General features: G+C 32.8%; 6 protein-coding genes, 1 long non-coding RNA gene, 4 other non-coding genes and 1 pseudogene across 14 annotated transcripts; 3 read left to right on the plus strand and 9 right to left on the minus strand.

Annotated features, from left to right (window-relative positions):
• Positions 1-4,692: 4,692 nt before the first annotated feature.
• Positions 4,693-6,824, plus strand: LOC105764182 (coumaroyl-CoA:anthocyanidin 3-O-glucoside-6''-O-coumaroyltransferase 1). Its single transcript, XM_012582697.2, has 2 exons — positions 4,693-6,313; positions 6,517-6,824. The coding sequence occupies exon 1, from the start codon at positions 4,751-4,753 to the stop codon at positions 6,245-6,247; it is 1,497 nt and encodes a 498-aa protein (XP_012438151.1). The 5' UTR covers positions 4,693-4,750; the 3' UTR covers positions 6,248-6,313; positions 6,517-6,824.
• Positions 6,825-29,960: 23,136 nt separating this feature from the next.
• On the minus strand, positions 29,961-31,387 carry LOC105762183 (uncharacterized). Its single transcript, XM_012580078.1, has 3 exons — positions 30,745-31,387; positions 30,537-30,654; positions 29,961-30,204 (listed from the first exon to the last, which is right to left on the minus strand). Exons 1-3 carry the CDS (start codon positions 31,385-31,387, stop codon positions 29,961-29,963), a joined length of 1,005 nt encoding a protein of 334 aa, XP_012435532.1.
• Positions 31,388-38,507: 7,120 nt separating this feature from the next.
• Positions 38,508-62,589, minus strand: LOC105764183 (diacylglycerol kinase 5). Of its 3 annotated transcripts, none has more exons than XM_052625526.1 (14): positions 62,438-62,589; positions 62,183-62,239; positions 61,875-62,084; positions 61,543-61,665; positions 60,911-61,039; positions 60,470-60,555; positions 59,751-59,874; positions 56,466-56,514; positions 55,837-55,919; positions 54,115-54,149; positions 41,140-41,214; positions 39,427-39,514; positions 39,187-39,303; positions 38,508-38,966 (listed from the first exon to the last, which is right to left on the minus strand). In XM_052625526.1, the coding sequence occupies exons 2-14, from the start codon at positions 62,219-62,221 to the stop codon at positions 38,604-38,606; spliced, it is 1,521 nt and encodes a 506-aa protein (XP_052481486.1). In that variant the 5' UTR covers positions 62,222-62,239; positions 62,438-62,589; the 3' UTR covers positions 38,508-38,603. The 3 variants fall into 3 exon arrangements, with proteins under 3 accessions (XP_052481486.1, XP_012438152.1, XP_012438153.1); XM_012582698.2 differs by lacking the exon at positions 54,115-54,149 and adding an exon at positions 46,997-47,064 and having other exon boundaries at positions 62,438-62,585; XM_012582699.2 differs by lacking the exons at positions 39,427-39,514; positions 54,115-54,149.
• A 5,116-nt stretch (positions 62,590-67,705) lies between these two features.
• LOC105764184 (coumaroyl-CoA:anthocyanidin 3-O-glucoside-6''-O-coumaroyltransferase 1-like) lies at positions 67,706-69,282 on the minus strand (annotated as a pseudogene).
• Positions 69,283-87,036: 17,754 nt separating this feature from the next.
• On the minus strand, positions 87,037-88,774 carry LOC105764187 (uncharacterized). Its single transcript, XR_008191685.1, has 2 exons — positions 88,383-88,774; positions 87,037-87,586 (listed from the first exon to the last, which is right to left on the minus strand). It is a non-coding gene; the product is annotated as an uncharacterized LOC105764187 (long non-coding RNA).
• LOC128035789 (small nucleolar RNA snoR97) lies at positions 87,270-87,377 on the minus strand. Its single transcript, XR_008192338.1, has one exon. It is a non-coding gene; the product is annotated as a small nucleolar RNA snoR97 (small nucleolar RNA).
• LOC128035780 (small nucleolar RNA Z223) lies at positions 87,730-87,821 on the minus strand. The gene has a single exon (XR_008192329.1). It is a non-coding gene; the product is annotated as a small nucleolar RNA Z223 (small nucleolar RNA).
• LOC128035792 (small nucleolar RNA U36a) lies at positions 87,873-87,965 on the minus strand. The gene has a single exon (XR_008192341.1). It is a non-coding gene; the product is annotated as a small nucleolar RNA U36a (small nucleolar RNA).
• Positions 88,143-88,289, minus strand: LOC128035794 (small nucleolar RNA snoR134). Its single transcript, XR_008192343.1, has one exon. It is a non-coding gene; the product is annotated as a small nucleolar RNA snoR134 (small nucleolar RNA).
• Positions 88,775-91,489: 2,715 nt separating the features above from the next.
• Positions 91,490-94,384, plus strand: LOC105762475 (QWRF motif-containing protein 3). Of its 2 annotated transcripts, none has more exons than XM_052625840.1 (6): positions 91,490-92,769; positions 93,053-93,172; positions 93,252-93,368; positions 93,446-93,535; positions 93,608-93,727; positions 94,238-94,384. In XM_052625840.1, the coding sequence occupies exons 1-6, from the start codon at positions 91,549-91,551 to the stop codon at positions 94,313-94,315; spliced, it is 1,746 nt and encodes a 581-aa protein (XP_052481800.1). In that variant the 5' UTR covers positions 91,490-91,548; the 3' UTR covers positions 94,316-94,384. The 2 variants fall into 2 exon arrangements, with proteins under 2 accessions (XP_052481800.1, XP_012435716.1); XM_012580262.2 differs by having other exon boundaries at positions 93,620-93,727; positions 94,238-94,378.
• Positions 94,385-95,457: 1,073 nt separating this feature from the next.
• On the plus strand, positions 95,458-96,520 carry LOC105762476 (syntaxin-124). The gene has a single exon (XM_012580264.2). It carries the CDS (start codon positions 95,525-95,527, stop codon positions 96,434-96,436), a length of 912 nt encoding a protein of 303 aa, XP_012435718.1. The 5' UTR covers positions 95,458-95,524; the 3' UTR covers positions 96,437-96,520.
• Positions 96,521-97,457: 937 nt separating this feature from the next.
• Positions 97,458-102,042, minus strand: LOC105764188 (beta-glucuronosyltransferase GlcAT14A). Its single transcript, XM_012582700.2, has 4 exons — positions 100,666-102,042; positions 99,868-99,943; positions 99,657-99,772; positions 97,458-98,168 (listed from the first exon to the last, which is right to left on the minus strand). Exons 1-4 carry the CDS (start codon positions 101,315-101,317, stop codon positions 97,660-97,662), a joined length of 1,353 nt encoding a protein of 450 aa, XP_012438154.1. The 5' UTR covers positions 101,318-102,042; the 3' UTR covers positions 97,458-97,659.
• Between the last annotated feature and the right edge of the window lie 7,421 nt (positions 102,043-109,463).

The raw sequence follows: 109,463 nt of genomic DNA on the forward strand, positions 1-109,463 counted from the left end.
CATTGAAATAAGAAACAAGCCACTAGAATTGGGTTCTGAATTTTACGGCTTGTCTTCCTTCCTAGTTATAAAATGATTCAAGGCATGAAAAACACAGAAAAAGAGCCTTTCTTTTAGGCACTCACTCTTTTCTTTCGATGTGAGAATGAAGTGTTGAGCCTCAATTTGGAATCCAAATAACATGGAAGTAAAAGTACCAATAGGCAGAAAAAAAGTGCCATAACTCAAAAGGCCCTTTATTATTACTACTTTACAAATAAATTTCAAGGAGAGTATACTCTTAAATGGAACATTATCACTGTATAAGCAGGAAAATTGATAAATAAAACGGAAAAAACAAATTGGGAGAGGGGTGGGAGATACCATGCCTTTTTTGAATGCTCATTCTAATTAACGTAATGACATATAGCTACCATATATTTTTTTCTTCATCTTTCCATCATATGTCCACACAAGGTTATACACAACAAAAACCCAGTGGAGCAATCTTGCAAAGCTACTAACTTTAAAAGTTTCATCTTTAAAACTATGTGTTTTTGGAGATAGTTCTATATATTTTGGGTTATCTTTTTCAAAGTTATTTTTGCCTCCTTTTTGTTTGAAACTTTTGCAACCGTTGTTGGCGACTTTCTTGCCTCTATTTATTTTCTTTTACGACTTCTGCGTTCTAATGGTTTGTTTGCTTCGATTCACATTGTGGTGCTTCTTTTTGTAGTTATTAGAGTAGTTTTTTATACTTTTTTTGAAAAAGCAACCAAGAGAGGTGAACAATCTAGTAGAAGTTAGGGTAGGGGTGGTACTCGTATTAGTTGTGCTTTGTCAAAAACGACGGTGAGAAGTTAGAAAATGACCACAATGAAAGCTGACAGCTATTGTAACAAAATTGAAAAGGGGAAGTGATGAGCCTGTTGTTAGCCTTAGTTATTCGTGCTCCACGACCCCTCTAGAAATGAAAATTTTGCTACTATGTCGTGGTTTGCTCGCTAATCATCACAAAAATTTAAATATGACATAAGTTTATATACTTTTCGTAGATTTAAAATTTAGTTCTTATACTTTTATTTTTAGAAATTGAGTCTAACTTTTTAGCTTTCAAAATTTAGGTTCAACTATTAACATAATGCTTTTTGGGTTGCGACAAGTAAAAAATGAGTCTTGTTTTCTAGACCCAAGCCTAAGCTCGACCCAAAAAATGGACTTAAAATTTTGTCCAAGCCCGACCTAAATAAAAATGTTAAAACCCGAGAAAGGCCCAACCCGTATGTATTAATTTTTTTATATTATTTTTTATATAAAAATAAATTTAAAAAATACAATACATCAAATATACTAAAAACATTAAAAAAATATTTTTCAAAAAATGAAATTTTTTTAGATAACACTAAGATAAGTGCAATTTACAAACAAATACCTCTAAAATTGTAGCAAAATTAATAATAAAATAAGAATTATACAATATTCAAACAATAACAATAAAATATTAACAATATAATTGCGAAATGCTAGCAAAACAATGAAAAATTAGTGGCAAAATAGTAAAAAATAACATCATTTTTTTTTTGAAAATTCGAGCCAGGTCGAGCAAAAAAAGCTTACTCGAGGCCCGGTCTGTTTAAAAAAAAGCTTTATTTTTTTTGTCTAAACCCATTTTTGGGCCTATATTTTTGGCCAAACCTTCCCACTTTTCGGGCAAGTCGGGTGGTTTAGCCCATAGACAAGTCTAGTTACATTTCTAAGGGAGACGAGGATTGGAAACCTTAAAAATATTATTGTTAGAAAGGATAGGCATGAACTCTAAACATAAACAGTAAAACGGATATGAAAAAAGAAATATTTGGCTTCAGCCTCCTACTTGTGTAATAAAACATTTTCATTTATAGTGTAAAAAGAAAAAACTCTAAAACTAATACAGAAAATATAATGAATGTTGATTAACGGGCTTAGCTATTTTGATGGCACAAAAATCATTTAAAACCCAAATAAATAGAAGACTGAACCTCTAATGTAGACACCAAATTTCCTCCGACTTTAAATTAACATTAATTAACTTAATTTTAATTGTTGGATTTAAAAGTAAAATTCATTGACTTACTAAATGCTTCAAATTAATGTTTGTTCAAGTTAAATTTACGTTGAACAAAATTTGAAGTAGAAGACTCCTAATTTGAGATAATTTTGAGTTAATTGGAATTTTCTTGGGTGTTTTAGGCTTTTGGCCCAATCAGTTATTTTATTTCATTTTTCTTTTTGCTTTTATAAAACATTCCACTATAAAATAAAAGTTTATTGATGTTTAATAACCACATTATATTATATATGAATATTTTAAGGTCTCATAATTAAATATTAGATTTTACATTTTTAAATTTCGAAATGTTTAACAACACATAATTAACGGAGTATCCATTTTGAGCATTGTGAAGGCATTAAAACCTTCATCACACATAACCGACTCTCAAATTCCAATTTTTTCTAGACTTTAACGTAGACACAAAATTTTTTTTAAAACAAAAAAAAGGGTAAAATTTTATTTAAAAAATAATTTATAGATGACCAAAATGGGTGACTACTCCTGTTTCAATTTAAAGTCATGTGTGTGAAAATTTTTATATTTGGAAAGAAACTTCTTTGAAATCTTAACCGGAAAAACGGTGGCGACAGAAAAATCAATGTTATTAACGGGCTTAGTTATGTTGAAGGCTCAAAAATTTCATTGGACCATTAATATCGGCAGATCCAAAAATCCTCTAGTAGAATTGTTGGGATGTGTTTGTTGGATTCCACAGGTAAATGGGTGTATGGTGGGGAACAATTCTTCGCCATAACTGTTGGTTTTTGAAAAAGTATACTTTTACATCAATATGAAATATACAATGAAAAAGTAGTTGGAAAAACATAGGATTTTAGAAGTCTTGCGTAAATGTATCATGTATTGTCCGGTTTAGGTGGAACTATCGAATCAGCGGTTTCCATAAACACCACAGAAACACTGTTGGAGGGTTCCATTTTAACCATAGTTGGAGGGAGAAAGAAAGCACCTACCACCCATCTAACACTTAATTGCACATGCTTACGCAGATACTGTTGTTAACCACAAATCCTAAAGTGTATTCTCCAAGCTGTTGGCTTCCCGCTTTCTAAAGCATTTTACTAGTCTGCTGCCCATCAACTTCACCTTATTAATTTTTCTTTTCGCCCACTTCATGTTATTATTTAGCACCTACCTTGTTTGCTCTATAAAATTCTTCTATTTGTTGTTAATTTATATATATATTACCTATACCAAAAAAATCATTTTTTATAAGGTAATAAATGTTATTATACAAGTGTTTTTGTTTTGTTTTTTTATAATAATTTTTAAAAATTACAGAAATTTGAATCTAAAACACTATAAACTTAATATCTCAACTTCACTACTTCAATCAATGATTCATCTAATTTTTAAATTAACTTTTTACATGAAGGTTGAGTGTCAAAGAATTTCTTTTGCAAAATGAAAATGGGGTTTGATGAAGGAAATGAATGCTGGTTAATTGGTTTTGATTCTAGCGGGTTGTGCTTTTTATGTTTACTAATAAATGTTTTCTTTTTGCTGAGTAAAAAAAATATAAATATATTTATTATATAAATTTATTTTATTCATAACGATAGGAATGTCATAATCTAACTAATGATGCACGAAAAAATTACTGTAGTGATTAAACATATAATTGGAAACTCTCACATCACAATTGCACACGATAAAATTCGAATCTAAATACTCAAAAACGCAAAACCTTTGCGTTAACTATAACAACACCGAAAGCTCCTTGTATAATTTAAGAATTAGTTAAATCGGTATAAGTTTATAAATTCAGTAACGACATTTGTTATAAGTGAAAAGGGTTATCTATATATAACTCTCGACTGTGGTAATAAAGTTTGTGGCGAATCCAGGCAGAGACAAAGTCATAATTTTTTGGGGGGGGGACAGAATTAAATTATACATTTTTGTGATGGTAAAAATGAAAATTCATCATTGTAATAGTTTATATCTTTATAATTTTTAGAGGATTAAATCATATTTTTATTATTTTTAAGGGTGAAAGTGTAATTTTACTATTACTAATTTAAAATTTTATAGATCAATTGAAGGATCGGATTACTACCAGTTCTGGTAATAATTTAATATTATATGTGAAGTAATGTTAATTGAGTGAATGAAATGATTTAGAATTCTAAAATAATTATAAATATATAAAATGAGTTTTTTCCTCCTGATTTAATTTTTGTTCGACTCATCAAGTAACTTTTCTTTAATTTTTAAGAACCAAAGTGGGGTGCGTCGATATTTAGATTTCACAAAATATTTAAATGAGAATTTGTAAGTTATGTAGAATGAATTATATATTTTTTTCTTTTTTAATTTTAAAAGGATAATTTATTTACGGAAATAAATATGAATGTAAGGTTATAATGATATTCTTTGATTTTTTAAATAAAATATAAAATTTGTCATGTAAATAAATTCCATAAGGAAACATGATAAATGAGTTGGAGGCTTCAACCAAAATGTAAAGGCTTATTTGGTTAGGTGCTAGACGTAAGTAGGATGGGTGGTGGAGTCACCATCCAATGATGTTGGAGCCCTCATCGGGTTGTAGTTTTATTGGTCTTAAAATGAATTGCAAAAACACAAACTAAGGGAGTACCATAGGCTGAGTAGATCCCCTACATTATAAATTGACTTCTCTCCTCTTCATCACTTCATATGTATATTAACTTTGCACCAATTTCTCTAAAACTATTATTCTGCAGCTTCAATCTTGGATCAATGGCTGGTCCATCCTACCTTGTGAATATCCTTGATAGCAACCATGTTTCAGCACCGAAAGGGTCGGTTCCCTCAACAACACTTGCTCTTACTTACTTGGACCTCCCATGGTTTCCTTCTGCTCCCATGCAAAGCCTTTTCTTCTACGAATTCCCTCACCCTATCTCTCATTTCATGCAAACCACGCTCCCAACTCTAACCCAGTCTCTTTCTCTAACTCTTCAACATTTTTTCCCACTTGCAGCGAAGCTCATCTGCCCTCCGCCTCCACTTAAGCCTTTTATCCTTTACAGTGACGGCGATTCTGTTCCTCTTATCGTCGCCGAATTCACCGGCGCTGATGTCGACCATCTCACAGCCAACTACCCTCGAGATTTCAAATTACTACACCCCTTTGTTCCCGAATTGCCACCATCGACTATGTCATCGGATGGCACACTAGTGATGCCCATCATGGCCGTCAAGGTCACAGTGTTTCCAAACACTGGCGTCTGCATTGGGATGGTGCATAACCATGTGGCAGCCGATGGAAGCGCATTCATGCACTTCATGAGATCTTGGTCTTCCGTTTGCAAGTCAAAAGGAGACTCGACGTTTCTCGACGAAGAGTCGCGGAGACCTTTCTATAACAGGGATGCGTTGGGAGACCCTGATGGTTGCAACGAGGAGGCCCTAAAATGCTACTGGCACTGGATATCATCTTGGAGAGAGAACCTTGCTGGTCCTACCAAGGAAATATCATCGGTGGACAAGGTTCGAGCCACATTTGTCCTGACCCGAGCTCAAATCACCAAACTCAAGCAGTGGCTCACGACTCAGTGCAAGAACAGCAGCAATGATTCCGAAGAAGTAAAGATATCAACATTTGTAGTCACATGCTCTATCATGTGGATATGTATGATCAAGTCGCAAGAGAATAATATTCAAGTATCAACAAATGGTGACGACGACGACGATGATGATACGTTTTACTACTTGCTTTTTGCGGTTGATTGCCGGAACCGAATTGGATTTTCTCTGCCTGTAACATATTTTGGGAACTGCCTAGCACCAGGTATTATACGAGCCAAGAAGAGTGAGCTGATGGGGGCAAAGGGGATAGTCACAGCGGGGAAAGCAATTGCCAAAAAGGTGAAAGAGATGGAGAGCGGCGCCCTGACAGAAGCAGAAAAAGGACCGTCAAACCTTGAGGAAATGTTTAGGTCGGGGCATCATGTAGGGATCTCTGGATCACCAAAATTTCGTGTATATGATATGGATTTTGGGTGGGGGAGACCTCTAAAGATCGAGTTTATTCACATCGACGATGGTGGATCTTTGTCGTTGATCGAGTCTAAAAACGAATCTGGCGGCATGGAAGTTTCCTTGGTTCTTAGCAAGAATCAAATGGATGCATTCACTTCAAATCTTGCTGAAAGCTTAAAAGCCTTTTGATTGAGAATTCAGTAATTTCTTCCTTATATAATATTTGGATAGTATAACATATCATCATCTTTGAAGGTACAACTCTTAGTACTTGAACCAAATAATTGACGTTTAGACCTTCTCAGAGAATGATATCAAAGTTACTTTGATGCTATTATTGTGTACGTTGAACCAAATAAAAATGTTTCGAACTCCTTAATACAGTTTTTTGTTTTTGTTTTTCTTTAAATTCATTTTCTATTAAACTCAATAGATACATACTTTGTGGTTGATATTAGTGTTCAACAAGGAAGAAAAAGAAGGAGAAAGTGGTGATTATTTGAAGTTCGGTTCACCTATAACAGGGGGAGAGCTAGAAGAAGAGGATAAGAAGGGAGCAGAAAGGACTTAGAAGATTCGGGAAGGAGGAAGCTTAGGGGGAGGGCCCCTTGTCCGGTAGTTCCATGCCACTGACAATATAGATGTTGGTCTGCTCATGTGGTCGACCAAGTGGCATGTTCATTATATGTCAGTTGTCGTCAAGCATTAGTACTGTATGGTTCTATTTTGACATTCCCTTTGTTAAAATAGTACAAAATTGTTATTACTCTTTGATCTTTTAGTGGTCCCTATGGACAGGCCGTAACGAGTGGTTAAAAACAAATGACCCTCTTATGGTTGGTATGAAATATGCGGGATGACCAGTCAAATAACCAATACTCATAAAATAAGACAAACGACATTCATAGTTACCTTTTAAGCTGTCACATGTCCAAACAAAATAGGAATATAACAATTTGAATAAACTAATTTTTATTCCATAAGTTTTAAAAATTTTCTTATAATCTATAAAAAAAAAATCTCAGTTACTAACATACTATGTCTTTAAAGATATATTGAGTGAAGGCAATTCAAAGTGTTGATGCCGGGAGGAGTCGCATTATAAATCATTAACAGATGAAAAATTGTATGTAATAAATTTATAAGAAAATGATCAAAATGATATTTAAATTATAATTTTTTAATTTGGTATTATTTTTTTATAAGTGGTTCCTAAATTATATTCTGTTACTTAAATTACTTAAAATTTTAATTCTGTTAAAATGGTCCCTTAACCAATCATTTTGTGACATGTGGCACCTTTAAATTAAAATTAAATTAAAAATTTTCAAAAAAAAATTTACACTCCCCTCCCCCTCACCCCGAATTCTTTCTTCTGGTACTTTTTTTTATTGTTAGATAAATGTGATTTGTAAATATTTAAAAGAATGAAAAAGTTATTTTATGAAAAATAATACATGAGTTTTGAATTAGGACTTAAAATGAAAAGAAGTTTGTCAGAATCTAGGCTTGGATGAGTTTTGCAATGGATTTAAAATGTTTGGTCATCTAAGTTCTTGTGGGAAGAAAAAAAGACAAATATGTTTTAAAATTTTCGTTTTAAAAAAAGTTTAAGGAAACAATATTTAACTTTCTTTTTGATTCTTGTAGTTAAAAGTATCACTTGTCATGAAATGATTAGTTAAGAGGTTTTTTAACAATATAAACTTTTAGGGATAATTTGGGTAATAAAGTATAATTCAACTTATGACCAAAGCAATTTAGGGTACCAACTCGAAAAAGAATGTAAGTATCATTTTGTGGTTTAAGCTAAAATGTGACTTTAGTTGAAATTATAAGTTTTTTTGTATGGAAATTTTTTGGGGTCAAAATTCAAATCCATAAGTATTTTCCTTAATTAAATGTAAAAAGACAACAATATTTTAATTTTCTATTTGTCATATTGAGTTGTTGGTAATTTCAGAATTGAGTTAAATTTTTGTTGAGAGTGACATCAAAAAGTAAAGGTAATAAAAGCAAATGGTATTTGTGTATTTTGTTTAAAGAAAGTTTAAAAATTTTGGTTAAATTGTGAGAAGAAAATAAAAACTTTTTCCCTAAATGGAAGTAAATAAAAATGGCGAAAAGTAAAAAAAAATAGTACCCAAAATTGAGAAATGTTTTCATTTCCCTAGCTTTTCTGGTAAACAAAAGTTGGGTATATGATAGGGTGGTTAAGTGCAGACTTAATTGAAGGGATTGGAATAGCATGAGGAATAACTAGACCTGTCCATGGGTCGGGTGGCCCGACCCGGCCCAATGACCCGCCTAAAATATGGGAGGGTTTGGGTAAAAATATAGGCCCGAAATATATATTAAATATATATTTTTTTATTTTTAAAATATAATAGTTTTAGTTTTATACAATTAATAATTTGATAATTTTACTAATTAAATGTTAGATTTTATTACAACAATTAATACAATTAACAATTAATAATTTGATAATTTTACTAATCAAATTAATTTATAAACCATATTTAGTATTCATATATATATAATATTTTTTTACAAAGGCAAAAAGTTAAATATATATATTTTTAAATACAATATGGAACAAAACACAGGTGATAAAGCATCTGATTTTAGTAAATGCTTGTTAATCATTAACATCCAAAAACCAGCCCAAGTGCATTTTATTATTTTGGTCAACTTAGGTAGGATTTCCAAAAATAAAATTTGGAATGTTTGATTTATTCTTCTGAAGATCAGGGAAAATTTTGTTTTTGAATTTCCAATGCCAATCTCCTCGTCTTCTCAATTAATAATTTGATAATTTTACTAATCAAATGTTAGATTTTGTTATAATAATTAATACAATTAATAATTAATAATTTGATGATTTTACTAACAATTAATTTTAATAATAATTAGTTTTAATTTTATTAAAAATATAATTTTAATTTTAATTAAAAACGGGCTGGGCTGGGCCGGGCCGGGCTTCATTTTTTCCTGGGCCGGGCCTGGGCAAAATCTCAGGCCCATATTTCGGGCCGGGCTTGGGCCTGGGAATTGGGTTGAAATTTTTTTGTGGGCCCGGCCCAAACCCGGCCCATGGACAGGTCTAGGAATAACCCATCACTCATTCATGTCTCATTTGGAGATATCATTTTCATTTAATTACTCTTTTATATACGTGTCTCCTATACTTTGAAAATCAACAATGGTCATTATTTCTCCATCAAGTCAAGCTTTTATTATTTACTGCTTAACCATCCTATTCAATGCTTATATGTACATCTTGTTTTTAATCCAGTTGCATTTGATGTATTATTTGTGTATGATTTTATATATTATCAACGAATTCTATTATAATTAACACTCCACTAAAAACTAGAAAAAATATCCTTCAATATAGATATAAATAATTATATTATGTAATATTATATAATTCATTATCAATACATCTATAATATGAAGTCACATAATTCAATTGAAAACTCTATGCAACCCTCTCTTGGATCGGTTGAGATAGTTTATGAAAAGAAGAGATAATGGTTATTTGGTTCGAATTCACAAGTTTCAGATTCTAATGATTCGGTGGATTTGGAAGCTGTCAAAGCTATATCTGTGAATTCTGCTTTGCAGGCCAGCCGGATGCAATATAAATTTTAAGTTGGAATATTCATGGGCTAAGGAAACCACGGGCAGCCAATCGTCTCAAGAATCAGTTGAGAGTAATTCAATCCCAGATTTTGTTTCTTATTGAAACAAAAATAAGTGCAACGAGGATGGAAAGAGTTCATAAGCTATGCGGCTTTGAGAATGGTATTGATGTTGATGCTTCTAGCTCTTGGGGAGAGTTGTCTCTAATGTGGAAGCAGGGTTGGTTAGTTCAATTAAAGAGTTTTTCTTCTTCTCATATTGATGTGGAAGTGCAGGAAAGAGATGATGCAGAGACTTAGAGTTTTACTGGGTTTTTTTAATGGAAGTAACGGTAGTACCTACATTAATTACGGAAGTAAAATCAAGTATCTAATTCAATAAAAAAATAATTTAAATATCTAATTTAAACAAAAAGGCATAGTTTAAGAGTCTCTTGTTAAATTAAACTTACAACCTAATTGACTTTAATTAATTCTCAATTAAAAATATTTTATTTTATTTTATTTTATTTTTAATCATTTTGTTTTTCTAGGAACACTCGAACCCCAAATTTGAATATCTAAATATCTCCCACCATACCATATTCTGATTAAAACAAATAATTAAACTGAGATTATTCCAATCCGAGTTTAAAATTAATTTAACTCTAAAACTAATTTAAAAGCCCTTTTAGCACATTGAAGCCCAGTCACTATGAAATTTAATTCATACAAAATTAGGTATTTATATTCACTATAAAAATGTAGAATAATATATAAAACTCATTTAAGCTCACAATTGGTCTTTTTTATACAATATTAAAGATAGATGATGAGGGTAACATAATTTGACCTCCTATTAAACTAGTGTCTGACAATAATTTTAATTACCGCTTTAAGAAAATATGATCTTAACTTTCTTAAGATTATAAAATTACTTATAAACCTTTTGAAATTTTATGAAATTATAAATATTAATTCTTATGTTTATAGTTAGATTTAAGCTTGTTTTGATTAGATCTTAAGTTTAAATTTAATTAGATTTTATTAGTTTTATGTTAAGTACAATTGTAAAAATTTCATTTAAGATTTTAATTAGAGTTTTAAAATAGAATATTAGAATTTTTACATTAGTTAAAGTTTAGGATTTTATTTAAATTTTTTACCAGGTTTTAAATTAGATTTAGGATTTTTATATTTAGTAAGATTTTAAGATTTTATTTGAGATTTTAAACTTCGCCTTTAATTTAGATTGTAAATATTATCATTTTCGACTAGTTGTGGAGTCATAGTTATATCATTTTTAAATAAAAAAACCTTAACTATTGAATCACGTAGGACTGTCATCGGATAGGCATTGTAGGGTGTTGTAATCTTCTCTACACGTAATTGTACTTCCGAATTCGGATTTTGGTAATGAGATGGAGTCTAGCTTTTAGGATTATTCCATAGGATTAGTCTTAAAACCTTAAACGATAAATGGTTAATTGACCTAGTTCAAATTAATAAATGGGGACTCTACTTTGATTTGATTTGTAAGATTTTGCCTCATGTCTAGTGATTCCTTAGGTCCCCGTGTTGACACCATTTTTTTGAGAAAACGGAGTCGACTTGGATTTTAAAAACGAAAACGAAAACGAAAACGGGGTCGCCACCAATCCTTTTTAATGAGGTGTGATTAGATCACCTCGAAAAGTGGTTGTTTTTAATAAACGGTTTGATTTTATTAAAACAACAATTTTGGTCCACGAAATTCAGAAAAATAGGTTCAGGAGTTGGTTACGTACGAGGAAGGATTAGCACCCTCGTAACGCCCAAAAATTGGTACCTAATTGATTAGTTAAAGTCTTAATGTCGAAAATTGAAAAATTTGAAGAGATTTAAAATACGATCCTTTATTTTCAAAAAAAAATTATATAAATCAAGTTACTCGTTAAGACTCTCTCATTTCAAAAAGAGAAAATGTCACACCCAATGAGTTAGGGCACGATATTTTACCTCTTTAGAAATGAGCTTGTCTAAAAACTTGCCCAATAAAATTTAAAAGGGTATTCAATTGTTTAAGTCAAGTGAAAAATTGTAACCCAATAAGTTAGGACACGATTTCTCAAAATATTAAACATTGAATATTACCTTTTTTTATTTTATTATTATTTTGAAAATCCTCGTCTCAAGAAAACAACGTGTCATATCCAATGCGTTAGGACACAACGTATTGAATTCCCGATAACGAGCTTTTATTTAGGTTTTTTTTATAAAAAAGAGTAGTCTCGATTATTTAGATTCAACGAAGAAAATCGGAACCCAATACGTTAGGGCTCGATTCTCTCGAAGATCCCGAATACCGAGTATCACTTATATTTTCAAAATTTTCTCTCTTTTTCCGAGTAAGAACTAATGAAATGTTTAAAAATCATATGTGCAATTTCGATTGTATTTGAAAATACAACATTTAAAACAAAAGATGTCATACACGATTAACAATAATAACACTATCTACATTGAGCATGATCATGGTGTACTATATATAAATAAACAATTATATGGCATCGATGCTAACTAATCCTAATGCTAACAAGCATGAGATATAATGATAATGTAAATGGCAATATAACAATAACATTCATAACAACAACAATAACATAATTATAATACCAAAACTTGAAAGTGTTTAAAGAATAGCAAATAAATAAACAATGAAATAAATAACAAGAAGGATGGCCAAAACAAAATGAACAAGCCAATAAATAAATAAATAAATACTAAACAAATAAATACATACTAATGAAATGTTTAAAATCATATGTGCAATTTCGATTGTATTTGAAAATACAACATTTAAAACAAAAAGATGTCATACACGATTAACAATAATAACACTATCTACATTGAGCATGATCATGGTGTACTATATATAAATAAACAATTATATGGCATCGATGCTAACGAATCCTAATGCTAACAAGCATGAGATATAATGATAATGATAATCTGCTCCGCTACTGCTTTGGGAGATAAGATCTACAATCTTCAACCTACTCCACTGCTGCTCAGGGAGGTAGGACTGGTGGCTTAAATCTGCTTCCTATTACCTCGGAAAGATAAGATTCACCGTCGTCGATCTGCTCCACTACTGCTTAGGGAGATAAGATCTACAATCTTCAACCTACTGCTTAGGGCCCATATTTCTTTCAACTCTTGGAGATTGTTTTATGTTACGTTGGTATAAGTGAAGTCCCATAATTCTGACGTGTATCCCTCCATCAAGCTGTCACCCTTTCCAAGTTACGTTTTTTCTGACCACACCCGGACAACCGCATTATTTTCCACTTTATCAAGAAATTCGTTTTCCATGATAAGCTTTCTGTCTAGTAACCGAATGTGAGTCAATGCCTTTTATAATGAAATGCGATGTAGTCAAAATTCCATGAAACCAAAACAAAACGCAACAAGTCAATATCATGTATAACAATAAGATTCAATACAAACAAGAAATAATAAAGCACCTAATCAGGTAACCACTAGAGTTCGGCGTAGTTCTACCTAGGGCGAGTTCCTAAGGTTTACTATATGTGATTCGGCTTCTAGGGAAAAGGTACCTGAACCTACAGATTCCTCGGTCCTCACCCATTATAGGCTCATATGGACCGAGTTCAGTTCAGGGGAATACATTTCCCTATAGCTGCATGGAGATGAAAATCTCACGAAGACATAGGTATGGATGTATCCCGAAAGTGATCCAGTATCCTACACGGAGGTGAAAACCTCACGAAGGGCTAGTTTCTCACTCCCACTTAAAAAGGTGTGATCAACGGTCATGCAATGCAATGTGCAGAAATATATCAAAACTTAAACCAACACAACAATTATAAAACCACAATGATGAAGATCGTAATAAAGACGAATGAAATGCAATGAAAGGATCGTAAATTTAAATCAAATTCTCGATTTTCGACAAAAAGACAAAAAGTAATCAACACGTGGCTTGACTCTCTTTTTAAGTTCCCAGTGGAGTCGCCAAGTTGTTGACACCATTTTTTTGATAAAACGAAGTCGACTTGGATTTTAAAAATGAAAACGAAAACAAGAGTCGCCACCAATCCTTTTTAATGAGGTGTGATTGGATCACCTCGGAAAGTGGTTGTTTTTAATAAACGGTTTGATTTTATTAAAACAACAATTTTGGTACACGAAATTCAGAAAAATAGGTTTGGGAGTCGGTTACATACGAGGAAAGATTAGCACCCTCGTAACGCCCAAAAATTGGTACCTAATTGATTAGTTAAAGTCTTAATGTTGAAAATTGAAAATTTTAAAGAGATTTAAAATACGATCATTTATTTTCAAAAAAAACTTATATAAATCAAGTTACTCGTTAAGACTCTCTCATTTCAGAAAGAGAAAATGTCACACCCAATGAGTTAGGGCACGATATTTTACCTCTTCAGAAATGAGCTTGTCTAAAAACTTACACAATAAAATTTAAAAGGGTATTCAATTGTTTAAGTCATGTGAAAAATTGCAACCCAATACGTTAGGGCACGATTTCTCACAATATTAAACATTGAATATTGCCTTTTTTTATTTTATTATTATTTTGAAAATCCTCGTCTCAAGAAAACAACGTGTCATATCCAATGCGTTAGGACACAACGTATTAAATTCTCAATAATGAGCTTTTATTTAGGTTTTTTTTATAAAAAAGAGTAGTCTCGATTATTTAGATTCAACGAAGAAAATCGGAACCCAATACGTTAGGGCTCGATTCTCTCGAAGATCCCGAATACCGAGTATCACTTATATTTTCAAAATTTTCTCTCTTTTTCCGAGTAAGAACTAATGAAATGTTTAAAAATCATATGTGCAATTTCGATTGTATTTGAAAATACAACATTTAAAACAAAAAGATGTCATACACGATTAACAATAATAACACTATCTACATTGAGCATGATCATGGTGTACTATATATAAATAAACAATTATATGGCATCGATGCTAACGAATCCTAATGCTAACAAGCATGAGATATAATGATAATGTAAATGGCAATATAACAATAACATTCATAACAACAACAATAACATAATTATAATACCAAAACTTGAAAGTGTTTAAAGAATAGCAAATAAATAAACAATGAAATAAATAACAAGAAGGATGGCCAAAACAAAATGAACAAGCCAATAAATAAATAAATAAATACTAAACAAATAAATACATACTAATATAAGTTTGATTAATAATTGAAAATAAGTAAGTAAATATTAATTGAAATATTTAATGAACCTGTTTTTTTTTTTTAAAGAATGAAAAAAAATTAATTAACAAGGCTGGGGACCAAACTGGAATCAGGCTAAAAAACCAAGGTTAAGAAATAAAACAGATTTGCCGAGGGACCGAAATAGAGCACGCGCAATGAGTGAAGGGCTGATCGGGGAAATATCCCCGTCTGTTATACTCGTCGTTTTGCGCAGGGACCCAATTGAAAAGGGTTTAAAAGTGCCGTGGTCAAAATAAAATAAAATAAATAAAGGGAAGGACCCGATTGTACTTCACTGCATAAACGGAGGGGTTGAACATGCAATTAGCCCCTCCTAGCAAAACATGCGGATCCTCAATACCGCCGAGTTGGGTCACGGGTCAAACACCAAAACGGCACCATTTTGGCCACTGACTCCAAGGCTTAAAACGGCGTCGTAGTATACCCCATATAAATATAAAAAAAACAACAAAAAAATTCATTATTCACTTTTACAAAAAAACAAAGAGTCAAACTCTCTCAAAAAATTTCCTTTCTCCGGCCGTTAGGGCCTCTTCGGCTTCCGACGCGCCGCCATCAGGGCCACAGGCCGACGGCGAAAGAAATGGGCTCCTCGGCCCTTGTTTCACTGCGCACAGAAGCTAGGTCTTCAACCCAAATGACCGAAGGCTTTAAACCCCTTTTAAAGGCCGATTCCGACGACGGTGAAGGGTCGTCCGTCGACGGAGCCACAGGCGATTCAGGTATATTATCTTTTCCTTTTTTAATCTATTTATTTTGTATATATAAAAAGATAAAAAGAATGAAAAAAATCAAAAAATGAATCAAAAAAGAAAAAAAATCACCTTTAAACTTGTTCTTTTTTATTCCCAATACTTGTGTGTTTAGAAGAAAAAAAAAGGTTGCATTTTGCTTCGGCTTTTATAGCCGATTGTATTACTACTTTCTACTGTTGTTGTTGTTGTCCCTTCTTTGCTTGTTTGTAGGTATTTGATGGCGGACTAAGAGGCAGAGAGTAAGGCCGGATGGGACGTGATGAACGGCGGTGGCAGGTTGCGGAGCCAGAAGACCGAGGGTCTAAAGACCCTAGATGCTGTGCTTAGGGTTTCAGTTTCTGAAACCCTAGTCTAACTTGGAGTTGGAATTGGGCCTCGGTTTGGGTTATGCTAGTTGGGCCTCGTTTTGGGCTCCGGGTTTGGGTTTAATTAGGTTTTGGGTTAGGTTTTAGACCAGGGTGTAATTTGGGGTATTGGGCTAAGTCTTTAGGTTGGGTTTGATTTGGGCTAGGGTTAGGTGGGTTTGTTGGGCCCCAGGTAAGTTTGGGCTGTACACCCCGTACCTCCCATGGCGGAGGTTATGACAATATTAATGAAAGGTTCAATGCATGTAACTTTTAATGTTCTATTTATCCCATAGTAGATGTTATGTGCAAAAGAGTTAACAGTGAAAATAAACATACTATTTGTATTTTCAATGGTTTAAAATAGTTAGTTTTGCACCAACATATAAAAAGAATATCAATTTTTAGAAACAACTTATGTAATATTCTTTTATAGAACAAACAATAAAAAGAATTGTTGTGTAAGGAATTTTTGATGCAATATTACAAGAGAAATTTAATTCTGATTTATAAAAAATTCATGATGGATTTATACGGGCACAAATCGCATTTTTAACAATAAATATAACTAATCAAATATGTATCTATTTGAATAATCGGAAAATAATAACTTTTCACTAATAACTTTTGTATCACTAATCCGTCATCTGATATATATATACTAGAATAACGTTTTTACCCACAAAAGGAAAATTTTAATTACATAAACAAATCTAAAAGACGACAATTGTCATCACATAATAATGCGAGCTGTAAGAAAAAAAGAAATTTGTATTTTCTACCACATATCTCTCCCTTGCTTTCACTCTTCTTTTAGGACGCACAAAACCAATGATTTGAACTGAAAATTTGGTGGATTATGACGCTAAATTTCGCCAGCGATGATATTAAAAAGAAAAAATGAAAAGGGAGGTAACTCTTAAATACTCTAAAATAATCTATAAAAATAAAATAATATGCATTCCACCTTCTCTAAAAACAGTTAGAAATAAATCTCACACAACCAATAGCTTTGTGTTGGATATGAGATAAGCTGTATAGAAGATCATCCTATAAATGAAGATGCATCAGAATCAAGGTAAACAAATGATTAATCAAGAAAATGAAATCAGGTTCCAAAAATATATAAAAAAAAATTATCTGAAAAAGAAGATATGCTTTCCAGTGAAATTTTGAATTTGCTGATCATCGCGAAATATAGCATTTTATTAAAATGATTATAAGAATCATAAGCACAAACTCTAACATAAATCAATAACCCATTAAAGAGAAAATGTTGATGTTAGAACTTAGAAGAGAATGAGAAATAAATTTCATTGTCGGTCCTCCATAGTCATCACTATATCCGGTTAAGCCCTTGATTTTAGTTTGTATTTATTCATTTCAATCCCTATTATGTTAGTTGTTTGTTTAAATTATCTATTATATATGATTTATAAATTACTTTCATTCTTGACATGATTATTGTATGTATTTGTATGACTTACTATAAATAATTTTATTAATATTTGTATGCTTATTAATTTTAAAGATCGGAAACTAAGAACAATGTATTACATATTTACATGCTAACTTGTTTTGACAATTTCTTTTACATTTATTTATTCTAAAATTTCAAGAATATATTTCCTTAAATTAATTATAAGTAGGCTCCGTTTGTTTCACTAAAAATGGCTTCCGAAAAATGATTTTTGGAAAATGACCTACTTTTCTGGAAAAGCTAATATTTTCTAGTGTTTGGATGAATCTGTGTAAAATATTTTCTTTTGTTTGGCAAGTTTTTTAAAAATATTTCATAAAAGTCATTTTCAATTAAACAAACATACATTTGAGATTTTTTTTTATTTTTTCATTGTTTAATTGAGTTTATTTTATATCTATAATTTTATATTTTACATTGTTTTTACATATATTAAAAATATTTTGTTAAATTTAGGTTCATTGCAACGATTATTTTTAGTTACATGACTACCAACTGAGTATTTTTTATTTAAAATATGACATTAACAAAATTGACAAAAAAATCGACAATGTCGTGAGTTGGACTTGATTTTCAAATCTAAAAAGTGGAGGGACTAAATTCTTGCAAATAAAAGTACAGAAACTAAATTGCAAATTTGTGAAGAGTATATAGACTTATGACATATTTTAACATTTATACTACAAAATATTTATTATTAATATATTTATAATTGTAATAAATATTTAGTATTAAAATATTAATATTGGTATTTTCAATAATATGTGAATAATATTATTTAAAATTATTATTTTAAAATTTAGTATTAAAACAAAATTTAAATATTAAATAATTTATTAAAAATAATAAATTATATTAATTATATTAATAATTTATTATATGACTAAATATAAATAATTAAATACATATGTTTAATAATATTAAAAAATATAATATTTTATATTAATATTTTAAATATTTTTAAAAATAAAAATAAAATTTATTATCAATATAATAATATTAAACTTGATTTAAGTTAATTTTTATATAAAAGTAAAATTATCTATTGAAGAGCTCTTTTCTGAAAAACGACTTACGCTTTTTAAAAAGGTAAGTCATTTTATAAGGAAAAAGGCTTACTTTCCATTGACCTGTAAGTCATTTTCCGTTAACCAAGCTGTTTTCTGTGAAACAAACACAGGAAAATGTAAAAAACATTTTTCGAAAAAATTTGTACATGTAAACAAACGGACAATTTAAATATTTTTTTAATATATAAAATAAATTAAATTTAAAGTTTGGTTATAATTCTAACCAGTTTTAATAAAGGAAATAAAATAATTAACTGGATTTTAAATTTAGTAACGAATCCAATATTTTCTATAATTAAAATATAAATACTAAGTTCTAATAAATTCAAAATATTTTTTAAATAAATTTCATTTTTTGATTTTCAATCAATTCTATATTTGGTGTAGCAACCAAAAAAATTTGCACAGGCGCTAGTCGAAGTAGTAATTGAAAATTTGAAAACAGAATTTCGATTTTATTTTAAAAGGGAGTCACCACCGATCTTTTTTTCTACGTGTGATCGGGCACCTAATAAATCTTCTTTTTAAAAGAAAAATTGTTTTTTTAATTTTCTTTAAAAGAAAGGCCGAGTTTAGGTCTACGTCAAAATTCCAGAGAAAATTAGGGTTCGGGAGTCGGTTACGCACAAGGAAGGTATTGGCACCCTCGTGACACCCAAAATTGGTATCTCGTTAAGTAGGTGTTGTCTTAATTTTCAAAAATACGAGTTCAATTTAATATTTAATCGGGATCCAATGGAAACACGAGAATTTTTGAAAACACGAAAATTTTTGAAACACGAAAATTTTTATAAATTACATATTAACGTATTATATACATTTAAAAAAATGAAATTTTGATAATTTACAAATAACCACAAAAATAAACATTTTATTTTAAAACCCGAGAATTTTTTAATTTTCTCGATGTTTTTTAGAAGGGCGTCTTGTAATTTAACAGGAGCCAACGATATTCACCCAACATAGCGATGAAATCTATGACTTAATGTTAAATCGATTCGTCGCCTTATACATTAAAATGATTTTTTTTAAATGCAAGTAAAATAAATGTAATAATATTTCAAAAAATGCTATTTAAAAATATTAATTCAATTGAAATGAAACAACAATTAAATACATGGACTAAATTAAAATAAGGATAAAAAATTACCAACGGCTCGAAATTATGGGCTTGAAGAATGGGTCTTTTTCTCTTTTTTCTTTTTTTCTTCCTTTCTTCTTTTTTTTTTTTTGCCTGGGCTGGGTTGCTGGTGGGTTAGCCTGCTTGTTGGACTGGACTACTGGGCCTGGGCCTATTGGGCCTGCAGCTGCAGGTGGCCTACTGTTGATGTTGGGCTGTCAGCTTGCCTGCTGGGCCTAAGCTGGATTGGGCCTAGGTGCTGCTGTTTTTTTTTTGGCAGGCCTACTGTTAGGCTGCTGAGAGTTGCCCTTATGCAAGCCTGTTATTGGTGTGGTCTGCTGCTTGTTGGGTGTTGGGGCTACTGTCCGGGTCGGATCTGGGTCGGGTCGACCCGATTTCTCCTTTTTATTTTTTTCCTTTCTTTTTTCTTTTTTCTTTTTTCTTTTTTCTTTCCTTTTTTTCTTCTTTTTTTTCCTTTCTTCTTTCTTTTTTCTTTCCTTTTCCTTTTTCTCCTTTCTTTTCCGTTCAGCCACCCCCAACTCCTTGCGCCGTCGACGACGCTTCCTCTGCCTGGTGCGACGACCGACTGTGGCGTGGTGGTCCTCTCTTTCTTTCTTTCTTCTTTGCTGTTCTTTTTTGTTATTTTTGCTCGCTATTTTTTGTTTATGCTTGTTTGGCTCTTGGCTTGGTTTCGGTGGTAGAGCGGCGATGGTGGTGGCGCGACGGTGGCGAGGACCTTTTGGGCTGCTGTTTCTTTAGTGTTTTGCTACTTTTTTTTTCAAATTTTTCTTCTTTTTTTTGCCAAAAAAAAACCCTTTCTCTCTTTCATTTTTCTTCTTTTATCTTGCTCATTTTTGTCTTCTTTTTCTTTGTCTTCAGGTGACAGTGAAGGGTATCATGAACCTAGGGAGGCTGTCAGAGTAGCTGGAGGTGGCAATGCACGCCCGGATGTCGATTGGGTGATTTGACATGTCTAGAAGGACTAAACTGTAGAGGATGCAAAACTTCTAGGGAAAAACATAATTTTAGAAAAATATGGGGCCAAAATGTAATTTATGGAAAGTTTAAGGGTTCAAATATAATTATGAAAAGTTTAGGGGTTAAAATATAATTTTTTTAAGTTTTATTTTCTGATTTATTATTATTACCATTATTCTATTATTATTAAAATTAGAAAAGCATACAAACAAAACAAAAAAACAACAAAAAAATAAGGGGCTAAAGCCCAAACAAGCCCAAAGCCCAATTATCCAAACATAACGAGCCTAAATGGGACAAACCCAATCTCGTGATTACAAACGAAACCTTATTCAGACAAAATTCAGTGATTACAGCTGCCCCTCTTTACTTTATCTCTGTTCCACAGCGATATGAGTTGATCTTAAAAAAAATTATAAGCACTGAATTTTGTTCGATTTGTCAAAACAAATTTGAAAGCCAGAAATCGAAACTAGCTAAGTGTGTGATTTAAAGCTCAATTCACCTCTCGGATTATGAGTTGATATTTGAGAAACAGAAATTGAAAATACCTCAGTTTGTGACTCGAGGCTCAACTCACCTCCCGGATTATGAGTTGATTTTTGAAAAACATAAATTGAAAATACCTCAGCGTGTGACCCAAGGCTCAACTCACCACTCGCATTATGAGTTAATTTTTTTTTAAATGAAATTGAAAAATACCTCAGCATGTGTCCGAGGCTCGACTCACCTCTCGCATTATGAGTTGATTTTTGAAAAACAGAAATTGAAAATACCTCAGCGTGTGACCCGAGGCTCAACTCACCTCTCGCATTATGAGTTAATTTTTGAAAAAACAGAAATTGAAAAATACCACGGCGTGCGCCTGTGGATTAACTCACGTCTCGCATTATGAGTTGAGTTTTTTAAAAAAAATGAAATTGAAAAATACCTCGGCATGTGTCCGAGGCTCAACTCACCTCTCGCATTATGAGTTGATTTTTGAAATACAGAAATTGAAAATACCTCAGCATGTGACCTGAGGCTCAACTCACCTCTCCCATTATGAGTTGATTTTTAAAAAAATAGAAATTGAAAAATGCCTCGGTGTGTGCCCGAGGCTCAACTCACCTCTCGCATTATGAGTTGATTTTTCAAAAAAATAGAAATTGAAAATACCTCGGCGTGTGCCCGAGGCTCAACTCATCTCTAGCATTATGAGTTGATTTTTGAAAAACAGAAATTGAAAATACCTCGGCGTGTGACCCGAGACTCAACTCACCTCTCGCATTATGAGTTGATTTTTAAAAAGACAGAAATTGAAAAATAATTCTTGAAAGAAACAAGGTTTCAAAAAACATCAGGTAAAACTAAAAGCCTTCTTCTTCATTGATTCTGTGCAGCTTTCTCCTAATATTCCTTGCTTTACTGGGATACCTGTAAATGTCATGTACGATGTTATCATGATATGCACGTGTTTTTCCTAAATGCTTTTATGTCTACATGATCATGCCATGCACCCTGGACTATTTGCCACGTGCCCCCTTTTCGTGAGGGACTGTATTCATTGCCTTAATCTTTGACTTTTCTCTCAGATTTCGTACTTCTCCTTAAATTTCGTGATTTCTTCGTACATCACCCTCGTGCCCCCTGTTGAACTTTGTTCTTACTTCAAGGTCATTGTACTTATCAAATTCTCATCCAGGTAATGCTCAATATTCATTTTGTTTAAAATATGTCATTTTACTATTCATCATTTAAATGAACCAAACATGAGATGCTTGACAATGGTACAGTAGGTAGGAAAGAAATACCTCACATTCATATTTATTTCAAAAACAATCAAAGAAAGAAAATTGACAAGAAATAGTTCAATAAAGAAAGCATTATAAAGAAAGGAAAGCGAATTCAATTGCCATAAATGCTCTAGATATCCAACGCATGAACTTCTCCACATTTCTTCATCCTGGATCTTTTCGAGCACGGCTTCTTGTGTAGAAGATTTCAAGCTTCTGAAAATGCTTCAAATGTTGTAACTTCGCCATTCAACTCCCCATTCAAGTCGTCTTGCTCCTTTAAGTTCGAACTTGCTCCATTAGGATGCCCTTTCGAGTTTTCATCCTAATCATTTTTGTTTGTCAAGACGCTCTTTTCGGGTTTTCATCTTGATTTTTTTTATTTTTTTAGGCATAATATTTCTTCACGGCATCTGATTTCACTGGATTAGGTAATTCTTTCCCATCCATCTCAGTGAGAATTAGAACCCTTCCTGGGAATGTCTTTTTTACAATGTATGGCCCCTCCTAATTTGGTGACCATTTTCCTCGAAAGTCTTTTTGTATCGAGAGGATCTTTCTTAGTACAAGTTTCCCTTCGCAGAATTCTCTTGGCCACACCTTTTTATCATGGGCCATGATCATTCTTTTCCGGTACATCTGTCCATGACAAATTACCTTCAAACGTTTCCCTTCGATAAGGTTTAGCTGATCATATCAAGCTCGAACCCATTCTGATTCTCCTAGTTTTAATTCCATCAAGACGCGTAAGGATGGGATCTCCACTTCGATGGGCAGAACAACTTCCATTCCGTAGACTAGAGAATGGTAGCTTCTCGTGCCAGTCTTTATATGTCTCAGTCATCTTTCCAATAATTCTCTTAATGTTTTTGTTGGCCGCTTCAATAGCTCGATTCATTTTCGGGTAATAGGGTGAGGAATTATGATGTTTTATCTGAAATTGCTCACACACTTCTTTCATCATCTTGTTGTTCAGATTAAAAGCATTATCTGAAATGATCCTTTCAGGCAAACCATATCGACACATGATCTCCTTTTTAAGGAACCTGCAGACTGCGATCTTCGCCACATTAGCAAACGAAGCGGCTTCTACCTATTTTGTGAAGTAGTCTATAACCACAAAGATGAATCGGTGTCCATTACAAGCCTTCGGAGAGATTGACCCTATAACATCCATGCCCCACATAGAAAAAGGTCACGGAGAAGTCATGACATGAAGGGGTGAAGGAGCTGCATGAATTTTATCACCGTAAATTAGATACTTGTGGCACTTTCGTACGTAGCTAATGCAATCCTTTTCCGTCATTAGCCAATAATAACTGAGTCTTATAATTTTCTTAGCCATAGTGAAACCATTGGCATGCGTTCCACAAATTCCTTCAATGATCTCTTCAAGTATCTTTCTAGCTTCAACAGTGTCCACGCATTTTAGGAGCACTTGATCTTTTCCTCTTTTGTATAGGATATCCCCGTCAAGAACAATATAATTGCCATTCTCCTGGTTGCTCTTTTGTCATTCTCATTTGCTTGCTCAGGATACCTTTGATTCTTAATATACTCTAAGATGTCATGAAACCATGGTCATCCATCTGACTCATTCTCAATGCTAAAATAATGTGCGGGGACCTCATATATGCTCATTTGAAGAGACATTATTTCAGTTTCTCTGTTTGCTTTGAACATTGAAGCCAAGGTGGCTAGGGCATCAGCCAATTAGTTTTTTTATCGTGGGAAGTAGTTAAAAGTCACTTCTTCAAATTCTTTGACCAGTTCTGCAACGAGATCGCGATACTTTACTAATTTTGAATCCCCCACTTCCCAATTTCTGCGGATTTGGTAAATGACTAATGTTGAGTCCTCGTGTACCTCTAAGATTTTGATTTTCCTTTAGATAGATGCACGAAATCCCATGATGCAAGCTTCATACTCCGCTATATTATTAGTACAGAAGAAATTCAATCTTGCAGTGATCGGGTAATAGTCCCCTTCTGGTGACACTAAGACTACTCCGATCCTATGCCCCAATGCATTCAATGCACCATCAAAGCTCATCTTCCATGATTTCTCTTTTGATGACTCACCCTCTTTTTCTGAAATGCACATCAAGTCTTCATCTGGAAAATCGAATCTCAAAGACTCGTGCTCTTCCATTGGTCGACTTGGGAAGAAGTCAGCTATCGCTCTTCCCTGTATCGACTTTTGGCTCATATATACGATGTCATACTTAGTCAGTAGGATCTACCATCATGCCATTCTCCCTGAGAGTGTAGGTAACTCCATCATGTATTTATTGAGTCTAGTTTTGAAATTAACCATGTCGTATGATACAACATGTATTGTCTAAGCCTTCTAACCCTCCAAATTAATGCACAACAAAAAATTTCAATTGAAGGGTACTTTGCCTCATACTCTGTGAACTTTTTGCTAAGGTAGTAAATCGCATTTTCTCTTTTCCCTGACTCATCATGTTGCCCCAATACGCAACCCATTGAGTTTTCAAATACGGTCAGATACAATATTAAAGGTTTTTCAGGGGTCGACGGTACTAGCACCGAAGGATTAGACAAATAATGTTTTATCTTGTCAAAGGCCACTTGGCACTTCTCGTTCCATTCTCCCAGGTTATGTTTTCGAAGGAGTCAAAAAATTGGATCACACTGATTGGTAAGTTGAGCAATAAATCGAGCAATGTAATTTAACCTTCCTAAAAATCCTTTAACTTCTTTTTGTGTACGCGGGGTGGCAGTTCTTGTATGGCTTTTATCTTGTCTGGATCAACCTCGATACCTCTCTCACTAACAATAAAACCTAACAGTTTTCCTAATGTAGCCTCAAACATACATTTTGCTGGATTTAGCTTCAATTGGAACTTTTTTAACCTTTTGAACAGCTTCTTAAGATTCCCAACATGCTCTCTTTCTTCCCGAGATTCTACGATCATATCATCAACATAAACTTCTATTTCTTTGTGCATCATATCATGGAACATCAGCATGACTCTCTGATATGTTGCCCCAACATTTTTTAATCCAAACGGCATTACCTTATAGCAGAACGTTCCCCACATTTTTACGAATGTGGTTTTCTCCATGTCCTCGGGAATCATATTTATCTGATTATAACCTGAGAAACCATCCATGAAAGAAAACAATGAATGCTTTGCCGTATTATCCACCAAAGTATCGATGTGTGGCAAAGAAAAGTTATCCTTGGGGCTTACTCAATTCAGATCACGATAATCCATGCACATTCGCACTTTGCCTTCTTTCTTCGGTACCAGGACTATGTTAGCTACCCACTCTGGATATTTAGAGACTTGTAGGAAGCCAGCATCAAACTGTTTCTTAACTTCTTCCTTTATCTTCAACAACATTTTAGGTCTTATCATTCTTAGCTTCTGTTGAACAGGTTTACATTCTGGTTTCAATGGGAGCTTATGGACCACAATATCTGTGTTTAACCCTGGCATATCCTGATAAGACCAGGCAAATACATCATTGTACTCACGGAGCAAGGTGATCAAATCCCGCTTAGTGTTTTCTAAAATGGAAGTCCTAATCTTCACTTCTTGTTTCTTTTCTTCATTCCCCAAGTTAACTACCTCAACAGATTCTTGATAGGGTAAAATCTATTTCTCTTATTGTTCTACCATTCTCAGTAAGTCAGGGGACGAGACACAATCCTCCGTCCTTTCCTCAACTTCGAATTCTCCTAAATAAACAGCATTCTCGAAATTGATTTCTCGATGTATAACGGGATTGTTCATGCCATGAATATCTGAGCACCTAAAAGGTGAAATGAAAAAACTATAGAGGAGCATCGAGGTAATGGAATCAACGAACACAACGTTATGGAATGATATGAGATACATGAAAGAAAAGAATATGAAAAGAGGGAATAGTTACGAAGTTAATGAAAATGAAAAGATCATGACAATATAAGACAAAATGCATCTTCATTAATGTTCATTGAAATGATAAAGAGCAAACATAAGCTCTTACAAAAGAAACCCTACTACTTAGGGACACATAAATGAAGGGTTAACATTGAGCATTACTCTGAAAGGGACTTAAAAACTACAAGACGATCCACAACAGTCCAGTTGTTCAAAGCAAATCCAAGAGGACAAGGGGGTATTACTGAAACATTCTCAATTGTATCATCCTCATTGCCAATAGCATTTAGGCTGATATTCTGAAGACCCTTTTCAATCAACAACCAAGTGTTCCGCAGATTATTTTGCCCTGGGTACATCAATCCCGCAAATGTGAAAGTTGCTGACAAAAGATGATACGTCATTAGTTCCCATTCCAATTCACGACCTGAGATTTTTGCGATTCTTCTTTCTTGATTTTTCTGTAATTATTTTCTTCTTTGATGTATATCTGGCTTGAACCCCAAACCATAGCGACCCTTGTGGTGCGTTGGTTTCAAAGTTCTAACCATCCCTTGCTGATATTTTCCCAAACCTTTTTTCGCTCGAGCTCTTTTTCCTACAGTCAACTTAATTCTCATCTTGGTATTCCTCGATAGCTTGGGTGTGCGAATCTTATTCCCTTCGGCAACAAATGTAGCATTGATAAATTTAAAAGAACAAAATGACTATTTCACAGCATCTTCGCTTACTTCGATGTAGGGTGCATCAGCGGAGATAGATGCGACAATGTCTTCCTCATCAGCGACAGTAATCAAATGGCTATCCATAATGAACTTCACTTTCTGATGAAGAGATGAAAGAACTGCCCCAGCAGAATGGATCCAAGGCCTCCCTAAATGGCAATTGTATGAAGGCATGATGTCCATGACCTGAAACTTGATATCATATGCACATGGGGCCACCTCTAGAGGAATTTAGATCTTTCCTATGACCTCTCATCATGTCCCATCAAACGCCCTTACCTTAGAATGACAAGGCCTTATATAAGACATATCAATTGGCATCCTAGAAAGCGTGGCCAAAGGCATGACATTGAGTGCAGACCCGTTTCGATGAACACATTATGTAACCCTTGCAACTGGTTGTAATGTGCAACACTTTTACAGAGCCCCTACCATTCGGCGGTATTTCATCATCACTAAAATAGATGAAATCATCCGCATTCAGATTATTTATCCACCTATCAAGCTTTTCCACAGATACATTGCTTGCCACATAAGCTTGATTTAACACTTTTAGCAAGGCATTTCGATGTGGCTCCGAGTTCAACAATAGAGATAGTACCGAGATTCGCACTGCCTGCTTGTTTAATTGCTCCACGATACTATATTCACTATTCTTAATGAACTTCAAGAACCCATGTGTTTCATCTTCATTCACAGGCTTTTTAACTTCTTGCTCAGACGGTATTTCAATATCGACCTCAACCTCATACATTAGTGATTTTCCCTTTTGGCTCGGGTCAGCAACTTTCTTCTTTGGTTCAACTAATTCAGGAGAATAACACCTTCCGCAGTGAGTAAAGTGTCCTATTCCGCTGACACATTCACTCATAACTTTTTACTTTTCACTTTCAGGTCCAACGATATTGACATCATATTTCCACGGTACTGTCTTGTTGTCCTTGTAAGGGAAAAAAGTAGGCACTTCAATTATCACATTTGATTTAATTTATTGACTAATTTCTTTCTTTTATGCCTCGTAATTAATCACCAAAGGCCTATCAGCGCTATAAGGGAAAGCTATTGATTGATTATCAGAGGCATATATTTCTCCTTCCTCGGTCCCCTCCATTCTATCAAAGACCTTGACTTCCTTGCTATCCATCATATCCTGAACTAGTTTTCTAAATTCCTTACAAGATTGGATGTCATGCCCTTCGACGCCATGGAAATCACAGAAACTCTGGTCTTTTGTACTTTCTTCTTTGAAAATTCTATTGGATAAGCAGAGCAAGCCCTTTTCAAACATCGTTTCCCATACATTCTGCAAAGGTGTCCTTATTTCGGCAACATAACTCTTGGCTCGCCAATCGTCTTTATTTGTCACCGCATTTACATTCCCACCAATATGATTAGAAAGAGGGTTTCCAGTCATATTGCTAACACCATCGAATCGCAGAATGCCGGCATCGATGAGACCTTGACCCTCCTTTTAAAGGCAAGGCAGTTTTTTGTAGAATGCCCCTGATTTCCAGCGTGATACACGCAAATAGCGTTAGGATCATATCATTTTGGGTATAGGGATTCAGGGGTGCCATATAATATGGGGATATTAATTACTTTTCCAATAGCTTTAGGTATAATTCTCCATATGACACAAGAATTGGTGTGAACTGAGGTCTTCAAGAATTGGGTCTTGTTGACCTTTTATTCATTTTTTGGTTGGCTTTATGTAGGCATAGTATTCGGTGGGAACATGGTGAATGGTCTTTGGTTATTCATTGCATAAAGGGGGTAAGAGGGAGGTGCTTGATAGTAAGGACATTGGGGAGGAAAATAGAAGTTGGTAAGTGGGTGATAATGAGGTCGTGACTGGGCTGGGTATGGATTAGAGGTACTGTGGCTCTTGGTTCTAACCATATGGGTTTTTACCTCCTTTTTCTTTATGGGTGCTGCCCTCTTTGAACTCTCGGGGCCTTCCATTCTCCCACTGTTGATGGTGTTTTCTATAAGCTCCCCGGATATTACAATGTCTGCAAAGTCCTTTATAGCACTTCCTATCAACTTATCGTAAAACAGCACTTTAAGAGTGTTCATGAAGAGGACTTTTATCTCCGTCTTGGTTAACGGGGGTTCCACTTGAGCCAATATATTCCTCTATCTTTGTGCATATTGCCTAAAAGTCTTTGTCGGCTTCTTTTCCATCATTTGCAAAGTTAGTTGATTAGGCACCATATCCGATACATACTTGTATTGCTCACAAAATGCTGATGCTAAGTCCTTCCATGATCGGATCCTCTCTCTACTAAGCTGATTATACCATCAAAGAGCCGAGCCAACCAAATTATCTTGAAAGCAGTGTGCCAACAATTTATCATCATTCACATAGCCAGTCATATTCCGGTAAAACATGATAAGTTATGCCTTTGGACATCTTGTTCCATCATACTTCTCAAAATCTGGCGCCTTGAATTTTGGGGGTAAAACCAGATAGGGTACCAAACTAAGCACTTTGGCACTCAAAGCAGAAAAAACTTTAGTACCTTCTACTGTCTTGATCCTCTCTTCCAGGATCTTATACTTATCCTGAGTATTATTATCATCAATCTTCAACCTTGCTATTTCTACAGGGTCATCTAGGTCTAGAACAATTGGATCTGAAGGATTAGCCCCAGGGTTCGATACAAACATTCATTGCCCTAAGTGAGCAGGTTGCACAGGATGTTGCCCCAAGACTGTAGATTCCCCTTGGAGATATCCCCTTTATGTTATATGGGCATGAGTTGGAGTGAATCCCGGGGGATAGAGTGGATCCTAATTATTATTAGCTCTTGATTGGGGCTCTATAGTATCAGGGTTCTGCATAGGCCCTTTTCATTTTACCAAGGCCGTCATCATCTCCATCCTGTTGGCCATTTGATCCCTTTGCTCTAGTGATTCTTCTCGGGATCTTATCATCAAGTCTCTCACCTCTTGCTGAGACTTGGCCAGTTGCTCTTGCAACTCTCTTTGGGTTCTTTCTATCATTTCCATTCTTTCATTGAGTTCGGCATCCATAGCTCTAGCTCTTAGGTTCATCTTATAAGAGTGGCGTGATTCCAGACTCGTAGTGTACCAACTATGAATTAGACAGTTTTAACCATAACGAATAATTAGGGTGATATGTACATGCAATGAATTAACGGATGACTAATGACTAATGAATGTTAGTTAAGCAAAAAGATGTAAAAATAGTGTTTATTTCAAGATTGCCCCATACTTGAGCGTTTCATTAATCAAAAGAGTCTATTACAAAAAGTTTTGTCATCTTGGTTTAACAATTACACAAATTTCTTAGCCATATCGCCTTGTTTCTTTATACGTTCTAGGAACTCTGATATGCTTGACCTTTAGCTTGGAGGGTATTGGCAACTGAAAGCTTCTGCTTCATCTAATAATTGCACTATTTACGCAGCCGCCTTGCGAATTTCATTGATCAAACCGCCGAGGTGTATATCCTTTTCTTGGAGGGCTCTTTCGTAGGCGCGAATGTCTCTGTCATGCTGACCATTCTTCTCTTCTAGAGCTCCTAGGAGGTCATCCAAATGTTGCTGATGAGCTTGCAGTGTATTTTCTAAACTTTGGTTCTTTCATTTTAGCTCTTGAAGCTTAGACTGACTAGCCGTTAATTTTACAGACATAGTTTCGTATTTAACATTCTTCTTCCTTAACTCTATCATAGTACGTGCAGCTCTTTCCTCCTCCTTCTTCGCTTTGGCTTTCCAGAATTCCATTCCACCTTTGATGTTGCTTAGTTCTTCCTTCCATTCTGTCGATGATTTGCCCAATCCACTATTCTTTATAGTGCCTCTTAATTTCTTGTTTTCCAAATGAAGGTCCCTTAAATCCTTTCTCGTGGCCTCAACTTCTTTTTGGACTTTCTCGTTTTTGGATTTTTCAATTTGAACATCAATATTCAGCTGGTAGTTTTCCTCCTGAAGAGAACTAATATCTCGTAACAGTTTGGCTTTTTCGCGTTTAAATTCTCGTCTTGCCATTTCCAGCTCGGAGAACGGATTCTGGCAAGCAACACCAATCGGTGGGGTTAGTTGACTCTTCACTCGTCGTTGCCTCAATATGTCATAATCTACAGTGATAGTATCAACATAGAGAGCCAATTCCATTAGGTAGATTTTTCTCCAAGATTTCGTAGTATCTTGAACCCTTTTCATGTAACCCTCACTTGTAAAGGCAAACTCCGATTGTGCCCATCCATCAGTAACTGGTACAAACTGTCGCGAAGCGAACTGTCTTTGAACCATCAACGGAGCATATCCAACTCCTCCCCATAATCCTAGCAAAGGCACCCAGTCTTGGTTTCCACACTTGTATAATAAAACAGAAGGACGAATCCAAGGTGCTCTCTAAGTTATATTTTCAGCACGAAGGTTCTAAAAAATTGAGACCCAGTGCTGTTCAGTGACATCCTTTGGCCAATATTTTTCAAGGTGTGCTTCTAATGGAGTGAATGTTTTTAAGAACATATGGAAAGGTGTGCGCTCCACTTTCCAAAAGTGGTTAAAAATCCAAACATTAAGTAACTGAGCGCATCTGATAAAATGTCATTCCCCTTTCTTCCTATAATTATTTAGAGGTCTAAAAATCTCGGCCAATATGGTTGGGACGGGGTTGATTCCTTGCCTTAACTTTTCAAAGAAATCCACTACCGCAACTTCAATGTGCCCAAGAACCTTTGGGAAGACGATCAGTCCGTAAATTGCCAAGGCAAACAGATCTACTCTCTTCAAAATATCTGGATGATTCTGAACTAACTCTCGAAGAGAAAACCACGAAACACAACTAACTTCATTCTTCTTTTTTAATCTGTTTTTCAGCCCATGTATCACTCATCCCTATCAACTTCATTAGCTTTTTCTTGAAGGTCATTGGTTTAGGCTCTTTCACATATATCTTATTGAGTTGTACATTGTCAATGCGAAGCAGGGTGGCATACTCTTTTATGGTCGGAGTCATGTCTTCTTGATTGAAAGTGAAATACTGATAGACCGGGTCCTAGAATCGAACCATGGCTTGAATCAACTATTCGTTCACATTGATTGTTACCAAGTGAGCTATATCCCCATACTTTTCAGTGAAGATGCCTCTGGTATCTGAGTCCCACTATTTCTAGATCCTAGTCAAGTCTTCTAGATCATTCTGACGAGCATTCGAAGTCACACGCTAGGGAAGATTAGAGATGTATCCTTCCTTTAAACTGCCCCATTTCGCTTTCTGAGTCTTCAAAGACCAGTCTTAGACTATGACATTTTTCTCGGTTACTTTCGTAATTGACTCCTCCATCAGAAACCCGTTTTTGGCAACCACTCTCTAATTAACACCTTCCTAATAAGATGCCTATGATGCATGATGAAAAATAAAATGAAGACAAATAACCTTGGTTAGTACTCGTTACAAATATAAACAGAGGAAAAACTATGGAAAATCTAAGAAATTAAGCTATCTAAACATGCATTTGGGAGAAACTGACATACGTTTTTTTTTTTTTACCCCATCATGCTTTACAAAATAAACTTACCCCACATACTCATCAAATATTCTACCCGATCCAAATCTATTAAACGGACCCGATCCTTTTGCAAAAAAAAATGTAAATGTAAAAGAAATACAATGTAGAAGACAATTCTCCCGTGTACTTATTCGGTAGCTATCCAACAGACGGAGGTTCGGCATGGCTCTAATTGGGTGGCTCGTACGGTTCACTATATGTGGTTTCAGTTCTAGAAAGGTACTCAAATTGTCCATACTATCACCTACTAAGGCTAGTACGGAGCCTCGGTCATCACCCATCACAAGTTCGCGAGCACAATTTAAGGGATTACATTTACTTATGCCTATGCGGAGGGACAAGTTAACTCACGAAGGCGTAGCGTTTACTTCCTCTTAAACGGACGGAGCCCGGGTAGAGAGCTCATGTTATGCAAGAATGCAAGTGCACGGTGTGTAGGGAGAAACTCACAAACCTTTTTATTATTATTTTTTACTAAAAACTAAAACAGTAAAACTTAGAGCTGAAAAAAAAACAGAAAAATAAAACAAGTTAGAAAAATATTAATTTGAAAACCGGATGCAGATGCATGACTTTTCAAAAATAAAAATCAAGGATCACGATTAAAAATTAATTTGAACAAGAAATTTTAAAAATTTTGACAACATGCGTTTAACATCAAACTCGACTCTCAAAAAAAGTCCCCAGCGGAGTCACCAGCTGTAGCGACGAAAAAAATTTGCACGGGTGCTAGTCGAAGTAGTAATTGAAAATTTGAAAACAGAGTTTCGATTTTATTTTAAAAGGGAGTCGCCACCGATTTTTTTCTAGGTATGATTGGGCATCTAATAAATTCATTTTTTAAAAGAAAAATTGTTTTTTTTTAGTTTTCTTTAAAAGAAAGGTCGAGTTTAGGTCTACGTCAAAATTCTAGAGAAAATTAGGATTCAGGAGTCGGTTAAACACAAGGAAGGTATTGGCACCCTCGTGACTCCTAAAATTGGTATCTCGTTAAGCAGGTGTTGTCTTAATTTTCAAAAATATGAGTTCAATTTAATACTTAATCGGGATCCGATGGAAACACTAGAATTTTTGAAAACACAAAAATTTTTGAAATACGAAAATTTTGATAAATTACATATTAACGTATTATATACATTTAAAAAATGAAATTTTGATAATTTACAAATAAACACAAAAATAAACATTTTATTTTAAAACCCGAGAATTTTTTAATTTTCTCAATTTTTTTAGAAGGGCATCCCGTATTTAACACGAGCCAACGATATTCACCCAACATAGCGATGAAATCTATGACTTAATGTTAAATCGATTCGTCGCCTTATACATTAAAATGAGTTTTTATTTTAAAAATGCAAGTAAATAAATGTAATAATATTTCAAAAAATGCTATTTAAAAATATTAATTCAATTGAAATGAAACAACAATTAAATACATGGATTAAATTAAAATAAGGATAAAAAATTACCAACGGCCCGAAATTATGGGCTTGAAGAATGGGCATTTCTCTCCTTTTTCTTTTTTTTCTTCCTTTCTTCTTTTTTTTTTCTGGCTAGGCTGGGCTCTTGGTGGGTGGCTCGCTTGTTGGATGGATCACTGGGCCAGGGGTAGGTGGGCCTCATCACGACGTTGGGCCGGAGCTCCTCACTGGCCTGCCTGTTGGGCTTGAGCTGGATTGGGCCTAGGCGCTGCTTTTTTTTTGGGTTTTGGCAGACCTACTATTGGGCTGCTGAGAGTGGGCTTGCTGCAAGCTTGCTGCTGGCGTGGCCTGCTGCTTGCTGGGTGCTGGGGCTGCTGTTTGGGTCGGATCCGGGTCGGGTCGACCTAATTACTCCTTTTTATTTTTTTTCCTTTTTTTCTTCTTTTTTTCCTTTCTTCTTTCTTCTTTCTTTCCTTTTTCTTTTTCTCCTTTCTTTTTCGTTCAGCAACCCCCAACTCCTTGCACCGTCGAAGACGCTTCCTCCGCCTGGTGCGGCGACCGACTGTGGCGTGGTGGTCCTCTCCTCCTCTCATTCTTTCTTTTCTTTACTGTTCTTTTTTGTTATTTTTGCTTGCTATTTTTTTGTTTATGCTTGTTTGGCTCTTGGCTTGGTTTCGGTGGTGGAGCGGCGATGGTGGTGGCGCGACGGTGGCGAGGATCTTTTGGGCTGCTGTTTCTTTAGTGTTTTGCTGCTTTTTTTTCAATTTTTTCTTTTTTTGCTGCAAAAAAAACCCCTTCTCTCTTTCATTTTTCTTCTTTTATCTTGCTTATTTTTGTCTTCTTTTTCTTTGTCTTCAGGTGACAGTGGAGGGTATCATGAACCTAGGGAGGCTGCCGGAGTAGCTGGAGGTGGCACTGTACGCCCGGATGCCGATTGGGTGATTTGACATGTACAAAAGGACTAAACTGTAGAGGATGCAAAATTTTAGGGTAAAAACACAATTTTAGAAAAATATAGGGCCAAAATACAATTTATGGAAAGTTTAGGGGCTCAAATGTAATTATGAATAGTTTAGGGGCTAAAATATAATTTTTTTAAAAGTTTTATTTTTTGATTTATTATTATCATTATTCTGTTATTATTATTAAAATTAGAAAAGCATAAAAACATAACAAAACAGAAAAAAAAGGGGGCTAAAGCCCAAACAAGCCCAAAGCCTAATTATCCAAACATAATGGGCCTAAATGAGACAAAACCAATCTCCTGATTACAACACGAAACCTTAACCGGACAAAATTCAGTGATTACATTTGGTATTGTTGGAACATTTTCAAATATTTATAGTATTCCAATAACTATAAATGAATTGGTGTAATTAATCAAAAGATAAATCTTTTGGTCATTGGTCAAATTTTATATCATTTGATTTTTGAAAACAATTATAACTATTCAAACAATATTATTTGAATAGTTATAATATTAAATGAATAATTATGCGTATTTTTAAAGATATTATTATTCAAAAAGACACCTATTGAAAGATGTCTCTATGAAGAGACATGAGAATTCCTATAGATAGGAATGAGATTTCATTTGAAAATCATACCAACAAATTCTAAAATTCTTTCTTTCCTTTCTCCATTTTCTAATATTATTAGATTATTCTATAAAGTATTACTGCTGAAATCCTTTGTAGAAATTTATTTTCTTGTTATATATTGCTCAGTGTTTAGTGGATTATTCTCGTCATTGCAAAACACAAGCAGTCATCGTCTTCATTGTATCCTCGAGGTTATTTTGCTTGAAACTCTTTTGCACACTGAAAATAGGTGGGGGCCAATATAACCTTAAAGATAGTGGCTTGATACACACCTTGGAGCATTTTCCTATTTCTTCTTTTTTTTGTTCGAGTTTCGTTCGTGTGTTTGAGATTTTTCCTCCCCGGAGTTCTGTACTAACATGTGTTAATGTTACCTAATAAGTTGATAATGGTTGGAACTTATGTAATTGACTTGCTATGTGAACTAAATGATACATGTTTGGTCTTGTAGGATGCTTGTATGCATAATGATCTCATTTGATAAGTGTCGGCATGATAAAGATAAAAAGGGAAAAGACAAAGTCATACCGGAGCCCTTGACTAAAAAGGGAAAAGATAAAGTCTAGTGGAATAGCTTGGAATTTCTGGTTTGTATTTCTATAATCTGAATTTAGTTGTTAATTGTTATAATTCAATTTAATGTATATGGTAAGTGTTGAGGTGAGAATTATTGTGTTTTGCAATTGAAATGGATTGATTTATTACGGGATGAATTTATTGAATTTATATTGATTGAATTGGTATATATATATTGAGTATATTGATTATTTGAATTGAAATGAATATTTGGTTGTATTTGAAAAGTGAATTGGAACCCTATTAACTGTATCAGGCTAAGTCGGATGGCATGTCATAGGATTGGAAGAGTTTAGGGATTTTTTCGACTTCGAATCGATGAGACATTGGGTGTCAATTTACTACTTCGGATTAATTCGATAAGGCACTAGGTGCCAATTTACTTCGGTTTAGCCGATGAGACACTGGTGTCAAATTATTACTTCGAATTATCCGATGGGCATCGGGTGCCAAACTGGTGTGTTTTGGTTGGATTCGTGTATCCGTCCGAGTCCGAGTCGTGTTAATAGGGGTAAATGAATAATAAGATTTTATAATTGATATCGAAATGACATGGTATGAGAAATGGAAGTGAAATAGTGAATTGAAAATAGAATGTGAAATATGTTGCAAATATATGGAATATATAAGTTATATACTCATGAAATGAATATGGAATGGATAATGCAATTGTATAATGAAATGTGAAATAAATTGTGAAAAGCTATTTATATAGCTAGTATGAGAATTGAGATATTTGTGAAACAAATGAAATATGATATGGTTGTTATAATATTTAAATATTAATATATGTTTATATTTTAATTGTATATTTGTAATTTCTTATCTTTAAATATTCGAATTATAGAAATACTACTAAGTTTTACTCAGTATACGATTTTATTTTCCATGCGCATATTGGGTATAGTGATTTTGAAGAGTTGTAATTGAGGTTGTAAGCATCCATCTCATCACATCTCCAAGTGCCAAGAGGGTATGTTTCAAAATTTTGAATAGAATGACATGTGCTTAGGAAGATCAAGTGTGTTCCAAGTAGTAGGGACTAAAATATAAGTTATAATTTTTTTTTATTTTTTTTAATGTTCAAATATATTAGTGATTAGCCAAAATCACTTTGCACCAAATGTAATATTCCTATATTAAGTTCCTTGGGTCGAACCGGGTATAGGGGTGTTACATGATCACTCGTAGAAACTGTATGCTAATGGCCAGACACTGGGAGACACTCTTTCAATAGGAACCCAAGTATTCCATACGCCTCCATCTGGTATTGCTGATCTTTTGTTAAAGGATGTAATCAGGGGTGAAACCAGGGGGGCTGGCAAGGGCCCCGGCTCCCCTAAAATGGAAAAATTTTCATTTAGGCCTTTTGAAATTTTTAAAAATTTAAATTAGTAAAAGTAAAGTTGCACTTTGACCCTTGCTAGAAATGATAAAAATTTGATTTAATTATTTAAAAATTATAAAGATGGAGGCTATTAAAATGGTGAAATTGTACTTTTACTATCGTAAAAATTACAATTTAATTTCGACGCCCCTAAAAAAGCTTTCTGTCTTCACCCCTCAATGTAATAGTAAAATGTTGCAATTCACCCCTGAATGTAATGGCAAAATGTCGTAAGGCTTGAGACTTTGTATTGATAGTTTTCCTCCCAAATCTAAGAACATCAAAACAATGAGACCCACCCTCTTTTAGCTTTCTTAATTTTTTTTATTGAAAAATAAGAAATGATTAATTAATCAAAAAGAGAGCAAAATTGTACAAAAGAATAGGGACAGAAAATCTTTTTAGGGGCCGAAATTAAATTGTAATTTTTACGAGTAAAATATAATTTTACCATTTTAATAGTCTCAATCTTTATAATTTTTAAAGGATTAAATCAAATTTTATCATTTTAAGGGTCAAAGTGCAATTTTACTTTTACTAATTTAAAATTTTAAAATTTCAAATCACCTTAATGAAATTTAAAATTTTTCAAAGAATCTGTGTATACCAGCAATGCTTTATGGAATTTTAAAGGATTACAAGATGACTAAAACTGCCCCTAAAAAGATGAGAAACTAGTCGAAGTTGGTTCCAATGTTGTCGCTTGTTACGTCTTCCCATCTTTAATGAGGATGATGGCCCTAGAATAGCAATTCAAACCAATACCAATGTGTTATGTGCTTTCTTACTGTTTTAATGCTATGTCTACGGTAAAGGTATTGAGTTCCCTAAATAATGGTTGGAACCACCTGGGTTTAAGATGACAGCAAGTGGAGCATGAACGATAGCATTTTACAGCTATATTGAAAAATGAGTATTTACCACGGAAAATGAGGGAAAGGGTAAAAGAAATGGAGTATTAAAAGTTTAACTAAGATGAGAGATCTCGAGGTCATCAGGGATTTTGAACGTATTGGCAGCACCAAATTTCCGAAACTCTTCTGGGTCATCATCATCACCACCACCACCATCATCGTCGTCGTCGTCATCATCATCATCATCATCATCATCATTGACTTGGCTGCGATGGCTACTGGATGAGGTATCATCATTGATACTTTTAGACCGGCAATCTTGGGTTGCAAGCATATTGACTTGTCCAAGGTGAGAAATTTCGACCACCACAGTATCGCTATCAACTGGCAATGGTTGCTTCCATGGTTCCCCATCAATCCTCATAAATGTATGGTCTGCGGCACCTTTGTGAAACTCAAAGCGGATCCGGTGTGCCTATTTTCCATATCAAATACTTGACATTAATATTTACTTAAATTTTAACTAATTTCTGGTCCTTAATAGTGAAGGAAAATTATAAGGGACAAATAAAATCATTGATTCGAGTTTTTTTTTTTTTTTTCATTCTTTGGTGCGGGAAAAGGGTTTGAGCTAGGGTTATCCATGAACTGTATAGGGTTTTAACTATTGAATTATGCCTTCTTTTAATTATTACCTGTGCCAACCGAGTTCCATGTCCCTTTGGAGCTAGCAAGACGAGCCCATGCCAAGCATTTCTAAAACCAACAACTTCGAGAAGGCCATCATCAACATAAGGTGGAGTGAAGTCTTTCTGTAAAGTCAATTGAGAAAAAATAATTCATCAGATTTTTATGAGCAAAGTTGGTCAATATTTCTTAACAAAAGAGAAACACTAAATGTCAAATATAAAACAAATCATGTATTTAGAACTAACATCACGTTGTCTTCTCCCACTTGGCACTCCCCAAGGATTTAGACCACCAGAAAAACTGGGCAAGTTAAGACATACGATCGACCTTATGCTGTTCGAATTTGGAGAGGGGAACCAGGGACATTAGGAAATATATATATATATTAGAAGCATCATACAGTGAAGCAATGAAAGGAAATTAAGCTGAAAATTCTAAAATAAGCATGAATCATCTACTTGTTAAGAATAGGAATAGTAAAGCTTGAAAAGATGGAAAGAAACAAGACGACATCTTTGTCTCCCAGAAATCAAGAGAACCTCATTGATGAGATTATACTCTTGTTGAAGCTTTTCGAGAAATTGTGGGGTTAGGAAGAAGTTCTATAGAATTGCATGGCCAAATTTTGCAAACAACATTCTCGTAGTAAAAAAAAAAAAAAAAAACTGTCATGATAGTGAGTTAAGCCCTTTTCACTTTTCACCAGAGAACTATTGGGCTTCTCCTTTTTTATTTAGGTTCATTAAACTCTTATATTATACTTCCTTAGTTTCTATTTATCAAATTATATTTCCCAAAAATATTAATAATTAAATGGTAATATAAAAGATATTAAAATAAGTAGTCAAATTATCAAGTGGTTGGCATGTGTAAATTAGTTTGCAGATAGGAGTATCAATTTTGCTTAGAGTTGGCTGTAACAACAATTAGAATAAAAAAGGTGGCATAATAAAAAACAAGAAAATAAAAGAAGCAATACAACTGATTTTTGTTTATGATGGTCCTACATCTACGGAGCATCGCTTAGATCTTTTATCCAATCACCAATTTATTCAAAAGTACACTTATTCCCTATTAGCTAAAGCTCACAACTTATTCTCCAAGCAAATATATGTAATCCCAATAAAAAACTAATGATCACTTTACTCACAATGGTCACACAATGATTCGACTAAGTATAACAAACACCTTAGTCAACAAAGCAAACAATCAAATAAAGAAGCAAACAAACAAGCGAATTGAAACACACTTTGTGCACCCTGTAAGTAAAAATCAACTCTTAAAACTAATAATTCCTAAGGGACGTGTCACCTCTTTATAAGCTTAGAAAGCAACAAAATATTCTCCTTTACAACAGTTGATAAGTTGTTGAGAAACTCCCTTGAATAAAATAGATTATTATTTCTAAAAAATAACACTTTAATTATCAAGATATAATAGAACTTTGATGTTTAAGAAATCAGTTGGGAGGCAAACTTAGTCTTGTTTTGTCAAACATACCACAATCAAATGGACTAAACTTAACCTAATTACTGAAACTTGTATAGGGCCCAAACAAGAAAACAAGTTTTTTGTTATTGTTTTGTCAAACATGTCATAATCAAATGAACCAAATTCAACCCAATCAAAACCTATATAGGGTCCAAAATGATGTCCCAAACAAGAAAACAAGTAACATTACATGAAACAAGCAACAACAGCTTCTCTAACAACATGCTCTAACAATCACTTTCTACGGTGATTGAATGAAAATATGTCATTTTACAATGAATTTTGGTAAAAATTAGTGACAGGCTCTGCCATGAAATGAAGAGACGGGCTATATATCTTGTCAACACAACCTATGAATGTGACGTAATGAAAGTTTTTGGTACGAATGAATAGATCCTCTTCTTTCCACATTATCAAATAAATAATATCGAAAGCCAGTGACCTGCATTTGGGCCAAATGAAATTACCTGTGGTGTATCTGGAGGACTTCCCATTGACCAAGTTTCTTCTTGATTCGAACTTTTACAAGCTGGGCAACATTCCTGTAGTTTAAGATCATAATAAAATTTCAGTTTACTAGAAAAGACATGAAGTTATATATTGAGAGATTATAATGTTTCAAACCAATAGGAAAAACTTGGGAGAATTAAAGACAGTTATTTGCAGATATGCTGCAATTATATAGAACATATTACACGAGTAATTTTCATGTTATAAACTCTTAAGTCCGTCAGCCTTCTTCATTTTTTTCTTTTGAATTTATGTTTTATTTCCATTAACAAAAAAATCATTAGAGAAAAAAGAGTCAATTATCAATGAAAGGAAAATGCATGAAACTTTGTTGAAAAATAATACTACTTTACTGGTTAAAAAGATGACAATAACTTGTTTTTTTCTTCGTTTGTAATTATCTTTTGATTAGATGAGTTATGGGGAACTCCTTTTAGTGTATAGTAGAGATGGATAGGATGTTTTGAAAAATATGCATAATTGTTTTTACTAAAATTTGACTATTTTACCAAAAACAACCACCTAAATTACTTGAAATGAACAGTATTGAGAGATTCTGGACACCCATGACCAACATCCATGTGACCAATCCCCAAAAAGTCACCTAATAATTGAAAAAGTTTTTAAAAAATGATTTTTTTGGTGCAGGCCATTGCATGGCTGACATTCATGTATTTTTTTCGATATTTAAAAGAGTTTTTGGATTTTTGCTTTGTGATGGCCGACACCCCTTTGGTTTCAAAACTTTTAAGCTATATCATGCTATAATATACAATATGGTGTTTGTGTAATAGGCATAGGTTTGACTAAAAAAAAGTGTTTACTCAAAACATGAATTAATGTTATAAAACTCACACCGAGCTTATTAGCTCACCCCTTAGTTTTCGTAACTTTTCAAATAATACACGAGCGTCGGACTTGAATGCATCATATGGAGGAGTCTCTCGAATACAATTTTTAATAAAATACATCATAAATTGATTGAGGTTTTTTTTTGGACTTTGGACTATTTTTGGGTTATTTATACTTTTGATATAATAATTGCTTTGCATGCATAATCGATGAACTTATAAATATTTTAATTATTATTTTAGAACTTAAATGGTTTTATCTAATCTTAAATAAATTTTAAACTTAAAATTTTTCTAAGTATTTTAAAAGTCTGCTGCAAATGATTTACATCTAGACCATTTATAAGTAGCGTTCAACATTGATGTTGCAATTCTATTTAAATGCTTTAAGATTATAATTCGATTTAATTAGTGATTTTTTTCAAAATAAACATGTTTTACTAAATGTTTTACAACAATATTAAATTATTTAGAAATTAATTCCAGGTTTTCATAAAAACGATTTAAACATAATTGTTTTTAATAAGAAAAAGTTTTTCAACGAAATTAATGTGGCTTCCGAAATTTGACCATAATGTCTAGACCGAGTTTGGGGGGTTACATTTTATGGTATCAGAGTCGAGTTCAAAACTTAGACTATAGATTTTTAATCTAGTCTACATGCATGTTTTAAAGAGTATTTTTAAAATATATATATTACTGTTAAATTTCAAATTCGAATTATCGAGAATCCGAGACTCTGATGTTGATTCCTCTTTAGATGATGTACTTACTGAAATTTAGATTGAAAATTAATATATATGAATAATTAAAAATATTTTTGAAACTGTAGATTTTAGAACTGAAAACTTTCAGGTAATAATTAGTGGTTGTACCTTGCATTGATTGGGAATTGGTTTTACCCAAGTGTTTGTTGTTAAAAGTGTTTCTATTAAACTGAGAATTTGGAGTAGAGGAAATTGTTAATGATATTTCTGTAGATTGTTCCTTGAGACAATCCGTGATAGTGAATAAGAAGTCCGTTGGTAGTTTAAGGCGAAGTAATGTCTGGAACTGCATTGGAATTAGAGTTGCGCAGCGAAAGCTGGTGGTTAATTTGGAAAGAGGAGTTATGAATTTTGTGTTAAGTGTATGGCATGACAACAAGAATTTCGAGGACGAAATTTTTTTAAGGAGGGGAGAGTTGTCATATCCCAAAAATCGGGTTAGTAGAAATTGGGGTTAATGAACAAGAGTGGTCACGGCCCAATTTTTAAAAGTTATCTTTGTGCATTAGTTGATAACAAGTATTTAGTCTAAAGGTTAAGTAGCGGTGGAGTTGTCCTTAAAGATCTGAGTTCAAGTTTTTTCCCTCACATCATTTTCTAATTTAAGCAATTTCGCTTCAAAATCCTAGTTTGTGCTATGCCTTGTTTTAAAATAAATGTCGTTAGCATTTAACAAAGCAATTTAAGTGGTCAAGTGGTTAGTCACCTTAGGTAACTCCTAAATGATCCAAGAGAAAAAGAGGGCTATTAGGTAAGAGGATTCAATATAAGATGCATTTGGAGCCAAAGGAAAGGCAAAATACAAGCAAAGGGCAAAAAAGAAAAAGAAAAAAGAAGCAATGCGATTGAAGAAACAGTAACTCTAGAAACAGTGGAAAGAAAGGCAAAGTTCCACTATGTTCATCTACTAGAAGTCCACAAATCTAAATAAGTATTATTAGTATAGACAAGATATACTATGCAAGTCTAGCAAACAACTTGGTAATTTGGGGAAAGTTTCAAGAACCAAAGCCAACAATGACAAGATTAACAGGCTATAATGACAGACATCTTGCAGTAGAAAGATTAATAGGTTAAGGATGCTTCATCTTATGCAACCAAAACTTCCTCAACTGCATGGTTTATCAACAGTGGATGTACTCATTATATGGAATCAAACATCAACTTATTTAAGGAATTAAACAAAACTTCTTGTTCCAAAGTCATAATTGGTAATGGTGAATTCATAGAAGTTAAAGGAAGAGAAATTGTGATAGTTAAGACATCATTAGGTACAAAACTAATTATAGATGTTTCATTTATACCACAAATAGATCAGAATCTCCTCAGCCTAGGGTAGATATTACAAAAGTATTATTATTTGGTGTTTAAAGACAAATCATATGTTATTTATGATATATAAGACCATGAGCTCTTTACTATTAGCATGAAAGGAAATATTTCTCCTTAGATTAGGATCAATCCAATTCAACATATATTGATCCAGTTAATAAATCTACATTGTGTTATAAAAAGATGAGGCATTTTAACTAAAGGTCCTAAATAAAAAATCTGAGGTAGTAAATGTTTCTACAAGGTCATTTTACCCATATGTATTGGATAAAACAAAAATTTGAGGTAGCAAATGTACTTTGAGGATTCAAGGCCTTGATTAACAACTAAAATGATTAGAGAATCAAAATCATTAGGTTAGATGATGATATTAAGTGCACATAATGAGTTTTGCAAAGTTATATGTACTGAAAACCAATTGACTAGATGCATTATAAAAATGGCTAGATGCATGTTATTTGAAAAATATCTTTCTAATAAATTTTGGGTAGAAGGAACAGACACTACTATCTACCTACTCAACAAAACGCCAACCGAAGTCTTCAAAGTACAGACTCGTATAAAAGTTGCTATGGCAGTAAACCTTCCATTTATTATCAGAAATTTTTAAAAGCTTTTTTTATATTCATGTTCCTAAGGTTCAAAGGGACAAACTTGATTAGAAGACAAAAATATTCATTTTCTTAGGCTATAGCAACATTAGAAGAGACTATAAAACTTACAATCCACTTATATGCAAGGTAATTGTAAGTAGAATTGTAAAGTTTAATGAACATGCAACATTGAGTTGAGAAACAAATGAAAATCAAGCCAAAAGGGACACATCAACTTGAACTCTTAATAGCAAAAAGATTTCACTCTTGATGATGAAATTTTTGACCATGATCTAGTAAGAGGAACTAAACCACTTACTGACATCTATTAGACGTCAAATGTTACTATACTTGAACCAAACAACTCTGAAGAAGCCTTCAAATTTTAAGAATAGAGAGATATCATGAAGGCGAAGATTTTAATGATTGGAAGAATCTGACTTGGATGCTAGCAAACAAACCTAACAATAAGAACATAGTTAAAGTCAAATGGATTACCAAACCAAATCAAATGTAGATGATTAGTTGCTAAGAGCTACTACCAACCGTATAATTTTGATTATTTAGAAACTTTTCCTCCAATTAAAAGGCTAGACACAATAAGACTATTATTAGCCTGAGTAACACAGAAAAGATGAAAATAGTTTAAATTGAGTTAAATTAGCATTTTTGAATGACTATTTTCAAGTGGAGATCTACATTAAACAACCTGAATGTTTTGCTGCTAAAGGGAACAAAGATAAATTTTATCTACTAAAACAGGTCCTTGTATGGATTGGAACAAGCTCCAAGAGTTTGGTATTTCAATATTGATGATCACTTGTTGAGTTTACAATTCAAGAAAAGCTTTTATGAGACTACATTGTATGTCAAAACTATTGATGACAATGGTTTTTTTTTTTTTTTTATCTCTCTAAATGTTGATGACTTAATGGTGATTGTGAGCAACTCTAAATTGATGCAAAAATTCAAAGATCAAATGATGGTATTTGAAATGATAAACTTGGGAGAGATGTTTTACTTTTTTGGAATCGAAATTTCTCAATTTGAACAAAGAATTTTCATTTATCAACAAAATTATGCCAAGCAAGCACTGAAAAAATTCAATATAAAAAATAGCAAAAATGTTAGCACTATATTAGTCAAAATGAGAAGCTTTGCAAATATGACAACTCTACCAAGGTTGATGAAACCAATTACAAAAGGCTCATTGGTTTCTTTTATATGAAAGCAACTAGACCAGACATAATGCTTGCTACCAATTTTTTTTTTAGATTTACATATTGGCCAAGAAAATCTCATCTTAGAACAAGAGAGTGTTGAGATACATTAACGGAACAATTGATTTTGAAATTTTATTTCAAAAGTTAGATAAAGGGAAATTGGTGGATTATATAGATAATGTTTTTCCTAGATCTTGTGAGGACATGAAAAGCATTTTTGACTATCTATTTACGCTTAGTTCGAGCACATTTGCATAGAACTCGAAGAATTAAAAAATTGTGACACAATCAATTGAATAAGTAGAGCATGTTGCAATTGCAACCACTATGAATTAAATAATGTGGCTAAAGAAATTGTTGAAAGATTTAGGGCCACCTAAAAAAAAAGCAATAAAAATCAAGTGTGATAATAAATCAATTGAGGCAATGGAAAAAAACCAAGTTTCCATGGAAGATCCAAGCACAAAAAAAATTAAATATCAATTTGTTTGAGATGTTGAATCAAAACATGAAGTAAAGTCAGTCTATTGCAGCTAAGAAGATCAACTTGTTGATATTTTGACTAAAGCCTTACCTAGGGAGAAGTTTGAAGTAAGGATTTAAATACCTAGGGTAAAGTTTTCTCTTATTTTTACTATATTTTTGTTTATTTTTTGAAGACCGATCTTAAAGCTTTCAGTAGTTTTTAGGAAAAAAGTTTAGGATAAAAATGACTAGAATTTAGATAAAAATTATATTTTTGACAAAGATCATAATGTGGATAACAATGACTGGTTAAGAAATATGCTTAGGAAATGGTTTGGACAAAGCTTAAATAAGATTTGCACCTATAAATATTTCTAAGATCTTTAGTTTAAGGTATTCAAGTTAGAAACATTCTTATTATTTTCTCTTCCTTTTAAGCTTTCCTCTCAAATTTCCTCATTGTTTCTTCTCTCCCTCCCAACAAATGTAAAGGTTGGCCTTTACCATTACATAAAACATAGAAGCAACCAAGCTTAATTTGCAAAACAATTAAAAGATTAAAAAAAAAAAGGACAAAGATTACGTTGTAGAAGGATGAAAAGTAGATGCGGCAAACCACCCTTGCTTACAACCAAGCTTTGCATAAGTAGTCTGTTGGAAACAAAGCAAATAAAATTAAAAATTTATTAACTGACATATCCTCTTAAAAGATTATTTTTATTGTCAAAGACAAGTAAGATAGAGAAAACACACACACATAGAAACAAATATACAAACGTTTATATATTCTATAAACAACGATATCACTATACAACACATAAATCTATATTCAGTCATCAACAAAGGCTATTCAAAAACATTTTGTATGAGTTATCTTACTAAAAAGATTGAATTAACGAGAATAAACACAAAAAGAAACAAGAATTAGAAAAAGTGTTGTTCTTGTGTCATGATAAACATTCAAGTAGTTAAGATACAAAAGAATAAACCCTGCGAAGGAAAATTTCTTAGCTCCATTTACGCATTGTGCCAGATTAATTTCAAAATTTATGCATTAATCCACTTCAAATTTATTTCTTAAATGATTCACATGTTTGTGTTTAACAAAGCATCTCGCCATTTTTTAGAATTTAGTTGCAACTCTAAAAAGTGAGTAAATTAACTAACATATGGACTCCATGAGTAGGGCATTATTATAAGTTTAGCATTTTTATTTGGACAGTAGATCAATGCCTAGCTAAATATACCTTAGTTTCTTAACAAAACAACAAAGCTAAAGATGTAATTTTTTTTTATGGAACCTAAATATGTAATTGTAAAATAATGAGAAAGATAAAATGGAAATGAGAATTTGGAGACTACTGTGAAAAGAAAGAGAAATAGAGGGGAGCAGAAGAAATGGAGGTTATAAAGAGGGGAAGAAAAAAAATTGAAGAGATTTGATTTGAACATTTTGCTTAATTATAGCTCAAGCTTTGATGGGTTTTATACAATAATAAAATGTACATAAAAAAGAACTAGGAAGATTATAACCTATTTTGAATTTCTTAAAATATAACTTACCTAAATATATTCTAATCCTTAAAATTATGTCTCCCTCAAGTTATAGCATATAAATCATAGACTTCTAGCTTGTCACTTATATATTCAATTTAAGGTTTCCTAAAATCTTTAGTGAAAACATCTTCTAACCGATATTTAGAATCGACAAACTGGATGCAATGCATCTTGACTTAATATTTTTCGCACAAAGTAACAATTTATCTATATGCATTTCAATCTCTCATGAACTATTAGATTTGAGGCAATATGCAATGTTGCTTGATTTTTACATATTAACTTCATTACATTGATAATTTCATATTTCAATTCTTGAAACAATTATCTCAATCAAATAAGTTCACAAGTAGTTAAGGTTATGGCTTGCTATATTTTGCTTCTAATTTGATCTTGCTGTTACTTCTTACTATTTCATGATATTATATCCCCCCATCCTCAAAAAAGAAATACAATATCCTGAAGTGAATCATTTATTTTAGGAAGATCCTACACAACCAACATTTGAGTATCCAACAATTTGAGTGTTTCCTTTATCTTCATACAATAAGCCTCGTCCAAAAGCACTTTTAATATGCCTAAGAATACTTATTGTTGCTATCACATGAAATTTTAAAAAATTGACTAACCACACTTATTGCAAATAAAATGTTTAGTCGTATGATAGTAAGATAATTAAGTTTTCCAATCAATCTTCGATATTTGATAGGATCTTTTAGTGACTCCCTTGTTTTGGAACAAGCTTGACATTGGGATTCCTAAGAGTTTCCATAGGTTTACAATCTAGTATTTATGTTTCTTCTAGAATATTTAAAACATACTCTTTCTAGGAGATAGTAGTGCTTGTATTTGATTATGCTACCTTAATGCCAAAGAAATATTTTAACTTCTCAAGTCTTTTGTTTGAAAGTGATTGAAAAAATGTTGTTTGAGATAGAAAATGCCTTCATAATCACCTCTTGTAATAACAATATCATCCACATATATCACTAAATTGATGCACTTGTCGTGATTATTATAGAGGTAAAAGACTAAATGATTTGTTCTCTTCTTTTCATCACAAATTTTTGAATAAAAACAATGAATCTTCCAAACCAAGCCTCTAGTGTTGTTTCAGTCCATAAAAAGATTTCTACAACCAACATTCTAACTTAAACTCTCCCTTAATAACAAAATCTAATGGTTGCACAGTATAAACTTCATCAGTTTATTCACCATGAAGGAATGGATTTGAATATCCAATTTGATGAATAGTCTAATGATTCATGGCAATAAAAGAAATAAAAAATTGAACTGAGAAAATTTTGACAGTTGGAGAAAAGATCTCTCCATAATTAAGGCTAAGAATTTATGTAAACCCTTATGAAACGAATCATGCTTATTGTCATTTTATCTTACCAATATAATCGACTTTAACTATGTAAACCCATTAACCACCAATTGCAAATTTATTTGAATATAAGGGAACCCAAGTATGATTAGCATGAAGAGAATTCATTTCCACCATTATAGCCTATTGTAATCAAGGATCTACCTTTGCTTCACTAACAATCTTACAAATGGATAAATTGGATGAATTTGATATAAATGCACAATATAAAGTTGACAACTACTGATAACTCAAAATTGTAAATAGGATGAGGAATAGAAGAAGAACAAATACTTTTTCTAATTGTAATTTTTTTTTGCTTAAGGTATAACCAAATATGGAGATGTAGGAGATGTGTCATTGGGAACATAAACTTATTTTATAAATGTAGGAAGATTAGAATGGTCTATAGAATGTCATCTTGAGTAAACCTGAAGAAGTTTTGAAGGAGGTGTAATATCAAGAATAAGAAATATAGGAATTGAAAGAATTTTTTAACATATTTTTTATCGACGGGTTGGGATGAAAAATAAGGAGATGTTTCAAATAAAGTCAAATATGTAGAAATAAAATATTTGAGTGATTGAATCATAACATTTTAACCCTTTTAATGACAAGAATATCCCTAGAAGACACATTCAATGGATTTAAAAAAGAGTTTATCTTTTCTTGGTGTATGATTGTGAATAGAGCAAGTATAACCAAACATGTGTAGAAAATGGATAAGATGACCGATTTGGAAAAACAATTGCATGGTTGGTGTTGCAAAAAAAAAAGAAGTCATATGATTAATAAGATAACATATTGTTAAAACAAGATCCCCAAAACAAATTGGTACATTAAAATGAATAATCTTAGTACGAGAAATTTCAATGAGATAATAATTTTATGTACAATCATTATTTTGTTGTGGGATTTAAGAATAAGAAGTTTGGTAGATGATTCCTAGGAAATCATGAATTTCTATAAATGAAAAGAAACATATTCTCGTGCATTATCACTACATAAAATTTTAATTGAAACAACGAATTGGCCAAATTGATTGTGATTCTCAATATAGAAGTTTTAAAATTATCAAGCAATTCAAATTTATTTTTAATAAGAAACAATCAAGTGAAATGAGAAAAAACATAAAAAAAAAACAAAGCACCAAAAGTTAAATTGACACAACTTGGACCCCAAATATCTAAATGAACAATACTAAATAAAGATGAAGTTCTACTATTTATTTGTTTTGGGAAAGAAGTATGGGTGTGTTTCCCAATTTGAAATGACTCACGTTCAATGAAAGATAATTTTGACAAATTAAGATCAATCTTCTAAAGTTTGGATAGACTAAGATAACCTAGACAACTATGTATGAGATTAACCGAAGTATCGAAAGTACAGGCTATTGGTGTAGCAAGGCAAGATAGATAGTATAATTCATGGGACAAATCCCCTTTGCCAATAATCTTCCCCAAATTCTTATCGTACACAAAAACAAAATGTGAAAAGAAAATGACTCAAAAAATTAAGTTGTTTATAACGTTTACTAATGGAAATCAAGTTATAAGGGCATTCTTAGATATTTGACTGTAGAAGAAGTTAAAAGAAGAAGTATGTAACAGCTCAATTTTCAATAGTGTAGGAAACAGTGGTTCGAGACCACTAAATCCGACGATTGAGTTCGAAAAATTTTATTATTTAGTAATTATGATTTTAGAAAGATTTGTGAAATAGTGATTTGACATTAGAAGGAATTATTAGGTTAATTAATTTTGAAAACGGGGTATCGAGACCTCGATTTTATAAATCGAGTCGTAAATATTTTTATAAATATTTACAGAGTGTCATTAAGTTAGTATTAAAGTTTCGTTGAAAATTTTTAACTTTTTGATAGTTAATTAAATAAGAAGGACTAAATTGAAAAAGTGCAAAACTTGCTAATTAAAGAAATAGTGATTAAATAGTTTAAGTGGTGAATAAGGAATGACCAAAAAGGAAATAATACACTTATTAGAGGGCTGAAACGACATGTGAAGAGAAAAAAATCTTGAAATTAGATGAATTAGGGGCAAAATGGTTATTTTGGAATTAAGGTAAAAATTAAAACAATGACTAAATTGAAAATCTAGACATTTCTTCATCAATATTCAGCCAAAAACACCATAGAAGAGTCTCTAAAAAGCTTTTTTTTCATATTTTTACACCATGTGAGTTCAATTCTTACTCTTTTCTTGAAATTTTTGTGTTTTTAAGACTTTTACAACTAGGTCCAACTATCTATTTCATTAGTTTTTATTTTATGAGTAATTTTGAAAGTTACCATTGATAAGTGTTGGATGTTTGTGATGAATTAATATGGATTTAGGGTTTTAAATTTGTTATATGATGATTTTATAAAGTGAATTTGATAGATATTGATTTTAAGACTAAATTGTGAAGAATTTAAGAATGAGGGCTTGCTATTAAATTTTTATGTATCAAAGGTTGTAAGATAGCCTAGAATACTTAAATAAATTGTCAATTGAGAAAAGTAATTTCATTTGGTAGACTAATTAGTAAGGGACTAAATTGCAAAAATTATAAAAGTTAGGGTAATTGTGTAATTTTGAAATTTGTAGGGTACTGATTGTAAAGTGAATTGAAACTGAAATATATGCTAATGCATGAGTAATTTTATATTTTAGATCAAGAGCCGGTAGATCAACGAGAAAAAGGGAAATTAACAAAATAATCCTTGAACTACTACAAACTTACAATCTAACCCAGGTAAGTTTGCATGGTTAAACTTTAATGTTAAATGTTAAATTGATTATTGGTATTATGTAATTATTCATATCATTTGTTGAAAATAAAATTATTATTAAAGTTATAAAAATTGAATTGAATGTTCGAGGCGAAAGGAACATAGGATTGAGCACATTCGTTTTGTGTAAAGGAGGACTTGACGGCAAATTACCCAAGTAAACCGGGGTTCGGCATTTGTTGCTAACTTCCGTGTTTGCTTTTAGTTTAGCTCTTATGAGCTTTAGCTAACTCATATGAGTTTCAGTTTAACCCTACTAGGTTTCAGTTTAGCTCTTTTGAGCTTCAGTTTAACCCTTGTGGGTTTCCGTTCAGCTCTTATGAGCTTTGGTTTAACCCTTACGGGTTTTCGTTTAACACTTATGTACTTCTATGCAGCCTTTGGGCTTCTATATATGATGTACTCATATTCGTAAGACGCTATCCAATTTAACAAAGGCTGGTAAGTGACATATGGAGTATTATTGGATAACTTAATGATATTATCAATTTTGAGATGAAATAAGTGAAATCATCAATTGAAGTTGTGATTGGCAGGAAATGTGTAATGAATGATTTAGTTAAATGCATCATTATAATATGTTCGGTCAGATTTAAGTTTAAAGCCAACGAACTTACTAAGCTACATTTAGTTTACTTGTGTTGTTTAATATTCTTTGTAGATTTTCGAGTAGTCGGGAGGTCAGATCGATGCATCGAATCACACTATCCAACTTGCCGGTAGATTTTGCTAAACATACTATGTTTTATATGGCATGTATAGGAATTTAAATGGTTGTGTAAACATTAAAATTACATTTTGGCTATGTTCGGTATAAATGTTGGTATGGGTAATGAATGAATTAGTATAACATGTTAATATAGCAGTTGCAGAAGTGAATTAATTTATATTCTAGTTTAGATTGTTAGAGTATATGTGGTAATATGACCATAATAATGATAGGATTGGTTGTTTTGAAGATTTTGTTATGACCTATATGTATGAAATTTGAGATGTGTAGGTTGGAGTCAAGAATGGGTGAGAAAAGAGGTCATAAAATGACCTATTTTCGTCCACACGGGCAGAGACACGGGCCTATCACACGGCCGTGTGGTCTAGTCGTGTGTCCCCTGCACCTTGAAATTTCAAAATAGAATACCCAGGTTTTTACACACAGCCTATCACACAGGCGTGTGGCTTGGCCGTGTGACCCCTACACCCTTCACACGGCCTATCACACGGGCGTGTGGATGGCCGTGTGACCCAAGTCAGAGAGTTACACGAGTATGGACACGGGCTGGAACATAGCCGTGTGTCTCACATCAAATGCCCACACGGCTTAAGACATGGGCGTGTCACTAGGCTACACGGGCTTATGTCCCCTACTCCTAAGAAAAATTTTTGAGATTTAGAGAAAAATTCCCTGGGTATCCAGTTTAGTCCCGATTCAATTCTAAAGTGTATATTGGGCCTCGAAGGCCTATATAAAGGTCAATATGAGTGTTTTATGATTGGCTCTTGATGTGTATATTAAATATTGTGAAACGTTAGTATTTAATCAGTAAAGTTTAGTAATACTCTGTAACCCTATTTCGGCGACGGATAAAGATTAAGGGTGTTACAAAGCAAGGGTGGAAAACAAGTTGTTATTATAAAAAAATATATAGTCGAAAGCATCAGAGTCAAATATCCAAGTCCCATATGAGGAAGCTTGAGTTAGGTGAGTAAAAAATTATTTGGTTGAGCAACAAGAACTATGTTGGAAGATTGTTGTTTCACTGCTTGATATTGTAAATACTCATCATAATTTGACTCAATTAATGTGATTGATTTGACCATTTGTGTATGAGTAGTTGGTAGTGAAAAAATTCCATCTCTTTGAGCTTGAGCAATACGAGTAGTATAGGTTGATTATTACAAGGAAGTCATGCATGTAAAGCCCAACAAGTGTCATGTGTGTGTCCACATTTGTCACAATAAGTACATTGGGATATAAATCCTCTACCTTTTTCTTCTTTGATGATCTCCTTGCTCAATTTTCTATATAGCTAACACAAAGGATTCAATCTCGAATTAGTCTTGATTTGAGGAGATGCAAATTAAACAAGTAGAAATATCTTCAAGCGTAATAATAATTGTGACGACAAGAATTTGATATTGGAGATGGGCTAGATCTGCTCATAATCCAGTTAAGGCAAGTACCATTAAATTCTTCTCTTTGTTATTTCCTGGCCATTAACATTTTTAGAAGGATGCATGAGCACATAAAATTCATCCTTCAAAGTTTCAACCTACCTCAAATAGCTAGTTATATCTTGTTGATTTTGCTGTAAAGAACAAGATTTGATACAACTTTATAATTTCGCATATTGGCCTTGGCCCAAGTTTTGTAACAAGTCTTTCCAAACTTAAACAAAGTAATTTTAACTCAAAAGAATGCCACAATAGACTCCATGGTTCTGCATCAAATTTGGCCCAAACATCCCTATTTTTTCTTATCAATTTTTCTAGGATCCAGTTCTAAATGATCTTTATACCTTTACCCTCATAAACCATTATTCAACAAAAATGGCTTAAGAAATATAGATATTGCTACCTTGTAATTTGACGGTAGTGATAATAAGTAAACCAAAAATAGAACAAAGAGGTTTCAGAGAACTTGATATTTCGACGATGTTGAGAGAATAAAGAAATACCCAAAAATCAAAAAGAGTTAAAACACCAAATTGAGAGTCTCATTGGTGTCAAAAATACTGGGAAAGACATTGTAAAAGAGATTAATGAAAAGTGGTGGTTGGAATTGGGCTCATGCGTCGACCTATGGGAAGAGGGAAAAATATATGTAGTGGAGCATGTGACTTACAGCATGGCTTCCAATGGCGATACTTGGCCGGACAACTTGACAATAGCTAGGTGTTTAATGGGAGGAGCGGTGAGAACATATAAACTTTGATACCAAGAAGAGAATTTGGAGATTGTTGTGAAAAGAAAGGAGAAGTAGAAGGGAAAAGAAGAAACAGAGGTTCTAACGTGAGGAAGAAAAAAGGAGATTGAAGAGATTTTTCTAAAAATTTTACTTGATTATCCCAAGTTTGGACTTTTTTTGGTAAATTATAATAGGAAAACAAAGCCCTAACAGTAATACGACTAGTGCGACTTGAACTCAAGCCAAATTTGGGGCGATGAACACCCTAACTATTAGGTCAACACCCGGGGTTCTAGATCAAATTTTTACTATAATAAAATGTACACAGATTATAGCCTAAATTAGAACCTATATAGATTTTTAGCTTATCTAAATATATCCTAATCCCTAAAATATAGATTATCTAAATCTATTTTATTTCCTAAAATTACATCTATCACAGTAGTAATTCAACAGCATCTTCTAACATTTGAATATCTACATGCCATCATCCCACAAAATTGGGCATAGGCACTTCAGAAGACTGTCATCTCTATCTGGCGTCATGTATGCTTCCTAAGTCCTTCATTTCCTCGATAGATGTTTAACCATGAAAAACTTACTAACTAGTTTCTAGGTTGTGAATAGTAACATAATTCTTGAAAAAGATTTTCCTCAAAGCTGAAAGAGAATATGTTTATCAAAGAAAAAATAAGATAGCAACCCATGTAACATCCTTTAGAAAGGAAAACCCTAATGATTTAACTGCAAGTGTCCATACATGAATCAAACAAAGTAGATGAAACTATGTCAGAAATATACCTGATTAACCAACTGGTTTTTAAACTTTTCTGGATTCACCTTTCGCTCAGAGTGAAAAGCATAAGATACTTGAGCATCCATTCCTGCACACAACATTACAACAGTACTAATGGGGTTAAGCAGTCAACAACTTCTCATGTTAGAAATAAAACCTATAATCAAGATAAATGAGGACGACGATAACCAAATCTGTTGTTTTATAATTGGATTGTAAGATAAAGATAGCAATGAAAGTGCCAACTTGCATAGCAGTTAAAGTCTTTTGGCGATTACATGAGGATCTTACCTTTCACTTAGAGTGAGAGGAGCCTAATCCAGATGTAAAATGCAACTAAACACATTAGGAAACCTTAAATTTCACAAGGTCTCTATTCAATCATATCTTCTATAGTATCATGTATTCTTTACAAGATTGATCAATTCCATTACGCAATGAAAAGTAAAGGAAATACGAAAGGGTCACTTTGTGCTATCAAAAAGTATAATCAATTGCACCTTAAAGTATCATTACAAAAACAGTAGCATTTTGAAGGCATCCACAGTTATAAGATACTTCTGAAGAAAATTAGGACAACTTCATGTTAGCAACAAAACAACTTTAATACTTTGTACAGGGAAACTACTCTTACCCATGCTGAAGTAATTCCAGAATCCCCCACGAAATGTATGGTAACCTTCCTATGGAGAAAAAACTTTTTCATATAAGAATGCAAACCAATAAAAAATTATAAGTTACAATAATGCTTTGCACATATTGCATTTTCTTTATAAATATTAAGAATCAAGTAGAAAACATTGACTGCAAGTTTGACCAAAGACTCTAGGAAGGATTGTGTTACTAGAAATTGTTAGTGTCTCAAGGGTTGCAAAGTCTTTTTATCATTAACATGACTAAGTCCTATGGAGATTTGTTAGCTTATTAGTAAGAGTTATTAGCTTGTTAGTAAAAGTAGGAAGCTAGGTGTTGTTAGCTTGTTAGTAGGAGTAGGAAACTAAAATTTGGTTGAGTTTGTTATTTAAGACATGTTTATAATGTATGGTTCATGAATTCAATCATCCTTTCCATTCTTATTTTCTATGCTTCTGTTAGTTCTCTACTAAACCAATAGTGGTATTGAGAGCTCTTTTTCTTAAGGGACCTGTGAGAAAAGTTCTGTGAGAGTTCTGAGAGAAAAATTGAGAGATACACTTGTGAGGTGTTGAGGAAAATGGAATCGGGATCAAGTCACATGTCTATCTTAGCCCCACCTATGTTTGATGGAGAGAACTATCAAGTATGGGCTGTGAGAATGCAAGCATACATGGAGGGTTTTGATTATTAAGAAGTTAATGAAAACTATGAGGTGACTCCACTTCTCAACATTCAAACTATGAACCAGACCAAAATGCATAAGGAGAGAACCACCAAGAAGGTTAAGGCAAACGATTGCCTTTATGCTTCAGTTTCACCAACCATATTCAAGAGCATGAAGGTGTTGAACTTGATCAGAGAATTCAAAAGGCTATAAATGGAGTCTAAGTCAATCAAAGAATACTCTGACAAGCTGGTAGATATTGCTAACAAGGTAAAGGTTCTTAGGACTGATCTCTCTGATTCTAGACTGGTGCAAAAAATATTAGTCTCTATACCTGGGAAGTATGAATCAATTATTGCCTCGTTGGAGAACACCAAGGACTTGACTCAACTGAGAGTAGTGAAGTTGATCAGTGCTTTATAAGCACAAGAGTAGACAAAGCTAATGAGGTAGGAAGGAAGCATTGAAGGAGAATTGAAGGCTAAGATGCAGTAGGGTGAAGTAGGAGATGACCAAAAGTGGAATGGGAAGAAAAGTGATGGCAATAGTGATTCAGAAATTGTTGCAAAAGGTAATGGTACTGGAAATTCTAACAAGTATTCTTCATGTAAGTATTGTAGAAAACAAAATCATCCTCATTTGAGGGGTAAGGTGGAGCACAAGCTGCAGTTAAAGAAGAAGAGGACCAGTTGTTTGTTGTCTCTTGCTTCTCATCAAGCACTCTATGTGACAGTTGGTTAGTTGATAGTGGTTGCACCAACCACATGACTTGTGATGAGAAGTTGTTTAAAGACTTTGACAGTTCATTGAGGTCGAGAGTAAGGTTAGGAAATGGAGTACCTAGAAGTGAAGGGAAAAGGCACAGTAGCAATAGAAAGTTGTGTTGGATCTAAGTTGATTTCAGATGTTCTGTTTGTACCTAAGATTGATAAAACCTTGCTGAGTGTAGAGCAATTAGTAGAGAAGGGATTAAAGGTGATGTTTGAAGAGGGATGTGTCTGATCCTCGACTGTAGTGGTAATGAATTGCTTAGGATCAAGATGTAGAAGAAATGTTTCTCATTGAATCCACTCGAGAAGGAGCAAGTGGCATCCAAGTGTTAGGGAGGAATGAAATCACATCAAATGGACCTTTTTACTAAACAAGTTAAGTGTTTGCTGGAGAGATTACATTTAGCTCCAATACCCTGAAACTCCTGTTGGGCCAGTTTGCAAATGACCCTAATAACTCAAAATCTCAACTTCAAAATTTAGAAAGAAAGATTCAAGAAAAAAGGAATCAAGTGAGGGTTTTAGAGAAACACACAATTGAGAGTGGGGAAGCTTCAATTTCTAATGCATTATTTGTCAAAATGTAACAAACGGTTATGAAATTGATGACACAATGTAATGAAAAGAGTTTTGAGCTTGAGATAAAATCAACACATAATCGTATCCTTCAAGAACAACTGCAAAATAAGTGTTCTAAGAATAAGGAATTGCATGCAAAGGTAACTCTCTTGGAGCAATAGTTGGCATCTCTTTCTGATGATAAACTATCATCCTATGCACATGAAATATCTGAAGAAGATGCTGATGAGCTACGAAAAAAATTCAATCTCAAGAGATTGAGAGTGAAAAACTAAAACTAGAACAGGTGCAACTTTTAGAAGAGAATAATGGGTTATGTTTCCAAAATAAAAAGTTGACTGTACAAGCTTCTTATGTGAAAAAATTGACATCTGTAACTGTTGTTAAGTTTAAGAATTTAGATGGTGAGGTGATCAGGCTTTCAGTGCAAAATGCAAAATTGAAGAAGGAATTATTGGTTGCGAGAAGATCTGTTAATCAAACCATAAATAGTGTTAATCGCAAGCATAGTGATAACACAAGACTTTACAGGATAGGGCGGCACTTTGACCACTATCGTGACTTTTCTAGAGCAGTTGGTGATAATTTTGAAATGTGAAATTTTGATCTAGATGATCTAATTATGGAATTGCAGGCTAAGAAACAACTAGAGGTAGCTCTTGAAGTTGCACTAGCCGAGAAGGAATTCATGGAAGATGAATACTGAAAAAGTTAAAGGAACTGGTTTATTGCAGATTAGAGGATCAGATGATAAATATTTTTACTAAATCTTTCCATGTTAGTCTATTTGAGTTTCTTAGGTATAAACTTGGTGTCTGCAACACTTGAGTCAGGAGGGAGAATGTTAGTGTCTCAAGGGCTACAAAGTCTTTTTATCATTGACATGACTAAGTCCTAGGGAGATTTGTTAGCTTGCTAGTAGAAGTAGGAAGCTAGGTGTTGTTAGCTAGTTAGTAGGAATAAGAAACTCAAATTTGGTTAATTTTGTTACTTGAGACATGTATATAATGGCTGCTTGGTTAATGAATTTAATCATCCTTTACATTCTTATTTTCTATGTTTCCGTTAATTCTCTACTAAACCAGCAGAAATATTCAAAGAACAAAAGATATTAAAAAATCTTATGAAATCAGAAAAAAGATATTCAGTTGTCAGTAACAAGAGATGGCCTTAAGGTTTAAAAAAATATACAATTTCTTAATTGCAAAAAACAAAGTGACACAGAGAAACGACTCTAAGGAGACACAAAGGTAATGGTAGAATGTCTTACCATGTTCAGTTCATCTGTTGAAGAGACGCGACTGAAAGCATGTAAAGAGTGTGGTAGCTCAAGAGGTGCAACAGGATCACAGGAACCTCCCTTTGGAATTTTCATCCTCATAAGAAGATGCCAACTGAATGACAAAAATGCATTTACCAGTAACTAATTGAAGTTTTTTTTATTAGTCAACACTATACTGATTGAAAAATAATAAGCTAAACCATACCTTGTAAGGAGAATATTTTCCAAAATAAGACATTATATCCCCACAGAGGGGGAAAATACAAGTGAAAGAATAATAATGCAGTAATGTAGTTATATATCAGGCTTTGAGAGTTATAGAAAGCATGGTAAGCAAAAATGCTTCTTAATTCTGGCCTCCTTAAGAGTAGAATCTTAGTGAAAATGATGGAAAGAATCGAAAGAGAAGAAAAAATTGTTCTCTCAATGCTGTAGTTATTTTAGGGAAGGACTCTTTTTATATCCTACATCTTTCCTAGTAGATATCATTTATCAAAAAACAGTCGCACATTAGTAATTAACGATTCTTCCCTACTGTAAACTTCCTACAATATTAGTAATTAACGATTTTGTTCCCACTGTAAACTTCCTACCATATTAGTACACCGTCAAAGGATTAACCGATGATTTCTACATGAGAAAATTTACACCATAACCTGGTAAAGAGAGACAGACAGACAGAGAGAGAGAGATGTCAACTACATTACTTGTCTATTTTCATTTCCTTTGATTTCATTACTTGTTCCAAGAATGACAACACAGAATTACGATCAGTCTCGGGATTCTTCTTTCCCTGCAATTTAGAAAACTGCAAGTTAGACAAGCACTCAATTGCTCGTAAATTATTGGAGATATATCATGTATAGAGACTTTCATAATATTCCTATTTCCAATTGCAGTGCCGATCAAGAATTTGAAAAACTTAAGAGCAAACATTACAAATTTCCCTGGAAGGGAACTAGCCTCAAATCCATACTGGAAAGTCAAAAATAAACAAAACTGAGATATGAAATATGCGAAGGCTTCCGAGCCAATTAAAGCTTCCTGTGCCCAAAACATGACACCATGACCACTTATTGATTGTTTCATGTAAGAAAACATATCAAGATACTTGAATCCTCATTTTATCACTTGAAAGAAATTCTTACCCAACCAAAAGCAAAAGGCAGGTTGTTTCCCGTTCCCAAAGGAACTGTAGCAATTGGAGGCGGATGTGACAATTTAAGATCACAAACAACCCCAAGAAGCCAGCCAGCTGTTCCATCCCCACCAGCAACCTAAAGATCAAGCTAGAAGTGAACAATAATTAAAATAGTAGTAACGGTATAAATAATGATTGAATTAATGGGGATTAGAGGAAAGAATTATTTTAGGTATTATTTGTGGATATCAATATGAAAGATAAAAAAGGTATAGTTTAAAATTATATATTTTAAAAACATAAAAATCATTTTTAAAATTAAAATTATAAAAGAAATATCCCTTTAAAATTCAAAAATAAAAAGAAATTTTAAAATTTCAACATGATAAGTTATTGAGAACCCAAACCGACATATTGACTATAAATTTGAGATTATGAGGATTTTATGTCTTTCTTTGACACAATTATTGCCTTGTAATCACATTAATCGACTACATTATTCCAATAAATAAAAAAATTCATACTATTCCAATAAATATTTTTTTTCTATATTATTCCGGGAAAAATTCTAGTTTAAGTAATAATAATGCACTACCGGTCCTGGCTATTTGTAGCCTCGTTCTAGAAAGATAGACTTACAATTATTTTTAATCTCTCATAAATCTTTGCAGCAAATTTATCATTTTCTTGTTTCAGCTTTTCCAGACTGATGTAGAGTCTACTAAGCACCTTATCAGGGGCTTCTTCCCCCAAATCGGTAACCTGAAATCAGTCACACTGATATCAATCCCAAAGCAAAATATCCAAATATATCAGATAAGGTTATTTGAACAAAAATATAAGGTAAAATTATTGGTTTGATTCGAAACGTACTTTATAAAATGTTTTGGCTGACAAAACCAGTGTGTTTGATTGTCAAAAAAGAGCTTTTGAACAGCTCAAAAGCAATGTCAAACAAGCATTAAACGTACCTGACGTTCATTGAGGAGAGCTCTATATGTTACAAGAAGATCGCCACCCAACTGACCGCCACTCTTGGAGTTGATAAAAACTAACACTGGATACTTAGGTGCTTCGGGAACATCGGAGATGTTTGTTTCGCCACTAAATATATAGGTAGGAATGTAGAATTCCTTCAAGAAATCAGCGTCGTATTTGGAGCCAGCCATTAACGGCTCCAACTGCATTATCAAATGATAAACGATTGTCGTACCACGGGAAATTACCAGGAGTTAAAACAAAAGAAGTAGAAGTAGCTGCACCAATCATTGAATTATACCTTGCGTTTAAATGAATTCCAGCCTCTTATCAAGGACATTGAGATCGATTATACCATCTGAAATATTGATCACAACTTAAATGATAGTAAGTAAGAAGGAAAAAAGGCTTAAATTAAAAAAAGAAGCAACAAGGATTTCGAGCTGAAGCCTCTTTGCTTGCTAAAAATTGAAAGAAACAAATGACTGTTGTTCCTTGTGATTGGAGGCTGAATTTTAATTTTACAGAACAAAGAGAAGAGAGATTTAAGAGATACCTGACAGATGAATAAGAATAAGACTTTTTTTTTTTCTTTGGCTTTCTTGAGGTGTGATTTGTGATTCAATGAAAGCGTTTTAACTTTGCCATCTCAAAGTTGTATGAATGAAACGTTCAAATAGGAGATGTAAAAGGACAGAGTTGACTTGGTCTGTTCCCTATAGGTGTAGTAGCCCAATTTTGCAAACTAAACCAAACCAAAAATAAATAAATAATTAAACCAGAAAATTAATAAAAGTAAAAAAAATTCATTTACAAAATACAAGCTCATATACATTAAAAAAAAACAAAGCTCTAAAACCCAAATATCCAACGGCCCAATAGCCCAAAACATAAACAAACAAAAAAATCCTAGAACCCTAAACTCCCTGCCATATCAGCAAGTGCGCCGCCCGAGATCTGCCCAACTTTCACCGAAATAGAAAAAAACGCGACTCCCCACCATGGTTGACCGAAGAGCTCCTCGCCACCATCACGCGAAAGTGCCTGCAAAAACAAAAAAGAAAGAAACAGAAACAACAACAGCAACAGAGAAAAGAAAAATAAAAAATGTAATCGATTTGGCTGTAAAAGTATAGCAAACACATTGTAATTTTTTCACGAAGAAATTTAGCAAAGAATCAAAAAATCAAAAAAGGTGTTCTTTTCATGTTCAATATGCTATTCTTTTTTTCTATTTTTATTTTCTTTTTATAAAAAACATAAAAGAAAAAAGATTTAAAAAAAAAAACTTATCGCGCCATTTCTACTCCCATCTCCGTCGGCTGCAGCTCTTTGCCGATTCGAGGAGTCTCCTAACCCATTTACTTAACTTGCACTTTTATCCTTAAGTTTCTTAATCATCTCATTTTAAATCATTTTTGTTTTTTTTATTTTTTTTATTTTTTAATGTTGATGTTATTGTTAAATGATTATTTTTGCTAATTAATATTTTATTTGGTCATCACTAATATTACACAACCATGATCATAGCATTATCATAATTTTTTATTACTTTACCTTTTTTGTCATTACTAATGTTCCACTTATTATTTTACTATTATTGCCATTATTAAATAGTATTGTTAATAGGCTAAAAATTATTCCAACTACCACTTGTTATTATTTTGTTATCATTCTTTTGACTAAGCTATTCTATACTATTTTGTCATTTCCATATTATGCAACATGATTAAATATTCGTTTATTTTTATACCAACACTTGAATAAATTAATCGCACAACGCATTAAATGTTATATTCATTTTACTAGATGCATAAAAAAGGATTTTTTTTTAAATCGAGGCAACGTTCTTTTTTTAGGTATTCGAGAAATAGTGTCTTAATTTACGGGGTATGACTTTCTCCTTAAACCAAGATAAACGAGCATCCTTTTAAAATTCAAAATATATAAGATTTAGGTAATAATTAAATAACTAGAATCATTATTTTCAAGGATTCGAGATATCGTGCCTTAACTGATGGGACATGATCTTTTTCTCGATTGACTCGAAATAAGAAGGCTCTTTCCATAAAATTTAATTTAGTTTGCAACATGTAAGAAGGGGGTTGTATCTTAAATTTTCTTTGAATTTTCAATTATCGACACTAAGACATCAAGTAATCAATTAGGTACCAATTTTGAGCGTTATAAGGGTGCTAACCCTTCCTCATATGTAACTGACTCCCAAACTCATTTCCTGAATTTTCTAGACCGAAAATTATCGTTTTAATAAATCTAACATTTTATTAAAATGACCAAGTTTTGAGGTGATCCAATCACACCTAAATAAAAAGGATTGGTGGCAACTCCATTTTCGTTTTTAAAATAAAATTCAATTTCCAAAAAGGTTTCGACATTTTGCCGACTCCATTGGGGATAAATAAGAGAGTCAACCCACGAGTTGATTACTTTTTGGTCTTTTTGTCGAAAATTGATAATTCAGTTTAAATTGAGGATCCCCTCCCTGTATTTCATCCTTCATATTTTATTTTAGCGGTAAATAATGTCTTTATTATCTTGGGTTACATAATGATTCAATATGTTTGCTTTATTGGTTCGAGTTTCTCTTGGTATATTTTCACGTATATTGCATGGCATAATCGTTCCATTTTACCTTTCTTAAGTGGGAGTGGGAAGCTATTCTTTCGTGAGGTCTTCACCTCTGTATAGGATAGTGGATCACTTTCGGGATACATCCGTACCTATGTCTTCGTGAGATTTTCATCTTCATATAGCCATAGGGAAATGTATTCCCCTAAACTGATCTTAGTCTGTATGAGCCTATAATGGGCAAGGATTGAGGAATTTGCTAGTTCAGGTACCCTTTACTTTAGAGCTAAGCCGCATATAATGAGCCCTAAAGAACCTACCCTAGGTAGAATCATATCAAATCTTTAGTGGTCACTCGAATAGATGTTCTATTTATTATTTCTTGCTGTGTATTCTAGCTTTGTATGAAATGTACTGACTTGTTTTGTTTTGGCTGTGTTTGCATTGCATTATCATCATAGAAAAGGGTGTTGATTCACGTTCAGTTGCTAAATAGCATGGAAAAGGGATTTCTTAATAAAGTGGAAGATGATGCGGCCATGCGAATATAGTCCAAGAAAACACAACAAGAGAAAGGTGACAGCCTAATAGAGGGGTACATGTCGAAATTATGGAATTTCACCCGCTTTAGTGTGACTCAGAATAATCTTCAAGAGTGGAAAGAAATATGGGATCAATAGAATGACGGAATCAAGTAGTTATTCTATCGTGAATATGGTGATTTATCTTATCTACTCGATGTCAAAGTAGATACGTACCTATTCCGAGCTCTTGCCCAATATTGGAATCTCGCCTATAGCTACTTCACTTTTAGGAAAATAGACTTGGTGCCCATTGTAGAAGAGTTCACCACTTTGCTCCGTTGCCCGAGGGTCCAGGTCGACAAAGCCTATTCTAGAGCCGCTAACGTCCCGACTTTCTTAAAGAGACTGATGAACATAACTGGGATGAGCGAGCAATGGGTCGCGACCTAGATTAAACAAAAAGAAGATAGTAAATGCATCCCTTGGAAAAGTCTGCGGGATTTGATCTTAGCACATCCAGATGAGAGGAAAAGGGTCGACGTCTTCGCCTTGAGTATTTATGGGTTGGTCATCTTATCCCAAAGCACTAGGACATGTAGATGATGCAGTTTCAGATCTATTTGACCAACTTGACAAAAGGGTCACCCTCGTCCCAAAAATTTTGGCTGAAACTTTTAGATCTCTAAGTGCATGTCAGAAAACGGGTGAAAGAAGATTTATCGAATGTGCACAGCTTTTTCTAGTTTAGTTCCATAGCCACTTTTGGAAGATAAAAAAAGTCACATATTGAGTGTTCTCCAAGGATTACTCCCCGTTGAAAGAATTCGTGGCTATCCCAAGATAAGACAGTATTTCTAAAGAAAACTGGATAGCAATTCTCCAAAGTTTCCAAGACGAAGACGTTGAATGGAGGGCCCCTTGAATGATCCCTGATGAAATTTTGTACCGATGTGGATACTTTGATTGGGTCCCTCTACTCGAGATATGTGGAGTTGTTGGATATGCCCCTCTACTTTTATTGAGACAGTATAGGTCGACGCATTTTATACCAGTAACGCAAGGGTTGGCTTAATGCGAGTTTGCATACAAATGTGATAATTACAAAAAGAAGGTTCATAAAATGTCGAACGCTTGGAACCAAACTCACAAAACGAAAAGATTTGTCGTCAATCCCATGACAACCCTCGAGTATGATTGGTGGTGGGGTAAACGAATCAATGACAATGTCCCTTCGTCAAGTTAAGAAAATACTCGGCTGATAGAGGAACATTTGCAAGTAATCCCGTCTGAATTAGAGATCATAAAGCAAGGCTTCGAAAAGAACAGTTTGGAGCTAGGGAAAATGATAGAAAAGTTGGAAGAGAAAAAGATTCAACTAGGATTAGACGTTGACGTCCAAAAGTTAGAAGCTGAAAAAATGAGAAATGAAAAAAAAGGCTGAGGAAAACTTGGACAGCTTAAAAACAGATTATAAGAAACTCCGTTTGTCGATAAGGACCGCTGGGTTGGGTAAAACATTGGAACAATGGCGGCAGGAAATCCAAGAAGAAAATATTAGAGTTGATTAGTGGGAAAACAAAATCCAAGATGCTCGAGTCCGAGAAGATGCTCTAAGAAAATATTTATTAGAAAATTGAGATGAAAAGGTTGGATTGAGAGCCCGAGTACCGGAATTAGAAAGGTCACTCCATCATCACTAATATTACATAACCATGATCATAGCATTATCATAATTTTTTATTACTTTACCATTTTTTGTCATTACTAATGTTCCACTTATTATTTTACTTTTATTGTTATTATTAAATAGTATTATTAATCAGCTAAAATTTTTTCCAACTACCACTTGTTATTATTTTGTTATCATTTTTGACTACGTAAGCTATTCTATACTATTTTTTCTATTTTCATATTGTGCAACATGTTTAAATATTCGTTTATTTTTGTACCAACACTTGAATAAATTAATAGCATATTGCATTAAACGTTATATTCATTTTTACCCGATGCATAAAAAAGGTTTTTTTTTTTTTTAAAACCAAGACAAGGTTCTTTGTTTAGGGATTCGAGAAATAGTTCCCTAACTTACGGGGTACGATTTTCTCCTTGAACCAAGATAAATAAGCATCCTTTTAAAATTCAAAATATATAAGATTTAGGTAATAATCAAATAACGAGAATCCTTATTTTCGAAGATTCGAGATATCGTGCCCTAACTTACAAGACATGATCCTTTTCTCGATTGACTTGAAATAAGAAGGTTATTTCTATAAAATTCAATTTAGTTTGCAATCATGCAAGAAGGGGATTGTATCTTAAATTTTCTTCGAATTTTCAATTATCGACACTAAGATATCAAGTAATCAATTAGGTACCAATTTGGGCGTTATGAGGGTGCTAAACTTATTTCTTGAATTTTATAGACCGAAAATTATTGTTTTAATAGATCTAACATTTTATTAAAATGACCAAATTTTGAGGTGATCCAATCACACCTAAATAAAAAAAATTGGTGGCGACTTTATTTTTGTTTTTAAAATAAAATTCGATTTTCAAATTCGGTTTTATAAAATTAATACTTTAGCAAGACCTGTGATTTGGATAATCTACTTTAACGACAACAAATTGACGTTAAGTAAATCTTATAAATAGATTTAATCTTCACCATTAAAAAAATAATAAACTAATATTGGATGGGAGCCCACATCTCATTTAAGTCGAAAAAGAAAGGATTCATTTATTTGATTCACTAAGGCTGTTACGAGATATATGTAGGGCAAAGGCACACTTCCCAGTACACATGATATATGGTTGCCCTGGATAAGAAATACAACACTTGGATGAAAAAGTGCCTACAAATACTAAACTCAAAGGAGCTTCAGACTTTGTTCGAAATTAGTAAGGAATTCATCCATTTCATTATTGTTTAAAGCTACACCACCTCTACTCCGCTCTCTCCATCCCTGCACTCCGCCAGAGATATTGCTCCATCGTAATCAATGTGGGTCAGCTCAACCTTGCAAGGCCTTCCCCACCCAAAGTTCGTTTCATACACTTGTAATTTTGGCGATCCTGCAACCACTGTAAAACGCCCTGTCATAGTTCCAATTCTTTTATCACTTCTCTCCATTTCTTTAATTCCTTTTCCTATAGCCTTAGCAGCCAAAATAATTCCACTTTCTCCTAATACTTCCCTTTTCTTTATCTCAATAGCGCATGGTTTTAAACAATTCCCAAGGTATGTTGTTGGTACCCAGAATTCCAGGCGGTTCCGGCTATCATACGGAAAAAGGAAGTAGTACAACTCATCGTCACTGTTGTCATGTGATAAATTACTGGCAACACTCTCTTTTGATTTAATCAAACAAACCCATATGTAGGCACATGTCACTACGAAAGTTGAGATGTGATATTGCTCTGTATCAACGCTGCTCCTGCACTGTGCTGTGACCAAACGCTTTAGTCTTTCGGCATGGACTCGACCTAACACAAATGTGGCGCGAACCTTATCTGCTGCTATATCTTGGGTCGATGCTGAATTCTCACCGCTGGATGATACCCAATCCCAATAATTCTTCAATAGAACCAACTCTATGCCACCAGGATCCTTGATAATATCCCTTTTAATACAAGGAAGTGAATTTTCGAGACAAGTCAAGTCTCCACCCGACCTATAAACAGACGTTCAAGACCTCACCAAATGCATGAACGACTTGCCATCACCAACAGCATGGCAATAAGTTGACCCGATGCAGATGCCAAAGTTTGGAAACACGGTGACTTGAAAGGCTAAGATGGGGAGCACACGACTACCGTCTTCGGTTACATGCTCCGATGGTAGTTGAGGTACAAAGGGGTGTAACAATTTAACAGGTCGCGGATAATTGGCTATGACATGGTTGAAATCTGCAGCAGATTCAGCAACCGTGAAGGCGACAAAGTCACCCTCCATGTAATGGATATAAGGCTTACCGGGCGGTTGAGGGCACATGATATTAGCTGCGTATGGGAAAAAATGTTGGAGAGTTAGGGAGAGAGAACGTTTTAGCATAGGAAGAGTGGTCTCAATGAAGTGGGAAGTAGGGTGAGGGAATTCATAGAAGAAAAGGCGTTGTACAGGTGGATTAGGTACCCAAGGAATGTCAAAATAAGTGAGAGGCACAGAGATTGTTGGAACAGAGCCTGGAGGAGGTGAAACACGAAAGCTATCAACAAGCTTAGCCATTTAGGATAAGATCCAGAAATTTTGCACGCTTACTGCCCACGATTCACCCTATTATATACAGCAAATGGGGAGAATTGTTATTATCTATCAATACTACCAAATCTAAGAAGGCCCTAGTTTGACAGCTATTATATATAGTAGAGTAAACTATTAAAATAGTCACTTTTGTTTCTCTTAGATTATATTTTAGTCACTTATGTTTAAAATATTACGTTTAAGCCACTTACGTTAACATGTTGTAACATTTTAGTCATTGAACCGTTAATTGTCATTAATAGTGTAACAGTAAGCTGACATGACACGTTAAATCATCATTTTAAACAAAAATTTTAGGTTAAATTATACAATTGGTCTCTAAAATTTTTTTGTTTTAAGCACTTTTTTCTTTTATATTCTTTTAATTTTCCCTTCTTCTTCTTTTTTCATTCTCTTCTACTTCTCCCTCTATTTTTCTCCCTTCTCCATCTCTTTTAACGTAAAAGAAAAAAATTAAATTTCTCAAAACGAAAAAAATATAGGGACTAATTGTATAATTTAACCTAAAATTTTCGTTTGAAATGATGATTTAACGTGCCACATCAGCTTACTGTTACACCGTTAATGACAATTAACACTCAGTGATTAAAATGTTACAAGACAATAACATAAGTGACCAAAATATAAATTTCAAATATAAGTGACTAAAATGTAACCTGAAAGAGACAAAAGTGACTATTTTGATAGTTTACCCTATATAGTAAATGATTTTGTCATCATGGGTGTCTTTTCTTTTTTTTGCCCTATAAGATAATAGTAAATTTTCAGTATTGATCCTTCTACTTTACTAAAGTTTAGAATTTAGTCTATATTTTAATTTGACATAATTTGATCATCTACTTTATCAATGACATTAGTTGGTCTAAATAATTAACATCCTCAAATATTCTATTAAAATGTTATCGTGAATTTTCTTAAAATACATTTTTAACACGATTTCGTATCTGAAATTTGAAACGGGTATTTTTAAAAGAATTTAACCTAAACATTTTAATCAAAATTAAAGCATAAATATTAAATACCATATATCCTTTTGAGCAAACCATGATGGGCAGTTTAGATGTTGCCATCTTATTCGGATCTTTTGACATTGTTTTAGACTTGATACATATTTGTGCTACCAACACACTATTTTGTTAATTAATTGATAAAAAATCAATCCCCAGCGAAGCTGGGGGAACTAATCTAGTCTTCCATTATAAAGTAGCTGACATTTAATATATTTAATATGTCGTATAAAAATATTTAATATTTTAAATGTATTTAATAATTATTTTAATTTTTATTTAATATAAAATTTTAATAAAAAGTCTTGAGTAAGATAAATAAGTAGATAACTATTTATCATATTTTTATTTTATTAAAATTAAAATAAATTATTTAAAAATAAAATATTCAAATCATTATATTTATCTTTGATCTAAAATTATTTAAAATAATATAAAATATTATATTATAAGATTAAAATTAAAATAAATAATCTTTTAAAATCAATATTTAATTTTATTAAATAACACAATTATATTCCATACTTATATTTACTAATTTACCAAACAATTGTATAATATAAGATATTTTAAGTACTACATCAATTTGATGACTGAGTTGACAGAAAAAAGATATTTTATAAATTAAATATTTGTATACAAAAGATGCTAATTAAATTCTGGTATAATAATTTATATGACCTTCTAATTTATAAAAAATTATTTTAATCCTCTATTTAATTTTTTTATCTTTTTAACTCTTAAACTTACATTATTTATCAAATCACTTCAAATGGAAAAGCTAACATCCGTTACTTTCTTGATGTGGTATACATGTGATGTCACGTTAAAATTAATTATTTTAATATAAAAATCAAAAATTATTTAAAATTAAAAATATAAATATAAAAAATTTAATATTTTTAATTTAAAAATAATTAATTGCTAACGTGACATATACATGAACTTCTACATAGATGTCAAGTTAGCAAAATTAACAAACGTTAACTTTTTTTATTATTTTGAAATAATTTGATAAATAATTAAAGTTGAAGGGCTAAAAGATTAAAAAATAATTAACCAAGATAACTTATTTTATAAAGTAAATGACCAAATAAATTATGAGACAAAAAACTCATACTTTATTTATGTAAAATGAGACTTTAACCTAAAATCTTAAAATTTTAATTTCAACGTGGAAAAAATTTAAAATTGAACCAGACATCAAACCGATGTTACACGTACAGCTTATGTCTTCTTCCATGGTTTTAAATGATCAAATGAGTTTCACATTACATTTCATTTTTCTAACATCTCACCTATAATTGGCCATAAAATATTCATTTTAACAATAGCATTTTTACCAAAATAAAATAAATAAATATTTTTCAAATAATATAAATAATCTTTTATCAAAATAATATGTTTAAAACAGTAAACAATGGCATCCAAATTATCTAGAAATATAATTATTTATATAAATGATCCTAATTCAAAGACAATTACCCAAATAATTTAGAATGAACAACAAAACAGGATAGGGGACTTAAATGGCTGGCATCACCTATTTTTCTGACAGAATTATTACCTAATGATTATGTTAAGTGTTAAAATAATAATTTTTTAGGTGTTGGAGACTAGATGACCGGTATCCTAGTATTTATTTTCACCTCGTATTATACTGGTATATGTAACAGCCCAATTTTGACCCTAATCGGAATAGTGGTTTCGGGACCACAAATTTGAGTCTATAAAAAAATATAAAATAAAAAATATTTTAATATTATTTTGTGTGTTTATGATGTGTGTATTTACATGCGTGAAAGTTTCATGAAATAATTTTATTGTTTGTGTGCTTAATTTGAGAAAATGGCTTAATCGCGTAAAATAAAAATTTGATGGTTAAATATGAAAGTGCCTAATTATTGTTGTCTTTATAATTTGGAGGTTTTATGTTGTAATTTAGCCAATAGTAAATGTAGTGGACGGCATGATGGTTTATATATATATATATATATATAGTTTTTATATATATTAAATGTAAAAGTAAAATAATAATATTATAATATAATGCTAATAAAATAAAACATAAAATAAATGAATCATGCATTATTTTCATCCATAGCCGAAACATCAAAAGAAAAAGTAAGAAAAGAAGAAAGCTAGGTTCGGCCATTTTGTCCTTTGATTTAGGTATGTGTTTTGTTCGGTTTTTGATAATTTTTACGTTTTTGAGATCGTTGTTTTGAATACTTCAAACCCTATGTCTTAATTTTGTGAATTGTTGATGATTTTGAAATGTGTCGTTGATGAATGTTTGAGTTTCATGATGTTAGTTGATGAAATATGAAATATAAGTGTTAGATTAACATGTTTTGTCTTTGAATTTTTGGTGAATTTAAGTAATTAGGGCTAAATTGAGAAAATAAATTTTTCAAGGACTATAATGTGAAATAAATAAAATGCATGAGCTTGTATAGACACTAGGAATATTTGGCCCTTAAGGAGTGTAGTCAAAAATTTGTGTATTTTGTGTTTTGAGCAAAAAAAGGATTAAATTGTAAAAAGTGTGAAATGTTAGGGTCAAAATTGTAATTTTCCCATTTATATGTTCTTAGACTAAATTGAATGAAAATATGTTTAAATGAGATTTATTTGAATATGTTTAGATCAAGAAACCGAATTTAGATCGGGGGAAATCGAAAGTAGTTGAGTAGCCGATCTATTAGTCGACGACATCCGAGGTAAGTTATTAAGCATATATATAATTGTATCGTTTTAAAATCAGTTTAGTATCTAAGTAATTATGCTGAATTGAATGGTATATATATATACATGTAGTGATAAAATTATTGAAATAAGATGTATTGAGTTGTTGACTTTCGACACTAAGTGTGCGAGTTTAATTGTAAAGCACTAAGTGTGCGAGTTTAATGGCAAAACACTAAGTGTGCGAGTTTGATTATTGAGCACTAAGTGTGCGAACTTATTAAATATTTTCGAATAACTATTAGTATTGAGTATTTGTCTTATTGAGAAATCATGATTATTAAAATGAGTAAATACTTGGAATTCTTGAGTAATAACCATTATGGTTGTATTTAAGGTTAAGCTTTGTAGATATTAAACCTATGTGGTGATTATATTTGGAATTATATATATATATATATATATATATATAGTATGATTCTTTATATTACATGATGAGGAAATGCATAATGTATATGGTCTTGTGTTTAAATTTGAAGAAATGTTTATGGTTGTGTAATTATATTGATTTTAGTTAAATCATAGTAATAAGTGAATAATTATCTTATGATATGGTAAGCTAAAGGTAAGATGATTTAGTAGTATGAATTGGTTGAATATTATTTGAGATATCGGTTTAAATAGTAGAGTTTATTTGCTTATAACTTACTAAGCTAAATTAGCTTACAATGTGTTGGATAATTGTTTTGATGTATAGATTTTGGTGATCGCACGTGTTCGGGATCGTCACTAAGTTAAATCACACTATCGATAATTTCTTTTGATATTTTGCTAAATCGTTCTCAAATATATGGCATGTATAGCATCGTTAAAATATTGATTTTGGAACCAATGTGTATATGTATTTAAAAGCCATGCGAAAATGGATTATCTCTTTTGGTTTGAATTCGGTATTAATGCATATGCTTTAATGGTCCAAAATGCTGTATATGTTCATGTAATTTTTATGCTTAAATGCTGTCCAATTTGTTGTATTTATGCTGCCAAAATTGTTGTATATATGCTGTCCAATTTTGATGTAAAATGCTGCTCAATTTGGTATATATATGCTGCCTAAATTGTTGCACATATGCTGTCAAATTTTTATGCTAAAATGTTGTCCAATTTGTTGTATTTATGCTGCCCAAATTGTTGTATATATGTTGTCCAATTTTGATGTAAAATGCTGCTCAATTTGGTATATATATGCTGCTCAAATTGTTGCACATATGCTGTCAAATTTTTATGCTAAAATGCTGTCCAATTTGTTGTATTTATGCTGCCCAAATTGGTGCATATATGCTGTCAAATTTTTATGCTAAAATGCTGCCCAATTTGTTGTATTTATGCTGCCTAAATTGTTGCATATATGCTGTCCAATTTTTATGCTTAAATGATGCTCAATTTGTTGTATTTATGCTGCCCAAATTGTTGTATATATGCTGTCTAATTTTGATGTAAAAATGCTGCTCAATTTGTTGTATTTATGCTGCCTAAATTGTTGCATATATGCTGTCCAATTTTTATGCTTAAATGATGCTCAATTTGTTGTATTTATGCTGCCCAAATTGTTGTATATATGCTGTCTAATTTTGATGTAAAAATGCTGCTCAATTTGGTATATATATAGGCTGCCCAAATTGTTGTATATATGCTGTCCAATTTTTATGCTAAAATGCTGCTCAATTTGATGTATATATGCTGCCCAAATTGTTGTATATATGCTGTCCAATTTTTGGTGTGAAAATGCTGTCTAGTTTGGTATATGAACGCTGTCCAAATTGATGTAAAAAGGTTGTCCAAACAGGGTAGATTACCTATGTTGTAATATGTAGTATAGTTAGTAAATTGAAATGAAATATGTGTACAAATAAATGTTTGGGTATATGCTTGATTTATGATATATAATCATATATGTTTGGAAATGTTTTAAGAATTGGAATGATATTAAATTTTGATTAGGTAAATGATAATGATATGGTTGAATTTTTGAAACATGGTTAGTATATGAAATTTGATTAATGATGCATGTTGATTTTAATTGGTTATGTGATTGTATATATATATATATATGGAATGAAATTTTGTGGTTGAGTTGGTATAATTTATGAAAAAAAAAATTTGAGTTGAGTTTTTGACTGATAATGTCTCGTAACTCAAATCCGGCGACGGACACGGGTCGGGGTGTTACAGTATACGTTTATACCAATATTTAAAAACATTCAAGTCACGCTTCCTAAAAACTTAATTTGAGGATTTGGGCAGAAGATCGAACTCTAAAGCTCAAATCCTCACAAACAATGCCCAATTTAGGACCGTGACCTGACTTTCATTGTTGCGGTGAGGGTTTAGACAAAGAGCCTTGTGATTTGACAAGAAATTCTTTGGTTATTTTATTCAAATAACTCAAAAAATAATTAATTACATAAACAATAAAATAATCTGAAATAAACAATAAAATTAGGTTATGAGATTAGATAGTCGGCACCACTTTTTTTTTCTATTAAAAAATATTTTTTAGGTTTGAAACACTAGATAATCGACACTCATGTATTTTTTTTCAAACCGTATTATACAGACATATATTTATACCAGTATTTAAAAAAAAGATTGGGTACTAATACACTGATGGCCGGCACCCCTTTATCAGATAAAAGAATTATTTTTGGGGGGTGTAGGTGCCGACCAACGAAAGGCCTAAACTCACCCAACAAAAGGAGATGAAAATATTGAAACATTAACCCCTCCTTATTTTTCCATCTTTTTTATTTCTCAAGTTTAATTACATATTTTATATTTTAAAATAATATTGAACTAATTATCATTTTGTTAATTATTATTGCATCTCTCACATTATTATTAAATTTAAAAATTAATTTAAATTTAATATGCATAATTAAATTAATATACACAATTATTTTAATATTCACATTATTATTAAATTAAATTTAATATGCATAATGTGTAATATATTTATAAATGAAACTTACGTTATAGATTAAATGAATTTATAAAATTAAATTTTAAAATATAAAATATAAATTCATTTAATCTATAAGGTAAGTTTCTTTTATAAATACATTACACATTGTTTCTAAATTTAAAATTTATAAGTCCATTTAAAATTAAAATTTTAAATATTATTTAATTGTTTCTAAATTTATAAATATATTACAAGTTATTTTTAAAATAAAAGAAACAATAATTTAGTAATGTTTATTTGAATTATTATAAAAGATTGAAAATCATTAAAGCGTGTTCTAATTTTATAAAAAAATTCTAGTTTAATTGTGCATATTAAATTTAAAAGTTATTAACTTTTAAATTTAATAATAATTTGAGTAATGCAATAATAATTAACAATATGATAAGTAGTCCAATGTTATTTTAAAATATAAAATATGTAATCAAATTTGGGAAATAAAAAAGAAGGGAAAACAAAGAGGGGTTAATGTTGCAATATTCGCATCCCCTTTTGTTGGGTGAGTTTGGGCCTTTGTTGGTTGGCACCTGACACTAAAAAAAATAAATTTTTAATCAAATAAAGGGGTGTCGGCCATCATTGTGCCAGCACCCCAATTTTTTTTAAAATATTGGTATAAATATATACCAATATGATATGGTTTGAAAAAAATACATGAGTGACAACCATCTAGTGTCTAAAACCTCAAAAATTATTTTTTAATGGAAAATAGTGGTGTCGGCCATCTAGTCCCCATAATGCAATTTTATTGTTTATTTCAGGCTATTTAGGTAATTATTTTTAAATCAGAGTCATTTATGTAATTAATTATTTTTGGGGGGTTATTTGAGTAAAATAGTCGAATTCCTACCTAAATCAATTCCATTTATGGTAATTTGCGACAAGACCCTGCAATCTATAAAACTCGGCATTTTTATAAAACTAACCAAAAAAAAATTAATTAATTACATAAATGACATTTTTTTATAAAATATTAAATAACCTAAAATCTATAGTAAAAGTTGGTGGAGCCAAAGTGTTTGGCGCCGCCAACATGCCATGTCAGCAACCAGGATAAAAAAAATCAATTTTTTGGTGGAGCCATGTAGAATGGCGCCACCTATATAAATATTAAGGAAATACTGTGATTTTTTTAAAAAAATGGGGGCTTTAAATAAATTTACCTTTTTTGTGGAGCCAAAAATTTGGCGCCACCAGATTCCAACACCCTATTATGCTGCCTATTGTCCTTTTTATGTCTTTTATTTGTTTTTTCTTTATTTCCTTTGTCTGTTTTTTATTTTTTTTTTGTCCTTTTTCTGTTTTTTTATTTGTTTATTTGTTTATAATATTTTATGTATATTTTTTTGGTGGAGTCATTCTAAATGACGCTGCCAGTACGTTTTTTTTAATTATTTTTATTTTAAAATTTTAAAAAATAATATTTTATTAGGTGGAGTCATTCTATTTGGCATGACCAAATTTGTATATATAAGCCTCTCTCAATGACACATGAATCTGAGTTGAAAGAAAAAAAATTACTGTAACACCCTATAACCTTAAACCGTCGCCGAAATCGGGTTACAAGGCATTATCGTATATCTTGGATAATTTACAAAAAAAAAATTCTTAAATAAATAACAAACATATATAATCATAAATTCATATAAATTCTTACTAATTGACTTCATTCATTTTTTTTTTTTAAATTTGAATATAACCCCTTTATAACTATTGAACCTTTCCTGCAAATTTCAAATTGCAACCAATGCATTTATATACTCAATTATACCAAAATACCTTTATCAAAGTGCACCCAAAATGAACATAACACATAATATTTTCATTCTAAACTAAACATTTCCAACTCAAGCCATATCACATAGCTTGATCAAACCCAAAAATTCATACCAAAAACTAACTATACATGCCATATTTACATTAATTGCATAAGGTCCAAAAGTACCAAAAATCGTTTTGATAGTGTGATAGCAAATCTCCGACCTCGTCCGAAATCGAGCTAGCTTCCGAATCTATAGAACATAAGAAAATGAATGAAGTAAGCACTAAGCTTAATAAGTCGTATAATATAGAATTAAAATGTTCCAATTTAACATCTAAGCATTAAAACAATTAAAATCAACTCATTTGTCCACAAGGCCTATTCACATCACCATCCCCGAGTTAGTCATATAGCCAAATATGTCATGTCGTCCCTATAATTCATATATTCATAAAACAACAATCCATGTAAATCATGTATTTCATGTAACTTTTAAATCATGTAAATCATATAACATTTATATCAATTCTTTCCTATTCGTATAACCTGCAATTCATCGGTAATAACAGAAATTTATCCGTAACTTATACATATCAACGGTAATTCATCCATATAATTACATAGCTTATTCATATGATCAGTAACAGTAATTATGCCCGTTGAACCTATTAGAACATCGAGGGATACACGGATGATACACTATAAGTGTATTTATCAGAAATTCGTCAATTCATTGTCATTTTCGCTCTTTCGAGCCATGATCGATAAGCTCATTCTGAGCTGATAAACGGTAAGCTCTATCGAGCTGAAATGGTAAGCTCCATAGAGCTGAAACGGTAAGCTCATACGAGCTGTGGTGAGTCCGCAAAATATGCAGGAGCTCGAACAAAAGGTAAACCTAGTGACAAGTCACTCGTATCCGACGATTTTCTAAAGTTCAAACAGGCTCGGTATTATCCAATTTCATCAATTAAGCAATTAAAAAAATCAATAACTCAATTTCTCAATTCGTATGTATATATATCTAATATAATTAAGTACATACATTTAAATACTCAATTTTCATATTTAGTGCCTATTATCATACCAAAACAATATAACGTATATAGTATTTGTAACATTTTATTTGCATTTATATAATCGCAAATAAAATAGTATACCGGTAATGTAAATTCAAATAGATTATTCATTCAACTTACATACATTTTTTTTTGACAATTACAGTTATTTAATAATTCAATTCTAGCTATACGAACTTACCTCGTATTTGCTCGAATACTTTCGTCTACCCGTCTAACTTTTGTTTCCCCCGATCAAGTTCCGGCATTTGTTTATCTTGATCTATATAAATTCAAATTTAACTCATTTATTCACCAAATCAATCAATTCAATCCATATAAATATATTTTGGCATTTTTACAAAATAGCCTTCATATTTTCACAATTTGACACTTTAGTTCCTAATTCACAAATACACAAAATATAAGAAATTTCTTTATAAGTATTCTTAGCGAATAATATATATCTTCTAATCAGCCCATATTTTTATTTATTTCATATTTCTAACATAATATTTCTATTTTTATTAAATCCCTAAAGCTCATTTTTGTCAAAATTTACTTTATAAAACTTGTATATATATCAATATCCATCAATAATCTAGCATAATACTTCAAAATATACTAGTATTCAACAATGGCATATTTCAAAATCATCAAAATTTTCAGAAATTGAGGTACGAGCTAGCTAGAATACAAAACAACGATCTGAAAAACGTAAAAATTATTAAAAACGGAATAAAAACCATACCCTAATTGAGAATCTAAGCTTGGCCGAATGTAAAAGCCATGACTTTGGCTTTCTAAGCTTTAAAATCGCGCAGAAGGAAAACATGACTGCCACTTTCTGTTTTGTTTTTACTTTAAATCAATGTTAATAACCATTTTACCAAATTAACCTTAATGAAATAAAAGCATAATTCACATGTTTTAAGGTCATTTATGACCAGCACCACTATCATTGGTCCAATAACATAATAAGGACCTCTCATTCAACTTATCAGCAAATAATTACTCTTAACTTATAGCATGCTACTTTTACAATTTAGGCGATTAAGTCCTTTTTATCAAATTACGTATTTAAACGGTAAAATTTCTTAATGAAATTTTAATACTATAATTCCATCATGCTGTAAAACATATTAAAATAATATAATAAATATTTTTACTAAGTTAAGTGGTCCCGAAACTACTGTTCCGATCAGACTCAAAAACGGGTTATTACAATTACTTATATATAAGCCTCTCAACGACCCATGAATATGAGAAGCTTTTTTTTATGTATTTGTGTTTTTTTTTTTAAATTTGAAGGTATTTTTTAATTTGAAGGTATTTAATGTGAAATCAAGAAAATTAAAGGGAAATTTTTAATAGAAATAAAAAACGGAAGACCAAAAAATAAAAATATGAGAAAAAAAGAGTGAGTTGAATTGATTGGAAAAAATAAAAAAAAAAGGATTTATTATTTAAAAAACTATGGCTTTTAAAAATATGTAATTAAAAATTAAAATATATATCATGACTGGTCACATCATGTTAGTGACCTTAGCGATATGACTGGTCAATAGTTAAAAAGCCTAATAATTATTAGTTTAAAAGAAAAGAAATAGAATGGGAGAAAAAAATGTCTCTATTTAAGAAGGTGAGGTTTTGGTCTCCTTTCAAATATCTTGTATTTTGTAGAAGAAGAGAAGGAAGAAAAAGAAAAAAACTCGTAAGGTATTTATAGTTTGTATTTTGTATTTTATAGTTATTGTAATATAATAATTAATTATATTTAATTTATGCAAATTTTTTAAAATTATGCATATATCAAAATGTCTTCTCAAGTAAATATGGATCACATTTCGTTTAGGATCAACGAAACAGTAAAATTAATTATAAATTTAAAAAAATTCGTTTTAGTTTCTCGTTTTTTCTTGCTCAACGCTACTTTGCTCAACGTGTTTTGATTGCATAAAATTGATATCTATTTGGTTGTTATTAACATTTTTTAACTTCTTTTTGCGTGAAATTGATCTCTACGTGTTAATAATATTTTTTTAATTTATGACACATTCATAAATTTATATATTAATTTTTTTAATATGATGACCTTTCTACTTAATTTGCATTGTTGTTGTGTTTGGTTCCATTTGTGGGTACAAAAAGTTACATTTGTCTCCCACTAATTTGACACCACCTAAATAAAACTAAAAATCTCATTCACATGAGGAAACTAAGAATATATATTAATTTGGCTTCAACTAATGTATATATCACATTATAAGTGTTATTATTTTTAATTTGGAAATCACAGTTGATCTCTACGTGTTATTATTAATATTTATGATAAATCTTCATTCTATTATTAATATTTTATTACTCATTTAATTTAACTTAAATAAAAATACTTATAATGGCTACGTTGGTATAATATAAGTGAGATGTTTTTATAATAATTGACTTATCATATTTTTATAAAAAAATACTTAGAATCGCTACATTGATGTTTTTAAATTATATAGATAATTGATTTATCATATTTTTATAAAAATTTTACCATACAAGATGAGTATTGAGTTTTGAGGTTGCGGTTTCATTTTCCCAAGTACGATCCGGACGAGCGGGTCTTGCCACACTTACAGTTGGCGGGATTTGGGGATGTCGTATTGATCCGAAGGTTTGACCTGAGGCCGAACTTAATATCCGCCTTGGTTGAGCGATGGTGTACATAGACCCACAGCTTTATTATGCCATGCGGGGAGTGCACTATCACATTGGAAGATGTCACTATGCAACTTGGGTTACGAGTTGAAGGTGCTGTGGTCACAGACCGAAGTAAAGTGTTGGAACCTTCAGTACTATACTGCCGATTACTTGGACTATCCCTATTGATGGGGAACTGAATTTCACATGCTTAAAATTGGCATGGTTGAAAGCAAATTTTAAGGAGTTATCGAGCATCGCCACTGAGCACGAGGTGATGTGTGCTGCTCGAGCCTATATTAAGTAGCCGATCGGGAGGGTACTTATGCCAGACAACATGTCTAATAGGGTCCACTTAAAGTACTTGCCTCTATTGGAGGATTTCTTTCGTGACGATACTTATAGCTGGGGATCAGCAGTGTTGGTCATATTGTACCGTGAGCTTTACCGAGCAACAAAACATGGGGTTAGTAACATGGCTGGTTGTCTGGGTCTACTGCAGTCCTAGGCTCTATATAGGATGTCGTTTCTAGTGGCTATTAGGCACCAACCATATTCGTGGCCACTTGTAAATAGGTAAAAACAAAATTATACTTAACTTTTAACAACTCATAAGTGTGGATAATATTTTCCCAAGTTTAAGTGCTTATGTGTTTGTTTCGATTTCAGATGGGCCACGTCTCTGGGAATTGGTACGAGCTAGGAATTAATCATTTACCGCCAAATGGTAGAGGCGCCCGCTGGAGAGAAATAATTTATATTAATATGGTTTAAGTAATGTTGATTTAACTTATCCACTTGCAATATGTGATGTGAATTTACTCATTATGTTATATTGTGTTGTTCTTGTGGATGTCGTATTCTGCACCGAACATTGCAACCCTTATTCCTCAGTGGGTTCTCGCCAAAGCCCATGTGTGGTGCATTAACACACCCATAGAGAATTTAAGTGATTGAATGATCTATAAAAGACGTGAAATTAATATCGAAATGGCAAATGGATAGTGAATAAAAGTGATATGTAAAAAGGGATGTATATTTGGGGTATGTGTTAACACAATGTTAGACATGTTCATTAACTACATGAAGTTGGAATCAGAAATGGTTAGATGACATATTGAATTGCATAACATCATGCATTTTTAACTTATGCTACTCAAATGTCCTATGTTTTGTTATAGTGTTTGGATTATAGAAATATCACTGAGTTATACTCAGCATATGGTTTTGTTTTCTATACCCAGGTTAGGTATTTTACGAATGTGTTCATTTTGGTCTTGCATGTACATAGGATAACTTGCGGTTAATGTTTTGATTTGGACTCTTGTTAACATATTGAAGATCATGTATATAATGTATATGGTCATGTTGATTATTTTGCTAAGTAGTTTTAGCTAAATGCTTAAGGCTTTATGGTTAATGGGGTTATATACTATGTGATGTGTTCTTGGTTGATGCATGGATATGGAAATGATTTGGTAAGTTGAATGCTTAAAACATGAGATTGCTTGAATGATTAGATTATGCTTGATTAAGTGATAATGAAAGTGCCATAGAAAGTTTATTAGGATGGTATGAGTGTGGCATATTGGTTTGGTTGTTATAAATGATGGTTTTGGTTTGATTTTGATGTTGTTGAACTATTTGTGAAATGATGAGTATGTGATTAATTTGGATAGGAATAGGAATGTCCTTAGTTGATAATTTTCATGTCTATAATTGTATGTAAAGGGTACCATTTGAATTTTGGGTGATTTTGGCATGAAATAGATATTTAAAGATAAGACTTTATCATTTCTAAACTTAAGTATCGATATTTTGACATTTAGTATCGATACTTGACCATATGTACGCTTTTAAAATAAATGAATGCCAAAATGGTATGGATATGTATATGAGTATCGATACTTTTTCATAAAATATCAATACCAAAAAATAAATATTGATACCCTTGTTTTGTATACAAACAGAAATGTAATTTGGTATCGCTATTTAATAAGGTATCGATACGGTATCGATACCTAACTATAAACTGTCGATACTAGCTTTAAAATTTTAAAATTTTACAACTCAATCCTATTTCATGCCTGAATTTCACAATTAAGCCATTGTAAACTTTAAATTATTACACTGTATGGCATGCGAATGGAATTTATATAAATTGCAATAATTAATTGTAATTGCTTATAGCATCCTATTACTAGGGTTCAACGACCGGACCAAGTAAGAGGTGTTACACTTATCATCTTTGGTGTTGCTAATTTTGTTTGTCATCCCGCGTGTACCAGGACTATGAATCAACAAAATTAAAATTAAATATCTAATATGTTGCAAGTGTGATAAGTCGAGTTGTAAAATTTATAGTGTTACAATGGAATACCCGAGTATTTCAATGATTGAACCCAATAGAGTTTGAGGTAAAAGAGATTAATGAAAACAAAGTTTGCAAAGAGGAAGTCTAGCTAACTACTTACTAAGCATCATATTATGGTAATTTATAATCAAAGGTAATTACATTAATTGATTACCTAACACTAAGAAGGACCAAGTTGTAAAACAGATAAAATTAAACAATTAACAATTCAAGACACACAAGCGGTTGGTTGACTTTCATGTTATTGATTAGTCTTTGGATTAGAGATCTATTAATATATATAACTTTAAAACCTTTATTGACGGTAAAATCCAAAACTCAACAAAAGCATAAAAAAGACACTTAAATTGCTTGAGAATAAGCTCATAGAGTGTATTAGAGAGCCTAATTTGACATATCTAGATCACTTATGGTAACGCGGGAGTTCGTCAGGGCTATAATATTGTTTCCGCCACCATTGGAGTGTGTTCCGCCTATAGTCTCTTACTCTCTTTTAAGTCAGTCACCAACTGGCGGTCTTTCATATACGAACTACTAAAGATTTTGGGCATGCATGAAAGTTTGCAACGAGCTTAGGTGTTAACTTTCTAAATTTTATTAATTTCTACGAATTTAGAAGCCATCTCATAGAGGAAATATAATTTGAAAGGTAGCTTACTAATCAAGTTATAATTTAAGAACTCATGGCTTGTACTTGACACAAATGTTTGGATAGAAAAGTCTTTTGACACGTTTTCTGTTAACATTATTAAGGCATTAAACCTCTTGATGAACTCTCGAAGGGACTCATCTTCTTGTTGTTTGATTGACATAAAGTACATCTAGGATTGTTGCAATGTCTTGCTGGCCAAGTACCTACACATAAACAAATCGACTAACTATTTGGATGTGGAAAAAGAATAATTTGAGAGTGATAAATACCAAGCCCTATAATTTTCTTTAAGTGTCATGGGAAATGCGTGACACTTAACCTCATATAAAACTTTCAAAGTGTTCATATAATCATTGTAGTACGTTAGTTGGTCTTATGGGTCACCACAACCATCATACATCATTTTAAGAAACTCAAACACTTGGGCCATGTGAAGTAATAGCACTTCTAGTGCCAAAGGTTTTTTGGAATAATTTTGGGGCGAGTTAGTTTAATCTATTTTTTGAAAATCTTGCATGGCATTCCTCAATGCTTGAATTCTTTCTTCAAACATGTCCTCATTCCCCTATTGGTTCTACCTTCATCTCTAGTTTGCGACATCATCTTCATGTTGGGGGTTGCGTTATTGACTGTGAGAGGATTGTGTCTTTCATCTTTTCCTATTCTTGGGGATTCTGTCAAGGAACATCCCTAGCTATTTTAACTTTTCAATGATCTTTTCATTTCGCTTATTCCTTAGTTCATTAAATAGAGAAGATCACCAGGATCTCGTGATCCTTTACCGAACTTATTCCAATTCAATGAACATTCTCAATATTATGCCTTGAAGAGGACTCGAACCTCCATGTTCTTTAGCAAGAGATTTTAAGTCTTACGTGTCTACCACCAGCAGGGCATCTTAAAAGTAAATCGTATTCCATGAATATGATATCTATCTAGTGTGATATATGGAATATGTGGAGTGTTGGAGTATTTCTATTGATCAGTCATGTCATATAGGCCCGAGTCAGACATCTAATTGTTTCAATTTGAAGTATTCAGAGGATGTCTTATATATATTTATATATATTAAGATTATATCAAATATATATTGGTTATATTAAAGAGATGGATAATCAAACCTATTTATTTCTCAACTAAATAGAAGAAAAAGAAGAAGAAAAAAGGTGAATAGTGTCCCAAATAACGAGAGATATGTAAAAATAAGGTTTGATTATGCCTATTCCTAATCCTAAACGGAATATAACGACGTAGGGATCCATATGTAAACATAGTATCTATTTAGATTCGCTCGAATTAACCCTTCTCATAATGAGAATTTATATAGCCCTATTTCGGTATGGAATAAACTTAAAATAATGGAATTGACTCGCTCATCAAGTTATAGATTATAAGTTGATAACCCCAGCCCATTCCCATTTTGGGTGAAATAGATCTACTAATTCTTTCATTCCAGTTAGTAAAGCAAGAACTAAGAAATAGATCTACTAATTCTTTCATTCGCTCGAATTAACCCTTCTCATAATGAGAATTTATATAGCGCTGTTTCGGTATGGAATAAACTTAAAATAATGGAATTGACTCGCTCATCAAGTTATAGATTATAAGTTCATAACCCCAACCCATTCCCATTTTGGGTGAAATAGATCTACTAATTCTTTCATTCCAGTTAGTAAAGCAGGATCTTTAACTAAGAAATAGATTTTATAAGCAAACTAAAAGCTAAACTAAAAAAAAAGGTATCATGAGCAATTGTAATAATCGGGTTCATTAATATTCCTAGTATAATAGATGTTATCTCACATACAGTCATACTAAATTCGATGGAATTGGTTGATCTTAGAGAGGATCTTCTATAATTTTGCACATGAGAGGTTATTTCTTGATTTTGTCTAATCATTAATAACTTAGTTGTTTTTGTAAACTGTTGAAAACCCAATTGAGGATTCTGTGAGTTTTTCTCGCCAAGTGGTGCATTAGCATGGCTTTGAGGATGTTAGTTATAATACTAGGATGGTGGGAATTAATACCATTGAGGGTGTGCGTTTATATGTATAGCGGGGATCTTGGTTTGTTTTGTTCGTTTGGGGTTGGTCTTGGGTGGGATTCCTTATAGGTTGTTGCTATTCGTGGCGATGATTTTCTTCCAATGGTAGAGATATCTAGGTCTAGACAAGCCATGAGTGTCCACAGTCAATGAATCAATTGTTGATGCTAAGAATCAATAGAGAAGAAGAACGATGGAGATGGACATTTCACTCTTGGATGCGAGAGCCAGCGTGGATAGGAAGGTAACTGAAAAGAAGAAATCTTCTTTCACCGTGTAATTACAATACATCTTGTCAATACTAATGACATTCAGCAACTAATAGAGGTGGTGCTATTCTGCAACACTAGCTTTGCCGGGAAGCCGCAGGGAATACTTATGGTATTGTTTCAGTTCAATCAAAAAAATTATAATAGTTTAGACTATAAACATAATTCATTAATTTTTAGTTCAGTTTTTCCAAAGTAACTTTAAACACCTCGGTTAACTTCAGTTTTACCCTTTTTTATTTTTATTGCGCTGTGAAAAACATGATAGAGAGCACAATAGAAAGAGCTCCGTCTGAGAAGTAATAGATCATCTTTGCACTTCATTACAATTAAGAAACACACAATAATACAATGGCCTACAAAATACACAATTTAAAAGTGGAAACAGTCAACCAACTTCTCAGGAACCTAAGAATTCATGCCACACCTGCAAAATAAACAAAAGAACAATGTAGTGCTGTTATTTAACTCCAATCTCGTGAAAAGTGCAAGAGAAGAAGCTGATGACAACACATGACTATATGAGTTTTTCAGACCCTAAACCGAAATTAATAGCAAAGGGTTTAGGGTATAGTTAAACTCAATCAAACCCAAACCCAAACCCAAGAAACACCAAGTTAAAAGCATTTAATTAAAAAGACAGCCTCAGTTGAATCCATTAAAACCACTGAATTGCAGCTTCTACCAAGTAGGTTCGTTCTTGGCTCCACTGCACCTCATCCAAAGTGGATTATATCATCATTGGCTCACTGGAACTATATATACTGTAAATATATACACAGTTAATAAAAGTTGTTATTTTCATAAAACTATCTAAAACAAAGTCTCAGGAAAACCCAGTAGTATCGTGAATGATGCAGCGCCCCAAATAGGTTTTACCAGAAAACAGGGCATAGCTGGTTAATTAGAGAGGCTCAGACAACAAATCAGCTTCTCAATCAAGAATTCTCTGAAGCAGAACTGGCATAAAAAGCTGTATATAAATCTTCATAGCCAACTTCATAATTAATTTCCCAAAATAAATTATTACATTTTCTAAAAAATACAGATCGGCTCATATCAAGAAATTCAACCATTTTTATCGTTAATATGCTTCATGGATTGCTCTCAGAAGCGCGGATAAAACAAATGTAATCATCGCCAAGACACAAAAAAATAAGGAAAACAAGGGTATAGCGGATGTTTTTAGAGGCGAAATCATGAAAGGAAATGCCCCCACGTGTAACACCGCCAGATTGAATATATGCCTCTATGACTAGCCTAATTTCCAAACAGTTGGTTGAAAGCAAGCTAAAGGTGTAGTGAGGCAAAACATTAAAGAGATGTAGCCGCCGATTTGACACAGAAGAGCCAGTCGATAAGCAAAGGCTATTCCGCAACACGTAAAACGGCATGGATTTAGCACCAACATTGGGGCTTTCATCTTCATACGAAAAAATTCAGATAAGCCCGGGAGAGTTCGTGCAAAGGAAAAAAGTCTCGCAGACAATGACTGGACTGCTTACAACATCTAGTCTATCAGTTATGCTACGATAGAAAAGAAGAAAACTAGAGACATACCTTTGGGGGGCTGGCTGTTCTAAGATGGGAGGATGAAGAAAAGAGGCGACCTTGAAGGGTTTATATAGAGGTATTTTCTTTTGAAAACCCTAGATATTGTAAAAGTTAAAACCCTAAACTAGAGTTGGGCTCCGATCTTACCGGTAAGTTAGGATACGTTCTTGGTGTTTGATGGTCTAAACTTTTATTTTATTTGGGCCCTTCAACCCAGCAACAGAGTCTTTCTCTTAAGCTCTTATCCATGCCCATTAAAATGAATGTATATTTAAGGCTTTCATATCTAAATTTCACCTTTTTTTTTCTTATTTTATATTCAAATTTCGATTCAAATAGTGTTCAAAAAGCCACCTAGTAATTGAATTTTAGTATAATTACTTGTAATTACACCCTAATTACATTTTTCAATTTTTAATGGGAGGGTGAGAATTGGAGTAATTACACCTAAATTCAACTACCTCATGGCTTTCCAAACAGTCATACAAGATTTAACATTTAAAAAAATATTTTATACAAGTTTAAATGATAAGAATTATATTATAAGCACGAGCATATATTAAAATTATATTATAAATCCTAAAATATATTATAAAAATAATATGTGTATTTTATAAAGTGATAACAAAAACTTATAATTTTAAATCCTAAAAATAATTAAAGTTATGGCCAAAAAAATATTATAAAAATAATTTACGTGTTATAATATACTTATTTATAAAAAAATTATGACAAAAAGTATGGGCATAGCTTATTTACGTGTCCATGCTATATATTATAATATATTTATTTATAAAATATTTTTTCCGTAACTTATTTATAAAAAATTTCTAAAATTATATTATTTATAAGAAGTGCTATAAAAGTTATTCTAACACTTTATAAAACCTTTTTTATAAAGGATATATATTATAATTTTATATTATTTTAAAATTAATTTACGTATTGTAAAAATGTTATAACATAGTATAAGTAGAGAAATTAAGTTTATATAAGTTTTATAATCGAAGTTAGAAGCTATTTGCAACATGAACCAAAAATTATGTGGTAAATACTAATTATGCAAATACAAAAGGTTTTATTTCATCATATCGTGAAGTATGATTTCATTTGAGAGAATAAGGCTAGACACAAGCACCGAAGATGACTTGGGAACTCTTTAATTTGATATATTTAAAACTTTGAAATGTGATTGAGAGGACATTTATTATTTTAACAAAAAGATTTCTCATAGTAATAATATCACTTGAGTATAGTATAAAAAAACAAAGTTAGGTCGTACTAGTGTCACGGGGCTAGACCTTTCGTCTCGCAAACCGTGCGGCCTTAGGCGATCCGTTTGCTCCAAACTCGCCAATGTCAGCCTTTACGCCCAAAAGTGAGGATTCCTTAGAATTCCTCCAAGGCACCAACTGAAGAGTGGAAGCGATTGTGCCAAAAGAAGCTAAGCCAAAGAACAACAGAAAGAGCGCTCGCAAAGTGTTTGAGTAAATGCTCTCAATTCTTATTCACAAAGAATAATGAAACAATTCAGAGTGAGTACAAATGAGGGGAGGCTCTCTATTTATAGTTGAGCTCCCCAAAACCGACAGTCAAGATACAATTACATCGACGGATGAGATTTAACCATATCCCTTAATTTTAGGGATTTACAAGATAAGCCTTATCAAATCTAATCTAATCTTTACAAGATATGATTCCTCTATCTTCTAAGATTAGTTACCATATTAGCCTAAGTTGCCATCTCTTCGCTATCGGGCCAACCAGCTTCAATGACAAAGCTTCTCAAGATCTCTTTGAATCGGGCGATTCTTGTGGGCCAAATGATCCCATCGAGCAACAGACCTCCATTGGATGCATTTGGTGCGCTGGTCACAGGCTTTGAACTGCGGCCCGTGACACTAGTAGATTGCATACCACATAACTTTAATTTTTTTCAAACTTTATTGGATTGTAAAAATATTTTAGACTTTATTTTCTCTGTTTTGGTTATTTCCACTAATTTTTGACATATGGTGGCATTAAACTGCAAAATTGCATGCTTTCTCTAACTAGAAACACGATTTTCAAAACTAACAATTTCGAAATATCCGTTGCTAAAGCTAAGTAACTAATTAAGTGTTTTTCTGTAAAACAAATAAATTCTATGCTTGTTTACTAAAAACTTGTAAGATTTTTTGCCAAAATTAATATCATTGAAATATATACCTAACAACTTTAAAATCTAGAGTTTTAAAACGAGTTTATGTAATTCCTCAAGATCTGACCATAACGTCTAGACCGTGTGTGGGATGTTACACGCATATATTCACATGCATCACATGTGACATTAGAAATTAGTATATATAAAAGGATAAGTTTAGAAAAACTTTTGAACGAACGAGAATACCCTTTATTTTCCATCATATTACTAAATTCACATTCAAAATTAATTATAATAGTTTATTTAGTCTTATAAGTTTAAGAAGTTGAAATAAAATAGAAATTGTGATAATTATATATTTCAAAATACAAGTATTAGTTAAAAAGTTGTGTTAACTTTAAAAGAGAGTTATTAAATGAATAGAACTCTAAACGTGATAATTATAATTATAATTATAATCGACTTAAACAAAAGTAGTGTTAATTTGATTGATGTAAAATAGAATGATTACGTAAGACTCAATTAATATCAAATTAATTACTTTGCATTAATTACACAAAAATAAGATTATATTGTGTTAAAAATGTTTTAATTATTATTTAAAATTTTCTATTATAATATTTGAATTGATAAGTTAATTCAAATAAAAATAATATTATTTTATATTTTCAATAAAGAATCATAAATTGATAAATAAAAAAAAGTTAGTATTATTTTTTTGTTGGTTTCAAGTGTTTATAACGGAAGTTGGAAAAAATGATAATATTTTAAAAGCAAGCCAAATGGCATGGTGTCCAGAATGCCGGCTTTTATTTTACTGTGTACAGAAATACATTGAGGGTAAACATGGTAGTTTGAACTTACATGGCATCTCATTCGCCGGCCAAACTCTTCCAATGTAATCTAAACTAATCTCATCATTATCTATAGTTTGCCGCCATTTTCAAAAGTTTGTTTTTCTTCTCATCCTTTTCCACCTCAAACACATTGATTCCCCCATTCCAAATCAGCGCCTTTGTTCCACAAACCATGAACTGCGCCACTGATCCACCCAAACTCAGAGGATCCAAGTCCCGTGTGGTTGCCTCTCGCTTCCTTTCCCCTACCTCCACACCCACCCATGATTCCCCCCTCCACTCTCCCAACAAACCTTTATCCCCTCTCCGCCGCAAATCCACCTCCACTGACCCCAGAAAGCATCGCAGCCTTGAAGACCCTCCCTCCGGCTTACTTGGAGGCCTTTGGCCTTCATCTACCACCACCACCACCTCTTCTTCATCTAACCCGAAAAAGCTTGATACTCTCGCCGATTTTCTTGGGAACGAGAGGCTAAAAGATTTTATCGAGCGAAAGATCTATGAGAAAAGAACAAATAGCGTCCCCTTTTCACTTACCAAGCAAACAAGCCATTCAGAATTCAGTAGGTTTGTTGAGAATGACAAGCAAATTAGTGCCAAAGAAAATCATAGGCCTTCTGTGGGAGGATCCATGAGGTACACATCCAAGCTGGGTTTCTCCAGAAAATCCTCCTCCTCTTCGTCTTCTACTTCATCAGCTTCGTCTCCCAATATTCTACCTGGAAGGTTTTCTGTTGACGAGAGTGCTCTTTATAAAAAAACATCATCTTCTCAGAGAAAACCAGATTCCATTACTGATAATTCTCATGTTCTTGATTCTGATCCTGAGATTAGTGATCCATGTTCAGCCTCGAATAATGATTCTCCAGCTATGGCTAAAACTGATTCTTCTTTGAGCGATAGAAAATCAGGGATAGAAGTATGTTCCAAGTATTTGAAAGATGTACCATCAAGGAATAGATCCAGAGGAACTACTTGGGATTCAAATAATCTCAATCCAGTGTCAGCTGATAGTTCTCCTAAGATTAAAAAGTTCGCCATTAAAAATGTCATACGAAGGACTAATTCACATGGCGCTTCCCCGTCTCAGTGGGCATTGTCACCGGGGCGGTCTGGGTCACCACCAATGTCAGTTGAAAGCAAGGTCAAACCGATGTCATTTTCGAGCTTGAAACCACCTACTAGTCCTTCTAGGACCAGAGGAGTGGAGAAATTCTTGAATTTGGGATTAATGGATTTGTTCAAGAGCAGGAAGTCATCTCCTCTGCAAGTGTGTTCGGGTGATGTGGAAAGTGTCCATCAATTGAGATTGATCTATAACAGTTCGATACAATGGCGGTATGCAAATGCTAAAGCCGATGCGGTGAATAGGAACATACATAATCAAGTTCAGGTATGTATCTTATATTGTGTTGTTCCTCATACCAACAAAATGAAAGTATAGTATAAGGTTTAATGTGCAGGTTTATATTAGATTTTAGTATAAACGAGCTATGTTTTCAAAGGAGATTGAAAATCAGATACTTCAATTTCACAAAACTCTTTGTAACCTGAACCAAGTTAGTACCACAAAATAGAGAATTTTGGGACATGGATCCATTCGTTAACTACACATAGATGTGATTAAATGTGTTACCGTAATGTCATATGAGAATTTGCACTAAATGATTTTACAGAACGATCTGTCATCCGGGTGGAATAGTCTTATGAAGCTGCAACATTCCGTGGTACAAAAGAAATTAAAGCTTCAGAAGGAAAAGCTTGAGATCAAGATGGACTCTATACTTCAATCTCAAGTCAGTGCCTGCTGGAACCTCTTTAATCATGCTTACTAAAATGTTTTCATGTGAATTCATTTGCTAATCATATCTGCAGATGATGGCATTGGAGTGTTGGGCAGATATGGAAAGACAGCACTTGGCAGCTATTTCCATGACTAAACAATGTCTGCATTCTGTTGTTTGTAAAGTGCCTCTCGTAGAAGGAGCAAAGGTCCACCAAGAATTTTCATCTGTTCCTTTTATGTTTAGCTATAATACAAATCCATTTATGATTGCTCGGGTGTGCAGGTTGACGCACCATCAGCTTCAATGGCACTTCGACATGCATTTGATCTCACAGCTTCCATCAAGACAATGCTAACAGTTTCCTCACCAGGGGTATGGAGATTTTCACATGTTATGCTAAATCAATATGTACAGTGTAGTTTTGAAATGGTCCTTACCTTGCAGTTGGTACCTCAGATTGAGAAGACCGTGTCAGTGGTTTCGGAACTAGCAGAGGTGGTTGCACAAGAAAAGCTACTGCTGGAGGAGTGCCTTGAACTTTTCAGGATGATATCTATTCTAGAGGTAATTTTGATTACTTGTACCTACATGTCATTACATAAATTGAACAGAAAACAATAGTTTGATATTGAATAATCAAACTAAATACGTTAAGCTCGAGCTGCAGCCTTCTCTTTTAACCATTAAAAGCCAGCTAAAGATTCCTGTATTTCTCTGTACGTTAAATCTTTCAGTTTCCTACTACCCTTGCAGGTAGAAGTGTAACTTAAAGTTAAGTCACATAGAGGTGAGATTTGCATGAACATAGTGTCATGATTTTCAAGAGGAACCATAAATCCGACTGTGTTTTAGGAGCAATTTGGGAATATAAGTATTCACACATCATATTCAACATATGACATGTTTTTTATGTATAAAACTTTAAATTTAATGGGTTGAAGTGGACAAGACCTTACAAAGTTTATATGGACTGTGATAAGTAGCACTTAATATATGGTCTGTTTTTTTCTCTTAGATTATATTTTGTTCAAAAATCGAATATGCATGATTGTGATCTGGTGTTAAATCCAGCAGATTCAGGAGAGGAGCTTAACGTGCTGTATTATTGAACTCAATTCACAGCAAAGGCAGATACAGCAACAAACAGCATAAGAAGTACTTCCATGCATCTGCAAATAGGGGGAAAAACAGAAAACATTTATATCGCCTGAAATAATAGCCACAATAAGTCAACTTGTCTTTCATGTAAAATTAACTTAAATTTGGCTTTTAATGTAAATGTCGGTTTTTTTTTTCTTAATTGTTGTTAGGCCGTTAATTGCAGATACTTTGACCTTAATTATGAATGAAGAAGAAGGCAAGACCAAGTGGGAACACAATATGAAAAATATTCCAGAAAGGAGACGTTGTCATTTGGCATGAAAAATAGAAAAACAACCCTCCTTTCTTGGTTTTTTTATTATTATTATTTATTTTTAAATCACATACTTAAAAAGATTCGTCCATGTATTTACACTCGGTTGATTTTAAGATATAAATTCAGTTTACTCAAATATATAAATTCATTTTGCGTTTGAATTTTAGATTTTTAATTTACTTTTATTGTTAAATGGGTATTTTACATATTGTTCACCTATTTATTCCTCCCTCAATTTAAATTAAAAATAAAATAAACTATTTTTAATTTATTAAATTGTTACTTTTATAAATAAACTATATATTTAAAGGATATGGTAACAATTTATATATATATATATATATATATATCTTTATTTCACAAGTAATTTTAAAAAATCGACATGGATTTTTTGTTAATAATTATTTTTAACTACTTTACTATACTCTATAAAACATTTGTCAATCCCTACCCTATTTATAGAGTTTAAATATTTAACTAGCAGTGTACCAAATATTTTCTGATATTTAGATATGTATATTAATTTTTTATATGGATAATATACATTATTAAAGAAACAATTATCATAAGTTTTAATCTTTACATCATATAGTAAAACTTGGTTAAAATTTTTACTATTACTACTAGCTAAGTATTATATATATTTATAATTCAAACTGTCTATCCATGTTGAATTGGTTGGTAAGAAAAAGCTGACAATTAAATAATCTATAAACATGTTCTAAGTCCAACTATATCAATTAGTGCTTCCCTACAATTACAAAAGATTGACCTTAGTGCGCCTCCATTGATGAAGGGCTTGCCTTATTGTCGCCATTTCCTCCACAAGAAGCCCACAAATTCACGTTCGAACCTACCTTATAGCAGGAGCAGGCTATCCAAGGAGGAAAGGCCATCCAAACTCAAGCCCTGCATTGGACATTGACCCCATCAAGGCTGAAGCAATGAATGATCTGTTTTCTAGTTCATTCAAGAAATATTCAGATCTCAAGCAACAAGTTCACTTGGATGACGTAGAGGCTGGGGAAGAGACAGTGAACCTAGATAACTTTTTTGAAGATGTAGACAATGTGAAGGACGATATGAGAGTGGTTGAGAAGATTTACAACAGGCTGCAAGAATCAAATGAAGAGACCAAAACGGCTCACAGTGCTAAAGCCATGAAGGATCTTCGAGCTCGAATGGACTCGGATGTTAAGCAGCTCCTGAAACGGGTCAAAGTCATAAAGGGGAAACTCGAAGCACTTGAAAAATCAAATGCGGCTCATCAGAAACTTCCAGGATCCGGTCCTGGATCATCTGCTTATAGAACCAGGACATCCCTAGTGAGCGGCTTAGGCAGTAAACTAAAGGATATGATGGATGATTTTCAAGGGTTAAGAGCCAAAATGACAGCAGAATACAAAGAAACAGTGGAGAGAAGATACTTCACAGTAACAGGACAGAAAGCAGATGAAGAAATGATCGAAAACCTGATAGAAAGGGGAGAAAGTGAAACATTGTTTGAAAAGGCAATTCAAGAACAAGGGCGAGAGCAGATTGTGGATACAATTTCAGAGATACAAGAGAGGCACGATGCTATTCAGGAAATTGAGAAGGGGTTGATTGAGCTTCACCAACTATTCCTAGACATGGCAGTCTTGGTGGAGGCACAGGGATACCAACTGAATGACATCGAGAGCCACGTGGCTCGTGCTAGTTCTTTTGTCATGAGAGGGGCTGACCAACTGGAGTTAGCCAAGGAATATCAGAAGAGCTCAAAGAAATGGGGTTGCATTGCCCTTGCTATTGCCGTCTTTCTCCTTGTTATCATCTTGTTTCCCGTTTTATCATCAACCTTAATGAAGAACGCATAAAATTCTGGAGGGTCCTCGTGAAAATAAAATCAATGCTTTTTATATGGATTTGAAGAACCTAAAAAGCAGGACACCAATTTTTGACTTACTAGGCCACAGTTGATACCTTTGATCCATTAACATTTACTTTGATTTTAAGTTTGTTGTTTTTATAAAGGATAAAAGATGATTCTTTATAGTTATGTTCTATTTATATGGGCATGGCATCTGGAAGCCATATCTTTGTGAATTATGACCTTTTCTGTAACAACAAAATTTCTATTCTCAACTGTTCCATAAAATATAAAATTATTTATTAAATAAAACTTTCGTTTCCATTCATAATAAAATGTTTTCGTTCAGGTAGATAATTTTTGAAAATTTGCTCTTGGGAATGTTTTTTTTTCCAATTAACTGCAACACGTCTCATGACAGGTATTGCGGTGGTTTTCCATGACTTTAGTGGCATCATAGTTGATGGTAGAAACTGTCAACTCTTGCGGGCTCGGTCGAGGTTGTCGAAGCTTTAGCTATTAAAGAAGCATGCTTGCTTATCAATCGGAACAATTGGTCTCATGTTATTTTAAGTCTGATTGCAAGATGGTGCTTAACCAAATTTATGTCAATGACAATGGGATCTCACGGCGATTCTCTGCGATTCTGGATTTATTTGAAAATTTCTTAATTCTACGGAGAGGAAACTGTCCAATTGATTGGCTGATTAATTTCCTTGATGATATTGTTAGAGGAGAACAATCACAAACCCCAAACGGATTTTAAAAAAACAAAACAAAATACATTGGAAATCCACACATTCCTTTAAAAAGATGATGCCATCGTGAAATAATTGTTGAAGTTTTACCAAACAACCTGGCAGAAACTCAAGAACCAGTTCCAATGGAGAGATTATTTTATTTTTCCGATTTGTGTCATTCCATCACAGAAGTGGTAGAAAATATCGAATAAAATACAAAACAATTGTTATGTGAGAAAGGGCTATTTCACCGAAATGATTCCTGAGGATATGGTCAAAGGCTGCATATGCATAATTGAGGATACTCTATTAATAACAGTTGCACCTAAAATTGGGAATGCATGTCGCAAAATAAACAATGTTATAAAATGAACGTTTATTTTTTTTATGTGAACAAACAAAATTCTGCCGCCCTTAGGACAACCGTGTAATCAATGAAGTACGAATACAGCCATTTGCACTCTTTGAGTTATCCACCACTTTACAACCATCATGAGCACTGCTTTTTCCGAGAATCTTCAGACATTAAAGTTTTTAGCAGTTCTTGTAGCCTCTTGGCACCAGGGCCTGGCGCAAACACCGAATCATTGCCGCGTACAGAACACGGGTCAGCTCCACCCTCTGAACCCCCAATACACCAAGCTCCAGCTGCAAAACGGCCAGTTCGGCCCAATAGCTCTTTATCAATTTTATCCAAGACTGGATCGTTCTTATGGAACTTCCGGGCAAAGGGCGCGTTGCTTTTCACCATTTTATCAAAGTCTTTCATTGACAACGAGACAGGATGTTGCTTTGGAGGAGTGTCCCAAGCAATGTAGTGGAGATCATGGCTTATTGCAGTGCTACGAAATTCATCAGTGTTGCAAATAACGGTATGGAAATAGCCTTCCGGAGAGGAAACAAAATTTGTATAATACATGAGAATGGTTCGTGGGAGGTTGTCCCAGCCCCATATACAATACTCAACAAAAGTTCTAGTAAGCGCTACCCATGCAGAACCTGCAGATAATGCACAAAGCAAAGCAACCATTAAACATTTTCTTTTAATTCATTAATAGCGACATAATTCCCAGATTTCAATTTAATGCATGTGTAAAATGCAAAATAGAAAACAACAAAGACTAAGATAACAAAGCCAGAAAAGGCAGAAGAAAAAAGGAACTGATCTATGTCCACATAGAATCCCCAACTAGCAAGTTTATGGGAACCCTACAACATTATTCAGAAGCTTTCAGCACTAGAGAAGAAATCTGGGACATCTGCAGGAACTTGTGATTCTTATAGATCTTAGTAGTTGCTTTCTCATTATACTGGTTTAATTATTGGCAGGATAAAATGAACAATTGATTGATTTCTTCATGCCATTCTAACCTAGCTCAATAGACTGAAAGAAACAAATACTCAGGGGAGCCAACTGAAACGGGAGATTCTCAAATTTGTTATTTCTAGAAAGAGACAGACATTTACCAATTTACTCGAGATGAAATGGGGTATGGTATAGCCACATAATACCAACAGTCTATAGTTCATAATAACTAAATTACTTGTATGAGATAAATTAGGATACATAATAATGACATCTTGCTCTCTAGCACTGCCAAAATGAAACTGAAAGGATTGCATACTTCAAGTTTGTTGCAATGAGTTTAGATACGATGCTTAAAACCAGAATCTCGTCTCCTTTCCTACATTATTAAGCAGCATTTAGTTAGAAACCATCCTACATTGCTCGTCTCACCTGGACTAAGCTCTATTCTCTCCTTAATCTCACAGATCCATGTAGAAAATCAAAGAAATAGTTACGTCATTAGATTTAAAGCTTGCATTATGGGAGCTAGCTGCTTGGCAATTTCGCAAGCAGCTTGTTCAAGCTGATTTCTGAGCATCAAGCAATTATTGATTGTTGAGAGCCAGGTTAAGGCTCAAGAGGGTTTGGCTTTGCAAACCTCAAGCAATATCAAGGTAAACATGATCTTTCAGCCTTCAGTCTAGTCTCGGGCAAGTGACAACAGCAAAAAGCAGGTCAAACACGAAGGAGAATATTGGCGTACAGCCTCATGCTTGAAGCTAACAGCACCTAAAGTCTGACTGAATCCTCTGAACCTAGTTTAAAAAAATTGCTTCGACGGGTTTACTTTCCGGCTGATTGAAGCTTTTCAGTTTCCTAGAATGAAATTAGGGTAGGAATGAACCCTAACATGGAAGACTTGATTCTAAAATGCAAAAATTAGTTTCTTACAGGAATAAGATTTAATACCACAATACTCAAGATACCACCATTTGAGGTTATTACAGGTTATCCTTATTTGGCTCAATAACATGTTGATACCATATCAGTCCAAAACAACAAAACACCATATGAGATTTCAAGATAACACAGTTGACATTAATCTAAGTGGTGATGAGCAAACAATCAACCTATGGTTTGAGAAACTACTAAGGTATGTTGTGCTAATAAAAATAAAATAAAGAAGAATAAAAACCAACCTGTATACAACTTGAAAGATGTGGGCAGTGATCGGCGTTGTGTGGTCCAAGCAATGTCAGACTTTTTAGACAAGTAAAGGCCTGGATCAACAATGATTGGTTTTGCTCTCGAGTTACTGCAAAATAACATAAATACACATGGAAAGTGGGTTACATTAAGGTATAAGAAAGGAACACTAAGAGTAGCGTGAACACTAGGTATTAATCCTACAGCTTCCAACCAGCAATCTGTGTATGTTCAATGAAATTGAGATTTCTTGACAAATTGGAGAAAACATGCAGCAAATCTGCACAAGTAAAACACGTATTAGATGTGTTCTCCAGTAAGCAGGCTTGAAAGAGCACAAACCTTTTAGCAGACCTCTAAGTTTCTGAAAACACTTCACAACTAAACAACAAATGCATCTAGTTGTGACAATAAGAAACACACAAATGAGCTTCTTCAAACATTTTAACTCATCAATCTAACCAATATGATAGTACAAGTCGCAACGAATGGGCCTATGAAAAGGCCAGGTAGTAGAAATCAACAAAAGAAATAACCTAATCTCTAAAAACACAGCCAAAAAAATCTGGAGCAATTATGTTGATTAAACAAAACTGCATAAACCCCATTGTAAAAGACAGTTCATTGGTTTGCCAATTGATTGAGCCCTCTCATAAACATAATTTTGAGTAGAACTTAAAAATATCGACTCCTTAACAAATCCTGTTCACAGTCTAGGCTTTAAGTTCTAAAAATTCCCATAGAAATATGAAATAAGGTCAAGATGGTAGTAGGCATGTAATTCTCTCCAAAAATACTGTAAAGAACTCTAGTAATTCAGATAAAAGTAGGAGGTAGCAAGCAAAGTTCACGATCAATTTAGAGTTAAAATTCGTACTATAAGCACAGTATTGTTCTTTAAACCCTCATACTATAGAAAAAGCCCTATCGCAGAGATCAACGGATAACAAGAAGCAGCCTTGACGATAAAAAAGATAAAAGATGCAAAGTCTTAGCGCTAACCATCTTGGGTCACAAGGGGATAATCGGAGGCACTCAAGTTTAGAAACCAATCCCAGTCCAAGCTCTCCTTCAAAAGTATTGCAATTGCTTGAAGGGTACAGGCAATCATCGTAGGACCTTTGTATGTCACCAAGTTGGATTGTGCCATTACACGCACATTCTCCACTTCACGAAAAGTTGGATCAATCTTTACCATATTAGTCAATTCCAACCTTTCACGTGGAGGAGCCTCAAGATCCAAATGCAGAACATATTGATTCCTGGGGTGATACACTGCTTGCAAGGTCCTCATCATCCTACGACTATCTCCCTTTGTCCCCGAAATAAGATATGCTAATCTAGGTGCTTCCATACTTGCATACCCACTTGTGTTAAACGATTTCTTTAAATCTGATTCTACAAAATACCCACTAGAGTCCTCAGTTCTAGCAAAGGAAATAATGTCGAATGGCAACTGATCTCCACCATTAGGAGTATTGAACAACCCAAAAATGGCAGACAGAAACAAAGTAATCGATACAAGTAAGCTTGCAAAAAATGGGATGATCCATTTTCTATCACTCAACACCCTTCCCGATTGCGAATTGACATTTTTCCTCACACTAGTCAACGGGTTTCTTATCAACTCAAGTTTCCTATAAAGCTTTCTCATTTCGAGTCCGCCTCAAGATTAAGCTAAAGAACCCAAGATACGCGAAGATTCAAGCAAAAAACCACCGCTATTATTAGGAAATAGGACCAAAAAGAAGCAGGGAGGTCCGAAAACAGAACCAAAACCAAAACCGCCTTCTTAAATGTATGAGAAACATTTAATCTGAGGCCAAATTCTCTTCAAAACAAAACATGGGTTCCAAGCAAAAAGAACATTATTTTGTCACAAAGTAGAGAACTATCAATAGGAACCCCCTTCAACCCCAAAAAAGGGATGATATGAAAGTGAAAAGAAAAAAGAGCAGAAACAGGAATCAGTTTGGTGCTAGAAGATCCAAGTTGGCTTAATCAACTGAAAAAAAGAACACAGCAAATGCAGGTGGGCAAATACAGCACGAAATAGTAACCGACACAAAAGCAATTCAAGAAAACATATATACAGCAGTTAATTAAGCTTTAATCAGCTTTTTTATCCTAAGTTGTCCCCCAGATCTATTCACTAATCAAACCCAGAAAACCGGTAATGAAGAAGCAGAAAAATAATATATACTCCGGATACTTGAAATACACGAGAGTTCAAAGGGAGAGGTAGAAAAAGCTTACTTTAATGGACAGAAAAAAGCTTACTTTGAAACAAGAAAAATAAAAGGACCCACAAAAGGATATGGAAATAAAAACAGATAATTAAAAGAAATTCTTATTGAATGCGCGTGAATTGCAGTCCTCAACAACTCTCGACCTAATCACCAAACAACGGGCCCTTCGCGAGTATAGATTGTAATACTTAAGGAAATATGAAAATTAGATATCAAGTTTCTTACATAACTCCCCCTCAAGTGCGGGGCTGGATGCAACTTTTTCTTATTCTCAACCATGTGAGCCCCACCACCTTCTAATTCCCAACTTAATAAATAATATTTTATATTATTTGTATTAGCCTATTATTAATTCAGTTAAATAAATAATTTTTTATATGTTTTATATTTATTTTAACAAAAAATAACCATTTAAATTTTGGTTCGGTTAATTATTTTTGAAAAAGCTTCAGTTCAACTAATGATTAAAAAATTTGATTACCCGTTTAAACAAAATCAACCACAAGTGACGATGTAAATGGGATCATGCTACAAATCATAATGTGCTGGGATTTGTGGACCATTTACTATTATCTTTAAGATTAACTAATAATAAACTTAATTATATGTTTAGTATGGACTTGCCTGCCTTCTAATCCAAAACTCATCCTGCATGTAATATCTCGAAAATTACTACTGTAATACCCCAAAAATTACTACAGTAAGAAAGTAGGTATCCTTGATAGTAAAATAAGGAAATAAAGTGACAAAAATGGAAATTTTGAGTTATGGCAACATTGGGAATTATATTATAACATATTAATTCAAGAAAGGATTAAATCGCAAAAGTGAGAAAATTTTTGTTGCCCAAGAGTAAATACTCAAAATTTGAGGGGTTAAAGTGTAAATATAAAAAATTTGAAGGACCAATAGTGTAAATATTTTAAAGGTGGAATAATCTAGAAACTAAGGAAAATGGATGAATTAGGACCAAATTGAAAAGGTGAAGAATTTTGAGGGACTAAATTACAATTTTACCAAATTAAGTGATGACTCAAGGATGGAATTTTTTAAAGATTATGAAGGGCAAAATGGTCAATTAGAAGAGAGAGAAATCTAGAAGGCAATGATGATGTTGGTGATATTTTAGATTAATTAATTAAAAAATATTAGTTTATTAATATTTTAATTTAATTTTTAAATGATATTTTGTTATTTCATTATTATTCTATTTAGTATATATATGGAAGGAAAGATGAAGAATCTTCATCTTCTTCCCATGCATCCAACGTATGAGGAGAAAAGAAAGAAAGAAACTTTTTTTTACAATTTGGTCCTTTCATAAAAAATTCACCATTTTCACTTAGAAATCAAAAGAATTTTCATATCCATCAAGAGAGAAAGATAACAAGGAGACAATGGGGAGCTAGAATATCAAGTTAGATTCAAGAAATAGAAGCTAGAGAGAGAGAAAATCAAGTTAAAGATTGAAATCAATAGGACAATGTAAGAACATCAAGATTTCAATATATTTTTAAGTTTGTTATTATTGAAAAAGCATGGAAATGATGATATAGTAGAGTTTTCTTAAATAAAGTCTTTTGTTCTTGATATATTAGTGAAGGAAATAAGAGAAAGTGATGGAAAATATTATAGAGAAAATGAATAAGGAAGTTATAAACTTAGTAATCAACATTTTGCACTAAAACAGTTTTAGATAGCAGCAGTAGGCTAACTTGAAAAATCACCATAAATTATAGAAATCGAATTATAGGATGAAAAAATATGTAATTAAATTTTATTAAGTCTAGTTTCTCATAGAAGAAAAGGTGTAAGTAATAGAATTGTAAATCATGAGATATAATAAATTATGTGAGACAAAGTCAGAATGAATTCGGGTTCCCCTGTTCTAACTTTGGAAAATTATAAAAAATTGGAGAAAAATAATTATGGGCTTAAATTTATATTTTTAAAATTCTGAATGAGTCTATTTTCAATAGAAACAAACAGGAACATCATCTGAATCCTGTACGAGGAGATAATTAATTTTTAGTGAAGAAGGGTCGGAACTGTCGGACAGCAGAACAGGGATGACTTTAAAGAATAAACTGTACTTATTGGATAAACCAAAAATTCTAAAAATTTTATAGTAAGAAGATATGTGAGTCTAGTTTCAGATAAAATTAACGGATCTCAATTCGAAGTTACATAGCTCAAGATATAAATAATTTTGTGACAATGACTCAAGTGGACAGCTTTGAATGAACAAATAAATAAATAGTGAAATTATAGATAATGTTACATATAAGTATGTTATATACATTAAGGATGTGGAATGGAGAGGAGGAGAAGGAAAATATATGATTATTCAACTAGCATGAGTTTTCAGTAAAATGGCTAATTTGCATGTTTTAAGTTTAGGAACTAAATTGAATAAAAGTAATATTTTAAGGGTAAATTTGTAAAATGTCAAAAAGTGACCAAATTGCATGAAATGAATTATTTTATTATTTAAATTAATAAATTGAATGAAATACTAATTTATATCAAGATTGGGTGGAAATTCGAGGAAAATAGAAAACTACCAAAATGTCTCTGAATTTTTGGTATTTCTGCAATTTAGCCTGGTAAGTTTGTGTAACTTGAATTATATTATTAGATGATTGAAATATGTATATTGGATTGAGAAATTGATTTGAATTGTGAACATGAGAAATTGTAAATTGAATGAAATGGAAATGAAGCTTTGAATTACATGAGTAAAAATCGAGTCTCGTAGGCCCTATTTGTTATGAATATAATATTTTGAGGATATGTTGTAAAGAATTATAAAAGCATGTTAATAATTTAAAATTTTTAATTCGGATGAAATTTTGTAACTCGGTTTAATACGTATGCAAATGTATGTCTTCTAGTAATGCCTCGTACCCTATTCCGGCGTCGAATACGGGTAAGGGTGTTACAATGTGACATTGCCAGATTCAGTCATAACGTTTAACCCGGGTTTGGGGTGTTACAGTGCGCCTATTCAACCATTGAATAAATATATGGCTTAGAAGATCATTTAGTGCTCAAGTTAAATTTTTTTTTTAATATGGTATGTGTTTTTATGTAATTTGATATTTACATTTGACAAAAGTTTTATATATTAATAGATAAAGGTAACAATGTTAAGCTTTTAATGCTATATGTCAGGTTTTAAAGTTGATTTGATAAAAATTTATAATTAATTAACAATATTAACAATTAATTTTTATCAAAGGAATCAGTGAACAAATCCCAACTAGTGACAACACATTAGTGAATGTGGACCATCGTATCTAGATTGTACTATGGCAACAGAAGCTTTTACCACAAACATCCAAGAACATGTGGTAGAGCGAGTATAGGTTGAAGAAGATACTAATTAAGAAAGATGTTCAAACTAATAAAGAAGTGAGCAAGACAGGAGCCTTTGATCCAGAAGTCGAAATAACTAGAGAAAGTCCCACTTCCTCTGGCCAAGTGCAAATGCATACACACTCGGTTGTGGCAGATGAGTTTGCAAACCAAGCAGCCTCAAAGAAGATGGACAAGGGCAAAGCCCCAGTTGTTGTAAATCTGAGCAAGAAAAGAAAGATCCAATAAGAAAGTTCTGATGACTTGTCTGATGAGTCGAAAACCATTATTATTTTTTGGTTCTGTAACGTTTCAATTAGTTTGGGGGGGAGGGGGGTAAAGGTTCCTTAGTCGAAAACCATTATTGATTCTGTTTCTGATGAGGACATTCAAAAACTTCTTGCTGAAGCCACCCAAGCAGCCAAGAAACAGGAGGAAAGGATGATGGAAATGAAAAATAAGGGTCTCTGGATGTTGCTTGCTCCAAGAGGTATGTTTCCATGATTAAAAAGAGTTTTATAGAAGAACATAATATGGAGGAAAACAGTTTTGTTTATCATGAAATAGATGTACTTATTAAGAATGGTGGTTTAATGGGTTTAGTGAGTTATGTTAAGCCATATGTTCACAATGTTGTCATGGAATTTTATGTTAATTTGCTTCGAAGTGTTAGTGATATGCACAACAAGCTGCATCAAAAGGCTTTTGTGTGTGGAAAGTGGTATGAATTCAACCCTCCAATGTTAAGAAAGGTCTTGAATTGCTACTGTCAAAACATGGTGGAGTTGAATGAGACCTTGGACCAAACTGTAGCGGCCATAACCAACAACGTGCATTTATCTTGGCCTGCAAAAAAATAATATTCATGCCTCTTCTCTTTCAACTATGTATGTTAAGAAAGGTCGTCCTTGCAAACGCCGACTCAGTTAGGGGGATGCACTACGAGCTGCTGTGACACGGTCGCAGTCATTCACAGAGGGAGGAGATGAGTTCACCAATCAACCTTGATGTGCACATGAAGACGAGGCCAAAGATCAACCCCGACATGCACATGAAGACAAGGCCAAAGTTCCAATGGAGTCGCCAACCTAAATAGTGCGACGAAACCCTAGGCGTACCCGACACGCACCTGGTTGTGGCACACATTTGAGGGATCGATGATCATGTCCATTTGTAATTTTCCGAAGTTGTTTACTTTATTTTACATTCACAATTTACACTAATTTAATATATATATATATATATATATCTTGTTTCTAGGGATGCATGTACATAAGTTTTTAAATTAAGGATTTTGAACATGATAGGTCATACTAAAAACATTGTAATTTTTGAAGAATTTAAATGAAAATTTACTAAATTAATGTTGTATAAGTGGTTTGTATCTTTTACAGTAAAAATAAATTTAGTAAATTCAAAACTATAATAATGCTTATTTTAAAAGCTAGATAAATTTACAAATTTTTAATTTCAAAACGAAAAAAGAAAAATAATTTCTATAAAAGAAAATACTTTCTACAAGGCGTATTTTTCTTTTTTTCTCCAAAAATAACATAAATCGATAAATTAAAAAAAAAAACATACTTCCCCTTCTTCTTTTTTAGCAATTTGTGGCGGTGTTATTGAGGGGGAGGTGCAAGTGCTGTAGGGGCGTTTCTGAGATTTTGCCTTTGCTTTTCTGATCACGTTATTTCTTATTGAAACTTTTATGACTTCTTTTATTTTATTTTTGGAGGAAGGTACTTATTTGCTACTTTTTGTTTAGAGGATACTATTGATGATTTTATGGATGATGGTTATTGTTGTTATTGTATATTTCCTCCCAGGTATTAATGCATAATTCAAACTCCACATTCATGGTTGAATAGCTTAATTAATCCCCAAGTTAAGTTTTTGAAATTAAGGGAATATGCTAAGATGGAGTAATGTTTATTTGATGTTTACATTTCTTAAATTGTATGCCTTTTGTTCAACAAATTTTTGAAGAGGAGTTTTTGAAAAATATGGAATGACTAAGATGTTTGTAAGGAGTGTCCACTTCTTTCTCCATTGCGATAGACAACAATTTTGTATATTTAGGAGATTGTCAATTTATTGAACTGTATCTTTGGGTTGAACTGAGATGATGGATTATGTCTAGCACATTAATAAATATCATATCACTTAAAGAAATATATTTGGAGATTCAGATTGAATCTATCTAATCCCTTAGATCAAAAAAGTTGAATCATATTGGGACGTTGAAGACTTAACTGTCAACAATCCTTATTTACCTTTATTGTTATTATTATATCGTATTAAGCTTGTATAGTTGTTATTTTGTAGGGATTATGATAGATTTTTATTTTGTTAGTAAGTCCCAAAAACTTATATATTTAAGATACTTGTATAGGTTAATGTACTTATTATTGAGAGCACTCATTTGTTCAAGTGAGGAAACATTATTTGTGATTGTAAAACTTTTGTGTTGTGATTTTACAAACTAAGTTATCAGGGAGAATTTAGTGGTGAGGAAGCTCATCTTCGAAGGTGCAAGAGTGAGGAATCATTACTGATGTTGTATTTATTTGAAGATAGTGAGTTATTCTACTAAGCTAACATAGGGATAATGAATTGGATAAACAAACTTTATTATCTTCTATTTTATTTTGTACTGTCGCCTGGCCCGACGGCCCGCTCGAAATATGGGAGGGTTCGGGTAAAAATATAGACCCGAAATATGAGTTTGGGCACAAAAAAAGGCCCGTTTAGAAAACGGGCCGGGCCTCAGGCACCACTTTTTTGGCCCGAGCCCGGCCCAGCCCGAATATATAATAAATAAATATATATTTTTTAATTTTAAAATATTTTTTTTATTTTTTATTTTTAAAATAAATTTTTGGTGTTTATTAAAAAATGGGCCGGGCAGGGCCAGGCTCGAGCTTAGGAATTTTTTTCCGGGCTGGATCTGGACAAAATTTCAGACCCATATTTTGGGCCGAGCCGGCCCATGAACACGTCTAGTTGTAATGCTAATTGTTTTTTTTATTTATTAAATACATTAACTGTTTCTAAACTTAAATCACACGAAGCTAACTTTATATATATATTTCTCATTATTTAATCTCTTTTCGTCTTAAACAGACGTGGGTAAACCATTTTTATGTGTATTTAATAGCACGTAGTAATTAAAAAATAATTACTCGGAAAATCCTGAATGTGTTTAAGAATCGTTATAGGCTTTACACTCAAAACAGCTTATCTACACCATTCAATTAGAGTAATGTTTACCACCGCTGGAAAATTGAAATGCTAAGGAGCATCGAAGAAGAGAAATAATTGTATAATTGTGCTAGAAAAATACTACTTTATTTTGAATAAATAACAATAATGGGGAAGATGATGACTACTGACTAGGAAAAATATATTTTTATTTCGCACTTGAGGGTTGGCTTGGAGCTCAAAAGCGTAAGTTGGTTCATTCCCCCACGGCCCAAACGTGTTCGGCAGGACTACAACAGGGTCAATCCTTAGCTGTGGGACACTTGTTAATGTGATGGAGCCTCTTGGGCCTCGGGCTTTAAGCCTTCTAATAGTGGATGGTATAACACAAATACGGGGAAAAAGAATTAAAAGAATGTTTTTAAATAAAATTCAGTAAATTAATTTCCTTTTGTGTTAGTTTAGTGTATGTATATGTATTTTCTTTACCGGTTTTGCGCAGAATGATCAGAGCTTATCTTGCACCTTGTCCCTCAACACAGTACAAAAGAGCCCACCATTTTGCCCATACAAAACTAAACTAGTCATAATGTTTAAGGTATTCAATCCCTTCGATAATTGATTTCATCTGCTTCTGAACTTTTCTTCACCCCTTCCAACTTTTGCCCAATTGAGAAACCAAGCATCCTCGAGGCCCTGTTTTCCCCTATCTTTTGGTCTTCCTATAGACAAGACAACGACAATATTAATAGTATTCCAAGTGACTTGACTTACTATATTGGTGATCTAAAAGGTCAGCAAAATTTTGGGTTCTGGAATTTGGACTATCAGGCCTCTCTGGGAGCGTAGTTGTGGGGCATTTTAAGGTGTACTGTGGTTCAGATACAACTTGAGGTCATTATCTTTGAATAAATATTAATGACAATGTAGTCTTTGGCAACTCATCATCACAGATTGGCATCATTGCGAGTCCTGTTCCTGTGATTTGAGCTG

Source organism: Gossypium raimondii, chromosome 12 (assembly GCF_025698545.1).
Source record: "Gossypium raimondii isolate GPD5lz chromosome 12, ASM2569854v1, whole genome shotgun sequence".
In the NCBI taxonomy this organism is placed as follows: Eukaryota; Viridiplantae; Streptophyta; class Magnoliopsida; order Malvales; family Malvaceae; genus Gossypium; species Gossypium raimondii.

Bases quoted from the DNA above. Each gene is read 5' to 3' on its own strand.
- LOC105764182 (XM_012582697.2), top strand. From the start codon at position 4,751: ATGTATATTAACTTTGCACCAATTTCTCTAAAACTATTATTCTGCAGC.
- LOC105762183 (XM_012580078.1), bottom strand. From the start codon at position 31,387: ATGGTTCAAAGACAGTTCGCTTCGCGACAGTTTGTACCAGTTACTGAT. The intron at 30,655-30,744 runs GTCAGTCTAAGC...ATGACCTCCTAG, and splicing joins GTCTGTAAAATTAACGGCTA to GAGCTCTAGAAGAGAAGAAT. The intron at 30,205-30,536 runs GTAAATAGTGCA...TCTAATTCATAG, and splicing joins GAAATTCGCAAGGCGGCTGC to TTGGTACACTACGAGTCTGG.
- LOC105764183 (XM_012582698.2), bottom strand. From the start codon at position 62,221: ATGTCCTTGATAAGAGGCTGGAATTCATTTAAACGCAAG. The intron at 61,040-61,542 runs GTAAGTCTATCT...CTTGATCTTTAG, and splicing joins ATGAGAGATTAAAAATAATT to GTTGCTGGTGGGGATGGAAC. The intron at 39,304-39,426 runs GTTAGTTCTAAA...TTGACTTTACAG, and splicing joins GTGGGAGAAGACAACGTGAT to AAAGACTTCACTCCACCTTA.
- LOC105762475 (XM_052625840.1), top strand. From the start codon at position 91,549: ATGAACTGCGCCACTGATCCACCCAAACTCAGAGGATCCAAGTCCCGT. The intron at 93,173-93,251 runs GTCAGTGCCTGC...TCATATCTGCAG, and splicing joins ACTCTATACTTCAATCTCAA to ATGATGGCATTGGAGTGTTG. The intron at 93,728-94,237 runs GTAATTTTGATT...TAAATCCAGCAG, and splicing joins GGATGATATCTATTCTAGAG to ATTCAGGAGAGGAGCTTAAC.
- LOC105762476 (XM_012580264.2), top strand. From the start codon at position 95,525: ATGAATGATCTGTTTTCTAGTTCATTCAAGAAATATTCAGATCTCAAG.
- LOC105764188 (XM_012582700.2), bottom strand. From the start codon at position 101,317: ATGAGAAAGCTTTATAGGAAACTTGAGTTGATAAGAAACCCGTTGACT. The intron at 99,773-99,867 runs GTAGGATTAATA...GTTATTTTGCAG, and splicing joins CAGATTGCTGGTTGGAAGCT to TAACTCGAGAGCAAAACCAA. The intron at 98,169-99,656 runs GTTGGTTTTTAT...CATTATCTGCAG, and splicing joins ATCTTTCAAGTTGTATACAG to GTTCTGCATGGGTAGCGCTT.